Here is a 144179-nt window from a genome sequence, read left to right as displayed (position 1 = left end):
GTAGGTTAAAGATGTAAAAACAGGAAAAAAAAGACGCCAGCCCTATCACAAAGGTGGACTGGATCCCTTCGCAAATGATTTGGCCCTCAAGGCTGAGCATCCAGCGCTGGAAGCGGCTTCCCGTTTCTCCTGAAACAGAAATGTTTTAACTGTCAAATTTCTGTTTTAGTTTTCATTTTGAATAGTTTAGTTTGATACCATTGAATTCACTACATACAACACTAAAGCCAACTGTCCTATCTAAACCAGCTTACCAAGAAGTATCAGACGAGGAGTTGCAGGTATAAAGAGTGAACTCTCAAGGTCAGCTGCAGTGGCATATCCCTAGGACATAGAACAAATTAAACACAATATTAATGACATAAGACTACCACTGATTGAGATAGATATTTAGAATGAGAGATGGAGAGACAGGAAGAGATAGATAAAGAGAGAGGGGATATAGAGAGATAGAGATATAAATCCTGGGATATCATCTTGAACAGCAGTGTGATCAGGGATGGTATCCTGCATCTGTAATAAAAAAAAAAACAAGAAAACAAATGTAAACATTGATCTACAACTCAATGATAATCAAAACAGCAAAAAAATAAAATAATAGGGTGCACTATACCAAGGCAATTAAAAGAGAATAGCTGTTCACATAGCTAGATACTGCACTAGCCCTATCAGTAATAGCTGTTTTTGCTGGATTTACCTCATTGATAGGCTAAAACCTGCACATAAAATAGTCACACCAGCATGTCTGGTACGTTAGCCCAAACAGCTAACGTTATAGCGCTATAATCCATCAAAGACGAGCAGCTGACATGAATTCATTAAATACTTGGACCAACTAGACCAACTAAGTTAACGTTATCTAGCATAATAAACAGCTAGCTGCTATCAGTAAATAGATTTATGTTAGCCGTTTGATTTTCAGGATGAATCTGCTTTAACCAGACATGCACATGCCAAGAATGCCACACAAACTTGACCACGGGAATGCTAACTTACTTAGAGTTATAGGCGTAACGTAATGTTAGCCTATTGTTTATAGATTTAGATCGTATACATAAATGGACATTAAAATAAGCGCAATGTTTCTAAAAATTAATGGACAAACTATCGAAATCACCTAGGCTCATTAGCAGCTAGCTAGCTAAGTTACGTTACTTCATTTCATGTGGTGTAAGTCCGTGGCGTTTAGTAACTTATACATCAACATCACTGATAGATGTTAAAACTATGTATGACTTTCAAGAAACTCTCTCACCGGATTATTGTGATTTTGGTCGATGTAACCACCGCGATCCTCCTCCGACATGGATCTCCGTGTTCGTTGCCGGCCGGTTCAAATGCCTTCTACGCTCCTTCCCAGAATTAAAAAAATACTGTATGAACATGTTATTTAAAATAGTGGCGCCAATAGCTGGGTTTCGGTCACGTGATTATGATGACGCGCGAAATTCAGATGGATGGAGGGCAGGGAGTGAAGAGCACAATGGACGAGATGGAGGAAAGTCCGTACTGTAACGTTACTACTTTACACGCTATTACAAGAGAAAGATATAAACAAAAAATCAAACATATGTTGGACGTGATCCTTACCTTATGAAGAGGAGCGATTTTCCAACTGAATTGAAAGATTTTCCTGCCATCGAGGCGGTAGATATCAGCAACTACCTCGTCTTACAGACATACTTTGACTTTACAAAGTTCGTACACGTTACACGTTAACTTATACGTTACACAAACATAGCCACTTAAGTTGTATTAACTCACATTTGATGAAGTGATCACTGCACACACGGGCATTTTCCTATCCGGCTGCTCCCGACCGCAGACATAGGTTTGCAAGCCGTTTTTCCGGAGTTTTTCGGTCAATTTCTTGCATTTTCCCCCCTTATGAACAACAACTTTTGGTACACGATAAAAACTCCTCGTGGTTTGATCGATTTAAGTAACCATAAACGACGCAAAACATAGCCATTTTGTGTTTGTTATAGTGCTTTCTAAGTTAAATACAGCAAATCACTTCCTGCCCTCCATTTGCATTTCGCGCCATGGCAACGCAGTGGCGTGACGTCATATGAAAACAAGCTATAGACTGGTGGCGCGGGCGCCTGCCAGCGTGCTATACATACGGATATTTACACCGTGTTCAGAAAGAAGAGGGGAGACACACACACACACACACACATTGGGAGCGCAGTTTATTGGGTAAAATCCGGAGTGTAGGGTATTAACAGTTAATAAAAAGCTATTACACCCACGAATCACGATAACAAACACATTTGCCCATGCACAGAAAACACCGCAAACTTTCTTATTTCTGTCTGTGGAATAGGCTATGCAAGATTATTCTTGATAACATTTGCAGTAGAGAAATCAGGTGTTTAATTCTAATCTTCATTCAGTAAATGCATACAATTAGTTTGTTAGTCATGGATTGCACCGTCGACTATTGATTGAATCAGTCGTTGTTTAGCAACCTAAAAAACCGAAATGAAATTGCTAACTTCTCTGATATAATAACTTTTTTATATAATAAGCATAAAATTGCATATCGGCATTTATCTCCAAACATACCAGACCATACTCTATCTGACATCTTTGCTTGAATTTTCGATTTTGCGGTTAAATAACAAAAATGAGGTGTTATTTAACAATGAGGTGTTAAATAACAAAAATGAGGTGTTATTTAACATATATTCCCTAAAATTAACAGTAAGGCGCAGTTATTAAAAATAACAGGTTAATCATGTTGAAATTTGGGTGTAAATTAACAGAAACATTTTACAGTGTGGTCTGTGAAGGTCAGCTGATCATCAAATATTACTCCAAGATTTCTGACCGACCTTGATGGGGTGATTGAGGAAGAATCTAGCTGGATAGTGAGGTCATGCTGTAGAGACGGATTGGCAGGGAGGACGAGAAGCTCAGTCTTTGCCAGGTTGAGCTGCAGGTGATGTTCCTTCATCCATGCCGAGATGTCCGCCAGACAGCTTGAGATCCGTACAGCTACTGTGGGATCATCTGGTTGAAATGAGAGGTAGAGCTGGGTGTCATCAGCATAGCAATGGTAAGAGAAACCATGTGTCTGTATGATAGGTCCCAGTGATGTGGTGTAAATGGAGAAGAGGAGCGGTCCGAGAACTGAACCCTGGGGAACTCCTGTGGTCAGTTGATGTAATTTGGATACCTCGCCTCTCCATGTGACCTTGAAGGACCTACCTGTGAGATAGGACTCAAACCAGTTGAGGGAGGTTCCAGTGATGCCCAGTGATGAGAGGGCGGACAAGAGGATCTGATGATTCACAGTGTCGAAGGCAGCAGACAGGTCCAGTAGAATGAGAACTGATGATTTGGAAGCAGCTTTTGCGATCCGCAGGGCTTCCGTGACTGACAGCAATGCAGTCTCAGTTGAATGGCCTTTCTTAAAGCCAGATTGGTTGACATCCAGCTGGTTGTTCAGAGACAGGAAGGATGATACTTGGTTAAAAGCAACTCGTTCAAGTGTTTTCGCAATGAATGGTAGGAGAGAGACAGGTCTGTAGTTCTCTAGAAGTGATGTGTTTAATGTTGATTTTTTAAGCAGAGGAGTTACCCGAGCCTGCTTAAATGCTGTAGGGAAAATGCCAGTGTGGAGGGATGAGTTGATAATGTGTGTGAGAGCTGGTATAAGTGTGGGAGAGATGGCTTGTAGAAGGTGTGAGGGGATGGGGTCTAGAGGGCAGGTGGTAGGATGACTAGAGAGGAGAAGTTTAGATACTTCTTCCTCGGTTAGTGGAGTGAAGGAGGAGAGAAGGTTATTGGCTGTGGGAGAGGTTAGTCTGGGTTCCTGTGTGTGTGAATCTGAGAACTGACTGCTGATAGTTGTAGTTTTGTTAGTGAGGAAGTTAGCAAAATCATCAGCAGTTAAAGAGGAGGTGGGTGGTGGTGGAGGTGGACAGAGGAGAGAATTGAATGTCTTGAACAGTGAACGTGTGTTAGAGGCGCTGTTGATCTTGCTGTGGAAATATGAAGATTTTGCGGCGTGAACATCAACAGAGAAGGCAGAGAGCAGAGATTGATACCTACTGAGGTCAGATGTGTCTTTTGATTTGCGCCATTTCCTCTCCGCTGCCCTGAGCTTGGTCCGGTGTTCACGAAGAACCTCAGATAACCAGGGGTTAGAGGGAGTGGTGCGTGCTGGCCTAGAGGAGAGAGGGCAGATATTGTCTAAAGAAGAGGTTAGGATGGAGCATAAAGTATCCGTTGCAGTATTCACATCCAGAGATGAGAAATGTGAGGGTGAGGGAAGAGAAGATGACACAGCAGAGGAAAGATGGGATGGAGAAAGTGAGCGCAGGTTTCGTCTGAAAGTAAATGGTGGGGAGGTTGGTGGAGCATGGGTAGTGAGTTGTAGATTGAAAGTAATGAGGAAATGATCTGAAACTTGGAGAGGTTTCACCAAAATGTTGTCTGTGATACAGTTGCGTGTGTAAACCAGGTCCAGTTGGTTGCCTGACTTGTGAGTACCGGTGGTGATGAGCCGTTTGAGACCGAAAGAGGCTAGGAGAGAGATGAAGTCTGTTGCATACGGCTTCGCTAGGTAAATGTTGAAATCGCCAAAGACTACAAGTGGGATGCCATCCTGAGGGAAAGAGGACAGCAACACATCCAGCTCTTCTACAAAGCTTCCCAGTTGACCTGGGGGGCGATAAATAACTACAATATGGATCTTCATGGGAGTTGTAAGTGTAATAGCATGATATTCAAATGAGTTGTTATTACATAGAGAAGAGAGAGTTGAATATTTTCAATTGTTAGAAATGAGAAGACCAGTGCCCCCACCCCTCCCCGACTGGCGAGGGGTGTGAGAGAAAGAGAAGTTGTTAGAGAGAGCAGCAGGGGTTGCTGAGTCTTCTGGACGGATCCAGGTCTCAGTCAAGCCCAAGATATTAAGAGTAGAATGAGATGCAAAGGCTGGAATGAAGTCAGCTTTATTGAGTGCTGATTGACAATTCCATAGACCCATAGAAAGAGTGAGAGGTGAGTGTGAGGATGAGAGAAAAGGGCGTAGATAAGCAGTATTGCGCTGCCTTCTGTGCGTGGTGAGAGAGCGTTGTCGAGAGACAACAGGAATGTGTTGAAAGCACATAATGATAATGGGAAATAAGATAAAGGTAGGAAAGGAAAGGGTGAAGAAGATACTTTAAGTGCCTTGCAGGTGTCCTTGCTCGGTGGAGTCGCGCAGGTAGAGTCGCAGGTCTTTACCCGAGTCGGTCTTCACACAAGGAGGCTGAACACGAGAGCTGAATGCTTCCACTGACGCTTCCGCGACAGCGCGCACACTACATAGAAATAATGCTATCAATCGCCTGAGTGAGGACAGCTGTGGTAGTCCTTGCAATTAGCACAGCGAAAGCAAATATCCCGAGAATGGCCCAAATCGAAACTAGCTGTTATGAACAGCAATACTTAAGTGCTACAATAACAAACAGACTACAACCCTTAAGACGGCAGATATTCAAAATAGGAACGCGTCTAATTAAAATAAAGATATTTAGTGAAGATAAAAATTACAAAGAAGCAAAGAATCGAAAATAGCCCTACTTACTTGACAAATGGTAAACAGAGCAACAGGAGAACTGGATATTAAGAAAAAACAACTTACGCGCTCTTGACGTTCTCGCAGAGTGACTGCTTGTCCTGGCTTTCACCTGAATTTACTTCTAATTTATATCTGCTTTAACAGCCCTTGCAATTAGCACAGCGAAAGCAAATATCCCGAGAATGGCCCAAATCGAAACTAGCTGTTATGAACAGCAATACTTAAGTGCTACAATAACAATCAGACTACAACCCTTAAGACGGCAGATATTCAAAATAGGAACGCGTCTAATTAAAATAAAGATATTTAGTGAAGATAAGCAAAGAAATTACAAAGAATTACAAAGAAGCAAAGAATCGAAAATAGCCCTACTTACTTGACAAATGGTAAACAGAGGAACAGGAGAACTGGATATTAAGAAAAAACAACTTACGCGCTCTTGACGTTCTCGCAGAGTGACTGCTTGTCCTCAATCAGACAGAGGTGTTCATCATCTGCACTTGACCTACTTACTCACCGCGCGGCTCTCCCTCCTTTCTCTCCCGCTACAGACTTCGCAAAACCACGCCCCCCTCGCCACAACGCATTATGTCAACTGATTTCTTTTTAAATAAACATGACAGGCTGACTTGCTAATCAGAGGTCCAAACCCTCTTATCAGGTACGAATAATGCTCCAGAAAATGGTGCTCTGGGAAAACTTCTAACAGTCTGTGACGATGTTCTGATATCACTGTGTCCAGCAAGGGCGAAATTGTCAATCACACATTGGGGGGGACCATAGACAGTATAAGAAGTGGACAGAGCCATCTCATTGGAACTCAGTTGAGACAGTTGAAGCCCATGAAGCACTTCCGTTCCTAACGCACAGACTCAAACCGACTCAAACTAAGCTTGATGACGTGAGCAACCTGTCTGACAGACGTTAATCTTCTAGTAGCTGTGCGTGAAAATTGCCAACGTTAATCTTGCAGAGACGGAGAACTTGAGCAAAGAGTTCTTTGGCGTGAGTGAGCAGGAGTAAGTATTCTGAATAATTATTAATTTGTATAGTATTTATTTTAAAATGTGCTTCTCCCTTGACGGGACGTCCCCCCGATTGCCTGCGAGCTTCTCCTCCTGTCTGTACGGTAATTTCTGTACAGCGCGACAGAGAGTCGAGTGGTTATGACGCAATCGTTAGCCTATTTTTACAAAATCTGTTTCTACGGGGCCATAATGTAACATAGAAGGTAATGGAGCCCTTTATACATTGTCGTGTTTCTTTAGAAATAAATAATGGACAAATGGAGTCTTTAAACACCTCAGATGTAAAGTTATTCGCTGTCAAAGTGACGCCAAATGAATGGGAGTCAATGGAAATGCTAACGCAAGTGAAGTTCTGCTACAAAATGGCGGCACCCGGCCGGCTTCAACTTCCGGTCGATGGATTACCCCCTTGGGGGGGGACAGTTGTGGGACTTTTTGTGTTGGCGCATGCACACATTTTTTTAATCAAAATAAAATAAAAGTCAGAGTCCAAATCTTTGTAATTGTATAACACAACAAGGAATTGTATTACATCTGATCGTCAAACCAACGTATACTCACCCTATAATGATTACAGCATCGGCATCAATTACAAGCCTGAATTGACAACAAAGCGGACAGTGATCTCTCTCTTATATTCTTCTATAAACATATAGTGGCTATAAACATTTTGATTAAATTACTGTTACAGGATAACAATATTCTAATATCAAGTCTTGAGCAATGATAGTAAAACAGTTATGTACTAATGAGGGAAAATTCTGTTTATTTTGTACAAATTTAAACAAAAGTAACTTGTCAGTTTAAAAATAAACTCGCTGAAGTGCTCAAGCCACATATTATAATAAATACAGTTTGTAGGCCAATGTAGGCTCATACAGTAGGTCCTATTTTCAAAATGCTGTATTTAAAAAAAAATAGGAAGAATATTTTTGCATCACAATTAAATTCTTGACACATCTTTATAAATCAAACACAAAGTAATAAACTTCGAGAAGGTTTATGAAACCTATATTCAGTACACAGTAAAGCCACTAAATACAGGCTATTGAGTCACAAAGCTGATATTTAAATATTCATATGAAATGAATTTAAATATTCATGAAATGAATTTAAATATTCATATGAAATGAATCAGTGCATACTTTGTAACATGCCACCCTTAACACTTTTATTAAAATGATCCAAACACATTCTTGCGGATGTCACTCATGGCTATTAAGCTTTTGCAGATTTGTTTTCTATCAATTCTGTCCAACCTATCTCTGTGCACATGGCACACAGCTACATGGTTCAACCTCTTTTGCGTCATATTGGTTCTCAGCCAGGTTTTTAGCCTTCTCAAAGCACTGAAGCTTCGTTCAGCCTGTGATGTAGAAGCAGGAACTACAAGCAAAAGTCTCAGGAGTGTCTCTACTTGTTTAAAAAGACTCCTGACCTCAGGCACCATGGTCTTTAGCAGGTCCCCCACAGTTGCTGTTCTGATAGATGGACTTCAGCATCGACAACTGCACCTGCAAGACGAAATTAAAAATGAATCAATAAAAATAATTGTATAACTTTTTATACGAAATATAACTGTGACCATATACTTACTGTCTGTACTTTACAAATAATACATTCTTTGGACCCTATGCATTTGCAACCTTACCTTTAGAGCTACTTGGTCCAACTCTGGGTAGCTCTTGATGATATCATCAATCTCTCCGCTGATAAGGACCTTCTCCAAACTTCCGAGTGTATGAATACCCGGCTCATCAAAGCGCTGTGTAAGCTGCCGAGCAGCTGTGTCAAGCATGTTGAAATAGTGGCTTCTGTAGAATGACTAATGATGAGGCAATGTCTTGGGCTTGCACATACAATCCTTCGAAATGCTCTTCTGTTCTCCAAATGTCTTTTGACATGCTCCACAGCCAGCATCATACCAGAGATTGTCTGCCGTTTACTCTGAAGGGAGGTATTCAGGGTTTCTAAGGGCTGACATGACATCTGCAGCCAGGGCTGGACTGGGACAAAAAATCGGCCCGGGCATTTTGGCCCAGACCGGCCCACTACATATGATCATAAACACAATCGAACTTTGCACGCCCTTGAATATGTATACCAACTCCTATTAAAACCAGTAATGCCATATAATAACTGAATCAGGATTTTGGGAAATCTGTGGTGAGTGCACCTCTGTCCTTCTAGGGGGGTTCGGGGGCATGCTCGCCCATAAGAAAATGTTTTAATGTTAAATTCATCAATCTGGTGCACTTTGAGAGTTCAAAATAAAGAGCTCCAACCCATATTCAGTGTGCAAATTGAACAAAGAAAAACTCAAAACTCTTTTAGTTGTGATATAGTGTCTGTATACATTACACTACTATATAGTTATAATATTAATCCTATGGCAGTAATAGCCATATGTTGTGAAACAAATGCACTGAAAAATAAAAGCAACTTTCATAATTAGGTTCGTACTAATTTCTATACTTGAAAGAGATAAACACATGATCTTTTATTTTGACGGAAACGCCATCAAGCTTTTATTTTGGCGAAAAACATGGTTTACAAACTCGTCTCATTACAATTCTAATAAAATGCGTATTCATCAAATATGCAGATGTGGAAATAATGCGTAACTGGGTAGTGGGTTCCAACTTAGCCTAATGGTTGTGACAGTAGCCTAGTTCTGCTCACCACAGTTCTCTACACTCACTTATTTCTCTCCTTATCCTCCTTACTATCCTCATCAGCCACTTGAAGGGCCTTTGAAGTTTCTTTTTTTTTCACGCTATTTCACTGCACATTCCTTGCGTTTCTTCTCCATCGCTATGACTATTTTGACAGATACACACTGACACTGCTCGCTCACTCAAAGCTATTTAAAGATGTGATTGGACCAGCCCAGTGTCAATCAAGAAAATAACCAATGGGCCGCTGATCTACGCGTTTCATCATGCGCCGGTCTGTGAGGGAAAGAAAAAAAAAACCTACGCTGACTTTTTTGCCATTAACATCCGTCTGATTCTCTGCCTCTTGCTGAAACTCGCTCTGCTGGATGAGTCAAATAATACAGTCAGACAAACATATTTTGGTAAGAGCCCCCACGGGGAAATTAAAAATCTAAACATCTTTTCCCCTTCATAATTCTCATAAGAATGGCCATGATCCACATATTCTTTTTCTTCTAAACTTTGCTTTTTTTGTTTCAGCAATTAAACATTCTTCTTAGGGGCGGGCTTGTAGATTGAGTGGAACAGGTTAATCAGCAAAGTTTGATCATGTTGATCATTTAGGGGTCTTAGAAATGTATCTAGGGTTATTCAATCAGGCTTTAGGCTTTATAGGGTTCAAAGGGGTTTAGGGTGATTGTCCTATTAGAAGGCCAATAACATTTAACTGACACAAATTTCTGATGGTAAGTTCAACGTCAAGCTGCAAAATAACAATTTAATGGCTGTAACAATTAATAGTACAGGCCTTCATATATTTATAAGTTTGTTTATTCAGTACAATAAGATTACCAAAACATGTCAAATGAACATTATCTGGCTATCTTCATTACTGCTGTTGCCATGGTAACCGAAGTCTTAAATTGCGGCCGGTGCTGAGGCCGATCAGCTGTACAGTCTCTGGATGGTACTGTACATGATACTATTTACAGCCACTGCTGGAAGCTGAATGTGTGACACGCAGAGATGTGTTAACTGTCCTATCAGTCACATCAGCAGAATCAGCTCCAGGAAGCAAACTTTAGACTTACTGGAATGTAGATTTATAGATGATGACAGTGGAGACAACTTCAAAAAGCTTTATGCCATCAAAATAAAGTAGGCCAAACTACACTGGTGGCATCTTGCCCTGGACCAATTAAATCTGGACCACTGATTACAGATTTTAGCATCATGCTCTTCTGTATCTGACTCATGCTTTAGTATTTTCCTCTCATTTCTCTCGACAGACATGAGCGTAGATACACAAGCAGAAGATGGAGTGTGTTATATAAAAGTGGGTGGTTATTACGGGTGGGTGGATAGTTAATTATCCACATTTGCACTCATGTTTTTGCCTGACACAGTTATGTCCTGTCCTAAAAAATGTGATTTGCCAACACTGTAAATGATTTGTATTTTTCACAGTAATATTGTATTCTAAGCAATTCCCTACTGTATAAGCTGTTTATAGTAAGTTACTGTTGATTTTACGTTAAATGTTTTACAGTGAAGCATTCTAAGAGTTTCATATGGCCCAGCAGTGAACAAAACAATCATATTTAAAAGCAAACACATGTCACTTTCACTTTCAAACATAAGTTAACAACACAGAGGAATCGAACCACAATGCAACACAATGTTGATTTTTTTTTTTTGGTTACTATTGCCATTAGCAATTGTGATGGCCCCGATGCAGCCACACATCAGTGAACGGTGATGTCGCACACATATATGCAAACACTCATTCCCTCAATGGTTTCTGTTCATATATTTATTTAGCAATAAGATGCAGACATTGTTTATTTATCATTAAGATTTATTTGAGTTACAGTATACACATTTATTAATATTGCTTTCTTTGAGTTTAAGTTACCGCTGTGTTGCTGAGGAGTGGATGGTTGGAGGGTTCGGATGGTGATCGCGTTCAGATGATGATCACCAGTTTCGTTTGTGGTCCGTGCGAATTAAGGGCCGGCATACCGCTTCATCTGCTATTTTTAGTTCCACTTGCCGCTACCAACCAGCAGATTGACTGTGGGGGGGAGTCGAAGGGTTTGTGTTGGTATTGTCTTTTCCGATTGCTTGTACTTTTCCTTAGATTTATTATTGGTGTTAAGATATGCACTTAATTTGTAGGATAATTATGTAACCGGCCTCGGTATTGATTTTGTTATTGTATTGTGAAGTTTGTTGTTTTTGTCTTCCCTTATGTGTTAATATGGACTAGTCCGTTTGTATAAATGTGTCCCTGCTGTTTAACTTGTAGATCAGTTTAGTTTGTCTTCTCACGTACTCAGTTGTTTGAGTTTAGTTTGTTTTTGTTGATCTCTTTTATAGGCCTAAACATTTGATTTGATTATTTGGACTTTGTTTCCTGTTGAATCCTTTGTATATGATTTCTTTGATTTAGTAAAATATGTTTTTTGGGAAATATTTCTATGGCCCTCATTCCTTGACTGCTTGGTCCCTCACAAGTGGTGGCAGCGGTGGGATCAGCCAGTAGGGGGCACAGTTTCCCAAAATATATATATATATATATATATATAATTTTTTTTTTTTTTTTTTTTTTCTGAGATCAAGATACTCTATATGCCATGAACCGGGGAGGAAGGAAAACCGTCTCAAAGCCTGCTCTAGCAGAGCAGAGTGAGGAAGTGTTCCAGGAGTTGGTGGAAGATGGAGCAATGCAGGAAGTAAGAGGGGTGGAGGAAGAAGAGGAACTGGATGACCAATACTTACCCCAGCCAGTTGTAGGAGATGTTAGTTTGGATCACTTGTCACCCCAACGGCAACTTGAAGTGAGGGCCCTTTGCTTACCTGAGGTTTTCTCGGAATATCCTGGGTTCACAACTGTAATTGAACACGACATCGAGTTGAAGCCTGATGTGGTTGTGAGAAGAATGAGCTATAGGGTCCCAGAGCGTCTCCAAGAATCACTAAAGGAGGAGGTGGAGTTGATGCTGAGGCTGGGGATCATAGAGCCATCCAAGAGTGAGTGGTGCCATCCGGTGGTCCTTGTTCCAAAAAAAGATGGCACAATAAGATTTTGTATAGATTTCCGTTACCTCAATTCTGTGACAAAATTTGATGCCTACCCCACTCCACGGATAGGTGACCTTACAGATCGCCTGGGTAACTCCAAATTCCTGACTACCATCGACCTTTCAAAGGGTTACTGGCAGATTCCATTGACTCGCCGGTCCAGAGAGCTCACCGCGTTCAAGTCCCCATTGGGTTTATTTCATTTTAAGGTCCTTCCTTTCGGATTGCACGGGGCACCTGCCAGTTTCCAAAGACTCATGGACCAGGTATTACGGGGGTTAACCTTTACAGCTGCTTATTTGGATGACATTGTGATTTACAGCGACACGTGGGAGCAACATCTGCAACACATCCAGGAGGTTATGCAGCGTCTTCAGAGAGCTGGGTTGACCGTTAACCCACACAAATGTGCTGTGGCAAAGACTGAGACTCAATACCTGGGATTTGTCATTGGTGGTGGGGTGATCAGGCCACAGGTGGAAAAAGTCCGGGCCATTGAGATGTGTCCACGGCCACAGACTCGCAAGGAGTTGCGATCATTCCTGGGCATGGCTGGGTTCTATAACAAATTTATCACCAATTTCTCTGGCAGAGCTGCAGCTTTGACTGATATGGTCGGTTCAAAATGTCCAAATCAGGTCAGATGGACGCAAGAAGCGGAAGCAGCATTTCAGGACATCCGAACCGCCTTAAGCAGGAATTCTTCCTTGCATAATCCTGACTTTAACCAGCCTTTCATTCTCCAGACGGATGCTTCGGATAGAGGCCTGGGCGCGGTATTGTTGCAAGGGGCTCCTGATGCTCGGCGGCCCGTTGCGTTCCTCAGTCGCAAACTCTTCCCCAGGGAAGTCCGTTATTCCATCGTGGAGAAGGAATGTTTGGCTGTGAAATGGGCGTTGGACTCCCTGAAATATTACCTCATGGGAAGGGAATTTGTCCTGGAGACGGACCACAAGGCTCTGCAGTGGCTTCAACAAATGAAAGACACCAACAGTCGAATAACCCGTTGGTACCTGGCCATGCAGCCCTTTCGATTCTCTATTCAACATGTCCCTGGCAGAGAGAACTTGATGGCGGACTACCTTTCCCGCTGTGCCAGTGACATTGGTGAAGGGGAGGAGTATGTGATGGCCCCGATGCAGCCACACATCAGTGAACGGTGATGTCGCACACATATATGCAAACACTCATTCCCTCAATGGTTTCTGTTCATATATTTATTTAGCAATAAGATGCAGACATTGTTTATTTATCATTAAGATTTATTTGAGTTACAGTATACACATTTATTAATATTGCTTTCTTTGAGTTTAAGTTACCGCTGTGTTGCTGAGGAGTGGATGGTTGGAGGGTTCGGATGGTGATCGCGTTCAGATGATGATCACCAGTTTCGTTTGTGGTCCGTGCGAATTAAGGGCCGGCATACCGCTTCATCTGCTATTTTTAGTTCCACTTGCCGCTACCAACCAGCAGATTGACTGTGGGGGGGAGTCGAAGGGTTTGTGTTGGTATTGTCTTTTCCGATTGCTTGTACTTTTCCTTAGATTTATTATTGGTGTTAAGATATGCACTTAATTTGTAGGATAATTATGTAACCGGCCTCGGTATTGATTTTGTTATTGTATTGTGAAGTTTGTTGTTTTTGTCTTCCCTTATGTGTTAATATGGACTAGTCCGTTTGTATAAATGTGTCCCTGCTGTTTAACTTGTAGATCAGTTTAGTTTGTCTTCTCACGTACTCAGTTGTTTGAGTTTAGTTTGTTTTTGTTGATCTCTTTTATAGGCCTAAACATTTGATTTGATTATTTGGACTTTGTTTCCTGTTGAATCCTTTGTATATGATTTCTTTGATTTAGTAAAATATGTTTTTTGGGAAATATTTCTATGGCCCTCATTCCTTGACTGCTTGGTCCCTCACAGCAATGAAGAAAGATATGACCATAATGTGTCTGAACCTACTCAATATTAATGACTTTGTCCTGATTCCCCTGGCAGGGTTTATTTCGGCTGTCACTGCAGTTCTGGAGGGCCAGTGTCCTGCAGAGTTCAGCTCTAACCACAGCCAAACTCACCGGACAAGCTAAGCAAGGTGGACACTGGCAACCCAAAATGAAAATCAGCCACGCTCAAAATATGACAAAAACTCATACACGAAAACCTTCAAATTCAGGCCTTCAAAACTATTTTAAAATGTCAGACAATGAATCAGTGGTGGAGCAGAAGGAAAGAAGCTTCTAGCGCAAGTTGTATGAAGTCAAAATGGACAGTTCTTAGTTTTTAAAGAAAAAAAACTGTATTTATTATTATGACTTATAAACAATCCAAAAAGAGCAAGAATGCACGATAAAGACACTGATAAAGAACTGCCGGAGAAACAAACACTACATCCAACGTATCTTCAATACGAGACAGAGAACTCAGGGTATAAATACACAGAGGAAGCTAATTACCTGAAACAGAACAGCTGTGTACTTAATTAGAAGCCATGGAAACAAACTATGGCATGATCAGTAACCAAGGAAACTAACAATGAATGTGAAACAGGCAAACAGGAACAGGGATAACCAAACTAATGCCGAGTTCAGACTGCACGATTTTAGCCCCGATTTTGGCTCGCCGACAGGTTTTGAGAAATCGCCGACAAATGCCCGAAATCACAGGCAAATCGGTGCTCGTTCACGCGAGTGTCAATCACGCAGTGTGAATGAGCAAAGACGCGATCTGAGAGAATCGCCGACGAGTCGCCGACGCCCGTGAGATATTTGGCATGCTAAATATCTGGACCTGTCGGCGATTCACAATCCTGCTGTGTGAATGTGTTCTGACTGAAAACTACATCGGCGATGACCGACAGCCAACGAGAGAGCAAGATACAGGGAGGAGGAGGAGGAGGAGGAGGAGTTATAGACCAGAATATCAGTATTTTAATAGATAGGCCTATATTTACAATTATATCAAACAGAAACAAAGCACAAACATTTGCATGACCAGCAGCAACAGCAGGACATTTGCAAAATTATTTATTTACCCCCAACTCTCTTTGCAAAAGACAGTCCTTGCTCCCCTCGTCTTCCCAACCATTTCCTGCATAAACTGTTTTTTTTTTTTTTCATTTTCGCTACAAATCAGTGCACAGACAATTTGCAGGCTATCATTTTTAATTACAAATTAAGTGTCGCGCGAGAACTCCGGTCTCACGCACGCGTGATCTTCCCTTATTTCCTATCACTTCTCGCGTTTGTTTGGTTGTGAAGCGTATTGCGGACCAGGCAGAAGTTGTCGGCGATTCTTTCTTTTGTAAAGTCATGCAGTGTGAAACCTCCTGTCGCCGATCCATCATGCAGTGTGAACACAGCAGCAACTGAATGTTACCCCAGATAGTCATGCAGTGTGAAAACAACAGTGACCCGATTATTTTGAAAATCGTGCAGTCTAAACTCGGCATTAGAGCGCTTGACTCTCGCGCTGGAGACCTGGGTTCGTCTCATAGAGCGGGGCGAGTAGGACCTGAGTGGAGGATTTACACATGTGCATGACATCATCATCTTCAGAGATTCCATAATTCATTGTTTACACAAATTATTATTATTTTTTACTTGCACTCTGAAACCCGTTTTCAAAAGGCACCCAAAAGGGCGGGGCAACCTCTCTCTCACATGAGATCCACCAATAGCAAACCACAACTATCCAATCATCCAATCAATTCCCACGGACAAAATCAAGCCCAGCCCTACATTTGTTCTTGTTCCAGAAGCCATTTCACTCTGATGTACGGCACAATAGGGAAGAAAAGGTCAGCGCCACTTCTGTTTCATGCCAACCAAAAACTCAGGAGCACAGGAATACAGAAACAAAAACTACCGCAAAAGCACAGTTCACTATAAAAAGGCATAGCAAAACAAGTCTTTTAAAAGGGGCCTATTATCCAAAATTCACTTATGTAAGGTGTTTGTACACCGAAGTGTATCTGCAGTGTGTGAGAACAACCAGCCTATAATGGTTAAAATCCACTCACTAATTTTTTTATAATTTCTATAAATCAAAATTTGATTCTGAAAGATGGGTCAATGCCAACGCTTCATGCACAAACTTCAGATCCAGGCAAAGTATCACACATCATATGTTGTGAGTCCTTCCAAACTGCCTTTCTGAAAGAGCTTGTTGGCACTCGGTTGGCACTGTATGGTAAATACGAGTTTCCTAGTTACAAATTTCACATGAACTCCCTTTAAAGTCGCCAACTTGAATGCGACAAGCTCGTAATCACGACTTCAGAAGTGGGAATTATGGAATTTCTGATAGCACGTGAAGGCACCAGACGACCAGAGCCATGTCGTTATTTTTATTCCTGCGTAATTCATAAACGCACATTTATTATGCACAGTACAGTCAGACGACTGAATATATAAGGCTGAACATTTTCAGTGCGTGAGATTGTCCTGTTTTGTTGTTGCTGGTTAGCCTGGATGCCAGCCCGAACCCCGCCCACAACATTTTTTGGTCGGGAAGTTCGGTCTGGACTCGATCCATTGAGGAGTAATTATGATCGGTTCAGAATTAGTCGGGCCAATCAAATTGCCAGGGCGGGCTTTATACGATGATGGACAGATGATCTGCAGTTACGTAATCATCACGTTATCAAAGAGCGCTTGGGTTGAACTGGTTTCCCTCAGAGATGGCCGCCGCTGGAGAACTGAGATGTAGAGATTCCACTATCGCGTCTGTTGTAAAAGAAATCGACAGCGCATTCATTTTAAAACAAAGAACTGCAATCAAGGCATTTGTCGATCGGAAAGATGTGTTTGCCGTCCTTCCTACGGGATTCGGCAAAAGTTTAATTTATCAGCTGGCTCCGATGGTCACTAAGAAGAAGGGACGCAATGAAAGCCCTGTGGTCGTTGTGGTTTCTCCTTTGGTCGCACTCATGGAGGACCAAGTAAAAGAAGCAACACTCATTATTTTACTACTTCTTCCAGCGTACTATGCTACAACTATGCGTAGCTCAGCATACGTCACTTACTGCGTTGCTCTGATTGGTTGTAGGTCTATCCAATTGAGTGCAGAGGTTTTTTTTTCCTGGTTCGGTTAAGACACGCCTCATAATCAAAGCCCTATGGAGCAGTATCAGACTCACATCTGACTAGAATATGAGTATGACGAAGCTAGGCTAGTTGCTGGTATGTTGGAGCATGAGCTCTTGAAGCTCTGCCCTCTTCTTGAATGAGCTCCAGCTCATTTGCATTTAAAAGGACACATAAAAACGGCACATTTTTGCTCTCCCCAAAAAGTAGCAATTTTAACATGTTATGAAAAATAATCTGTGGGGTATTTTAAGCTAACATCTCTCATACACACTCTGGGGACATCAGATTCTTATTTTACATCTTGTAAAAAGGGTCATAATAGGTCCCCTTAGGTCAAATATTTGTGGCCACAACACTGCTGGCTCTCTAGCCAATGTATCAAAGGACTGGTTAGAAGTATTCAATGCCTACTCTCCGCTCGCCTCCCGACTCTTTCTCACACTGACACTGCAGACCTGGCTGAACCACGGCCCCTCGCCACACAGTCATAGTGTAACGTTGATTCAATGACATTGCATTGATTTTTTTGTTGAAATCTCACCATTGTTTCAACATTAATTGTGGCTGTAAAAGTGATTTTGAACCAACATCACTTTGTAATGTTAATAATTCACTGCAATTAGCGTTGAAGCATCAACATTGACTCAACATTGTTTCAATGATTACTTGCTATCTGGGTTCTTAACATCGTCACTTAAATGACTGCTATTTAAATTGTGAAAATTTAAATGATAAACACACATCAGACAACCAGCTATTTGTCACTCATCTTTATTGATGCTTTTTGAGAATTGTACACTCTCGCTTAGAGCAAATTCAACATTTATCTCTCCTCTCTTCCGACTGATTCCCGTTAGGTAACCCAGTGCTGGGACACACTCACATGTCTTTGGACTGTGGAGAAACACAGGGAGAACAAGCAAGCTCCACACAGAAAGCCCTCCTGGCTCAGCCGGGACTTGAACCGGCTCGGTCTCGCTGTGAAGCAACAGCGCTACACACCGTGTGTGTTCCCATAGCATCAACTTATGTTCCCTATTCAGAGAATCAAGGTTACATACAAGGTTACACATATCCGAGACATTTTGTCTCCTTTATTCAAGATAATTATCTACATCAGGAGTTTCAAAGTCACCCCCCAATCAGACACACACACACACACACACACACACTCCCCCATTTCAATCCCACAGCAAACTTAGCCTAATGTGAAGTGAAAACTTCTTAAGCAAGACAATGTGACAATGACAATAAAGTTATCCATCTATCTATCTATCTATCTATCTATCTATCTATCTATCTATCTATCTATCTATCAATTACCTAAACAATCAATAATTTAAAACAAATTAGCAAATTATGAGCAACAGGTCAAATAAACACAATAGAACAAAAAGACATGAAATAGTGCATTAAGGTTTTTTTTTTTCCTCAGGAAGGTCTAGCCTAGTTTTCAAGTAAGAAATACTGACATAAATTACATTGTGCATCTTGGTTTATCCTGGCCAACAGTCCAGCTGTTGCCCCACCGACTCTGAATGAAACCATCGATCTTGTCGTCGTCAGAAAAAATAAACTCTCAAGATTGAGACTTCAAAGTTCTGCAATTTTCCTGTAAATAGAAATATCATGTTGTAGCCTATATATGACCACACATACATTTTATTTAATACAATACTTTTATCATTTGGTTAGTTCATCATAGTAATAGGGTTTCCCAAACTGGGGTTTGTGAGTTTATGAAAAACGAATGACTAAATTATACAACTGCAAATTAAACAATTTTAAAATAAAAACAGCCAAACCCTAACTAAAATATGAAATATTTTATATTTTTACTTGTATGTTCTGTAACAAGTAACTGAGATCAGAGAACTGAGAATATGCAAATGTGTTCTTAAATTATTGAAATAACTTACAATCTCAGGGGGAACATGTAGCAACTCATAATGTAAATATTTTACATCAAAAAGCTTTAGCGGTCAAAAAAGTTTGTGAATTCCTGCTTTACAACAGTGGTTCATTACTGCCATCTACTGGGCAAGTTTTGTTTTTTGCTAATTGCTAATTGTTATTCCATCTAGTTGTAGGGACTTATTCTCAGATTATTCACAGAATCTGTTAACTGTTAGATGGTGCAAGGCAAGGCACTGAGGCGAGGAGGACAGTTTTCTGGGAACGCCTGCTGAACGTCTTGTATGGGATTTACAGTTAAACAACATAAAGAGACCAATATCCTCAATGAAGACCAGGGGCCCTATCTTGCACCCGGCGCAAATTACTTTGTACACTGACGCATGTATCATTCCTATTTTGCACCCGCGCAAAGCGGGCTTTTCCCTCCACAGACGCACGTCGGTAAACTAGGAAATGAACTTGCGCTCCCTGGGCGGGTCGGCGCAAAAAAGGAGGCGTGTTTCGGCGCAAACATTCCCTAGTGCTATTTTGCAGTTCCAGAAAACAATTCCGCCACTGACCAGAAAAAACCTAGTCTAAAGTCAGTGGCGCGTTGCGCGTTGTTCATAATGCTATTTTAAGCGCGCATGCTTGGCCATAATGTAGCGGGTGCACAACGCGCATACACTTTGATTCTCTCATCAACACAGATGCAGCCGTTTTTATTTTTGCAAATCATACATTATAATAAGGAAAAATATTAACACATGAGGGAAATCATTGTGGTGTCCATGAAGATGTAAAAAAATGTAGGCGTAAATCTAGCTTACACATTTACCCCAACTTTTCAGGCTAATTGTAGTAATGACGGATCAGACCTGCCCAATAGTGGCAAGACACATATGTATATAAGGACATCTGACAAATTAGTTTGTCCATCAAGAACCAGAAAAGAAAAAAATCTCCCATCCCCATACAACGTCACTTCTCTGTCTTTCACTGCCCTGACAAGAACGTCCGTCTCCTCGGCTGTGAACGCTCCTGGCTCGCCTGGTAAATCCGGCGTTATAATAGCAATCCGCCATGCAACATGCGCACCTGCTCTTAAAGGGTATGTTGGATGACGCTCTGATTGGTTAATTTCCCGTTACGCCCAAACCACACCTATGAATAATGAAGCTGTTTCAGACCAACCCCTTTTAAACTTGCGTTGGGCGCAAGAGTCATTTATCCCGCCGGTAAAATAGCAACAGTGTCCAAGACCCGCCCACAAAGTTACTTGCGCTTCGCGCTTGATACTTGTGTTTCAGATCGTTAAAATAGGGCCCCAGGAGTCAAAGTTGAGTTTGAAGTTCAATCAGTTGACAGAGTCTCCACACTTCCAAAGGCTGTAGAAAATATGTAAGAGGATCCACCCTCAAACTAACTTAGGATACAGAAACACTGATACTTATAGTTGTTGTGAGATTGTCTTTTGTCCATGTTAAGCTACCGTAGTTCGGGGTATGCTAACCACGAGAGTCGAACGCATAGCTTATGTTATTCTGTACTAGCCGAATAAAACCCTCTTTAATAAAGACCACTACCCGTGTGTTGCCTCATATCATGACATGGTGTCAGAATTAAGGATTTCACGCCGACATTAAGAGCAAGATGGCAAAGTTTGGACCTCCCGAGCCGTTCGATTTCTCGCAGCCAGCGGAGTGGCTTACATGGCGGCAGAGATTCTCCCGGTTCAGAGTCGCATCGAAACTTGACAAAGAGAGCAGCGAAGTGCAGGTGAACTCGCTCTTGTACTCGATGGGGAGAGATGCCGAACCTATTTACGGCTCGTTTGTGTTTCCTGCGGCAACCGAGGCCATGCCACATCCAGAGTATGAGTTAATCTAGTGATGCAGAAGTTTGATGAACACTTTGTCCCGAAAAGAAACGTCATCCACGATCGCGCCTGTTTTCATAAGCGGAGCCAAAGGGCCGGTGAGACAGTTGAAGCTTTCGTGCGGAGCCTGTACGAGCTCGCGCAGCACTGCTAGTTCGGTGCAGGGAAGGACGAGCAGATCCGGGACCGGATCGTCATCGGAATAATGGACAAAGAGGGTTCGCTAGAACTTCAGCTAGAGGCGGACCTGACTCTGGAGAGAGCCATCCAGCTTGCACGGCAAAGTGAACAAGTGAAACAACAAAGTGCAATGCGTGTGGAAACTACAGTGAATGAGGTGAGACAGAAACAGTACAATAGCACAAGGAGGAGCTATGATAAACCACGGCAGGGACAAGGACAGAAATACAGTGAGAACAAACTTAACTGTCAGAGATGCAACAGGATGCATGAAAAAAAGAAAGCTGTCCAGCCCGTAACAAAAGGTGCAGAAAGTGCAATAAAATCTGACATTTCGAGGCTGTGTGTAAATCCAAGATGCTGAAAGAATTCAGAGCAGAGGCTGTTATGGATTCAGACGAGGATTCATTTTTTATTGGAGAACTATTCCTGAGAGCAACCACAAAGTCAAAGCCAAATATCATTGAGGAGTCAAACCCGGACACTGACTGGGATGTAGAGTTACTAGTGAATGAAAGTCCGGTGGATTTTAAAAACGACACAGGTGCTGATACCACCGTTATGACCGAAGCGACTTTCAGCAAACTACGTCAAAAACCAAAACTGAACAAGTCCGGGCCAACAGTGTACAGCCCAGGCGGGAAAGTCCGATGCGTGGGTAAGTTCCTTGCCACCACTACATACAAAGGTCAGAAATACCAATACTGGATTACAGTCATAAAAGGACAGTATGTTAGTAACTTGTTGGGCTAGGCGGTGGCAAAGTGCATGGGGCTGGTTGCAGGAGTCAATGCTATCATTAGTGACTTAACAAGCGATGTGTTCGGGGAAATAGGTCTACTGAACTGTGAGCCTGTTAAGATCGAGCTGACTGAGGAAGCAGTCCCATACAGCGTCAACACGCCACGCAGAGTTCCGTTTCCGCTCCTTCCAAAGGTGGAGAAAGAGCTAAAGCGTATGCTGAGCCTCGAGATCATTGAGGAAGTTGCAGAGCCGACGGACTGGGGTGCTCCAAAACGCAACAAGGACGAGGTCAGAGTGTGTGTGGATTTGAAACACTTGGACAAGGGAGTGAAATGCGAACGTTACATTTTGCCCACACTGGACGATATAACACCAAAGCTGGCAGGAGCCAAGGTTTTCTCCACTCTGGATGCCTCTAGCGGGTTCTGGCAAATTCCATTGGACCCCAGCTGCCAGAGGTTGACAACCTTCATTACCCCAATGGGCCGGTTTTGCTTCAAACGTCTGCCATTTGGCATTACATCACCGCCTGAGATTTTCCAGCGGCTGATGACCGACCTGCTCAAAGGCCTAGAAGGGACGTTGTGATGGACGATATCCTGGTTTACGGATCTACAAAGGAGGAGCATGACCGCCATCTCGACGCGGTGTTGCAGACGGTTAAGGCGTCCGGTCTCAAGCTCAACAGAGCCAAGTGTCACTTTGGAAAGACTGAACTGCAGTTCCTTGGACACATTATTAGCGCGGATGGTGTGAAGCCTGATGAGAGCAAAGTGGAGGCTATCGCTCAGATGTCCAGCCCCTCCAATGTGGAGCAGCTGCGGCAGGTGCTCGGACTGGTTAACTATGTTGGAAAATTCCTGCCAGGCCTGTCTACAGTGTTGCATCCACTCACTAACCTGCTCAAGAAAGAGACTGCGTGGGTTTGGGGTGAGCCTCAGGAGCAAGCATTTAACCAAGCAAAAGCAATGCTCATGGCTGCACCAGCACTTTGTTATTACGACGCCAACAAACCAACAGTGGTCATTGCCGACGCCAGCAGTTATGGCCTTGGTGCTGCCCTGTTGCAAGACCACGATGGAGAGTTGCGGCCCGTTGCCTTTTGCTCGCGCACACTCACTGATGCGGAGAAGAGGCATTCGCAGATCGAAAAGGAGTGTCTGGCATCTGTTTGGGCTTGTGAACGTTTCGCCCGCTACATCCAAGGTATGGGCCAGGTGCCATTGATCAACTGGTGCCATTGATCAACTCTGGTGCCATTGATCAACTCACACGATCTGGATAAAACGCCACTACGATGTCAGAGACTGCTTATGCGCCTCATGCGATTCAACGTCACTGCTGAACATGTTCCCGGTAAGAAAGCTAGTGGTCGCAGATACACTCTCCAGACATCCACTGAAAGACAGTTACATGCCTGAAACAGAAACGCAAGTAAAGGCATATGTGAACACTATGGTGGCTAGCAAACCAATCAAGTCACCCAAGCTCGAGGAAATTCGCAGAGTCACGCAAAGCGATGCTGAACTTCAAAAAGTAATCACATTTATCAGAAAAGGGTGGGCTCGCAAAATGGCGGAGGGCTCACCACTGTGTGGATACTATGCAGCCAGGAATCACTTATCAGAGTCGGACAGTCTGGTCCTATACCACAACCGCATAGTAGTTCCAGCAGTACTCAGAGCTGAGGTCCTGGACCAACCGCACGGAGGTCACCAGGGCCTCACCAAGTGTCGGGAGCGAGCCAAGTTGACAGTTTGGTGGCCAAACATCGTTGCACAGATCACAAACAAAGTGAAATTATGTGACTTTTGCAGAGAGCACAAACCTACACAAAGACGCAAACCACTGGTAACCACTCCCCTGCCCAGTGGCCCATGGCAAAGGATTGCTGTTGACCTGTTCGAGTTTGAGGGAAAGACTTTTCTTGTCGCTGTCGATTACTTCTCTAGAGACATTGAGATTGCTTCCCTCACCACCATTACCAGCAAGCAGGTTATTAACAAGCTCAAGCACATTTTTGTGAGATGGGGCATCCCGCTAGAACTGGCCAGTGACAACGGGACACAGTTCACGTCAGCAGAGTTCCAGGATTTCAAACAGAGGTATGGTTTCACTCACATTACCTCCAGCCCACATTATCCACAGTCAAACGGAGCTGCAGAAAGGGCTGTTCAGACTGCCAAGTACATCCTCAAACAGCCGGATCCCTGCTTGGCCCTTATGGGTTATCGCTCTACACCAATCGCTACAACAGGTGAAAGTCCAGCACAGCTCATGACTGGTAGACAAATCTGTACTACGGTTTCGGTCCTAGAAAAGTCATTGCTGCCGCGTCCATTCAACCCGGATCAAGTCTACATGAAGGCCGCTACAGCGAAAAGTTCATATAGATTCTACTAGAACCGCAGTCATTCGGCACGTGCGCTCCCTGAACTTCACCCTGGTCAAACTGTTAGAGTGAAGCTCGATGGGGAGAAGGGATGGGCCACACCTGCCAGGGTCATAAGTAAGTCCAAGGAGCCGAGATCCTACCTCGTGGAGGTGGCCAATGGGAATGTGACCCGTCGGAACAGGCGTCACCTCCAGACAGTTCCTGAGACCGAACCTCCTGCGGAACAGCAATGTGCTCCATCTACAGCGTCTCAGCAGGACAGCGGTTCCCCACCGACAGATGTGACGGCGCCGCCGGAATCACCAGTGAGCCAGCTACCAGCAGGCCCTTCCTCAGGGCCTTCCATTCCACCATCTACTCCTGTGAAAAGAACCTCCAGGGGCCGTGAGATAAAAGTGCCTCTTAGGCTGACTGATGATGTTAAAAAAGGGCAGAAAAACCCCTTCCAGGACTGAGGGCAGTCTACCCCTGTGACGTCCTGCACCGTTCTGAGATTATTTGCAGAACGGAAACAAAAGGAATATGTTATTTGATAACAAAGTTAACATAGTTGTTGCATTTATTTTGTTATATTGTTTAAGGAAATTTAAGATTTAATTAATATTGCAAAATGCTGATGTTTGGGATCTTGTTAATGCTAACTTCCAAAAGGGGGAGATGTTGTGAGATTGTCTTTTGTCCATGTTAAGCTACCGTAGTTCGGGGTATGCTAACCACGAGAGTCGAACGTATAGCTTATGTTATTCTGTACTAGCCTAATAAAACCATCTTTAATATAGACCACGACCCGTGTATGGTATGGTATACTTTATTGTCCCAATGGGAAATTTGTTATGGGCTCACAAATACAACCACTGCAGCACCAGACATTTAAAACAAACACAATACATAACAAAAACAGAGAAATACACATTTAAAATCGAGTATTTGGCCTCCTCACATTACTGTGTGCACCAGAGAATGCCCGGCATCCTGTCACTGAACACTGGAAAAGTGTTTGGCATCACACCATTCAATGCATTGTAAATTGGCATCATAAAAAATAAATTGGCATCACGCCACTCTGCACACTACAAAGTAATTGGCACCACACTACTCTGTACACTAAAAAGTAATTGGCATCACGCCACTCTGTACACTAGAAAGTAGTTGGCTACTCTATACACTTAAAATGATTATTATCTCTACTTGATATTATTTAATAACTTAACCGCTGAAGGAATGAATGAATGAATTCTTAAACCGGTTTAGTCTACAGCTAGGCATTCTAAGTCTTCTCCCCGATGGCAGCATTTCAAACTCAGAGTACAGGGCATGTGTTGTATCATGCATAATCTTATTTGCCTTCCTCAATGTAGATTTTTCATATAGGGTCTGGAGATAAAGAGGTTCGGTTCTGCCCATGACCTTCATGGCTGTTTGAATAAGACGACCAAGCCTAGATTTCAAATGTACTGTTAAATTACCATACCAAAGATGTATTCCATAAGATATCACATTCTCCAATACAGCCTGATAAAACAGCATCATAATCCTACTACTGACCCCATAAAGTCTCAGCCTCCTCAAAAAAAAATACAGTCTTTGTTGTAGCCGAGTACACAAAGTATCTATATATGAACCTGCCACGTAAGAGAACAGTCAATGTAAACACCCAGATATTTATAGGAGGACACTTGTGTGATAGGAACATCATGGATATAAATAGAGCTATGATTTCCTGCGGTATTTTCATAATCAGTTCAAAGATCATCAATACAAAACATCAAATGCTTTAGGATAAGAGAAATAGATGTAAACCCAACATTTAAGAACTACATGAGCTAATCCTCACGGGCTATCTGAAATACAGAAAGAGTCACGATCCCTTGCTGCATTCTGTCACCGATGTTAAGGCCAAGGGTTATTTACCACACTCCGGAGGAGCAGACACCAGAGGCAGACAACCAAGGTAAGTTAAAAAGGTAAGTATTTATTAAATTTATAAAAGAATAAAAGCAGGAACAGGCAGTGGCTTTTCTCGTCGTCAGACTCGTTGAATCAGCTCGTGGGACAGATAGTGGCTTTTCTCGTCGTCAGACTCGTTGAATCGGCTCGTGGGACAGACAGTGGCTTTTCTCGTCGTCAGACTCGTTGAATCCGCTCGTGGGACAGACAGTGGCTTTTCTCGTCGTCAGACTCGTTGAATCGGCTCGTGGGACAGACAGTGGCTTTTCTCGTCGTCAGACTCGTTGAATCAGCTCGTGGGACAGACAGTGGCTTTTCTCGTCGTCAGACTCGTTGAATCCGCTCGTGGGACAGACAGTGGCTTTTCTCGTCGTCAGACTCGTTGAATCGGCTCGTGGGACAGACATTGGCTTTAAAGGTGTGTTGAGCTTTTCTCCCCTGCACCCTGCACACGATCTCAGGGACCTGGACACAGCTGAGGGGACAGATCAATTCGAAAGAATCTTCAAAGTTATGGGACAATTTCATCCGTCAGAAACTCAGAGAAGACAGTTGTTTGATCTCACCACACTCGTGCATAAATCACTCTTGTAAATCTCCACACGTGTTTAATTCACTCTTTTAGACACTGCAAACTCACTCTATCTTCACAGCGATTAATCAACTCGTTTCGCTTTTCTTTATAGGATGAACCACAGAACCTCATTGGACTTATCTTCTCATTGGACTCAGAAGATAAACATGGATTCAGCGATCTTCCCAGCCGCTACTGTTACTGTCAACAGGATAACACACTCTGCCCACAAACACAGGTTAGTCGTACACTGGTGATGGCAATCTTCACATGTGTTTTTCTCCAAGAGGTGAATCATAAAGGGGTGCACTTAACTTTTCCTCGGTGAATCACGTGAATCCTGCAGCGGGTTTCCACTCTCTTTTCTGCCAGTCACTCTCCTTCTTCCTCTGTATGATTTTCCCACTTACTTCGTTGCGTTGCTGTTCGTGGTTTCTAAAAGGACTCACTTAATGAGCATGCCTCGGGGGACCCAACATGGAACACCGATCAGGCATTAAACCTCAGCTTTCCGCACTTGCCGCCGCTCACGGTCACTGCCGCCATCCACTCGAGCACTCCTGTGGAGCTTTCCTATTGCCAGAGGATTTTCCCCGCTTACTGTGCTTCAAGCCCCTCTCTTTATACTGCTTTCTTCCCGAGCACATGCTTCAATGAAGCGCTACTCACTGGCTTCAGCTGGCGCTTGTTATGATCGGCGGCCATGACAGGTTACACCGGCATTTCTTCCCCCTGGAAACGAGTCAACCATTTTTTTGGTTCCCGGTTTGCTCACCCGGTGACAATTCCATTAAATAGCCAGAACTTCTTTACAATGGTAATTTGCATTCAGGTTACACCTTATTTTGGGGGTAGGGGAGAAAGGCCATTTGCATAGAGTCCACCTTCCTTTGTGTATCATCTCTAAACTTCTAAAAAACCTTATTAGCTTTTGTTTTACCAATTTGGAAATGAGACATCTGTACCACTCACCCTGCAGTTTAAATTATACTAAACAAAATACTCAATGATAATCATTCACATTAAACCATATTCTTATGTGAGTTTGTATGCGTCACTGAGAGAGAATGAAATGTAGATGAGGTGAGACTTTTGTCTCCGGGGAAGAGGGGGGAAGCCAAATGTTAATTTCCAGCTTCAACCAGTTTTCTTCAGTCTTACAGATTTCCCTCCTTGACCCCGTGGGTCATATTAGGATAAACACATACGGGGTCACAGTAAGACGTTTGTTGTAATCCTTGATATGTAATTCAAAAATTGTCTTTGCAATGTCCGTATCTGTAGAAACTCAGAGGGCTGTGTTCCCCTGCAGAACACCTGGTCTCACCAGGTGTATGTAGCTTGAGTCCAGCAGGTGAATGAATGTATTCAGGTTTTCTTCCTGTGATGTGAGCAAAGTTCATAGAGTCAATCTGGACCTTTTGACTTGTTCAGTTGACGTGTCATCCCTTCATGGAGAAACTTTTGCTTCTCTGGCACCTTCCCCATGATGATAATCTGTCCCTTCTTGACCAATCCTGTCACCTCCAGCGGTGCGGTTGTCTGGGCAGACCTCAGTGGATGAAGGGGTTCTCCTTGGCTTCACACTGCTTTGTGTGAGACACCTGAAAAGCATCTTAAATGTCCGCTTCACGATTGAGCACATATGAAGAGTCTTAAGGAAATGCATAAGAACGCATAATGCAACAAAACAAATTCACGTCATGTTCATGTCAGCAAGTGTGAGTGGTACATCTGGCCTCATATGTTTCTCAAGGTCAGATAAGATGGTCCCATTTTTAATTATCCAATTCTTTCACCGTTGTGATGATATTAAATGGTAGTAGAATTAAAAATATTCTTGGTCTTACTCAAAGGAAATGCAGCAAGAAGTCGGTGCAACTCAAATAATCAGATAAATGGTATGCATCAATACGTCTTGTAATAACAATAATAATATTCAAAAATAAAAAAAGTATGAAGAATCACTGTTTGTTCAGGAATCTTCCAATGTAAGCCACTTATGCAAATCTAAGAAGTGACTTGGAACATGCTTAAATGTATTCAAGAATGGAGATTGTTCATTCCTTGCAACAGGTGTGAGAGTGTGTGTTTGTGTGGGGGTGTGTGTGTGCGTCTGTGTGTGAGTGTGAGAGTTTGTGTGAGAGAAAGAGAGAGAGAGAGAGAGAGAGAGAGTGTGTGTGTGTGTGTGTGTGTGTGTGTGTTGTTGGCTAAGTCACAGTCAATGACAGGGTTGAATTGTAAATTCTGTAATTGATCGAAGTGCTCACACTTCAGATCTATTTGTTATTTATGATGTTTCTGTTATTAGTGGTTTGTTGAGAAATCATGGGCCCTATGATTTTCCAACCACCCTAACAACATTTAGAAAGTTTAAACATTTTTAAATTTAATAGCAGGTCTGCCTCTGCTTTAATTTTGTTTTTGCATCGCTGATTTGTGACTGTAGCCATTCATATGTATATTACAGTGTTTTCCCATGAGTTGGCAGAGTGTTGTGAATAGCGTATGCTATGTGTGCCTCGGTCATCATGGGATCAGCTTTACCATCCTATGTGTGTGAAGCTATCTGGATCTGTTAGTGTGAAGATGCACAATAGATCTTTAGTGAAGTGACACTTTTGGACTCTCTGTCATCTTTATCTTCTCATGATGTGTAGTGTTCAGTCTGAATAGACTTGATCTATTCCAGGTGATGATGCTGTGAGGGTGTAGTGATGGAGGAGTGTGTTCAGTGTTCATAGGAGATGGGTGGAATCTACTTTATAACAATTGTGTTGCAAATTTTAGTTCCAGTTCTAAACTGGGAGGCCATGCTAATGTAGTGATGTGCTATTGTGAGATGTAAATGGCCTATTAAATTGTCTTTTCACCCATCTCCCGAGTTTCAGGTTATGTTCTAACAATCGTGAGGAAGTATTTGCAGAAGTAAACCTGACAGAAACAAGTGCAGAGAGAACCACAGTTAATTCTGATGTTTTCAACAGTTTCAAATTTAGACATGTGGGATTCTTTTGCTTGCTCCATTATCATGTCCATTGCAATTTTAATTCCAGTTGTCACCTGAAACCAAGTTTCATTGACCAGGTCTGAATTATTGCTGTTGTTTCAGTGCAGTGTGCGACACCTTAAAGCTGCTCTTGCAGTCGAGCCTTCACAGTCTGCTGTGTCATGAGCATTAAGATCCCAGTTCTGCTGGGGACATTCTCTGGCTTTACCTCAAGTTGCTTTCATTACAGCCAGATCTGTGGGCATGAATTAGTTCACCTGTTTCGCTGTTGCCTGCTGCTTAGCATTTGCTGTTTTCTGGTGTTGTTCACACATTTGGTTAGTGCAGATCTCTAGTTACCTGCAAAAGGCTGTGGTCTGTCTGATGTTTAGTTCACACCCTCCTTCTAAATTTGCTTCCTTGATCAGTTGGCTATTACCTGTGCCACACTTCTGGGAGTGTTTCTTAAAGGCAAAAAATTAAAACACACCTCCGCCCTTTTGGCACTGGGTAGCAGGTCAACGAAATCGAACTGTAAGGATTAATGTCACACTTCACCAATTAATGCCTGCTTGGCGATTACAATATAATGTATATTATAATTTGAGTTATAATGCAATTACATTATATTTAAGAATATAAATTAAATTATATTATTTCTGGTCTCTGAAGAGTCTCTGCTCGTTCGCATGTCAATACATTTGAATATGAAAAGGCTTTCTGGCTCAGGGCTGATAAGGTGTACATTCGCTGTTTCTCTTTTCTGTTTGCTAGGTTTCGAATACCTTTTCTTCTCATTTAGTCTTTTTAAATGGCCATTTTAACGTTTGATTATTCTTTTGAACTCTTAATTTTAGTTTTATCCGTTTAGATCAGGGAATCTATATCGCTCAGCGTTCCTTCTCCCAAGGCCGCACGGCACACTCCCGTCAGTTCCAATAACCAATTCAGAGGTAATTTGACTAAATATCTGGGATCTGCCGTATTCACACGTGCAATCAGAGCTATCTTTACAAGTCCCCTTGAATGCCTCCTCTAGAAATTAAATCAATGTGTCACTTTAGTAGGGACGATTGACCACCAAGAAAGAGGACAGTTTATCAACTCAACTTCCCTTAAAATGGCTTCAGGCCAAGCCCGTGGTCTTTAAACCACGCACGTTTATCCAAAGCGATCACTGACCTAAAACAGTGGATATGGACACACCCAAACCTAGGTTGATTAAACAGCGTTTGCTGATTCTAGTCGGAAATAACTTGTCCCCTCATTCAAGTACACTTAAAATGGAATCGGATATTATTAGCCGTCGCTAATCTGACGCGAAAGATGTGGAAATATACGAATCCAATAATCTATGGAAAAAACAGTCTTTCAGAGTCATTCAGAATTAATTCAAACGTAACCATTTACAAATTTGGTATGCGAAACAGCTCCCATAGAGTGGAGAGGGAAAGTCTACGTTCTCTAAAGCTTTGAATATGAAAAGGTTTTTTGTTTCAGGATTAATGAGATGCGCGTTCACAGTTTCTGATTCTCATCTATGTTCCTTTGCGTGGTTTTACCGCAGCTATGGGAGTTTTCCATCAAGGATACAACAATTCAGACTATATGAAGGCAAAGTCATTTTAACGTTTGATAATTCTTTTCATTCTTTACTTTTTTTTTTTTTTTAGATTAGGAAACTATATCGCTCTGCAGTCCTTCTCTAAATCCGCACGACACACTCTCGCCAGGTCCGGTCATCAAATCAGAGGTAATTTGACTAAATATCTAGGATTTGCCGTATCCACACGTACACAATCAAAGACATATGTAAGTCCCCTTAAACGCCTCCTCGTTCAAGTACACGTAAAATGATTCCGGATGTTAGCCATCGCTAGACTGACGCAAAAGATGTGGAAATATACGAATCCAAGAATCTACTTGGGAAAATAATTGTAGAGCAATTCAGAATGAGTTCAAAAGTGACAATATTTCGTTTTCCGAATATGAAAAGTATTTCTGTCTCGGAACTTTCAAGAATCAATGAGATGTGCGTTCGTTGTTTCTGACTTTCAAATTCATTGTGAATCACATTATAACCACATTCAGCATAGACACACACTTGTTTAATTCAGTTCACACAGGATACATGGCCTAGAATACAACATCACCAGCCTTTACCTAAGTGTTCCAAATACACTCACAGTAAAGCAATCCTGTGTTTAAAGAATAAACTTACAATTAGCCTATGTGCACATATAGTAGCACAAACAACTATAAAGTGTGTTCTATGAGTGCATTACAATGTTTGAAGCACAACTCCAAATTTGAAAATACAAATTATTGCTTTTTAATCCCATCTGTGTTAAAGTGGAAGCTTTCAAATGCAATATAGAGTTTGTCAAGATTAGTTTAGGTTTAGTATAGAATATTATTCAATGTGGCTTTTGTGCCCACCGGTGGGCCGGTCACACAAAGGGTTAAGCATTTCTGAATGCAGCATGGCTTTGGCATTTAGCATTAGCTTCGTTTTTTAAGTAGCATGAGCAATACCGTACTAGCATTTAGCTTAGTCTCCTTTTGGAAGCAGCATGGACAATAACATTTAGCTTAGCCTTGAGATCCTATTTTAGCCTGTAAATCATATCATCCTGTTTTTCCAAATTTAGCTTTTTATAAACAATGCATCGATCTGCCTTTTTATTTATAAAATCACGTGTTCTCCGATTTCTCCGTTTACAAACTTAGATTTTTCTTTATGTTGTTTGCCGATTCTCTTCACGTGTTGCTAGTTCGTTTCAACAAAGCCAATACCACAATGGCGACAAACATGCGGCTGATTTGAAAACTTGTAGGCTGTTTTACAGCTCCTCATCAAGTAACGTTACACGAAAAACATTTGGAAGATGTTATTATTATTTTTTTTTATCCCTTTATTTTCAATTTTCATGAAGACAACCCACATGCACAATGCCACCAAACAATAACTATACAGTGGTAAAGCTAAATATACTTCTTGAGCAGTATCATTGTACATGTTACAATAGGCTGAATGCTTAACTGCTTTTTGAAAAAGTTTTTAAATAGAACAACCCTCCCCCCTCCCCCCATAATATTGCAATGTTTGTATAAGATATCTTCAAGGCTCTACAAACAAAAACTTTTTATAAATAGGCAAAGAATAAACATACACAGTTTTATCCAAGTGAATGGCAACAACAGGAATCAAAATAACATATAAAGCTTGATCAATCCATCTGTAAGAATTTTCTTACTGGTTCCCAAATCTTAATGAAAATGGATAATTTGTCTTTTAATGTAAATCTCAGTTCTTCCAAGTACAACATATTTCCCAATTCCCTAGCCCACATCTCAAAAGTGGGGACAGCATCTGCTTTCCACATTTGTAAAATAAGTTTTTTTGCTAACATCATACACAACGAGATGGCCTGCGTCTGATATTTATTACAAAAAGCGTTCTCTGCTCCTAGAAGTCCATCAGTGCAAGGCTCAGGCTCCAACTCAATAGAATTTGCTTCAGAAATAAATTTAAATATACATTTCCAAAATTGCTGAATTTTACTACACGACCATAACGAATGAAACAGTGTGCCTTCTGCCATTTTACACTTATTGCATAGTGGAGAAATTGTGGGATATATTTTATGAAGTTTTGACTTTGAATAATGAAGCCTATGTACTACCTTGAACTGAATCAAATTGTGTCTAGCATTCACAGAACATGTATGTATGTTTCTCAAGCATGCATCCCACACATTTTCATGAATGCTAAGACCAATTTCCTCCTCCCAGTCATGTTTTATTTTCTCTGTGTTGCTATCCAGATTTTCTAACAGTAATTTGTAAAAGTTAGACACACTACCATTCGAACCAGGATATACATTAACAATTCTCTCTAAGGTGGGATTCAAATTCAAAACTTCAAAGTTTGGAATGTGCTTTCTGACAAAGTCTCTGACTTGCAAATAACGGAAGAAATGTGCAGAAACAAGAGCATAGTTCTGTTTTAGCTGTTCAAAGGAGCTAAATGTACCTTCTCTATAAAGATCTTGAATTGTTACTATACCCATGTGTTTCCATTGAAAAAAGAGCTTATCATGTAACCCCGGAGGAAAAGCATGATTATTACAAATTGGAGTGTCCAGATATATATCTGGAATTTTCAAATATACCTTAATTTGTTTCCACACCTTAATTATATTAGAGATAACTATGTTTCCGTTAATACTTTTGACGTCAATTTTAATGGGACTATTGAGCAGAGCCGTTAATTAAGTCTTATTACAACAAGCTTCTTCAATTGCTAACCATTCTGGCTTGTCACCTAACTCCACCAATCCAGATTTCCTCCACCATGCTAAAGAACATAAATTAGCTGCCCAATAATAATATTTAAAATTAGGAAGCCCAAATCCTCCTTGATCTTTAAGTTTGTTTAGATGTTTCTTGTTAATCCTCGCAGTCTTGTTGGCCCATATGAAGCTTGTTATAATAGATTCTAGCTGTTTAAAATGATGAAGGGGGATAAAGAAAGGAATACATTGAAATACATACAAAAATCTTGGAAGTACAACCATTTTTATAGCGTTTATTCTGCCTACCATGGACATGGGGAGTGTCTTCCAAAAAATTATATTCTCTTTAAGCTGATCAATTTTCTTTTTCCAATTAAATTTTAATAACGTTTCAGGGTTTTTAGTGATCAACACACCCAAATATTTAAATGAGTTGTTTGCAATTTTAAATTTGGTACTAGCTAAAAAATTTTTATCTAGATCGTCAGAAACTGGCATTAATTCACTTTTTTCCCAATTTATCGTGAATCCAGAAAAACTGCTAAATTTTTCAATAAGCTCAAGTAATGGTGGAATAGACATTTCAGGGTTAGAAATGTACAATATAATATCGTCCGCATACAGCGAAAGATGTTGGGGTCTGCCCTTGATCATAATAGGCGCTATGTTAAGATGTTGCCTGATACTTGCTGCCAATGGTTCCATTGAAATGGCAAACAAAAAAGGAGATAGGGGGCATCCCTGTCGTGTGCCACGAGATAACTGAAATGGATTTGAAACATCTTGGTTAGTAATAACTGAAGCTACTGGATGCGCATAAATCATTTCAATCCATTTAACAAATTCTGAACCGAATCCAAATTTCTTTAGTGCAGCAATCATATATTTCCACTCTAACTGGTCAAAGGCTCGTTGAGCGTCTAGTGAAATTACACATGTCTTTACGTTTTCTTTGTTATAAATTATGTTAAACAGTCGTCTCAAATTAAAATATATATGCCTATTGGGCATAAAACCAGTTTGGTCCGGATGAATTATTGAACAAATGTATTTTTTCAGCCTATTCGCAAGAATTTTGCTTATAATCTTAGATTCAATGGGAATAAGAGAAATCGGTCGATAGGAAGACATCTGCTGTTTATCTCGTCCTGGTTTTGGAATTAATACTATACTCGCACGGTACATTGTTGGCGGAAATTTACATTGTGTTGTTGCATTTCTAATCAATCTTTGAATTATAGGTATAAGATTATTCCTGAATTTTTTAAAGAATTCAGCACTAAAGCCGTCAGGTCCAGCCGATTTATTATTAGGTAACTGTGATATTACTTCATTTATTTCTTCCAATGTGATTTCTTTGTCTAAAAATTGTTTTGCTTCAGTGGTAAGAATGGGAAGCTCCAAACCAGAAAAAAAATCTTCTATTACTTCTGAGCTTGTTTCAGATTTTGATTCATAGACTTCTCTATAGAAATCAGCAAAGCAATGATTAATTTCTTTAGGATCAACAATTATTTTCCCACTATCCGACTTTATTTTGTGTATCGCACGAGTTGCCTGAGAATGCTTTAATTGACGTGCAAGTAGTTTTTGGGGTTTATCACCTATTTCAAACTGCCTTTGCCTAATAGACATGAGTTGTCTTGAAATATTCTTAGAAAGAATTGAGTTATATTCGCTTCGCAGCGCAACTATTTTCTTGAGTGTAGTCTCACAACTAGTTGATCTGTATTCCATCTCTAAATTTGTTATTTGTTTGTCAATATTATTCAATTTGGCTCTATTCTCTCTATTCTTTGCAGTTTGGTATGCTATAATATCACCTCTGATAACTGCCTTCATTGCCTCCCACAGGACCGAGTCGGATACATCTCCTTTATCGTTGTTTTCTAAAAATAGTGTAAACTTGTTAGAAATATATTCACAAAATTTGACATCATTTAATAACCTATTATCAAATTTCCAGGCATAATCTCCTTTACTAAATTGTATTCTTAAATTAAGAGAAACAGGGGCATGGTCTGATAATAATCGATTATGATATTGAGTTGAAACTACGCATTGCAACAGTCTGGAGTCTATTAGGAAAAAGTCAATTCTTGAGTATGTCTTATGGACTGAGGAGTAGAATGAAAAGTCATGATCCGTGGGATGCAAAGCTCTCCAGCAATCGATTAGATTTAACTTTTGCATGTAATTGCTTAGTACAACAGATGATTTATTTGTTGTGGTTCGGCGGGGATAAGTGTCTAACCTAGCATTTAACACGCAATTGTAATCGCCTGCTATGATGACTTGTGAATGCATAAAGTCAGGTATGATTTTAAAGACATTTTCAAAAAATAAAGGGTCATCAAAGTTAGGACCATACACATTCACTAAAGTTATGGATAATGAGTTTATCTCCCCACACACAACTAAGTACCTACCGTTCATATCCTTAATTGTTTGCTTATGTATAAAGGGGACCGATTTCTTAATGATAATTGCTACTCCTCTACTTTTAGTAGAAAAATTTGACTGGTGGACCTGAGACATCCATGGAGCCTTAATGCTAAACTTCGCTGTACTTTTGATATGCGTTTCTTGAAGAAAAACTATCTCCGCATCCAATTTCTTAAGATGCGCATAAACCTTTCCTCTTTTAACTGGACTATTAATTCCACGCACGTTCCAACTTAATAAATTCAGTGTCCCACCACTGCAAGTTCTCACTCCGTTACTCAGTGTATGAAATAAAACGCGTTTTGCCTAAACACCTTAAATAAAAACTGTGTATAAAACCTTCCAACTTAAAACCTGTAACCTTCCCATGAAATTGAACTTTATGAACCTTGTGTATTAAAGCAGATACCCCCTCCCATCCCACCCCCCACCCACTGCATCCCATACGAACATTATGGATGCCCACCCCTGAGAAAATAACATTTGCATCGATCAACTCACCCTCGATGCCACCTGACATTCTTCCGTTAATATAACCCACCACTCATCTTAGCAAATACAACAAAAACAATACCTTGTAGTCTTTTCAATATATCAAATGGAATTATTTAAGCACAAGTCTCTTCTGACTCTGTTGTCCAACGTAGCAATTTCACCAGTTTACCACCGCGCCCCGTAGAAATATTTCGGCCGACTCAGGTGAATCGAAAGTTTTCGTTTCTTTATCCCTCACGGTCACGATGAACTTAGACGGGAAACGAAATCCGCATCTCACTTCATGCTGCCTGCATTTCTTTCGAATGTTGTCAAACTTCTGCCTCTGTTTCAAGATGTCCGCGGCGAGATCTGGAAAGATATGCATCGCTTTTCCATCGTATTGCAGAGGTTTCGATCTTGCCAGGCGCAGAATGCGTTCTTTCACTTGATAATGATGAAGTCGTACGATGAATGCCCGAGAGCGGCCTTCTCTTATGGGTTGTGGCGAGCGGTGTGCCCTGTCAATCTGAATTGGTCGGTCAAAGTTCTCCTCACCCAACACCTGAGCCAGAAGATTGGTCACAAACTCAGTAGGTTTGCCATTTTCAGCGCCTTCCTTTATGCCGATAATTCTAACGTTTTGTCGTCGGGATCTTGATTCTAAGTCACAGGACTTTTCCTTAAGCTTTTCACATTCGGATTCCAGGTGTGCACATAATTTCTCCAGTGATTCGATGCGGGCCTCGTGAACTTTTGCTGCCTCTTCAGTCGTTGCTACTCTGGTGGAAATACTAGCAAGTGATACTTTCACCTCGGATAACGTAGATGAAAGGACGTCGAACTTCATGTCAAAGGTGCTGCTCAGTTTCGCTATTGCTTCCATTATGTCTGTGTTCGTCGGCACTGTTGCTTCAACGCTAACGTTAGCTTGAAGATTAGCCTTAGCCGGCGACGACTCGTGAACTTTATCTGTACCTCCTGGCTCCTCCGTATTCGGTTTTTCAGTTTTCTTCTGCTTTGTCGGCATTGCTCAAGATGTTCAGAATTAATAACTTGTGATATTTAAGCGGCTACAAGGAATTTTCTCTGACAATACGACAGACTTGTGGAGAGCTATAAAAAACACGTTCACTCCATTCGGTGCCGGAAGCGCCCTCCGGAAGATGTTATTAATTCGATTTTAGGTTTCGTTTTTTGTTGCTTAGGCAAACAAGGATATCTTTAATCTATTAACAAGGGTTTTCATTCTTCATCTGCGCTGTCGCTTATCACGTCCTCACGTATTTCAGTTCCGGACTAAACAAAGGGCTTTCCGACCCGTAACAATGCAAACAACATTTTCTCAACACTTCTCAAAAGGGAAGAAAAAGTTGACTTACCACAGCGGCAGAAGAAAGAGAAGATGTTCAAACCTCATGTTGATTTTAAAATCCCCATATTTTGCTGGAAAAGACGTTGCTCGCGAAATCCTGTTGCGACATCACGTCCCGGGGTCACCAATTTGTAAGTCCGTCTAATTTGATTCAATGGCGGCATTCAAATTAGCGGTGAAGGTCTCACACAGTGTTCCGTCTCTTCCCATCATGGCAAAGGGATTTTTAATTAAATGCAATACATGTTATCTTAGGTATTAACTCGTTTCATCTGACTCCATAAATGAAAAAGTCTTTCAATGATATCTGTGCATCATTAAGTATACTTTAATGTTTGACTATTCCTTTTAACTCCAATGGAAATGAAGTCAAAGTCTGTTAGAATAATCAAATATAACAATTTATTATGTCAGGTAAAAGTATTATGCCAATTTCATAATCAGTTCAAAGATCATCAATACAAAACATCAAATGCTTTAGGATAAGAGAAATAGATGTAAACGCAACATTTAAGAACTACATGAGCTAATCCTCACGGGCTATCTGAGATACAGAAAGAGCCACGATCCCTTGCTGCATTCCATTAAATAGCCAGAACTTCTTTACAATGGTAATTTGCATTCAGGTTACACCTTATTTTGGGGGTAGGGGAGAAAGGCCATTTGCATAGAGTCCACCTTCCTTTGTGTATCATCTCTAAACTTCTAAAAAACCTTATTAGCTTTTGTTTTACCAATTTGGAAATGAGACATCTGTACCACTCACCCTCAAACCATATTCTTATGTGAGTTTTTATGCGTCACTGAGAGAGAATGAAATGTAGATGAGGTGAGACTTTTGTCTCCGGGGAAGAGGGGGGAAGCCAAATGTTAATTTCCAGCTTCAACCAGTTTTCTTCAGTCTTACATCATCTCCTCAGTTTTCTTCACGTTAGCATCACACCACTCTATACACTTATTAATCTCAGAGCAGTAAGACCAAATGTCTTGATCTTTATATAACAAGCTAAGAATCGCAGTATCATCACTAAATTTCACAATGTAGTTGTTACTATTAATCCTCACACAACTGTTTGTATACAGTGTGAAGAGAACTGGGGAACTCACACACCCTTGAGGGGCTCCTGTACTGATGTCATGAGAGTCAGAGATCGTCCCATTAACCCTAACCTGCTGGGTTCTGTTTGTTAAAAAAGAAAAATACCATTTAATAATAAACGGATTTACATCCATCAATTTAAGTTTCTCCAATAATAAATACGGTTGCAAGGTATTAAAAGCTGAACTAAAATCAATAAAAAGTAGACGCGCATAAGCCTTTGAGTCATCCAAATGTTTAGATACAAGATGGGTAATACTTCCCACTGCATCATCTGTGCTTCTACCCTGTCTGTACGCAAACTGCCATGGGTCTAGTTTTGACATAACTTCATTTTTTAATAAAAACACCATGTACTTCTCAAAACATTTCATTATTATTGATGTCAGTGCTACAGGTCTAAAATCATTATTCTCAGACGGATGTGGCTTTTTCAGAATTGGATCGATCACCGCTTTTTTCCAGAGCGCAGGAACTGTATGTGAATCCAATGAACGCTGAAAGAGTGTACACCACACTGGAGTAAGTTCTGCAGCACAGGTTTTCAAAAGCTGTGAAGAAATCCCATCAGGTCCCTTAGATTTCTTAGTACATAACTGCTGAAACAGTAATTGTACCTTAGAACTATCTATTATTATTCTACTGCTCGTATCGTCTGTCAGGGAACCTATAACAGATCTGCATTTATCAGAGAAGTCATGAGTTTGAAACCTCATTAAGTTCATTAGCTTTCTGTAAATCGTCATTAGTATTTATAAGTGGACTATTTATTTTCATATTAGTAACAGCCTTCATTGTGTCCCACATTTTTCTCGAATTTGAAGTGGAAAACTGATGCTCAATAAGATCTTTCTGTCGCCCCCTTGCTTCTTTTAACTTATGATTAAGCTCTTTTTGTATTATTTTCAACCCAGCAAGATCATGGTTTCTAAATGCAGCATTTTTCCTGTTAATACAACTCTTAATTTCTTTAGTTATATAAGGTTTGTTGTTTGGATACATAATAAAAAAAATTTTAGTGAGTACAAAGTTGATATACTCCGTTATTGTCTCAGTAGTCGTATCAATGTATCAATGTCCATGTCATTAAAAACATTCCAATCTGTGCAGAGGAAACAGCCTTTGAGACTCTCTATGGCGTCGTCTGACCAAACTGTTACTTCCTTCATGCGTGGTTTACTGCGTTTGAGCATAGTCCTGTATGTAGGAATTAGATGGATGGTGTTGTGGTCAGAGTTAGCCAGCGGAGGTTTCACTCTGGCTTCATAAGCCTTTTTAATAATGCCATAGTGTGTTGCCTCATATCATGACAATAGTCAAATGGATAATCAGTAGATGTCATTTCTACAGGTTCTGATAGCCCACATAGCAACATTGTGACGGGCCAGATCCGGCCCACATCTGGCACATGTGGAAAGATGATCTGGTCCACACACAGCGTGGAATGACGGCCCTTGGGTGGCTCACTCCTGTTTGCCAGATCTGGGCCACAAGCAGGCCATAGCAACGCCACATGTCAGCCAAGAGCAAAGAAATAATCCAGAACTGGACCGTATCTGAGCCACAAAATCAGAGTATATTAAATATGGAGTCATCTCAGCCTTAATAAGCCTGTTAACAAGCAGAATCACTGAAGGAAAGAAGAGAAAAGAAAAAGAGACGAGCAGAAACACAAGAACTACAACTGACTTCAGCCACAGCCTTAGATGAAATCAGCTGAAGAGAAAAGAAGACATTAAATCTCTCAAGATCTCAGCAGAGGAGGATTAAACAACTCCACAAACAGCATTACCAGCTTCACTTATTACTGACCAGACTGACTTTATTTCTGTCAGACATTTTTTTTTTTTTTTTTTTTTTGACATGGACATTGCAATTAAACATAGTACAAGTCTGTAACTGATGCTATGCAAAAAGAGTTTATAGCTATTGCTAATTTTCAACTCCAGTCCATGGTTGGGCCTTTAAACTACAACATTTACTATTTCATCTTAAAAACAACTCTATAAACACATCAAATGAATCACTTACATACACAAACCAGTTATCTACAAATGGGTACATTCCTGTTTCGATTTCATCCAAGACTTAACTCGAGAAGTAAACTGTTTAAACTCAGTCATTGTTTTAAATTCAGTGGGTAATGAATTCCACAATTTTGCACTCTTAAATGAAAAAGCAGACTGACCAAATGTAGTCTTACGGTACGGAACTATACAATTGTTATTGATAGAGGCTGGGTGCGATTTGTGAAAAAAACAGAGGGGGGGGGGGATGTTTTGAAAAAAGTTTTATTCATAAAAATAAATCATGAGAACATGAACTTCATCACTGCATTTGCAGGAATTGTAAAATCTTTTTTCTTATTAACTCATAAAGTAGCCTAACACAATATTTGTAATAGCTTATATGAACTGTGATCACGCACAACGAAAAAACACGCAAGAATTAAATCCCCTCCCAGTACCATGGATAGTGCCACTCGGCTTGACATGTCAAAACACTTATTTATGAATGGCAAAATTAAATGGCACAACGTAGAGTCAACTTAAACATAAATAGGCTATAGTGTAGGCCTCATCATACTAGGAAAACAGTCTTTTTCTGCTTTCCTGTGGGAAAATCCGCAGCTTTCCAGTGGGTGGTCCATTTCGGATTTTATTGTTCTATCGCACTGACAGTTCACATTACAGCGCTTTACTTAGTTTAGGCTAGGCTACTTCTATCAGTCTGCTGAACCATGGATTGATTGCAAAGTTAAACCATCACAGTAGAAACAGTTGTACTGCTGTTAAAGTAACAACGTTAACGTTACATCGCGATGCTGAGCTACAGTGAAATGATAGAAAAGAAAGACAGATGTATTATCTGTGTCAATTCGCGTCTACAGCGCCGCGCTAAACGCCTCCGACACACAGCTCCACTGCCCAGTCTCGCAAGTGTTGATAGGCTATTACTCGTGAGGAGTAACCAATCAGATAGCGCCGTGGGCGGGACATTGAGCAAGTCTGCAGAGTGGTGATTACAGAGAGGCTGCGGCCGCTATACCAGAGCCAGCCGAAGTAGCGCATTTTAAAATAAAATTGACTTTAATCAAACCACGGATCCGTGATAGGTTTTGTGATCCGTCTCGCCACTAGTGTAGTAGCACTGATCACTTTGAGGGGGGGGATAAATTTATCCCCACCGGGGATAAAAATAATTAAGCAGAGGCAGGGATACTTTGACCAGAAAGGGGGAAATCGACTCGGTTACTAACGTAACCTCGGTTCCCTGAGAGGAGGGAACGAGTATTGCGTAAGTAGCTTACGCTATGGGAAAACTCCTTTTCTCGAGAAATATTGAAGTCTTTATGTAAAACGCATTGCAGCTGCACAGCATACAGCAATGAGCAAGGCAGCTCGGTCATTGGCTGTGCTGCGGCAACTGCACGAACCAATGACGGGGCGACTCTGAACCCGCTTCCAATGAGCGTGCTTTGCGCCCGCGCACGTCAGAGCCCGCCAAGATGGGCGTGGCCAAGGGCTATATTTTGGGCGCCCCGTCGTCTGAGTTCTTTAGGTTCAATCGACTGAAGCGAACTGACCAAGCACAAGCACGGCAGCTTACGCAATACTTGTTCCCTCCTCTCAGGGAACCGAGGTTACGTTAGTAACCGAGTCGTTCCCTTTCGAGAGGTTCCTCCTATTGCGTAAGTAGCTTACGCTATGGGAACACCATGTAAAACGCCGTGCGTGCTGACTTCGCTCTATTAAGCCAGAGGCAGATGCCTGAGCCTTTAAGCAAAGTAATTATCCAACGAGCCGGCCGAAGGCGGGCTTTATAAGGGACAATGTAGAACGGCCCAATGGGCGTCCAGAGGAAACACACAAGCACATTTTTATGTACTGATATGCATGAAAAACCCTGTAAGTCAGTCAGAGACGGACCCTATAAGGGAGGAGATAATGCTCAGCATATACATACTCCAGCCTATGCATAGTTAGACTGACAGTATGTTGGAGTGCAATGAGGGGACCTGTAGGTTATAAAACCTGATAAATGTTGACGGTGAGGCCCAGCCTGCTGCCGCACAAATATCTTGAATGGGTATCCCACTCGACCACGCCCACGAGGAGGCCATGCCTCTCGTAGAGTGAGCTCTGATGCCCAAGGGGCACTGAAGGCCCTTGGCTTCATAAGCCAGCGCTATAGCATCAACTATCCAGCGCGATATTCTCTGCTTTGAAACAGCGAGACCTTTGGTGCGGCCGCCAAAGCATACGTATAATTGCTCTGTCTGTCTGAACAGGGCAGAACGTTCCAAATATACTCTGAGCGCCCTGACCGGGCAGAGTAAATTAGCGTCGCTTTCGTCTGCTGGAGACGATAGCGCGGCCAGAGATATCACCTGTGCTCTGAAGGGTGTAGAGAGCACCTTAGGAATATACCCGTGTTTTGGCCTAAGGACAACTCTGCTGTCGTTAGGTCCAAATTCCAGGCAGGCAGCGCTTGATGACAGCGCGTGCAGGTCTCCCACTCTCTTGACTGAGGCGAGAGCCAGTAATAGAGCAGTTTTGAGCGAGAGCTGTTTAAGGTGCACAGTTCGGAGGGGTTCGAACGGGGCACTCTTGAGTGCATCCAGGACCGTGGCCAGGTCCCAGATCGGCACTGAGGGGGGGCGTGGGGGGTTTATCCTCCTGGCGCCTCTCAGGAAACGAACAACTAGGTAGTTTTTTCCTAGTGTGCGTCCTTCTACAGGATCGTGTGATGCCGCTATGGCAGCCACATATACTTTGAGCGTGGAGGGGGTGCGGCCTGCCTCCAACAGCTCTTGTAAGAAAACGAGCACGCTCGGTACCTCGCATGTCTCAGGGTTCAAGTTCCTGGATTTACACCAGTCACTGAACACCTTCCATTTCTGGGCATATAAGCGCCTCGTAGAGGGCGCTCGTGCCTCAGTGATGGTTCTCAACACTCCATGGAGGGCCCACAGATCGGGGCGGGGATGGAGGATCATCCCGTTGGCCTGCCTGAGGAGGTCTAGCCTCAGCGGAATCGGCCATGGGGCGGATTGCATCATCTGCATCAGTTCTGGAAACCACGTCTGGTTCTTCCAGAGTGGAGCTACCAGGAGCACTGCACATTTCTCCTCCCTGATCCGACTGATGACCTGAGGTAGCATCGCGATCGGAGGGAAGGCATACAATGGGCGGCTCGGCCAGATTTGGGCGAGTGCGTCTGTGCTCTTTGAAAAGAAGAGAGGGCAGTGCGCATTTTCCTTGGAGGCAAAGAGGTCGACCTCTGCTCTGCCAAAGGTTTGCCATAACCACTGAATTGTCAGGGGGTGGAGAGACCATTCTCCTGGGAGAACTTTGTCTCTGGACAGCATGTCCGCTCCCTGGTTCAGGACACCTGGCACATGCGCTGCCCTTAGCGAGCGCAGGTTGTGCTGGGACCATAGGATGAGTTCCCTGGCCATCGAGTGCAGGGAGCTCGACCTGAGTCCACCCTGGCGATTTATATATGAGACTACCGTCATGTTGTCCATTCGGACCAGGACGTGCTCGTCCTTCAGGTACGGAAGCAGGGCTCTGAGAGCCAAAGCGACCGCTTTCAATTCCAGACAGTTTATATGTAGGCGCTTCTCCGGGTTTGACCACAAGCCGGAGACAGGCCTGCCCTCGTAAAGGGCCCTCCAACCTATTTTGGAGGCATCTGTCGTGATCATTTTTCTCCTTGTGTTCACGCCCAAACTCACACCGGACTGATACCAGTCGACAGCTTTCCAGGGCGTCAGGGCTTTTATGCAGCTGTGATTCGCTCTGATTAAAAAGTGGCCTGAGCGCCATGCGTGAGTGGGGACACGGCTTTTGAGACAGCGTTGGAGAGGACGCATGTGCAACAATCCTAGCTGGAGTACAGCTGATGCCGAGGCCATGAGACCGAGCATCCTTTGAAATCGCTTGACGGGGGCGTGCGCGCCCGCTCTGAACGATGTTGCAAGGCGCCGGATAGTGAGCGTGCGCTCTGATGAGAGGCGCGCTGTCATCTGCACTGAGTCTAGCGCTATTCCCAGAAAATAAATATTTTGGCTGGGGGATAGCATGCTCTTTGCAAAATTGATTCTTAGACCCAGGCATTCTAGATGGCTGATAATCCAAGACCTGTGTGTCATTAACTGACTCTCTGATTGTGCTAGGACTAGCCAATCGTCGAGATAATTCAGTATTCGCACTCCCCGCTGTCTCAGGGGGGAAAGTGCTGCATCCATACATTTCGTGAATGTACGGGGTGCCAGTGACAGGCCAAATGGTAGCACTGTGTACTGGTATGACTGTCCCTCGAAAGCGAATCTCAGAAAAGGGCTGTGATGAGGCGCTATCGGAATGTGAAAGTAAGCGTCTTTCGGATCCACTGATAGAAACCAATCCCCTGGGCGAACTTGCGCGAGAATATGTTTGGTTGTTAACATTCTGAACGAGCGAATCATTAAAGCTTTGTTCAGATGTCTGAGATCTAGAATGGGGCGGAGACCACCATCCTTCTTCGGGACGAGAAAACAGCGGCTGTAAAAACCTGCCTCGCTCATAGAGGGAGGAACTGTTTCTATAGCGCCCTTCTCTATCAGTTTGAGCACCTCGGTGCGTAGAACATATGAAACATCTTTTCACACTTTCGTCTCGACCACTGCTGTGAAGCGGGGTGGTCTGCGAGCGAATTGAAGCGAGTAACCGTGTTTTATTATGTTCAAAACCCATTTCGGCATGTCGAGGATATTTTCCCAAGCTTTCGCTCGCACAGATATGGGCTGAATGCTGGCTGGGGGCGTGTCGCAGTGACGTATGGCTCCCGCCGGCGAATCGCCCTGTGCTAATACTGGGCTTACAGCTCTCAGAGGCGCGGGCGCGCGCTAAGCAGCTTTGTTGAATGCCGAGTGCAGGGGTGCGTGTGAGATTACAGGCACGCTCGCCACATCCCTAATGCTCACAGCGTGAGTTGGAGAAATGTTTAAAACTGTATGGACTGTGCTTATGGGTGGGGGTGCATAGACTGTGGTAGGCACGCGCGCCACTTTCATAAAACTTCCCGCTCGTGGCGGGAGGTTTTTGGCCATATAAACAGTGTTTGTGAGTTGGGGTGCGTGCATGACAGCGGGCACACGCGCTACCCTGATAGAATTTCCCGCTTTTACTGGGGAAGTGTTTATAACTGTGGGAACAGTGCTTATGTGTAGTGGTGCATACATGACAGTGGGCACACAATCTACATTTATGGGGCGTCCAGCCTGAGCTGGGGAAGCATTTGGCACTGCTTTGACAGTTTTGATATGTGGGAATGCGCACTTTAGTGTGGACACGTGACCCTTTAATGACACAGGCAGAAAATGGCTCTTTATGTAATTTCTGTGTGTCGCCGTAAAAACGGCGTTTGTTTGCAGGTGAGCGAGCTGTGCGGCTGGCCCATTGGCTGCTGTACAGACATTTCCAGCCGCCTGTAAGGGGACTGGGTAATGTTTTAAACGTTTTGGAGAGAGTGGTCCGGTTTTTGCGAGACACGTGCTCTCTCTCTTTCTCCCTGTAGCTAGGAAGACTTACGAGGCTTACGGGTTCAGCACAATCTTGGGCCGAGGTCCCCATCGCTCGGGCGGTTGCTTCCTGTTGGCGGAGCGCGAGCGGCGTCGGAAGTCAGTTTCAGGTCTGGGCTGAGAGACGGGCGGTGCCGTCTTGACTCGCTGCTGCTGAGGCGGCTTTTGGCGGCTCTGCGATGAGCTGGAGCGCTTGGGCAGGAAGTGACGCATAGCCTGCGAATCCTTCCGGGCTTCGGTGAAGCGCTCAGCGAACTCTTTTACCGCTGGTCCGAACAGGCCGCTTTGGGAGATAGGCGCGTCAAGGAACGACGCCTTATCTGCATCCTTCATCTCTGTTAGCGTCAAGGACAGTCAGGTTAGCCATGGCACGGCCGATGGATTGGGCGGTGGCTTTTGTGGCTCACAGTGCTATGTCGGTGGCGCTGTGCAGATCCTTGAATGCCTCAGGATTAGGTCCAGACTCGTCCATGGTGGGGAGAAGTTTGGCTTGAAAAACTTGGAGGACAGCCATTGAGTGAAGCGCTGACGCAGCTTGGCCGGCGGCGGCGTATGCGCGACCGGCGAGAGCTGAGGTAGATCGGCAAGGCTTCGAGGGATGAGAAGCTTTGGCTTTCCATCCAGCGGTGGAGGGTGGGCACAGGTGGTTGGCCACAGCCTCCTCGAGGGGCGGAGTTCCCTCGTAGCCTCTTTCTTTTGCGCCGTCCACAGAGGAGAGCGACGAAGAGAAAGAAGGCTTCAGGCGAGCGGAGTGAGGGGCTTTCCACGACTTCGTGAGTTCGTCGTGAACTTCCGGGAAGAAAGGGGAGGGCCTTTGCTGAGGGGCCTGCCGGCGCCCCTACAGGAACCACTCGTGCAGTCGGCTGCGGGCGGGTTCTTCCGGGGAAGACCAATCGAGCCCGAGGTCTTCCACGGCCTTAGACAGGATGCGGACGATCTCCGAGTCCATGCTGGAGCCCACACTCGTGCCCGCTAACGTCGATGGCGTGGGGTGGAAGGACGAGCCCGGCCAGTCGTCGGATGCAGCATCAAAGGAAAGGCTGTCATCCCTTTCGTCGTCATCCCCTGACGCGCCAAACGAGACGAGACCCATCGCTCTGCTGGAGGGGTGCTGGTCCGCCTGTGTGAACTGGACTGGCGGCGGGGAGTCCTCGGGTGGCTCTGGCGGCCTCTGTGAGCGGCGCTTCTTCTTGCGCGGCTCGACCAGAGGGGATGGTAGCACGGTGGTGGTGGGCTCTTTCGCGGCGAAAGCGGCGAAGCGAGCGCGCAGCTCGGTGAGGCCCAGGGCGTCACACTCGGGGCATCCGCCTCGAGAAAGGGCAGCCTCTGCGTGGTCCGGACCCAGGCAGCGTGTGCAAATAATGTGACGATCCCCGTCCTGAAGAAGGCCTCGACACGAGGCGCAGGAAGGCATTTGAAACAACGCCTTGAATTTGCTCTTTTAGAAAAGTGTCGCGGGGGCGAACACTGTAAAGCTTTAAAAGGATATAAAGGTGATGCGCGCCGGATGGCTTAGCAGAAGGCGATCGAAGGCGGCTGAAGGCGCCGGCGTCCTCGTAGCAGTCCTGCTGTAGGCTTGTCGACGGCGGCGGCGAAAAGACTCCAAAAATCCGGAGGATCCAGCGAAGAGAATGGTCTTTGCTGAGCTGCCTCGCTCATTGCTGAGCTGCCTCGCTCATTGCTGAGCTGCCTCGCTCATTGCTGTATGCTGTGCAGCTGCAATGTGTTTTACATAAAGACTTCAATATTTCTCGAGAAAAGGAGTTTTCCCATAGCGTAAGCTACTTAAGCAATAGGAGGAACCTCTCGAAAGGGAACCCACGCATCCCCCCCGGCAAATCGCACCCTGAGCCTCTGGTGACTCTGTTGATGCTTTTTCTCTGCACAAATTAACTGAGTGGCTCAGGTGTATGGAGCCAGATCAGACTCATTAATAATTCACGCAAAAAATACGATTCACACATGCGTAGACAATTTCACATGCGTGAAACCTAATTCACGTACACACAAAAAAAATTCACGTGCGTGAAAAAAAAACATATTCACAAAAAGCAATTCACATGCGCAAAATAAAATTATATATTCATAAAATACATTTCACAAATACAAAACACAATTCGTAGATATACAACTGTGCACAAAAACCTTTGAATCTTTCAAATGTACGAGTGTGTCCTTGAATTTGAATGTGCAAATCGTCATTCACGTACGAATCGCCTTGGATGTGTGTGTGTGTATTTTTGAGACTTTCCTGGCAGCGCTTACTCGTAAAACAGAGCAGTCGTACTCTTCAGCCAATCAGATTTAAGCTCATCAATCGACCAATCAGTATCACGTGAGGGCGGGCCTATCTGTATGTTACGTCATCAGCTTTCGACCAGTTCATGGCTGAGCAGAGGTAAGTGCAGTTACTCGTTCATTTCTGTGTTAACTGAAGTTAGAGATCAGTTGAAGCAATAGTTTATGAACTATTAACTGATGTAAGCAAGTGTTGTTGTAATCAGATGTCCCATATCGTGTCAAAAATGAAGAAGGATGATGCTTGTTTTGTTGTATTTTAGACAGCTCTCAGCTACAATCATCACGCTATGATTGCAAAACAATCATCTGTGGTCAATACCCACCCTAGCTCTCTCAGCACTGGCCTCATCCAGATTGTTCTTATAATGGTGAATAGACCTATTTAATGAGCACCCAGTGTTTATTTGCTATTTGTGTATGTTGTTAAATTATTATTAACACTTGTTTCCCTGCATTTTTCAGGATTACTCCCCTTTGGTGTGACATCTGGATAGTCACAAACATCTTAACTCATGTTGTTTCTTTATTCTCTTTTATACTTTTGTTTTTATGTCTTAATTGGTAACACTTTACTATAACGTTTCATTAGTTAACATGAACTAATAATGAACTGCACGTAAACAGCCTTTAATTATTTTTTGTTAATGTTAATTTCAGCATTTACTAATACTTAATTCAAATCTTGTTAACATTAGTTAATGCACTGTAAAGTAACAATAAACAGCTATATTTTTAACTAACGTTAACAAAGATTATCAAACACCGCAACAAATCTATTGCTCATGGTTAGTTAATATACATTAAGTAATGTTATTGTACCATATTGTAGTGTTACCAATATTCAACATGCATTTCCTTATGTTTTGTGCTGTATTGTCATCTTAAGGTTTTTAAATAAGGTTTTTTATTGTCATCTTAAGGTCTCACAGGACAATATTGTGAAGCATTAATTTTACTTTGCTTAGTAAAATAGGCAAATCTGATTTTGTGCTGATAAGACAAAGGTACTTATCATAGAGAGGCAATTAAGATTATGCGACTAAGATTACTCAGTAAACTCTATTCAAATACCATCACTTAATTTCCCACGTCCTCTGTCTGCACCTCTCGTACTATAGGTTTTTACTATTTTAAATATCAGGACAAAATCTGATATGTCCTAACAGAGAGGTCTACTGATGACTGGATTGAACACAATTCATTTGTTCACTTTTCACTTGATGTATTTCACGTATATTTATATACTTTAAAAGCAAAGCAGACTCTGACTGGATCTCACAACTCTGGAAGAGATGTATATTTCTCTGTACTGAATGTTCATGATCTTCATATGTAACAGGAACATTAATCATGATGAAGTCATTTTATATATATTTTATTCCCAAAGAATTTCGGAAACGTTAAAATTAATAAAACGTGTACATCAAATTGAACTATGTCTTTGAATCTTTTCATTCTGACAAGAACATTTAATAATGCATGCATAGCAGGGCTGTATTCCTAGAGCGTGTACATATAGTCCGCAGGAGACAAATGAATACAGTAACAATGCATCACTTTCAACCTCTTGTTGAAACAACTGTCAAAATGGTTGGCTTGCAACAGGACTGTTTTCAAAGATTTACAGTAGGAATGGTAAGATCACAGTTCTGGTTGTCTGCAACTTCATACATCGTCTGTCTCGGAAATCTGAAACAATAAAACTACATAATATATGATGCTTAAAACAAAACATGTCTCCTATATATGCACGTCATTACATACATTATCATCAGTTGAATGTGTGGTGGACAGGACATGAAAATCCATCAATACTAAAAATAAATGTTTATGTTCACATGTGGACTAAACAGCAGTTAATAAACTATTGCATCAACTGATCTCAAGCTTCTTTAACTTCAGTTAACACAGAAATGAACGATTAACTGCACTTACCTCTGCTCAGCCATGAACTGGTCGAAAGCTGATGACGTAACATGCAGGTAGGCCCGCCCTCATGTGATACTGATTGGTCGATTGATGAGCTTAAATCTGATTGGCTAAAGAGTACGACTGCTCTGTTTTACGAGTAAAACGCTGCCAGGAAAGTCTCAAAAATACACACACACACATCCAAGGCGATTCGTACGTGAATGACGATTTGCACATTCAAATTCAAGGACACACTCGTACATTTTAAAGATTCAAAGGTTTTTGTAAACAGTTGTATATCTACGAATTGTGTTTTGCATTTGTGAAATGTATTTTATGAATATCTAATTTTATTTTGCGCATGTGAATTGCTTTTTGTGAATATATTTTTTTTTCACGCACGTGAATTTTTTTTGTGTGTACGTGAATTAGGTTTCACGCATGTGAAATTGTCTACGCATGTGTGAATCGTATTTTTTGCGTGAATTATTAATGAGTCTGATCTGGCTCCATATTCTTTAGCTGTTATCATTATACAGGGGTGTCAAACACAGACATGCTCACAAGCACTCATGCTCCTCTTATCACCAGTAGGCTGTTTGGGGTCAATAAAAGAGCACGTGGTATTTACTAATTCCAAAAATGCATTATCAATAAAAACCACAGGTAATATAATATTGAGGAATAATAATCAACAACAATAACAAGAAAAAAATAGGCCTATCTATGGAGTGCACATTGCTTTCTGTTTATTTGCGAGTCGAGTTTTCCTTTGCAAAGCAGATCGAGTTTGCAAAATGCTGGATTTGTTTGTTTAATTATGGCACAATATTAACTCCATAAAAGAAAGTCACTGTGCACAACACTCAGCATCCAGTAGTGATGCGCGGGCCGACTCGGAACCCGCGGACCCCGCGGGTCGGGTTGGGGCGGGTAAAGAAATTGTCACTTTATTTGCGGTGCGGGTTGGGGCGGGTCATTATTATTATTTGGGAATATCTATTTTCGTATTGTATTAGGTTATTTGATAAGGTTACAATACGAATGCCGTAGCAACTTAACTTGCGTGAGGTCCATAAACCTTTGGCGTCACGTGACACGTCACGAAAGCGGCGCGCCAAGCAGCTCCGCAGCTCCCGCCGCCAGCCACGACAACAACAACGGAGAAATAAAAGTGAAGATGGAAGACGAGGTGCGGGAGAAATTGAGGTCGGGAATAAACCTGATTAAATTGAAAAGAAAAATAAGGATAGGCTGCTAAATCTAATGTTTGGGAGCTATTCTCAGAAATAGACAGCAGGAGACAACAGTAGCTAGATCGGCTACCTGAAGTGCAACTCGTGTGAAAAATATACAAACAGTAGCGCCACAAAACGGCCACTTCCAGCTGCTTTGTAAATGTTGAAAATGTTTATTAGTATCTTATTAATATGACTGATTTATGATTCATATTCATAATCGTCTCTTGTTGTTGCCAGTTTACAGGGCGATGTTTCCAAGCACTTTCAGGCTGAAATAAAGGCTGTTTTCATTTACATTACAATGCCTAGTAGTATGTCTATTTAACGGTCGCGGGTGCGGGGCGGGGCGGGTTCTAAAAATAGATACAGTGTTGCGGTGCGGGCTGGGGCGGGCCAAATAATTTCATAAAAGCGGGACCTGCGGGTTGGAAAAAAAGCCGACCCGCGCATCACTAGCATCCAGGGCTTCTATGACGAGCAGCGCGCGCGGGCGTGAGTGATGACGAGCGCAGTCAGTGAGCGAGCAGCGCGCGCGCGCGCGGACATCATCATCTGCACATCCAATGGAGCCGTGCGGACTCTCATCAAACCCCAGGGCTTTCATCACATGCATCATCACTCATATGACCTGTAGGGATGGACGACGATCTGGTGTGTGAATATGACTCCACCTGGGACACGGAGAGCGACGGGGACGAGCTGGAAAACACCGGCCGCAGCAAGAAAACACGGCCCGCATTCGTATGTGTCGCTCTCTCTCTCTCTCTGTCGCTCTCTCTCTCTCTCTCTCTCTCTCTCTCTCTCTCTCTCTCTCTCTCTCTCTCTCTCTCTCTCTCTCTCTCTCTCTCTCTCTCTCTCTCTCTCTCTCTCTCTCTCTCTCGCTCTCCCTCTCCCTCACACACTCATCATCTGTGAACCACTGCACTGTGCCACTGTTTTATTCTATATTGCCCATTGCGCCAATCGGTTTTATTGGCGGTGTGTCTCATCTGGTGTATATCTGTGTGTTGACGCACCGTCAGGCGCGCCGAAACCTCTACGCGCACCTTTTACTCTGAAACGAGCACTAGCGGAAGTGTCTAAATAAACCATTTTGACAGGTTATTTATTTTGCAGTAGGTTTAATTTGATTGTTTGCGTGTGTTTTGCAGAATAGCATGTTAGCTAGTTATTTAACGTAGGCTCTGCTGACCGGAAGTACGTCACTCGCCGCCGATCTGCACGTCATCTGCTGGGCCGCAGATGAAAACGGTCGCGTGAAACACCTTCAGTCCTTCAAAAGCACACTATTATCATAACAATGAGCAATAAAGCTAAATATACTAGGTTTTGTACATCGAATACGGTCTAGGCTAAAATCAGTTATTGGTTCATTCATGGTATTTTAATCTTGTGCTCCTGCTTTTTAATTTTGTTTATATATTACAAATTACCAATTGCAGTCTTGTGCTTCAGCACATTCACAATCTACAGCTCAACTTAAGAGCTTTGAGAATAAATAGCTCTATTGTGTTATAAAAGCATATTTTGTATTTACATAAAACTAAATAGAGCTGAGGGCTGTTCCATAACACAGGATTAGAATACAAGCCAGGCTTATTTTGGTTAGTCAGACTTATTGTCGGTGGATTCTGTTTCATAAAGCAAACTTAAAATAGTTCAAACTCGGTTACTTATGCACGAATGTCATTATTTATTGAAATAAATACATTTAATTTAATTTGTAACATTATTTTTAGGGGTCCAACCCATATTGTTGGGTGTCTGCGATCTGTAAGTAAAACTGGTGCACGTCTGGGACCGTCCCAGCATCACCTGCCAAACACAGAGACCATACGTCATGACACTCGTGCATGTGGACCGCATGACTTCTTCCCATAAAACTCAGAAATCTGCAACCGTTTGATCATGGAAAGAGACATTTTATGTGTATCTTCTATAGGCAATAAGAAATAGCTTCCAGCATCCAAATTCTATTCCTGCTGCTATTAGCTTAATTTAATCATTCAGCAGATATTTTTGGGTGACCCATCATTTTTAACTGGCCTATATCTAGTAAGCTGGAAGACAACGGGACACTGAGTGAACCGGACACATGCGTGAGCTTCTCTCCTCTCGAGGGACAGCATGAGGACAGTTTCTGATCCGCACATGTCCGTCTGAAGTCAGCCGGTCTCCCTTATGACACGTCATGTGTTTGTGTATTTTTGAAGTTGCTTTTGCAAATCAGTATTCGTAAAGATTCAGGACTGTTGACCTTCACATGCGTTATATTTGGAAACAGACACATGGCAATTGTATAATATATTTTATTCCATTTACTACTTTCAGTGTTTATTTTTTTTAATATGTCTTAATGCATTTGTAAGATTTACATTTGCATTGGCAGTGCGGGATGTGAACAGATGAGCTTCTGTTGAAGTTAAAGTTCTCCACAGATTGGCTACAGGGATAGGCATAATAACCACATTTTGATTAGTATCATATTTTGATATCTGATGTTGGTAAATGCAAGAGACTTGGATCAGGATCATGGGTAGTTTGGGAGTTGGGATGCAGCCGATTAACGGGAGCTGAGACTAATGTTTGGCCTGTGGTGTTTGCAGTGGTCCAACTCTTCCTCCAGAAACCTCAGGGCCGCCAAGGACATGCAGAACTACAGACACGGATATCCAGTAAGACTCAACCAAACACACTTTACATTCATGAGACTGACCCGATGATGTGAGGATCTTTCTTCTTCTCTCTGTAGAATATCAATGAAGAGGAATGCCCAGAAGAACGGATGACCAATTTAAAGTTCTACCTAAATGAGATTAAGTCTTCGCCTGATGGTACGTCTTTGAGCTGCTAAAGCAATCCCAGAGCGAAGCTGTATCGCTCTTCATCTGAGCTCTTGTGTTGTGCTTTAGATGTGTCCATCGAGGCGTTTCACACTGAGTGGAAGACGGATTACAAAAGACTGGAGAGAGTTCATTCCTACATTCAGTGGTAAGAAGCTCCTGATCTTGTTTAGCAGGGTTTGACGGGATTTGTACGGTGGCCCAGAAGTGCAAAACCAAGCACAAATCTAAAAACAAAACATCAAATTATAAAGGCAATGGAAAGGTTAAAAACAAAATAGCAAGCCAGAAAACACAACGACAAGTCAGACAAAATGGAAAAGGTATATGTGGCGAATGGAATACTGACCGCTGATTGGACGAGACATCTGTCAATCAAGACTTGCAGAAGCTACAGCAGACTGTGGCAGAGAATCTCGATTCGCATGTCTCCTGCTTTCTAACTTGTTATTTGGTTTTAGTCTTTTTATTGCGTTTATAAATTACTTGTTTTGTTTTGGGAATTGCGGTTTGCTTTGCACTTCTGGGCCACCATAGATCTGTGACGTCTCTGGTGAAGTGTGCAGATGAAGTGCTCTGTAATAGTGAGTCTGTGTTGCTCTATAATAGTGAGTCTGTGTTGCTCTATACAGGTCCTTCTAAAAAAATTAGCATATTGTGATAAAGTTTATTATTTTCCATAATGTAATGATAAAAATTTAACTTTCATATATTTTAGATTCATTGCACACCAACTGAAATATTTCAGGTCTTTTATTGTTTTAATACTGATGATTTCGGCATACAGCTCATGAAAACCCAAAATTCCTGTCTCAAAAAATTAGCATATCTTGAAAAGGGTCTCTAAACGAGCTATTAACCTAATCATCTGAATCAACTAATTAACTAAACACCTGCAAAAGATTCCTGAGGCTTTTAAAAACTCCCAGCCGGTTTCATTACTCAAAACCGCAATCATGGGTAAGACTGCCGACCTGACTGCTGTCCAGAAGGCCATCATTGACTCCCTCAAGCAAGAGGGTAAGACAGAAAGAAATTTCTGAGCAAATAGGCTGTTCCCAGAGTGCTGTATCAAGGCACCTCAGTGGGAAGTCTGTGGGAAGGAAAAAGTGTGGCAAAAAACGCTGCACAACGAGAAGAGGTGACTGGACCCTGAGGAAGATTGTGGAGAAGGACCGATTCCAGACCTTGGGGGACCTGTGGAAGCAGTGGACTGAGTCTGGAGTAGAAACATCCAGAGCCACCGTGCACAGGCGTGTGCAGGACATGGGCTACAGGTGCCGCATTCCCCAGGTCAAGCCACTTTTGAACCAGAAACAGCAGCAGAAGCACCTGACCTGGGCTACAGAGAAGCAGCACTGGACTGTAGCTCAGTTTTGCATGTCATTCGGAAATCAAGGTGCCAGAGTCTGGAGGAAGACTGGGGAGAAGGAAATGCCAAAATACCAGAAGTCCAGTGTCAAGTACCCACAGTCAGTGATGGTCTGGGGTGCCATGTCAGCTGCTGGTGTTGGTCCACTGTGTTTTATCAAGGGCAGGGTCAATGCAGCTAGCTATCAGGAGATTTTGGAGCACTTCATGCTTCCATCTGCTGAAAAGCTTTATGGAGATGAAGATTTCATTTTTCAGCACGACCTGGCACCTGCTCACAGTGCCAAAACCACTGGTAAATGGTTTACTGACCATGGTATTACTGTGCTCGATTGGCCTGCCAGCTCTCCTGACCTGAACCCCATAGAGAATCTGTGGGATATTGTAAAGAGAAAGTTGAGAGACGCAAGACCCAACACTCTGGATGAGCTTAAGGCCGCTATCGAAGCATCCTGGGCCTCCATAACACCTCAGCAGTGCCACAGGCTGATTGCCTCCATGCCACGCCGCATTGAAGCAGTCATTTCTGCAAAAGGATTCCCGACCAAGTATTGACTATTGAGTGCATAACTGAACATAATTATTTGAAGGTTGACTTTTTTTTGTATTAAAAAAGATGAAATACGCTAATTTTTTGAGACAGGAATTTTGGGTTTTCATGAGCTGTATGCCAAAATCATCAGTATTAAAACAATAAAAGACCTGAAATATTTCAGTTGGTGTGCAATGAATCTAAAATATATGAAAGTTTAATTTTTATCATTACATTATGGAAAATAATGAACTTTATCACAGTCTGCTAATTTTTTTAGAAGGACCTGTAATAGTGAGTCTGTGTTGCTCGTAGGCTGTTTCCTCTGCGGGAGCCCGGCGTGAACTACATGGCGGCAGAGCTCACCAAGAAAGAGATACAAGTGAGTGTTAAAGTGAACCGCTGATGCACACGGTAGCAGAGGCTCCAGTGTGTGTGTGTGTGTGTGTGTGTGTACTGGACTGTGTCAAGGTGTGTCTCGTGTCCCGGTGTCCACAGGCGTTCAGGGAGAGTGAGGAAGCTAAGAGTCGTCTCCTGGATTCCTACGAGCTCATGCTTGGCTTCTACGGGCTGCAGCTGCTCAGCAGAGACACCGGCGAGGTGAAGCGCGCCGAGAACTGGAGGGAGCGCTTCGCCAATCTAGAGAGGTGAGGATCCTGTCCCGAGACGGCCTGGGCTCATGCATCCCCTCTCCTGCTCTTAAACCAGTGACAACATGTTTGTTCCTGTAGTGTACAGATCTGCATTAGATCTCTGTTTCTGTTCAGTTATCAGTCGTGAAGATATTCCCTCAGGTGTAGATTAGTGGTCAAAATGTTTTTTTACATTTTCAATATCCAAGACAAAGCTGACCAATGACCATTCAATACTTGCTGACATATGTATATCAATTGAATCCAACTTGTATTTGAAAATAGAAAAAAAAAGATTCGCTGACAAGATGGATTTAAATCACCTCGTATAAACTGACTTTGCTCTCCATGCATGACCTTAGACCTTTCCCCGCTGCGGGACTGAGAGCGAGGCTGTGAGGGATGGACATCTCCTCAGTGGGTCGTACTGCTATTTAATGTGTTTTTGGATTGTTCTGCTGACAAAACACTGCGAAAATATCTTAACAAGAAACTTAAACAGACAAAATACTCCAAACCACATGATCTGTGGAAAATGATAAATGATCTGGGAGTGTTCTACAGCTTTCTTCAGCGGGTGCCGTAAACACGGTAAGTCTGTCCCCCACAGCCTCGCTCATACGGCCGTGGCGCTGCTCTGAATAAGGTCTATCACAGCTAGCAGTCTCTCATGACTTCATGACAGATTGATCAATGCACATTTCATTAGATCAGCAGCTTCTTCTGGACAAGTGCTAAACAAGCCATGATAAACCAGTTGTACAAATCAACTCAAATCTCATCGAGTTGTAAAGCACTGAGTGTTATGAGATTCAGCATATCTGTCATGTAACTACACGAGCCTGTGTATTCGATGTGATGAGAAATGGCAACAAGATGGTGCTGTAAGCTAATTTAGATTTTTGCAAAAACATTTTTTTCTCTAAATCACATATGTTTATCCATTTACAAAAAAAACACCTTTTTAAACTCATCCAAGGCCGTTTGTTTGATTCAAACTAAATTTGGTATGTACAAGCAAACTATTGGGTCATTCTGCTGAGGAACAGCGTTAGAAATGAGTCTGAACCACTGATTCCTAATTTCATCTGTTTCTGGAAGGCCAATCGAAGGCCTTTTGCATCCAAACACACAGCATCTCTGCAACACCACTACAGTTCCCTGAAGCCTCTGCTTCTCCTGTGCCGTGGGCGTTTGCAGAAGTGATACTGGACCTGGACCGAGGCGTTTTAGGCAGGTCTGGATCAGAATAAATCCCTGTGTGGGAGAAGAGTCAGTAACACACATCTTATACTGGCACAAACCGATGCGTTACACACTAGAGGAAAACATTGAAGAGCTTCATATGACACCTTTAACAGACTCACTGACCGCTCGCTCCAGCGCAAACCCTCTTTTGGCGTTACACTACTGTCAGGATTCACTAAAGACACGCACTGTAAAATGAGCTGCGCTGCAACACACACACGTCACTGCGCTGCTACACACACACACGTCACTGGGCTGCTACACACACACGTCACTGGGCTGCCACACACACACACGTCACTGGGCTGCTACACACACACGTCACTGGGCTGCTACACACACACGTCACTGGGCTGCTACACACACACGTCACTGGGCTGCTACACACACACACGTCACTGGGCTGCTACACACACACGTCACTGAGCTGCTACACACACACGTCACTGAGCTGCTACACACACACGTCACTGCGCTGCTACACACACACGTCACTGCGCTGCTACACACACACGTCACTGCGCTGCTACACACACACGTCCCTGGGCTGCAACACACACGTCCCTGGGCTGCAACACACACACGTCCCTGGGCTGCAACACACACACGTCCCTGGGCTGCAACACACACACGTCCCTGGGCTGCAACACACACACGTCACTGGGCTGCAACACACACACGTCCCTGGGCTGCAACACACACACGTCCCTGGGCTGCAACACACACACGTCACTGGGCTGCTACACACACACGTCCCTGGGCTGCAACACACACACGTCACTGGGCTGCTACACACACACGTCACTGGGCTGCAACACACACACGTCCCTGGGCTGCAACACACACACGTCACTGGGCTGCTACACACACACGTCACTGGGCTGCAACACACACACGTCCCTGGGCTGCTACACACACACGTCACTGGGCTGCAACACACACACGTCACTGGGCTGCTACACACACACACGTCACTGGGCTGCAACACACACACGTCCCTGGGCTGCTACACACACACGTCCCTGGGCTGCTACACACGTCACTACACACACACGTCACTGGGCTGCAACACACGTCACTACACACACACGTCACTGGGCTGCAACACACACACGTCCCTGGGCTGCTACACACGTCACTACACACACACGTCACTGGGCTGCAACACACACACGTCCCTGGGCTGCTACACACACACGTCCCTGGGCTGCTACACACGTCACTACACACACACGTCACTGGGCTGCAACACACACACGTCCCTGGGCTGCTACACACACACGTCACTGGGCTGCAACACACACACGTCCCTGGGCTGCTACACACACACGTCACTGGGCTGCAACACACACACGTCCCTGGGCTGCTACACACACACGTCACTGGGCTGCAACACACACACGTCACTGGGCTGCAACACACACACGTCCCTGGGCTGCGTCCACTCGGGGGAATACCCACCGCCATTTTGAAGTGCGTTAAACTTTAAGGGAAGTGTATTTGGACAGACCCTGGATTTTGACAGAGGGAGCGAGTCTACTACATGTCCACTTCAGGCAGTCCATCGACCACAATGCAACACGATTGTGACGTCACGCTTGATCACCACACAACTCTAGTGTAGGATATGCTCTAGTTCTCTTGAGCTTGAACTGCATCTATAGTTGTAGTCCCCTTAACCCTCACACAGTCCACTCGGGGTCTCTGGGCCAGACCACACATTTACAGAGCAATTGGGAAAAAATATATACACATTTTTTTAATACAAATGATATATCGTTTTTTATTTTATTATATTTTTTCTTCTCAGCTATACATTTATGCTGTGTTTTGGGGGATATGTGGTACTGTTTTGCTATTTACCACAAAATGACTCCAAAAACACACAGCGTTCAAGGATAATGAAGAAGGCGAGGGTAAGGGCACGGAGCGTGGGTTAAACCCAGCCCGTAGTGTCCAGATTATCCTGGAGGACTTGATTATGTGTGTTTAGGGTTGAAGCTAGACTCTGCAGGACTGGCCCTCAGGAGCCGGGCTCGGCACCACTGCTGTAATCTTATGCTGCTTCTTTTTAATTATTATTAACTCTGGTTTACAATTCCAGCACACTACATACAACTGTTGAAATGCTGAGTATAGTGACACAGGTCTTCAGGAAACTGACCCTCTTAGCCCTGTAAGTCTTCCATGTTTTCTTAAAGATATAAAGCGAAGGTGAGTCAGTTGAGCTGTTCCTAATAAGCCCACTTGACAAAAAGGTCATATATTTTTAGACGGAACATTAAATTGTATTTTGGCTGATGTGGCTATCAACAGCTTTTAGTAATATTTGTTTCATTGCTCATGTTTGTAAGCATCACTCAGGCAATGCCTAATGAAATCCATCTTTTCAATCCATCCTTAAAATACCAAGATACAAACAAAGTCATATCAGGTTGCAACAGATTTATTAATCACTTATTTTAAACTTTTTTTTTAATTAATACTAAACCAGTTTTGTCTTCAGTTTTTGTCTTTTCAGAAAGAAAAGTGACTGTCAGACAAAAGCAATTAAGTCGGCTCCAAATAAGTAATGAAATGACAGTAACAAACATGCATTTGCTACAAAATAATTAATAATAGTTATATTTCAAAATTACAAGTGGGCTTATACACAGCAAAAACTCCAGTGTTAAATGAACTCTCCTGGGAGTTTATTTGGCTCCAGACTCAAGAGTGTTAAAGTGTTAAAATATGAGTGTTAAATTAACACTCAAAAGTGTTAAAGTTAATGAGCTAATTAAGTGATTAATTGAATGATGATTGACCATCATTGAAGACACCAGATGTTAACAAGCAGAATCACTAAAGGAGAAAATCTCATTTTCGATGTCACCATTATGGTGATCATTGTTTGCTTTAGTTGGCCTCTTGACCCTTAAACTATTAACATTAGATTTAGTTTGGCTGTTGTAACTGAGTTACAACTGCCAGATGAACTAAGAGAAAAGGTGATCAGGTGGTGTTGGTTATGGTTTGACATAATCATCGTTTGACCAGAATCACAAAACTCATTTAGAGTGTTAGGTTTACCTTGTTGATTACAGCAACACTATAATTCTATAGCAAACGTTTTTCAGCACTTTCAATATAATCCAAAATATTTCTTAAAATTTGTTCTGATCAAAAGAGTTTGAAAAATTATTTTATTTAGACACACTGACATCAATAATCAGCCTGTGAATCTCAACAATGGTGACAATAATAAAGCATGTTGAAGTGCATTATGGGCTCCACCAATCAAAACTCATTCATGGCTCCCATCACGCATTGCAGTATGATTAAGTTATGATCTGAATTGTCTTAGTAATTTCCTTTTCCTAATGTAATTTCCTTTTCCTAATTGAATTTTCTGTTTGTCACCATTGTTGAGATTCATACACTGATTCTTGATGTCTGTGAGTGCCAAAAAGAAAGCTTTTTTTATCAGAACAACTTTTAAGAAAGCATTTGAATTGTATCAAAAATTCTGGATCTTACGCTGTAGAATCACTGTGATGCTGTAATCAACAATATACATTTAAGTCAGAGATTAGGCTCTAAATTAGTTCAGTGATTCAGGTCAACTCATGATTTTGTTACAACATAACCAACACCATCAGATCATATTTTCTCTTCCTTCATCTGACAGTTATAATGCTGTTACAACAGCCAAACAAAATCTAAAGTAAAAAATGTTAGGGTTAACTGCCCAACTGAAGCAAACACTGATCTCCATAATGGTGACTCAAAATTGTGATTTTTCACCTTCAGTGATTCTACTTGTTAACATCAGGTGTCTTCAATGTTGAGCAAACATCACTCAATTAATCACTTAATTATCTCATTAACTTTAACACTGCTTCAGTGTTAATTTAACACTCTTGAGTGTGGAGTCATATAAACTCTCAGGAGAGTTAATTTAACACTGGAGTTTTTGCTGTGTAGGGTGTATAACGATGTATTAAAACCATCCAAGTACCTGACTGATTTTTCTCTCTCTTGATTGTGATTGTGTCTTTATCTCACACACAACTGAAAAATACTGTAATATCTGCTTTCAGAAACATGCACAATAATCTGCGGATAACCAGGATCCTGAAGAGCCTGGGGGAGCTGGGCTTCGAGCATTTCCAGGCCCCTCTGGTGCGCTGTTTCCTCGAAGAGACCCTGGTCAGGAAGACCCTCAGCGGCGTGAAGCGCAGTGTGCTCGACTACTTCCTGTTCGCCGTGCGGGACAAGCGCGAGCGCAGGAAGCTGGTCCGCTTCGCCTTTCAGCACTTTGAGCCCAAAGACAAGTTTGTGTGGTGCCCCAGGAAAATCCAGAAACGCTTCAAGAAGAAGTCTGAGAAGCGGCAGAACTCTTTAGCTGGCAGCGGAGAGAGCGCCGCCACTGACGAAGGTCACTCACGGTGCAAACACAGGGATGGAGAAGACTCCAGCGAGCCCAAACACAGGGATGGAGAAGACGCCAGCGAGCCCAAACACAGGGATGGAGAAGACGCCAGCGAGCCCAAACACAGCAAGCCCGTCGGAGACGTCACAGATGCAAAGAAGCAAGGCGACAGGGAGGGCTCACCAGAAGACCATGAGCCCGGTCTAGATGCCCCTTCTGTAGAGTCACCGCTCAACAGTGACACCGGTGCGAACAACGGAGAGACTGTTAGTCTGGAGCCAAGCAGTGCTGGAGGAGGAACGCTTCCTGAAGCCCCTCACACAGCGGAGAGAGTAGAAGACGTCTCAAACACGCCGTGGGAATGTGTCGCTGGATCCACTGCAGGGTCGAGCGACTGCGAAGAGATGGACAGTCCAGCTGACTCGCAGAAGGAGCTCGAGGAAGCCGGCTCAGGGACGAGTACGGACAGGCCCGTGCCCGACAGCCCTCCACACCGCTCCCCGACACCGCCTGAGAAGGGTCCCGACCGGAGAGAGCAGAGCGGCCCGGCTGAAGACCGCCAGAAGAATGCAGTGAACGGCAACCAGTCAAATGGATCAGAGAAGGAAGAGCCCATGGATATTGTGGACGTGAGTTCATAGCTCGCCCATGAATTCCTGAATATAATGATAACGCACTGAAAATGGACACTTTATAAACTTATTGTAAGATGAGATGATGATTTGACCGGTTGTTTTCTAAAGGAGGGGTTCGTTCAGAAGGCTTGTGTTTCTGTATCGGTTCAGCTAACAGGAGTGCTAGTGTAACCGGCCGTGGCAGGGCCAGATGTACACCTGTCTTCTTATAGCTGGCTTATTCTTGCTTGAACGTTGATTTGTCCATGCTTTCAGAATCAGTTTTTTCGCAAGGTTTGTTTTTTAACTGAAACTGTGAAAGAAGAATGTCATTTTTACATTCAACTAATAAACCACTATTGATAAATATTTCCATATCGAATACATTTGGTTCGGATACAGCAGATATGCTGTATTTCTGCTGATGTTTCGTTGATTACTCTGGGCTGTTTCTCGAAAGCACCGTGAGCTACGTTGATTGTAGAGATTTGTTCTACGATCAGTTTAGGCTTACGATGCTTGTGGGAAACGCAGCCCTGAGCTCTAATGAAGGGGTTCTAATGAAGTTTTATTAAGCTAATGGGAATGCCCAAGATCAAAAATGTTTGTTTTACATCTGCAGTGATATAAAATAGAATCATTAATAACTAAATAATCTCTATGATCAGAATTTGTATAAATCAGTTCCTTAGAGATTCTGTGTATGTTCAGCACATGCATTAACTCCCAACTTATAATTAAAGCTTTTTACCTTTTTCCACGTGACCTTAAATGAACCCTTCATGAAATATTCTAGAATTTAAAAATAATAATGTTACTGTTCATATATTGTTCTTTTGTTGCTTTAAAACAAATTTATCCTGTTTTCTGCACATATGATTATATGCTTTTTAAAGTAATAATTAAAGTGTACTTTCATTTGGCTTATACTTTCCTTTCTGCATTTCATTAATAATCCCTCTGGGGACCAGAAACGCGCGGGCGCGTTTTGCTCGTTTTTTTTCACATAGCAGAAAAATAGACTTAAAGTACTACCATCATTTCTGTTCATATAGAGTTAAGAAATATGAGAAAATAATCTGTTAAATGTCTACTTTTTTATGTGCGCACATACAATCGAAATAAAATATTGTGCTTTTGTAAAATAAAGAAAATAAACAGGGTGTGCGTTCTGCCTGCAGTCACCGTGAACTTTTTTTCTGGAGCACGTCTCTAATCTTCAACACAACTCAGCTTATACTATTCACCCAGCCATAAGCAATATATCTTTTAAATCGTTTGAGTTTGTACTTTTAAATGATCCGATTCAAAACTAAAATTAATATTCTCCGTTTATGTTATCTATATAAAAAGAGAGACGTGTCAGCCCGTCTCATTATCGTTCTCTCAGCTGATTATCCCTGGTAATGTGACACGCCCACGGAGAGCACGCGCTATTCAAACGCAAATATGTGAAGCAACACATTGAGACGCGTGAACGCCCATAAACTCTGAAAACACACATTATTTTTTAGTCAGATTAATCTACTGTCGTCTTGCGCGGCTATATGAGGAACAATCCTGGGACATTTACCACTGGGTTTATTTTCACTGCGAGGATGAACAGATTCAGCTGAGAAGTAAGTGTTTTTTGCAAGTGCTTTGTTCTAATCGCGATATAGAATAACGTAGTGTCTGTAAACGGAAAAATAGCGTACTGTTAAATGTGAATCATGTGTGTGTGTGTGTGTGTGTGCGTGTGTGTGTGTGTGTGTGTGTGTGTGTGTGTGTGTGAATGAATGAATGAATGAACGCACAGATACGCACTGTTACAGACTAAATAACATTTCGTTGACTCGTTTTGGATAAAGTTTTTACTCTAAAATAGACATCAAATAAGCTTTTTTTAGGAGTTTCTGCTCATATGTTAAATATATAGTATGTTTTGTCAATAAACTAATCAACTAAGATGTTTTAGTGTTTGTTCAAGCTATCAAAATAATGAATCCTCAACTTTGAAATATGTATGATCAAACTAAGACATTTATGGAGAAAGACAATTTTCTTTTCAAGATGTTTCCAACTCTAACTTTGAACTGAAATAAAACCATGTCTATACGGTGAAGGGTGTGTGATAGAAGTGTCCAGACTTATGCACCCTGTATTTTCCTTATATAAATCCAAACAATCTAAAAGCCATTCTTTTTTAAATCTCCTCATTCTTTGTGCAAAGCTCCTGTAATGATATGGCCTGATAGCACCTAATAGGGCCATTATGGGGAGGGTCTTTGTCTTTCTCAGGTGTGAAATTCCACACATATTAATGAGAGACCACGCCTCCTCGCATAAAGCTTTCTCAAACAAAACACGTCATTAAAAATGTAAAAGACTTTATTGACTTATCTGAATGAGTAGTCAGGATGATTCTCACATAGTTTTGGAGCAAATATTCTAGGCTATGTGATACAATTTTCAAAAGTCTTGTGAAGAAATAATCAATATGTGTTTTGTGGTCTTATTTCAGCAACTTTCATTTTTATTTTTTTCAATAACCACGCATAAACATTATTCTATTAAAAATACAAACATGTACATACATGTTGCTCACTCATCATGGTAGTCCCGTCTGTGCTATATAGAGTGAATTTAAACCTTTGCCATTAACATGTTTATAAATAACTGAAAAAAGCACAAATGTCAGTGCATGTCAAAACATCCCAAGGGCCCCAAAAACACTCTGGTCCCCAGAGGGTTAATAATAAGGGAAAGGTGTATGTTGTGTAAATTTTCTGTTCTTTAAAACTGAGCACTAATCCTTTTCCAATTTAATAAGGTTTCAAATCTGTCAAATCTCCTGCGGTCAAGCGAATCATGAGGAAAGGACACACAACCGTGGGTAGAAGTGTTGTGTAGCTCATGCAGAAAATGTGAACATAATGCTCGTGATTTTGAAGGATCACTGCCGCTTGGCTATTTCCCAGCGCACACCGTCTCTCGCTGAAATAATGAGGATTTGTTTCTTTGCCTATCAGCCATGTAAGTATAAGGTAGACTACATAATATGATGTATGCCGTTTCTATGTACAGTATGTAGATACAATATGGTTTTATGACTGAAATGAATGAAAATTTGTAATGAAAACTCATTTTATAAAATATAATCTTTGTTTATGGAACATGCATGATGTTAATACAGTTCTTTGTACTAGTACTTTAAAATTATGGTAATAAATAGTGTGGTATATGAATATATTTAGTGCCATGGTATAATATAGGACTGGACTGAGCCTTACCTACAAAATCCAGCTTTTCACTGCAGAAGTGGCACAGAAGCTGCATCTAAAGTGGGATTTACATTTATTTTCACAGGTGCCATGAATGCATTTACACTTCAATTATAATTGCATTAATGTTTTAAATATAACAATTTTATTATGGAGACGTAATGGTTGAAAAAAAAAAGGAAGGATGATGCTTTTTCGAAGCAAGTGACTCCCTGAGACTCCTTTGAGTTTAAAATGCATACTCTCTTGAGTTGGTACTTATTTTGAATAAGTACTTTGTAAGTACTAAAAAATATGTTCTACAGTCATGTGAAAAAGAAAGTACACCCTCTAAAAATGTAATGGTTTTACGTATCACTAAATAATAAAAACATCTGGTCTTTAGCAGGTCTTAAATTTAGGTAAAGACAAGATGAACAATAACACTTGGCATATTAGGCCATGATTATTTAACAAATATAGAGCCAAAATGGAGAAGCCTGGTGTGAAAAACTAAGTACACCCCATGATTTAATTGCTTGTAGTGCCAGCTTTAGAAGCAATGTCTTTAAGTAATCGTTCTCTGTATGACTTTAGCAGTTTCTCACATCAGTGTGGAGGAATTTTGGCCTGCTCTTCTTTACATCGTTAATTCAGGCGTTATTCCAGAGAGCAGGTTATGTGACATATCACATAGTGTTCGTTTAAGGGTAAGTAAGCGGATAACCTCAGCTTTCGGTTCCAAAAACGGAGGTATGTAAATAGCCACTGGACATAGTTTATTTTTCTTGTTGTTTATTTTATTTCTTGGTGTTGTGATGTGTATTGTGTGCAGTTCTCTCTTTCTCTCTCCCTCTCACTCTGTGCAGTGTTTAATTGGGCTCAGCTGCGGGAGATTACGTTAAGGAGCAGGAGCGCTTAAATGCTGGGAAAGACGTCAGTGTTGGTCACTGCCATTCTGTCCTCCGTCTTCTACCCTAGACATCTAGGGCCCTATCATACAGCCGGTGCAATGCAGCACCAGGCGTGACGCAAGTGTGTTTTGCTAGTTTCAGCCCGACTCAGTTTTCATTTCCACGTCCTTGTTTAAATAGTTGTTTAAATAGCAAATGCATTTGCGCCCGTCTGTGCCCATGGGCTGCTGGTCTGAGAACCAGGTGTGTGTGTTCAGGAGCATTGCTGGAGCGTTGCTATTCTGAGGAACTGAAATAGACTGAACTGTTAACCAACCGAACCCTGCTCTAAAGTAGGTTTGAGGTCTGGACTTTGACTGGGCCAGTGCTTTCTTTTCTGTCATTCTGGTGTAGATTTGCTGGTGTGCTTGGGATCATTGTCCTGTTGAATGGCCCAGTTTTGGCAAGCTTTAGCTGTCGGACAGACGGCCTCACATTTGACTCTAGAATACATTGGTATGCAGAAGAGTTCATGGTCGATTCAATGACTGAAGGTGCCCAGGTCCTGTGGCTGCAAAACAAGCCCAAATCATCACCCCTCCATTATATTCCAGATAGAATAAATGGTAGCATTTGGCGTGCTGTCTGAGAGGAGGGCTCCGAGCTATTTGAGGTATTTGGCCCGAACCCAGAGTTCTCGGCTGTGGTAGGAACAAGCTGAGAGTGAGGAGTCGGGGTGGTGGAGGGATGCTGGAAACTGTCGACAAATGTAGGTGAGTAGACTGTGTATATTAGGGGTGTAAACGGTTCACAAAATTCACGGTTCGGTTCGATACGATACAGTGGTGTCACGGTTCGGTACATTTTCGATACAGCAAAAGAAATGCCAGAGAAATTTCCTATTTATTAAAAGAAAAAATATTTTTAAATAAGTTTGAGTTTTCCTACATCTTGAAACTTTCAGGTTTATAAATGGGGGTAATCTTTGAAGGATGAACAAATCGAGGGCTTGGAGCCAGAGGGGCGTAAGTGGCTTTTGACCAACTTTACAGGAGAGACAAAACAAAATTTTGACCACACTTCAATCACCTGTATCATTAACCTTAAACCACAAACATTGCAACCACAGGCATACTTACATGAATGAGTATTTAAGTAAAAAATGTATGGCATATTAACACAATGAACATGTTCTAAAACATTTTAAAATAAAAAAATATGTCAAAAACGTCAGATACGCCTTTTTGGCACCAAACATTTCCAAGTCTTCTATGGACATATTGGGCGTATCTGCTAAACAATGCAGAAAATAATTGATCAAAAGGGGAATTGATTGAATAATTAACACTTGAATCACACTTGAACAAGTAATTATTTTTCATTTAACTCATTCATTATTATTTTTTTATATATTTTTTTTCACCTTTCCATTCTGGGCATCTGCTGAACACTACAGACTGTAATTAAAGTCACTGAACTTGCTAAACACACTTCTGATTGGCAATTCATGAGTTGTTCAATTGATTTCATTACAATTCTTTTTTTTTCAATACTCTATTCAATTGACAGTTCTCTCGTGTTCTTTTTGCTTTTTAGTTCTTTTCCCTCACCTTCCTTCCTGGAACATGAATGCCATGTGAATTAATGTAGCCTTGGCCAGAATTTCTTAACCTTTTACGTTGGTTTCTTTTCCAATTTTCAACATCTCTCTGTCTTTTTCTTCCTTTTTGTGGTGTGTTGGCATCCTCTTCCTCCCTCCTAAACAGGCTCAATGTCTACTGTCTCAGTCCCTCGATCTTCTTCTGTCTCCATGTGTCCCTCATCAATTGCATGATCTGTGTCCCTGCCTGTCTCTCTTTCCCCATCTTCTGCTGTCTACATGTGTCCCTCATCTCTCTCCCTCATCTCATGCTGTGTCCCTAAATTATATAATTAAAATGTATTAATATCCTACATGAATGCCCTGATACTAATAATTCGGGGTAAGGATTAGATAAGGTAATGTTCTAACTGATTTTCTATGCAAGTCAGAACTCACTTCCTCCATCTGTCTCCATGTGTCCCTCAAGTTGATCTCTCTTCCTCACCTCATGTGGCTGTGTCCTTTAATGATTAACACATTAATATTTATTAATATAATATCCTACATGAGTGCCCTGAATCTATTAGTTCAAGGCTAGGGTAAAGTAGATTATGAGAAAGTTCAAAAGAATATTCTCTGTCAGAACACAGGCACAGTTAGCCAGATCAGACCAAACCAATGGGATTAACGTTAGCCATGCTAGGCTAGGCTAACAAGGTAAGGCTGTCAAGGCATGATTATGTCTTACTGTCATCACTCTTGTGAGAAAATGCATTCAAACAACTCTGACTCATCTTCAACTTCTTCAATATACACTCACCTAAAGGATTATTAGGAACACCATCCTAATACTGTATTTGACCCCCTTTCGCCTTCAGAACTGCCTTAATTCTACGTGGCATTGATTCAACATGGTGCTGAAAGCATTCTTTAGAAATGTTGGCCCATATTGATAGGATAGCATCTTGCAGTTGATGGAGATTTGTGGGATGCACATCCAGGGCACGAAGCTCCCGTTCCACCACATCCCAAAGATGCTCTATTGGAGATCTGGTGACTGTGGGGGCCATTTTAGTACAGTGAACTCATTGTCATGTTCAAGAAACTAATTTGAAATGATTCGAGCTTTGTGACATGGTGCATTATCCTGCTGGAAGTAGCCATCAGAGGATGGGTACATGGTGGCCATAAAGGGATGGACATGGTCAGAAACAATGCTCAGGTAGGCCGTGACATTTAAACGATGCCCAATTGGCACTAAGGGGCCTAAAGTGTGCCAAGAAATTATCCCCCACACCATTACACCACCACCACCAGCCTGCACAGTGGTAACAAGGCATGATGGATCCATGTTCTCATTCTGTTTACGCCAAATTCTGACTCTACAATCTGAATGTCTCAACAGAAATCGAGACTCATCAGACCAGGCAACATTTTTCCAGTCTTCAACTGTCCAATTTTGGTGAGCTCTTGCAAATTGTAGCCTCTTTTTCCTATTTGTAGTGGAGATGAGTGGTACCCGGTGGGGTCTTCTGCTAGCCCATCCGCCTCAAGGTTGTGCGTGTTGTGGCTTCACAAATGCTTTGCTGCATACCTCGGTTGTAACAAGTGGTTATTTCAGTCAAAGTTGCTCTTCTATCAGCTTGAATCAGTCGGCCCATTCTCCTCTGACCTCTAGCATCAACAAGGCATTTTCGCCCACAGGACTGCCGCATACTGGATGCTTTTTCCCTTTTCACACCATTCTTTGTAAACCCTAGAAATGGTTGTGCGTGAAAATCCCAGTTACTGAGCAGATTGTGAAATACTCAGACCGGCCCGTCTGGCACCAACAACCATGCCACGCTCAAAATTGCTTAAATCACCTTTCTTTCCCATTCTGACATTCAGTTTGGAGTTCAGGAGATTGTCTTGACCAGGACCACACCCCTAAATGCATTGAAGCAACTGCCATGTAATTGGTTGATTAGATAATTGCATTAATGAGAAATTGAACAGGTGTTCCTAATAATCCTTTAGGTGAGTGTAGGATTCATCAGTTTGTTTCATAATATTCATCAAAATCGTTTCTGCCTCAGACAGTTCCATGTCTGCAGTTGTGTCAGCCATTTTGAATGCAGTTTTAGGGCACCAACTACACTTACGCCCTTCTGGCTCTGAACAAAAATATGGGTCCTACATGTATTTTTCAGAGCCAGAAGGGCGTAAGTGGACTTACGCCCTTCTGGCTCCAAACATTACTCACACTTTTGTGTTAGGTCTGTATTGTTTTGTTGCTTTATTCAATACAGTTTGATCTCAGATAGGTCTTTTTGGCACAACTAGATAGAGCTCATCAAGACCTTTAATTTGATATATAGAACTCATTTTCGCCCAAAATGCCACTTACGCCCCTCTGGTTCCAAGCCCTCGAAATAATGTTTTGGTCATCACATTAAAAATAACATTTAAATATAGGCCTATATTTATATATAATATTTAGATAATATTTGAGTTTTGAAGTGCTGGAAAAAGATGTGTGAAGTACTTGAAAGCATTTCACTATTCCAGCCAAACTTCCATGGTTACAGTTAGTGTTACTACAGTAAATCCATGGTGAATGTTGCTGATCTGTGGACTTAAAGCCTATAACTAGATCATTCACGGCACAATATTTCTCCTGGTGTCCACGTCAGCGCTGTTTGATCTAATAGAGATCTACGGTTAATAACGGAGAAATGTGAATGCTTCTCACTAGATCTCGCAGCGATGTTATTACTTCAGTGGCGAATTCAAATGTTTTCTTCACTGGATCTCTTAGCGCTGTGTAGTAACAGTGTCGCTTGATCAAGATCGACTCACGCTGCACAGATGTTGCTGGTCCGAACTGATAAACGATCCGTGAAGCACAATATAATGAGTAGCGCAGTTTCGTTCCGCTTTCATTACGTTTGACATTTGGTGTTGCGCAACGTTGTGGTGGTTGCGCCGTCGCGCCAGCGCGGATTTTGTCGGCAGGAAAAATGGTTCAAGGAATCGTTCGATGCCGAAACGGAAGCCTCGTACCGAAACGGTTCAATACGAATACATGTACCGTTACACCCCTAGTGTATCTATATAGGCTTCCTCTCATGCTGATAGGATAGACGTGGTAATTACTGATGAGGAGTTGATTGGATAGATCATAAAACGTAAAACATAATTTCACAAGTTCACACTTACAAATAAGTCCGATAGAATAAATGGAATGCATATTTGGCGTGCTGTCTGAGAGGAGGGTATTTGCCCCGAACTCAGAGTACTCCCCCAAAAATTTGCAATCTAACGTGTGACAGCAGCCGGAAAATTATTTTGATAGCCCCCGTAAAACTTGCAGAACCTGAAGCTGAAAGTGTGCCAATCGTAGGAAGGGGATCGGTTAGTCACTGGATCGGGAGGACTTCTTGTGTCATCGGATGAGAGTTTGATGGTCGTGGCATCAGGAGGGTGAGCCTCACCCCTAAAATCCACTGGATCCGTCTACGGCACGGAACGTCAGCGCCACATTTTTTGATGCGTCCCTAGCTCGGCGCCAAAGTCCACTGGAAGCTTCTCAGACGCGTTGGTGACTTCTTAATTTTTCCTCTATGCCGTTCTGTGTCTGACTTCCTGCCCGGTACGATGTGCTCTGTCCTGCTTGATGCGGCAAGCGGCGAAAATAGACCTGCTACCTATTCTCTGCGGAGCGGAGCGGAGAGACGCTTCTGAGACGCGCTGCGTCCGCAGCTGGTGGACTTAAGAGCATTGACTATAATGGCCGCGATTAGCTCCGGCATCCGCGACGCTGTCGTTCCACGCCGTAGACGGATCCAGTGGATTTTAGGGGTCACTGGTAGTCGGCTGTGGGAGGTTGCACATACATAGGTGAGCTCTTGCGGGAGCAAGAGAGGTAACGCTGCTGCGGCAGTGATGTCAGGGTTATACGGAGAAGGGAAGCTCTTGCGGGAGTGGCTTGCGTTTCCCAACTATCCAAAGGATAAGTTGGACGGAGAGCTGAGCTGGAAAGAGATAACACGGCTGCGGCAGTGGAGTAAGTTTGGAAGGAGTAGTGGTGGCTCGTCAGGGGAGGCATGGGAGGCACAGCCTACTCAAAATGATGTCTCAGAATGTATTTCTTGTTTGTAATTTCACCTCTGTAAATGTAAACACCACGCGCTTCTTCCCAGAATGTGCCGAATTTGCAAAAAGCGAATCTGAGGGGATAGAGAAAGGGAGGGGGAGGCAAATCCATAGCCGGAGACTTGTGCCTCCGTTGGAAAAAAATTAGCCAATCACCATTGAGTACTTCACTTCCATCGATTAGGAGTGTTGAGAAAAGTAACATGGCTGAGGAGGCTTGCTTATATATCAGCCAATCATCGACAAGACGTAGATTACGTGATATTAGTTTGAACTGCTACCGCTGATGTAACTATGGAGAGTAGAGATATTAAATATTTGATCGCAAACAAATTTACTAAACTACTATTCAAACAGCTACAAATTCAAAGAAGACCCCATGCCTAAGTTGGATATAGCCTACAGCAATCAGCTTCACTAACCATCCGAATGTGCTCTTTTAACACGGACATTTAAAAGGACAAGAAGGATGGCTTTTTTAGGGTGATAGGGTAGGACTAGGTGAGGTAACATATTTATATTGTCTTGATTTCTGTGTTGTTTTCTATTAATATTCAGGTATATAAGTGACCAAAAAAGCCATTTTAAAGTAGTTAAAAAATCTGACCATTAAATTGTTGTGTATTTTAAAACCCACCAGCCACCACTGGGATGGAGTAACTGAGTTCTCTATGAAGAGGAGAAGGGCAGTGGAGAAATTTAGCCAGAGAAATTGAGCTCCTGCGGGAGCAGAGGAGATAATACTGCAGCCGTGCCAGCATTTTGGATGGAGAAACGGCACTTCTACCAGAAAGACTCGGGAGAATAAATACTGTAACAATAAATACATTTATTGATAGCCCAGCAAGCAATAAAGTTCTTTGGCGTAGGCCCCGTCCATAGCTCGCAATCCGAGGGTCCGGACTCTGCATTTCCTGCCTGAAGACGAAGGCAGGGGCGCAGCCGACCCCCTGGGAGGTATGGGCAGGGACCATCCTGGTGGTGGTAGGGAGGATGGAGGGGAATGAAAGCGTCAGCATCTGCGAACTCAAGCATGTGTAAGTACTGGTCTTTTATACCGCAGTATTAGACACGATTGGATAGATGAGAAGGTAATAAGTGACGTAGCAATTGAGTGTTCCTGGCAGAACTTACGCTAAAGCTTCCATTTCTGTGGGAACTGAGGTAGTACTGCTGTTTCGGCAGTCATAGTGAAGTAGGTTCCTGCATGTGCAGGTGGATGTTGCTGTGAGAATAGAAATATTTCTATTTAGTGGTTTGATGGAGTTAAAGTGGATAAGGTGCGCCTGTGGGTTTGGGTGTATGGGAACAAGCTGGTGTTAAAGAATTTAGCTTAGGAGAGTTTGTTGAACTTCTTTGATGTGGGAGCGATTTGATCGAATCCTGAAACTCTCCGATGACCAGCGTCGGAGATAAGTGCTTGGATCTGCTGCTGGGAAAGGCCCTTTTGGGCAGCTGGCTCTTTGAGGATTGTTCTCAGCTGAGATCTCTTCAAGTACTTCAAGCACCATATACAAGCACAAGATAGCAGGCAATCTATCCATGACATTGCAACATGCTACATGTCTGCAAGCCCAGTGTGTATCACTAAGTTGCTGGAGCTTCCTTGATACACCATCATACATGTTCGGCTGCACTTCAAGCCATTTCTGATGGATGAAAGATCCAGACAAAAAGACATCAATTCTTTCCAACAAAGAAAAGAAATGGCCAGCATCAGGCACACTTTTGATGGCATCTACTATGACCAGGCTGAGACGGTGTGCACTGCAGTGACCACATAAAATGCATGCTTGGTCACTGCTTGTATTCTTGCCTGGACACCTGAATGGGCCCCACTCATTACAGCCTCATCATACCCCTGACCTACCAGATTTTTCTTGTACTCCAAACCATACTTTTCCAAACAGCCAATTATTTTCTCAGTTAACCCAGCAGCATCCAGCTTTTCTGCCTCTTGACATTTTAGAAAGCTCTCATAAATCAAACCATTGTAATATTATCTCAGGACAATTGACATTTGCTCTTTTTTCGGAATATCTTTAGTTTCATCAACGATAACAGAAAATTGACCACTCTTTAACTTCCTGCATGATTTCCTCTTTTACCATTCCTGCCAAACAAGTTAGTATTTCATTCTGGATGGTTTTACTTGTATACTTAGCATTTTTAGGTTGCTGTTCAAATCTTATTTTAACAATGAGATCATGGTTGCCCAACAAATCTAGCATGGCTGAGAAAAACACCTTGCCTGTCTGAGTCTGGAGACTTGCAGTGACCCCGCTGAGCTAGATTTTCAGAAGCAGTTAGGAGAGGAATTTCAGCCAGAGTTTTGATGTATTTTGGATTTTCTGTTACCTTTTTCTGGTAATGTTCATCCATGACACCCAACAGTGAGGTATTTTTTCTCGCATCTTTTTGTTCTCTGCCCATGCCACCATCGCTCAGATTTCTCAGGTTTTGGCATGAGAAGAAAACCCACTATCTTTAAATGTAGCCGCCTTCCAATTACTGTACCCCTCAAAGGAGGTAAAAACACTCTTTGGAGCATCAGGGAGAGAAAAATATCTACAAGCAAAACAGTAGCAGGCATCTCTTGTCTGTGAGTATTCAAGCCATGGATGATTTTTGTACCAGTCAGCACAGAACCTCAGCTGGACTCCGCCTTGAAAGGTCTTTGGGAACTGTAGCTTTGGCTGGGTCGGGCCATCCAACCAAAATTTTGATATATCTAAAATACAAAATACAAATGTTTTAAAGTCAAATAAAAATCACTTATATTAAAATGCTACAATATGAAGCAAACATTGAACACCTAAAAGTTTATTTACAGCTATCTGAAATCTCTATTATTTTTAACATAATTACTTTTAACATAGATCTCACCAGTATCTAATAACATAAGCACTGAATGTAACCATAAGCAAGGTAAACATATATTGAGGTATGGTCCTTTACATGATAAATTATAGGTTATATAAATAAAATAGGTGTTTGCCTATTTTATGATAATGTAAAAATATTTGAAAGGCACCATGAACACAACATACCATGGGCACCTGACACACAGGGTGCTGATGTTTCAAGCTCTCTCTCTCTCTACTCTTTCAATGTCTGAGCTCTCTTCCTCTCTTAGCCCTCTCCCTTCCACTTCTTCTGTTTCTTCACTTCTTTTGAGCTCTTTGTCATCCATTTCTATATTTCTTTTGTCCATCACTCCATCTTCTCCTCTGCCTGCCACAACTTCATTTGTACCACAACTTCATCTTATCTGCACCTTCCACTCCCACAGTATCTTTTCGATTTGTATAGTATTTTTTTTTTTTTACCTAATTAATTTATCTGTAAAAATATGACAGTTATTCAGTTCCTGGATTTGATGATGTGATCTTCGATCGACTTCAGCATACGCGATGAGTCGTTGTCATGTGACGTCACTTGTCAAAAGTTCTGACAATCCTGAAAATGATGGCCTACTGAACAACGTACTTTTGGAAATAGTTTAGCATCAAACTGTCATTAATACACGCGAGGATAAAACTATAATAATATATAATATACTTACATGTATATTTATGTTTCCATTCGTTAAAAGAACCGGATAGTCATCTCTTGTGATCACACTGGTTGCGTTGCGGATCACTAAAACGAAGCAGTTCATTGAACCGTCTATGGCTCCCTGTCTACGGCTCCCAAATTTCTCATGTTTAAAACGTTTTTTTTCTGGCTTTAACATCCCTTAAGAGAATAGGAGATCTTCAGGCCCTGATGGTTGCCCCTTTGTGTTTAGAGTTTGCACCAGGTATTGTGAAAGCTTTTCTACACCCTAGACTGGGTTATGTTTCTAAGGTCCCCACTAATGTGTCACAATCAATAGTGTTGCAGGCCTTCAGTCCTTCCCCCTTTCAGATATCAGACCAAGAAAGACTGAATCTGCTATGTCCAGTCAGAGAATTGGATGCTTATGTCCACAGAGCTGCCCTGTGGCGTAAAATTGATCAGAATCAAGAAGAGGTGTTCCCATAGCATCGCTTCTATGACGCAGCATCTCGCTCCCTTCTCTGGGAACCACGGTTACAGATGTAACCTGAGACGTCTTTTATGTAGCTTTCTTTCTAATAGGTGCAACGACATTGCAAGAAGTAAAAAATGTTAGTGCTTTCAAAGTACAAAATAATATATAAATGGGCTAATTACTTATCTGACTTTAAACTAGATCATTAACATCTGAGGTTATGACTGGAACCTATGCTCCCTGAGAACAGAGAACGAGACACTGCGTCGATGACACTATGGGGAACGCCTCCGTGTGAACCGGTGTCTGAAAGCTTATCCAATCACGACAATCGTATTGACCGGGGACACGGCAGCTCATCCACTGCGTCAGGGGAGAGACCCTGACCCTGGTCCAAATCCTTTAGCAGGTCAGCCTGGTACTCTTGTAACACAGACATAATGTGCAAAGCAGCACCAGCCTGACCCGCTGCCGTGGATACCCTGTCATTCAAGCGAGATGTCATCTTGAGTGTCTTAGGAGGCAGGGCCGAAGCTTTCAGTGCCTCTGCCTCTCTTGGGGGCATCAATACATACCCGTGTTCACGCATCCCCTCAACATCAGCATAGTTTGCTCGCTGATGGTGATGGATGCGTGCTGAATACAGGTTCCTTCATGCCTTCTTGATATCATTGTGTTGATCAGGATGGAATGGAAGGCTCACGGGAGCTGGGGAAAGGATGGTCAGAAAGTACCTCCCCTCACGCGCTCCCACGTCAACTGAAGCCTCGCTGAAGCGTGCTCCATAACACCCAACAGCTCTACATACGCGAGGCAGGGAGGCTGTGGGGGTTCAGGTTGTACATCTTCTTCACCCTAATCAACCATCTCCTGCTCTCTTGGGCTGGGTGCCAGCAGAGCACTTGCTGCTGGATCAGAGGATGTAAGTGGCAACACATCCTCTTCCAGCAGCGCACGCCCACGAGCTTCTGACGTGCATGAGAGAGAAACACCTCTCTCAAACTCATCAGCGAGCTCCATCTGGGATCCCCACGATCTAAGTCTCCGCTCTGCCTCAGCGTGAGTGGGACCCGAACCGCTGGGTGCAGATGCCTGTTCTTCTTCCCTCGAAAAGAGGGCCAAACGAAAACAGAGTTTTCTTAGGGGAAAACTCTCACAGTTTGCAGAACCATGTCTCTCAAGAGCTGATCGTGCGTGCTCTTCGCCCAAACAGTAAACGCAGAAGTTGTGTGTGTCATCAGGTGTCAAAAACCTGGGACACGGATCCACACACTTCTTGAAACGTTTGTCAGCCATAATTCACCTTGAACGTTTTCCAGGTGATCGCAATTCAAACAAGACGAAAAGAGGATGACGTTCTCTAGGTGCCCCTTTTATACCTCCGGGTCGCACTAGTAGTGACGTCATAGGTTGACGATGGTCAATTCGATTGCCGTGATTGGCTAAGCTTTCAGACACCGGTTCACGCGGAGGCGTTCCCCATAGTGTCATCGAAGCAGTGCGAGTTCCCTTTCGAAAGGGAACTAATCCGTCACACTCTGGGAGTCAGCATAGTATTTGTGGCTGAAAATAAGTATACTTAGTTTTTTGGTAATTTAGATAAAAAAAATTTTGTTTTATTTATTTAACTTAATCTAATCTAGTTAAGTGGATTAAGGCTAAAAGTTTGCACAATTTAATTAAGTAAAATTAACAAATGTACTTTTTTACTGATTTTTATTGAATCCTCTGTTGTCCATGTTACTTAGGCTATCGCGCCGGCGCGCCGAGCTCACTTTTTTCCTTATCAGTGCAAAAAAAAGACTCAAATTACTCTGTTGATTTTGATCTTACATATAAGTGTTGTAGCCTACATTATTAGATCCTGTTAAGTGTCTATTTTTTTTGTGGATACTCTTTACACTTTTTGTCAAATAAAGAAAAATAAACATGATGCAAATTTTGCGTTCTCTCTGTCAGTGAAGTTCATTCTGAAACGCGTCCGAAAATGAACTGTAACTAAGTAAATACTTGTCACACAGGCACGAAAGATTTTTCGATATGAAGTTGAAATTCTCTTCTTTTAAATGAAGTAATTTATATAAAAAACAAATATTCTCAGTTTAGGTAATCTGTATGAAAAGAGAGAGATGTCAGTCTTTTTCCTTTCAGCTAATTATAGCGTATGACGTGTTAATGTGACACGCCCACTGAGAGCGCGCGCTATTCAAACGCTAATGTTGAGGCAAGCCATGAAAACGCCCACATCAGCTGGATAAAACATCCAAAAGGTTACCTCAGAAGTGCTGGTAGTTTCATTTCGAGGAGCTGGTGGTAGATTCTTTCCCTATTTAGCACCAAAACTTTGGAACAGTCTTCCTAACATTGTCCTGGAAGCAGACACACTCTGTCAGTTTAAATCTAGACTTAAAACATCTCTTTCACCTGACATTTACATAGAACATTATACATTTCTATTATTCAAATCAGTTAAATGATTATTAGGCTGCATAGATTAGGTCAGCCAGAACCGGGAACACTTGCTATAACACATGATGTACTCGATGTACTGATATCCAGATCAGTTGGTGAACCTGCGCCTGGACACGACCACAACGCATCCCTGCAGTGCCAGCCTCATCAGCCCTGTGGAGGCCTCATGGACACCTCTACAAACTCGTCTCCATACCGGCGTGACTCCGACCTCCAACCAGAGGGAACTGGATAATATTGTGAATGTTCTGATCCAATCTGACTTCTGACCTGTAATGTTGCCTGAATCATAATCACACACACTGTTCGCTCGTTGGCCAGAGGAGAACTGGCCCCCGACTGAGCCTGGGTTCTCCCAAGGTTTTTTTTCTTCTTTCTGTCACCTGATGGAGTTTTGGTTCCTTGCCACTGTCGCCTTGGCTTTTGGCTTGCTTAGTTGGGGACATTTAATATTCAACAATATTATTGATCTGCCTTACTTCAGGTGGACGATGACGCAATTTTCTTCTAGAAACAAACTTGCATTATTTTCATGTTATCACTGTGAAGCTGCTTTGATACAATCTGTATTGTAAAAAGGGCTATATAAATAAAGGTGACTTGACTTGACTAGAAAGCACAAGCTCCCCTCTTTAAAACAATGGCAATCAAAAACACACATGGGTGCAAACTGGACTTTTAGTTTTAATCCTAACATAACATTATCAAGTAAAACTATACAAAGAACTAATTGAAAATGATTTGCACATACTCAAATGATTTTTGTCCACTTTACTTTAGTTTCTCTAGTTCATACAACTAAATTGAATTGATAGTGTCACATGTTAGATTGGATTACATCAACTGAATTTTCCCTATGCCAGCAAAAGTCCTTTTTTTCTTATCCCCCAGAACTTTTGCATATCCATATTTTATACCAATGTGTTTTTGAATGTCTGGACAGCAAATTATTTCTGTTGGACAGTATTTTTTTCGAATCTGATTCAAACCACCTTTGTAGGCACAACGATACCGTCACAACCATTGGCGGAAATGCCGTAAGTATTCATACGGTATTCAAACGGTATGTCCAAAGAATTTGGCTTGACTTCAGCATACAACATCACAATATATACCAGTCTCCTGTCGAGTTTTTCTTGCACGACAGAGTTCTGCACCACAACTCGACAGGGCACTTAGGCTACGTTCAGACTGTCAGTCCAAATCCGATTTTTGTGCATATTCGATTGAAATCCGATTAGATTTAGCATGTGTGAACGCAAAAAATCACACAAAATAAGATTTTTTTTCCAAATCCTTTTCAAGCTTTATCCATATGTGGTTTGAAATCCTTTTCAAATTGCATTTCTGGAAATCCGTTTCAGTCTGAACGCTCTGATCGGATTTTGCATGGTTTATGTGACTTTCTCACACTACGTAAAACGTAAACGTCAGACGTTATATGAAACATGCTGAAAGTCGCTGCCGAAATAATGCTGTGTTGTTGCAAAGTGTCGGACGAGCAGAAAATGACAATATAACGGAGACATTGTAAACCGGCGGAGACGACGGCACGGAATACAGCCGCTCACACCAGCCTCCGGTTCTGCCCTCAGGAGACGCAGTACACCAGCGCGGCGGCGGCTACATGTTGTCATGTTGTAAAATTTTAATTAGACAACATCTCTATTGCAAACCCCTCCATGTTGCGGTTGTTGTTGTATGGCGTATTCCTACCAACAATGTCATTGCCATTGAAACCAATGCAGATATTCCAGAAAATGAAAGAGCTGCATGCACACACAAATCGGATCTGAACAGATCACAGTGTGGACGTCAATCATTCTAGATCAGATTCGAATTGGACACACAAATTATCTGATTTGGACTGACAGTGTGAAATATAGCCTTATTTGGAGAGCGAGATGATGCACCTCGATTTTTCTGCATCCGTTTTGAAAGCCTTGTCATATGTGGGTCGATACTTACAGCGTTACCAAAGCAATAGGTTGGTTATGTCTGGATACGCAAATCTTGATCAGTTGCAATTAATAGTGCGGACAGTCTGCCAGTAAAAATCTAATTTGAGGGGGGAAAAATCCAATTTGCCTGCAGTCTGAACATAGCCTTTGTGAATTGACCCCACTGATGTAATTGCAACAAAATAACATTTTAGCTCAAAAGTTGTTATATTGTGAATATATATTTAATGTACATTTACATTAAATATATATTTTTTAATACACATTTTATATGTTAAGAAATAGTTGGTGTTTGGTGGGTGTGGAAAAGAGGGAATTCTACTACTATTCTAACTCATTTCTGTGTGTAAAGGTCAAGCAGGTGATTGTTGATCTGGCATTATTATACAATATTATTATTGATGAAGATGTTGCTGATGCTGCTAATGATTACGGGGGATGGGTTGCATGACTGAGCTGTACAGTGAACAGTGTAACTCTGAGCTCATGTCATGTCCACCCCCTCCGCGGACTCCCCCTTTATCTGCGATCATACTGAGACCCAGCACAGGCTGAGACAGCACCGAGGAGGACAGGAGCCATGGCCGTGTTCTCTGCGCTTCACTTACTCTTTCTGTTACAGCTGGTGACATCGGCACTCGCCCAGGTAAGAGATGCGGGACGATCGACTATTAACCGGCCGCTTCGGCTCATTGCTTGGGATCTGCATATCCATATTAAACGGGTCGATTGGTTGCTGACTATAATAATATCCAGGCTGAGAACTTTAGCGCATTGTGGAAACAATATCAGTTAACCTCAGTGGGTAGCTAACGAGTTTGTAACATGTATGGAAGTAATCACCCTTTCGTTTATAAACGCTTTTCAATGCTTTGTGGACTGACTGTAATGTGTGGACTGTAAAAGTGCAGAGATGACCTGACTCTTCAATATGCTGTGTGGGTGTAACTAAAAGTTAACATCTTACTTGAATAAATCTCATCATTAAGATGTTACAACGTGAGGGAAAAAATCAGGTTACCGTACGAAACATTTTTGTTCACAGTGTAACGTGATCGTCAACAATGGCATCTTTGTGAGAACTGTGCAGTGTTTGCCCACTTCACTCACCTCACTTCATTTGTGCTCATTATGTTGGTCTTTTTCTGCCTGAATATTTAAAACTGCTATATGAATCACTTTTTGACCAGTTGGTATACACTGATAAACAGATTTATTTTGAGTTTTTAATTTGAGTCGTGTTGAGACAGGAGGGCAGTCCCCATACACTGTATGAGCTGAGAACAAAACACCTGTGGAATTCCTTTCTTTTCTTTGTACATTTGCTCATCTGATTATTGTCCTTCTTGATGGTGTGTCTGCATCTGTTGCAGAGGCCGGGTCCTCGAGGCACACTGGGGACGCCGGGGCCACCGGGACCCCCAGGGAAAGATGGCATCGATGTGAGTTTAGACACATTATATCTAGATTACATTCTCTTTATCAGTTTTTATTTGCTTCACATTTTAGGTGAAAAATAAGAAAACATCTAAATATTCGTTTTTGACAGATTTAACAGATTTTCATTATGTGAATTCAATTACTCTCATCATTAATCTTCACGATTGGCAAGGTCGGGGAAAAACAATTTCATTTTCTAAACACCACTGTATTGCAATGTAATGGTTTAACTGTTTAGACAAGCCGTGAATCCTTACAGACGTTTACTTGTTAAAGGAAAGACTCTCAGGAATTTACGCATGCAAACGATGAAAGCTGTGAATGTTTCCTTAGTAAACGAAAATCTGCTTAGCGCAGGCTGTGGCAGTGCAGTGACAGAGAGCCCATTCATTCAGCCTCAAACCAAACACACTCGTCTCGAGTTTCCCCGACCCCCTCCAGCTCGCTCTCCTTCTCCACACGCTCCTCGTGTTATTCAGAACAGCAGAACAGCTTTCCTGACTGTAGATGTGTGCTAATGTAGTCATGATTGAGAAACTCTGTGATCTCTGCAGGGAAAACCTGGCCCTCCTGGACTCCCCGGAAAGCCTGTGAGTATCTCCTGATCTTCTCGTAGCGTATGAATGCTTGCACTGGTTTACTCTGCTGGTGCAGTGCTAAAGATGCCGGAATGGCCGCTACCTCACATCTCTGATGGTTCAGTGCTTCTCCATGCAGATTTTGTATCAGTAATGAGGTAGACTGTCATGTCATGTCTTAAGCCCGTCCAGTGAGGACAGCAGCCGGAGCACAGTGCATTATTCCCATGAAGCTTTTTTGGTGAAGATGCAATAAATGACATGTAAACATAAAATCGAGACAGATTATATTGTGTAAGATGGTGTTTTACCTTAGTTTGTGTTTGGATGGCAGGGGCCGAAAGGAAAAGCGGGTGGCCCTGGGGCCGCGGGGAGCCCGGGACTGCCTGGCCTTCCTGGTGTGGATGTAAGTCATGAACCAACGCAGCATTTCCAGCGGCACACACAAACTCTGGGGGATTCTTTAAACTCATTTATGTAAAGGAAATCATTTAAGCACTATAAATGTTGGCGTCTGATCATGGAAACGTCATGTCCTGTAGGGTTTGACCGGTTCGGACGGTCCAGCTGGCAAAGACGGACCCCCAGGAGCAGCAGTAAGTAACTCTCAGTTTTTATGAGTTGAGTAAAATGAGTCTCTCCACACCTAAACATAACCCGTTCACACACTTTTCAGTTTGGAGGTGTTATGATGACTAAAGCCCTTCTACTGTAGTATTTGTCTCTGAATCTCTTTCTATTTAAGGGAACTGTTATGCCCCTTTCACAGGGGGTAATATAGGTCCACAGATAATTTATTATAGCATGTCCAACTTCCTCTATTTGGGTGTGAGCAAAAACACGCCGTTATTGTGTGTACCTTTAAATGCAAATGAGCTGCTGCTCCCGCCCCTTTCCAGAAGAGGGCGGGGCTTTTACAGCTCATGCTTCGGATACTTCACTACAACAAAACTGGAGAATCTTACGTAGCTAAAATGTTAGAAACTATGTTTTATTACAAAAAGTTTGTGAGGAGCACGTTATTCCTGTCCTAGCCGGCCTTACATGTTCAAACCAGAGATGAACACTGACGGAGAGACTCAGGAAGAATGTTTCTGAACGCTTAGATCAGGGGTCTCAAACTCAACTTAACTGGGGGCCGCTGGAGGTAGAGTCTGGGTCAGGCTGGGCCGCATCAAGTATTCCACACAAAAAAAAAAATAGTATTCAAGTATTCCAAAAAAGGAGCACAACTGATCCAATCTTCTCAATCTTTATTATTAACGTTTATTCTGATCTGTTCCTCTGAATTTGAACATTCCTTTCTGTACATGATTGGTTCTTCATGAGCTGTCCTTCTGACAGTTGAAGTTCATTTTACAAACATTCTTTTCCTTTTCCTTATAACACATTTTTGTGATTGTTATATTTGCTTATGTCCTTTTTTATTTCCAATATGAAATTGAATGTTTTTTTGGAAGGCACATTTCCTTTTATTATACTTAGAAAAACAATTATTGCTTTTGAAATACAAATATTTGCAGTCATGTCTGCCCGTCTTAATGAATTCTTTCTACACATGTATAGTGTCTCAAGGCAAATTACTGACTTTGCACAAATCAAAGCAAACCTTTTTATCAACCTGTTGGACACATATTACAAGCTCAAAATGACTATTCTCACATTGTTTTAGAGCAAGGGTCTCCAACACGTCGCTCGTGAGCTACCAGTAGCTCTGGCCTGATTGGTGGTAGCTCGCCAAGGGGCCGTTCACATATCGCGCTCACATATTTTGCGCGCTCAAGTTCGTTATTTCAAATGTAGGCGCGCGGCAAGTGCGCTCATAATAGAAGCGACGCGCTCATTTTTTCCAGGCGCGTTATGTTTGTACTTCGCGGTTGTCTATGACAACTATTGACAACAAACCCACCGTAAGCTGTCACGAGACTATCTATGGTAGACCATAAGGGATAAAAAAAAAAAACGCACATGCAACGACGGGCCGCACTAACATTAAACTTTAATGTCAAATAGGGGGCCACAAAATATCACCACGCGGGCCGCGAGTTTGAGACCACTGGCTTAGATGATGGTATTATGTAGTTGTTGTGGAGTTTATTCAACCTATCGGCTAGCATGTTCCGCCCTGATCCTCTATGAACTGTTGTAACGCTGCTCATGTGGGAACTGTGGTAGGGTGTTGGTATCGATCCATCATCAGAATCAACTGTTGTGCAAATCCAGCGTTGAACTGACCCTCATTTGCGAATGCAGTCCGGTGTAAAATAATTCGCACAAACACATAAGACATTCATTTCTTTGACACATTTCCTTCATAAATGAAATGTATCCACTGTGTCCTCAGTCTATGGAGTCTATGGAGGCTTATGTTCATTGGTACATCCAAAAACAGAACATTTGTAATGTTTATGTGGCCCAGATATAATATCAATAGGAGTTATAGCGAGGATATAAACATGGCGGACTAAGTTTCGGCACACTCAGGGCGAGATCTATGCTAATAGGACAGATCGTCACCAGTCAATGTGATGCCACTTGTGGGCGGGACCTGTACAATGTGATGCCACTTGTGGGCGGGGCCTGTACAATGTGATGCCACTTGTGGGCGGGGCCTGTACAATGTGATGCCACTCGTGGGCGGGGCCTGTACAATGTGATGCCACTTGTGGGCAGGGCCTGTACAATGTGATGCCACTTGTGGGTGGGACCTGTACAATGTGATGCCACTTGTGGGCGGGACCTGTACAATGTGATGCCACTTGTGGGCGGGACCTGTACAATGTGATGCCACTTGTGGGCAGGGCCTGTACAATGTGATGCCACTTGTGGGCAGGGCCTGTACAATGTGATGCCACTTGTGGGCGGGGCCTGTACAATGTGATGCCACTCGTGGGCGGGGCCTGTACAATGTGATGCCACTTGTGGGCAGGGCCTGTACAATGTGATGCCACTCGTGGGCGGGGCCTGTACAATGTGATGCCACTTGTGGGTGGGACCTGTACAATGTGATGCCACTTGTGGGCAGGGCCTGTACAATGTGATGCCACTCGTGGGCGGGGCCTGTACAATGTGATGCCACTCGTGGGCGGGGCCTGTACAATGTGATCCCACTCGTGGGCGGGGCCTGTACAATGTGATGCCACTCGTGGGCGGGGCCTGTACAATGTGATCCCACTCGTGGGCGGGGGCTGTACAATGTGATCCCACTCGTGGGCGGGGCCTGTACAATGTGACGTCACAGTAGGGAGAAAACTGGAACGGTCACGGTGAGTCAAGTCATCTTTATTTATATAGCGCTTTTAACAATATAGATGTTTCAAAACAGTTTATAGACACTGTTATAGATATTGTTATAGATATAGATATTGTTGATAGACACTGCTTTTGATTTGTGGGGATTATAAAAAGAGGAGTGGGTGGATTTTACTATTGTAGGCTGCTTACACACACTGTGGACACACATCAGTGTTCAAACACCATGCAAAAGTGAATGCTGCATAATAGTTCCCCTTTAAAAACTCCTTTGTAGGTGTGATTTTCAAGCAACATTTTGTGTCCATAAATCATGTGTTCATATTGTGTGCTCGGCACAGTGTGCAGCCATAGCAGAGCCGTGGGCCGCTTTAATGAGGATCAGGTGACTTCAGATGAATTCCTCTTAATCCAGCCTGGAATGTCAAGTCTTCTTCCCACCACAGGTTTTCTTTTAATTAGTTTCTTGGAATCAGCTGAAATCATCATCACTCTGTGTGGCTGATAGCAGCGAGCTGTGGATCGGGAAGTTCATGTGATATTTTATAACAAAGAAAATGTGTTGCACAATGACACTGAGCTATTCAGTACTGAAGGATGGGATTTACATTTCACATTACAGTGATGAAAAACTGTGATCCTAATGATGAGGCTATTCGGCGAGAGGCATACTGTTCATCAACCCAATGTTGTGTAAAAAACTTCATCTCATCAAATAGTGAGTTAAAAAAGTAAGAAAGTATTTGTAACAAATGCAATATTACATAGAGAAATGTTTTGTTTACGGCTTAAAGTGGACCTATTATGCAAAATTCACTTTAATACGGTGTTTGAAGACAGATGTGTGTCCACAGTGTGTGTAAACAAGCAGCCTATAATGGTAAAAATCCACCCAAATCTTTTTTTATAATCCCCATAAATCATTATCAATCTCTCAGAACAAGCTGTTTCACATGTCCCCCTCCCCCGAGTAACCCCAGAGTGCAGTCAGGGCGATGGGGGCGGGCGACACATGTGGGCGGGGCAACACGTGTCGCTCCGCCCACATCTGATTTTATTGGTTTATAATACAGGAATCTTATTGGCGTAGACGCTTGAGGCATGAGCATGCGCATTCCTTTATGAATGAGTCTATGGTATGAGTTTATGAATGATCTAGGACGCTGTTTGGCCATAAGTCAGGGCCACTTTTAGTGGCTGCATGACTGCATGAAATACTGGCATATCAAAGAAGAGATCATTTCTATATAGGCTGATTTAGACAATATTTTTCCGCATGTCATGCAGGGCTCCGTAATTTTACATCATTCGTTTATGCTTCTTCGTTTTTCCATTAGGAGCAGTGAATAAACACAAACTCAGGATTTTACACAATGATGATAATTCACTGTATTTCAGTAAAACATCGGATAAATCTGAAAATGTGTTTTATTTTATTTTAAAGCAAAACCACAGTGACAAATAAGACAATAATAGGCTACCAAATAGCATACAACCCCTGGCCATTGGGTTTTGTGCGTACAGTGGGAATAAAAACCCTGCAGTGCTGAAATGTGAAAATAAATAAAAAAATATTTTTTTACTAAAACATGTTATTATGTCGATCTATAGCAAATATTGTTATTTATGTGCTCAAGAGCGTATTTAAGCAATAGCCTACATGTTCATATCACTTCTCTGCTGGCTATTTTATTTATTTTATTATATTATAATTATAATTGCACAGATTTACAGCAGTGGGTGTTTTTATGGTTATGCAGCTAGCCTATATGTGTTAATATTTAAAAACATTTTTATCCCGTAGCCTACATATACGCATATTAAAACATGAACACGGAATAAATAATGGATTTTTAATATACCTGATGTCACAGTCACAGATAGTCATACATGTTAACCAGTTGACACTTATTAGAAAACATGAATCTTTAAAAACTATAATATGGCTTTACAGAACCAATATATAGGCCCTCATATTTTATTAACAGATAAACAACAAGGAAACATGAGTTTGCCATTAAACATTGTATTTGCACTTTGTACCAAATAATGCAAGCATTGGACAACAAATCTCGTTAAATCAGCTGCTTACATTCTTACAGTGAATTATCATCATTTGCGCTGATCCACCGATCCTGATAGAAATATGAAGAAAACAAGTGAATGACGTGCTAATGTAAAACATCTCCCTGAAGTACAGTGCCGTCACCAAGCGTTCGTTTTTAAACAATAACTTCATCTTTTCTGTGTCTTAAGTACAATAAAACATTAGCCAATAGATCTTAACTAACATTACCATGGTAAACCGATAATAAGATACGATTAAAGTTCTGAATCGTCTACACCAATAAGATTATAAACCAATTAAATTGGGGGTGGGCGGAGCGACACGTGTTGCCCCGCCCAAATGTGACTCCGGCTCAAACATGAAGCCTGCACTCGCTACTGGGTATTATTCACATTTTGCCTGAGAGAAATTCTCAAATGTTATGTTGTTCCAGTATCTGAAGCTCGTGTAGAGGATCGGCTGTCGTCTGAACGGGGCGGGAGCAGCCGCTCATTTGCATTTAAAGGGACACACACACAAAATGGAGCGTTTTCCCTCACACCCAAAAAGGGGCAACTTTGACAAGCTATAATAAATGATCTGGGTGGTATTTTGAGCTGAAACTTCACAGACACATTCTGAGGACATCAGAGACTTAGGCCTTGTCCACACGGACACGGGTATTTTTATAACCGGAGTTTTTCCTACAGCGTTTAAAAAAAAAATCCCGTTCACACATGCTCGGTCTCCGTCTACATGAAAACGTAAAAACACGCTATCAAGCGCAGTCAAGAGCATGCCACGCCAGCAGGCGGCGATATAAACCTTAACCGTAAAGCCACGTTGGCCAATCAGAAGCGCAAATCTGACGTCAAACACATAGACAGTATAAGAAGTGGACAGAGCCATCTCATTGGAACTCAGTTGAGACAGTTGAAGCCCATTTTTAGCGATTTTTGAGCACTTCCGTTCCTGACGCACAGACTCAAACCGACTCAAACTAAGCTTGATGGCGTGAGCAACCTGTCTGACAGACGTTAATCTTCTAGTAGCTGTGCGTGAAAATTGCCAACGTTAATCTTGCAGAGACGGAGAACTTGAGCAAAGAGTTCTTTGGCGTGAGTGAGCAGGAGTAAGTATTCCGTTGCTTTTATGGACTCATTATCTATGGGCTTCTCCCTTGACGGGGCGTCCCCCCGATCGCCTGCGAGCTTCTCCTCCTGTCTGTACGGTCATTTCTGTACAGCGCGACAGAGAGTCGAGTGGTTATGACGCAATCGTTAGCCTATTTTTACTAAAACTGTTTCTACGGGGCCATAATGTAACATAGAAGGTAATGGAGCCCTTTATACATTGTCGTGTTTCTTTAGAAATAAATAATGGACAAATGGAGTCTTTGAACGCCTCAGATGTGAAGTTATTCGCTGTCAAAGTGACGCCAAAATGAATGGGAGTCAATGGAAATGCTAACGCAAGTGAAGTTCTGCTACAACATGGCGGCACCCGGCCGGCTTCAACTTCCGGTCGATGGATTACCCCCTTGGTCAAACACAGCGGATAACGGCGCACACTCTGACGTCGCAAGGCAAAAACCCCGGTTTCACTGTCTACACGACAACACTGTAACCGGCGTTTCTGAAAATCCTCACCCTGGCAGGGGTTTTCAAAAATGTTCGGTTTCAGTGACCTGATACTGCGTTTCCGTGTGGAGGAACGGCCGAACCGCGTAAAAAAAGTCACGGTTATAAAAATACCCGTGTCCGTGTGGACAGGGCCTTATATTACATCCTTTGAAAATGGGCATAATAGGTCACCTTTAATTGACATAAAGACCCGCACCTGCATTAAATCTTCTACATCAGGTAGACAAAACATATGTATTTCCTCATGTAACACAAGCAATCAAACCAAAATTAAGTATTCAGAGTTGATGCATTTAAGAGAAATAGACACACAGCCCAACACGGTAATAATTACTGTAATAAAACAATACAAAACTTCTACCTACATCATGAGAACAATCATACAGGCTGTTTTGAACAAATGTTGCTAAACCACCCCACAGGTTATACAGACCGTAGAGGTCTACAGAAGAACCAATATGAGCCTTTACTGTCATATCATTTCGGGATAGGCTATTTTAGTGGATTCACTTCATTTTAATGTGGTATTCAAATTGTGAATAGATTATATACATTGTAGCCAATCCCACTGCGACTGTAAAGTCTGAAGTGATTGACTGGCTACAATGCTCAACGCTGTGATCAGAAACCTTTGACCGTCACACTACTGCGTGAACACAAATACGCACGGGACCGTTGAGCGCAGCTGCCTGACGGTGGGGTTCGCATTGGGTCGGAATAGTCTGGGCTGTTGGACCCACGGTCCGCCTGGCCTACTGATTCCCCACCCGCACCGCAAATGACAACCTAAATATTATTCCACCCGTTACATCCGATATTAGCAGTTTACCCATCGGGCGGTTGAGTTTGGGGAGCTTCCATCATTGGGAAACGCAAACTGTTTCTGTCTCCTGTTTCGCAGTTGCCAACTGAGACTTAATATTGTGTTGTTGTTTTTGTAGGGAGACCCAGGACCTCCAGGACCAGGTGGACCCCCTGTATGTGCCCAGCATGAGTAAATCCACTGTAAACACAGTCATATGACACTGCAGTCACAGGATTCAAAGAAGTTCTTCAGTCACACCTGAAAAGTGTAGCTTCTTTATTATATGAAAGTCTCATAAACAATTCATGCCGACACCATCATTTTCTCATGCATTCAAACCACCATCATTACTTACACTCTCAAAACATTGGTGAACTTACCTGCACTCTCAAAACATCATCAATATGCAGTATATAGTGTCCTGATGACACGCATGGCCAGGGTTTGTGATGAGATGTGCTCTCTTGTCGTCCTCAGGGCAGAGGCAGGCCAGGAGCTCTGGTGAGTACAGCCGGTCAGAGACGAGGATAAGAGGAGGCATTAGCCCAGTGATGGCTCAGTTCAACCCGGGGCCTAAGATTCAATCTTTTTGCACTGGCTCCGAGTTGTTTTATGTACATTTATTATCCAGCATGCATGGATACACAACAAATGTAAATGTGTGGAGCGTCTGCTCTTCTCTGATCTCAGGGTCTTGCTGGAGAGAACGGGCTTCCAGGTGGAGCGGGCCCTCAGGGGCCGCCGGTGAGTGCGCAAACACATGTTGTCGTTCATTTGTAATGGATCTACTAGAACGCTGTCTACACTGCACACATAAAGCACTCGTTCAGGCACAGTGATCAGTGACGCTGGTCTGTGATTGGTTGTAGGGGCCGGAGGGTCTTCCAGGACTTCCTGGTCTTGCAGGCGTAGATGGACCTCCTGTAAGTACATCTCAAACTAAAAGTGCAGAAACACATTTCTTTTATTTGAATAATCCCGTTTTATGTATCATCCTCCTCCTTTTAGGGACTTCCAGGAACTCTTCCTGAAGGCAATGGAGATCTGCTGGTGAGTTAAAGCCACTGTAACGTCCTCAACACTGTGTGTCCAGCTTACACACATCCATCTCCACATGTACGGTCTTACAGTGTTGAGAGGTTATTGTGAGTGTCATCCCGTTTTCAACACACATCTTTATTTTTAGACTACTGCGTCTGTAGGAAGAGCTTCTTACGAGGAAGGGTACATCTTCAGTGGTCTTGTTTTTCTCTGCATGCAGATTGATTACATCATTGTCTTGTTTGTAGTGTCCGGCCATCTGTCCTCCGGGTCCTCCTGGACCGCCTGGGATGCCTGGATTCAAGGTACTTATGATGATGACACATCTGTCTCTCATTACAGTAGATATCACAGATTGCTGAGCTGCTTCTGCTTTCGTTTAGGGTCATACAGGTCATAAAGGAAGCAAGGGAGAGCTGGGGAAAGACGGAGAGAAGGTGAGATTTTACCACCCTGGAAACACTATTCTAAAGCTGTCCAGAAACTGTGTTAAAACTCTTTGAGATTGAAACAGAAGCCGAAAACAGCTTGTTGTGATGTGTTTCTCTCCATCAGGGTGATCAGGGGCCGCCTGGTCCTCCGGGAACCCCAGGGACAGTGGGATTACAGGTGGGAGAAACTCACACGCCGTCTTACTGTCCCTCAGCTACACTTACCAAGGCCTTAGCAATGTCTTGAACATTTGGGGGAGATTTAAAGGGAATGAACTATATTTAAATAAATATGCACACATTCACCGTTAAGGGCCGTGACACACCAATAGACTACTGATACCTGCTGATACGGACAGATCTTCCCTGACACGCAGACACAGACACACGTGCTCGTCGACCGTGGTCTGCAGTCTCTGTGTGTGTTCATGCAGTCGGCGCACAGTCGGCTTCCATCGCCGCCAGTTTTTGTGACGTCGGCTTGGTGTGTCATGGCCTTTAAGTCAAGTCAAGACAAGTCATCTTCATTTATATAGCGCTTTTAACAATGGAGATTGTTTCAAAGCAGCTTTACAGAGATAAACATACAATTTACGGTAACAGAGATTGTTTTGGCTTTATAGCGGTTCTTGAATACTGTTATTTCCGGCTAAAGTTGGTTTTGATTGATTCACTTCCAGCAAAATTATCATTTGTTATTACATTAGGGGCCACTAAGACGACGGCGTTCTCTCTAAACAGACTTTAAACGCGAACCTGTGACCTGATGGCGTTCACATGCGCATTAAAAATTGATTCTATAGTTATATTCGTTTGAATATGTGTGGGCAGGTTTGTAATTTCCCTACAAACCATGCCTAAACAAACTACTTTAATCGTATGCCTAATATTTCCAAGACGGCTCTGTTGATGTTTCTTGTCTCTCACATTCAGTCTCGAATTACATTACATGAATTATGTAAATAATGGGCCATTATTCATAGGCAATAGTTTACATCATTAGTCGTTTAAGAATGATTTTTTAAATATTGAATGCTTAGCTATTTACATCTCTCCTGATACTCTTTCACTGTTAAACTGAAGCATTGCTCTGGAATGCGCACTCGTCCTCTGTGAACAGTAGGCTCCGCCCGCTTCAGTTTGATCTCGCTGTTAGACCGCTGAGCAGCCTAAAAATGTCACTTTATAAAATATATATATTATCCTAACAACAATGAGAGTAAATGGAGTGCTCCAGATCAGTGTTTTCCAACCTTTTTTTGCCACGGCACAGTTCTGATGAGGGAAGAATCCCATGGCTCTCCACTAAGCACTAAATCAAAAAAATTGCACAAACATGCATTGCTGCAAATGGCATATTAAAACTGGATATTACATTAAAAGTAGTAATCACATTTAATGTGAAACGAGCTGAAGTCAGGTAGGATCACAATAAGGCCACATAGGTAGCTATATGATTTTGTTGGTGATGATGATTAAACAACAAATGTAGCTACATATCGTTGCTGTTGGGCGGAAACCTCATATTTTGTTAATAATTAAACACAGTGTCATCTGATTTGGTATTGTGGTTGTATATATGGTCAGACAGGTGCATGTGTCTTTATAATACTAAGATTTGATGAAAATCAAGCTCAAATGGAGGTTTTAGACCAGCGGATGACAGAGATGTGTGTTTTGTCCATCACTGGAACAGTCTGTGAACTGCATTACGTGTTCATCAACTTACAGGTTGTACAGTTTATATGGGCGCTCAGTTTTTCTTGCCGTTGAATGCATTTGGACAAAATCTCAGGATATAAAAGATGAAGTGCTATGCTTAGTATATTTAAAACAGTATATTGGCTACAACTAGACTCTTCTTCGATCTTCTCTCTTCAAAAAACAAACAAAAAAAAAACACTCATTTAAAGACATAGTGTTTCTTGAGTAAAGAAAATGCTGTACTTGTTCAAACATCAGTTCTTTATCTACTGTATTTTACAACTGCTTTAACAGTGTCTGTGATGTGAAATGTGGTGCATTACTTTATTCAAACATAACCCCTACTGTGTGTTGTGGGAAATGGTGTAATTTTAGGAGCTTGTTTTCTTCTTCCATTCCTTCTCTTGTTTGCATTAAGGGCTCTCGAGGGCTGAGGGGTCTGCAGGGGCCCGGGGGAGCAGTGGGACACAGAGTAAGACCTCAACAACATCACACGACACGTGTCCTCATATTCATTACAATACATGCAGTCACACATATGCAGAGGGATCTCCAAACTTCTCTTGCATCTGCTTCTGTTTGTAGGGATTGCCTGGTTTCAGAGGAAAGCCTGGAATTGCTGGCGTCATTGGGAAAACCGTGAGTGTTTCAGCCCTGCTTACTCAAAGTCTGCACATTATTCTCATGCATGTGTATGTTAGTGGCACAGTGAATCTCACCAGTAAAAGTGTGTGTGTGTCTTCTGGATAGGGTGATGCTGGTGAAAAGGGACCTCAAGGTTTCAGAGGGCCCAAAGGAGAGATAGTAAGAACACTGTGTCATCGTGTTACTCATTACATGTAGTCACTTCTAGTTCATGTTCTGTAATATTGTCAACGTCATCCTCTCAATAGGGGAAGATCGGCCCCAAGGGAGTCCCTGGAGGTGCAGGACCTAAAGGCGAGCCTGTAAGGACATGTCTTATTTGCTGTTATGATGAGCGTTAGATTTCCCCGTAATAATGCTCTCTGTGGATCTTAGGGCATCCCTGGCAGAGATGGGAAGGATGGGACTCAAGGACTAGACGGTGAAAAGGTAAATGTTTTCTGCTCAGACTCATCTAGGCTTTCTTTCGCTGTGTGAAACGCAGTGATGCTCATGGTGTGTTTGTGTGTGTCCATAGGGGGATGCTGGTAGACCTGGAGTATCTGGCGAAAAAGGACCTAATGGTCTGCCTGTACGTATTATCATCCATTACACTGTTGAAAAGCTAAGCACACAGATTGAATATTAATATGACAAAAGAAATATGAATAAGAGATGGTGTAGTTGATGTGATTCTTTTGTCATTCATGATTTGATAAGACCTATTGAGTAGCTACCTCAGATGTTAGTAGCATTGTTCACTGTTTTTGTATCATTGTACAACTCACAACATGTGTGTGTGTATAATCCAGGGTTTGCCAGGAAAAGCAGGTGCAAAAGGTGCCAAAGGAGGAGTGGTGAGCATATCAGTCTATTCCCAACTTATCTGATAGCAAGGCTATTAATAGCTGTATGAAAGTAAAATGTAATCAGTTTATGATTGTTTAGAGTAAATGTTGTATATCTACATACCTGACCCTCAGAGATCTGTGTGAACTGAACCTGGTCTCTTAGATAAGAGAGATGCGCAGTGCTGCTCTTGAACAGTTGATTTTAAACCACTGCTTTAAATCATATTTTTACATGCAAATTGTAGAGTCCTTCTCATCATAGTTCCAGCACAGAAACAATATATTTTTTTATAGACAGAAATATGTAAAGATTCTTGTTTTATCAGCCAAAGAGGAACATTTCGTTTTTGAGAGACAACATAAGGCATCCTCAGCCATTTATGATGTTGTTTCTAAACATCTATTCAATGTAAAATAATGATAAACCTTATTTAAAAAACACACAATAATGACTTATTCATGAAAATGTTTTTAATTAATGAATAGAATAAATTAAATAATAAAAGGTTGCTATTTCTCATCACTATTGACACACTGCTGATTTTTTTCATCATTTCAAAATGTTGAAATAGGAGATAGAAAGCTCAGTTTTTCCTTATGAACCTGCACTAGATGGATGTGTTCGGCTCAATTCACTCAATTGCACTTGCATCTTTTGCAGTGTATTGTGGGTGAAGCTTGTTTTTTATTCTTTTATTCCACTGCCCTGCATCTCGCTTTTAAACGCAAAAACATGTTTTGTGTGAACGGCCCCTTATATTGTAGGAGGTCTCAGGTTGCGTATCTCCCGAGAAGGTGAACGGGACACGGCGTCCGCTGTTACACGTCATCAGCTCTTCTGAGAAAAGCTCATACCCTGTGTTTAGTAAAGGAATATCCCTATCAAATTATCCATCCAAAGGGGTGCCTACATCCCTATTTCAAAACCCAGCAATAGTTGGGGAGGGCGGCAAACGAAAAAGAGGGACGCTTGCGGACTCCCCAGCATAACACCCTAAGGGTTTCCAGCCAAGCAACCCATCCACTGGGGAGCGAACAATCCTACTCTCGACCCTAACATACAGGAGAATATCGCTCTGAAAACATACTTTCAGGATATCAGAGCAAGAGAGATGCCAAAGACAGATCACCTCCACCCACAGCACTGAGCAGTGCCACTCTCATCCTCAGACACACACACATCTTAAAGTGTGTTTGCAGGAAACGCGCCGGCATGCATGAGTAATCGAGCACTGCTCAGCGACAGAAAGAGCATTTCAGATTCCTGTTTTTCTTTTAACTTAAACCTTCTCCATTCCTGTGCCAATTCTGTGATGTTTGCTCTCAACTCCTCCCTTAGGAGGGCCATGCATGATAATATAGGGTCTGTGTATTGAGGTCCTCTTCGTTCTCTCAGTCTGACCCTGGATGAAGCTCCACACGAGATTCACTGAACCACAGCATCACTCTGGACCAGAGGAGTCTTGTGAATCAGGTGTAAGCTTTAAGAAACATCTCCTAGAGAAGCAGGAGAACCTCGTCTGAATCCTCTCTCCAAGCCCATAAAGCAGGAGAAGCAGGAAAACCTCGTCTGAATCCTCTCTCCAAGCCTATAAAGCTGGAGAAGCAGGAAAGCCTCGTCTGAATCCTCTCTCCAAGCCTATAAAGCAGGAGAAGCAGGAAAACCTCGTCTGAATCCTCTCTCCAAGCCCATAAAGCAGGAAAAACAGGAAAACCTCGTCTGAATCCTCTCTCCAAGCCCATAAAGCTGGAGAAGCAGGAAAACCTCGTCTGAATCCTCTCTTTAAGCCTATAAAGCTGGAGAAGCAGGAAAGCCTTGTCTGAATCCTCTCTCCAAGCCCATAAAGCAAGAGAAGCAGGAAAACCTTGTCTGAATCCTCTCTCCAAGCCCATAAAGCAGGAGAAGCAGGAAAACCTCGTCTGAATCCTCTCTCCAAGCCCATAAAGCAGGAGAAGCAGAAAAACCTCGTCTGAATCCTCTCTCCAAGCCTATAAAGCAGGAGAAGCAGGAAAACCTCGTCTGAATCCTCTCTCCAAGCCTATAAAGCAGGAGAAGCAGGAAAACCTCGTCTCAATCCTCTCTCCAAGCCCGTAAAGCTTGAGAAGCAGGAAAACCTCGTCTGAATCCTCTCTCCAAGCCTATAAAGCAGGAGAAGCAGTAAAACCTCGTCTGAATCCTCTCTCCAAGCCTATAAAGCTGGAGAAGTAGGAAAACCTCGTCTGAATCCTCTCTCCAAGCCTATAAAGCTGGAGAAGCAGTAAAACCTCGTCTGAATCCTCTCTCCAAGCCTATAAAGCTGGAGAAGTAGGAAAACCTCGTCTGAATCCTCTCTCCAAGCCTATAAAGCTGGAGAAGCAGGAAAACCTCGTCTGAATCCTCTCTCCAAGCCTATAAAGCAGGAGAAGCAGGAAAACCTCGTCTAATCCTCTCTCCAACCCTAAAAAGCAGGAGAAGCAGGAAAACCTCGTCTGAATCCTCTCTCCAAGCCCATAAAGCAGGAGAAGCAGGAAAACCTCGTCTGAATCCTCTCTCCAAGCCTATAAAGCAGGAGAAGCAGGAAAACCTCGTCTAATCCTCTCTCCAACCCTAAAAAGCAGGAGAAGCAGGAAAACCTCGTCTGAATCCTCTCTCCAAGCCCATAAAGCAGGAGAAGCAGGAAAACCTCGTCTGAATCCTCTCTCCAAGCCTATAAAGCAGGAGAAGCAGGAAAACCTCGTCTGAATCCTCTCTCCAAGCCCATAAAGCAGGAGAAGCAGGAAAACCTCGTCTGAATCCTCTCTCCAAGCCTATAAAGCTGGAGAAGCAGGAAAACCTCGTCTGAATCCTCTCTCCAAGCCTATAAAGGAGGAGAAGCAGGAAAACCTCGTCTAATCCTCTCTCCAACCCTAAAAAGCAGGAGAAGCAGGAAAACCTCGTCTGAATCCTCTCTCCAAGCCCATAAAGCAGGAGAAGCAGGAAAACCTCGTCTGAATCCTCTCTCCAAGCCTATAAAGCAGGAGAAGCAGGAAAACCTCGTCTGAATCCTCTCCCCAAGCCTATAAAGCAGGAGAAGCAGGAAAACCTCGTCTGAATCCTCTCCCCAAGCCTATAAAGCAGGAGAAGCAGGAAAACCTCGTCTGAATCCTCTCTCCAAGCCCGTAAAGCTTGAGAAGCAGGAAAACCTCGTCTGAATCCTCTCTCCAAGCCTATAAAGCTGGAGAAGCAGGAAAACCTCGTCTGAATCCTCTCTCCAAGCCCATAAAGCAAGAGAAGCAGGAAAACCTCGTCTGAATCCTCTCTCCAAGCCCATAAAGCAGGAGAAGCAGGAAAACCTCGTCTGAATCCTCTCTCCAAGCCTATAAAGCAGGAGAAGCAGGAAAACCTCGTCTGAATCCTCTCTCCAAGCCTATAAAGCTGGAGAAGCAGGAAAACCTCGTCTGAATCCTCTCTCCAAGCCTATAAAGCTGGAGAAGCAGGAAAACCTCGTCTGAATCCTCTCTCCAAGCCTATAAAGCTGGAAGAGCAGGAAAACCTCGTCTGAATCCTCTCTCCAAACCTATAAAGCTGGAGAAGCAGAAAAACCTCGTCTGAATCCTCTCTCCAAGCCCATAAAGCAAGACAAGCAGGAAAACCTCGTCTGAATCCTCTCTCCAAGCCTATAAAGCAGGAGAAGCAGGAAAACCTCGTCTGAATCCTCTCTCCAAGCCTATAAAGCAGGAGAAGCAGGAAAACCTCGTCTGAATCCTCTCTCCAAGCCCATAAAGCAGGAGAAGCAGGAAAACCTCGTCTGAATCCTCTCTCCAAGCCTATAAAGCAGGAGAAGCAGGAAAACCTCGTCTGAATCCTCTCTCCAAGCCTATAAAGCAGGAGAAGCAGGAAAACCTCGTCTGAATCCTCTCTCCAAGCCCATAAAGCAAGAGAAGCAGGAAAACCTCGTCTGAATCCTCTCTCCAAGCCCATAAAGCAAGAAAAGCAGGAAAACCTCGTCTGAATCCTCTCTCCAAGCCTATAAAGCAGGAGAAGCAGGAAAGCCTCGTCTGAATCCTCTCTCCAAGCCCATAAAGCAAGAGATGCAGGAAAACCTCGTCTGAATCCTCTCTCCAAGCCTTTAAAGCAGGAGAAGCAGGAAAACCTCGTCTGAATCCTCTCTCCAATCCCATAAAGCAAGAGAAGCAGGAAAACCTCGTCTGAATCCTCTCTCCAAGCCCATAAAGCAAGAAAAGCAGGAAAACCTCGTCTGAATCCTCTCTCCAAGCCTATAAAGCAGGAGAAGCAGGAAAGCCTCGTCTGAATCCTCTCTCCAAGCCTATAAAGCAGGAGAAGCAGGAAAGCCTTGTCTGAATCCTCTCTCCAAGCCCATAAAGCAGGAGAAGCAGGAAAACCTCGTCTGAATCCTCTCTCCAAGCCCATAAAGCAGGAGAAGCAGGAAAACCTCGTCTGAATCCTCTCTCCAAGCCCATAAAGCAAGAGAAGCAGGAAAACCTCGTCTGAATCCTCTCTCCAAGCCCATAAAGCAAGAAAAGCAGGAAAACCTCGTCTGAATCCTCTCTCCAAGCCTATAAAGCAGGAGAAGCAGGAAAGCCTCGTCTGAATCCTCTCTCCAAGCCTATAAAGCAGGAGAAGCAGGAAAGCCTTGTCTGAATCCTCTCTCCAAGCCTTTAAAGCAGGAGAAGCAGGAAAACCTCGTCTGAATCCTCTCTCCAAGCCCATAAAGCAGGAGAAGCAGGAAAACCTTGTCTGAATCCTCTCTCCAAGCCCATAAAGCAAGAGAAGCAGGAAAACCTCGTCTGAATCCTCTCTCCAAGCCCATAAAGCAAGAAAAGCAGGAAAACCTCGTCTGAATCCTCTCTCCAAGCCTATAAAGCAGGAGAAGCAGGAAAGCCTCGTCTGAATCCTCTCTCCAAGCCTATAAAGCAGGAGAAGCAGGAAAACCTCGTCTGAATCCTCTCTCCAAGCCCATAAAGCAGGAGAAGCAGGAAAACCTCGTCTGAATCCTCTCTCCAAGCCTATAAAGCTGGAGAAGACGATTGAACTGAATTGTGCAGCTCTGATAAATAAGCTCCAGAAGAGCTGGGCTTCTTCCCAGTGCCCTATTGCACATCCTCCTTTCCTTTCCTTGTTTTGCTCCTTGACAGAAATGAGGGGGGAATTGATGCAACAAGTATCTGGAATTGGAAAATCCCTGATCACTCAAGCATCACTTAGCCTGAAATAGTTATGCGCTTATTTAGTTGAAGTTTGGTTAATTAAAAAATGTATAATGCATATAATAAAGTATGAGGATGTGAGATGTATTATGTAAGCGCAAAGGTTGAGTGTTTCTCAGCTCAAGCCTTGCAACATCACGCTGCTTCAGACTCGTGGGACTCTGCTCCTGGTATCACGTCTGTTTTGCTCTTTGGTCTAGTGTTTCTGTCTAAATGAATCAGACTGGAAGACCAGCTGAGGTAGATTTGAACTTCAAATGGAATATAATTGAATACTCCTTCTCCCTTCAGGGCAGTGCAGGAGAGATGGGAGAAGCAGGACCCTCTGGAGAGCCAGGTATACCTGTATGTATCTGACTCTTGCCCTGATATGAATCGTTTCTGTGGTAATGCATGCTGATATTCAGCTACTGTTGCTGTACTTCTGGATTCTGTATCTATAATTCGGTCATTTAGTAACAAGGTATAAGGCTATTGATAGTGTGCAGTGCTCAGTTGATGGTCACTGAAGATGAGTGCTCCCGCAGGGCGAGATCGGCATCCCTGGAGAGAGAGGAGAAGCTGGACCCCGAGGAGTGGCTGTGAGTAACCCCACCTGACACCCGTCGGCCCCAGGCTTCACTAGGGCTGGGGTCCATGACACTCGCCGGCCCCAGGCTTCACTAGGGCTGGGTCTAACATCCATTACAGTTATAGAATCGAATACTTGAGGTCAGGAATCGGATACTTGTTATAAAATTTTAATCGATTATCGATTCCTTTTCAATATGAGTTTAAACCATTCAAGCGCTGTTTTCTGTGCACATGCAGCTATACTGGATCTGTGCAATAATATCAGCCTAATATTCCTGCAGCGTCTCTATAATAACACTAATCAAACAACACAAGAGAAAATACACTTGCTCTTGACTAAAGAGCTTTTAGTAACTATAATTGTAATGTATATTTTATTTATAAAATGCAGTTATTTTACATTTGATTACAGTTTATTTCCTGAAAATCTTAAAACACTGTTTACTTCAATCGTATCTTTTGTTGAGTTGTGTCTATTTGTTGCGATTGCTAATTTTTTATTAATTTTATTCTTTTTTAGCTACCGATTGTTGACTTGTATTTAATAATGCTTGAAATATATATGAGTTAGTCTAGTTGTATTTCTATGGTACTTTTAAACCACAGGCAAGCGTTCCTTGTGTAAGTGTTCTTGAGCCTGATGATGTTTGTTCATGATATTCAGCTGCAATTACATGTTTTCCAATAAGACTAAATGTGAATGATATCTAAGTATTTTATTGTTTGTTTTTTACCTTATTGGAATCGAAATTAGGAATCGATAAGAATCAAAATCGAAATCAGAATCATTAAAATTCAAGCGATACCCAACCCTAGGTTTGATGTGATGCAGAGCTTTATAGAGGAGAACTGTGTCCGCTTTACCCATCACACATACAGCCGAATAGTCTGGAATTGCAGGGTCTAAGCACAGTATTACACGACTGCTCATGTAGAGGTGCATGTTCTCCACAGTGCTGTGACTGAGAGGTGCATGTTCTCCACAGTGCTGTGTTGCAGAGGCTTATGGCTGCTCACTGTGAAGCTCAAGGCATGTGATAATGCTTTATCTGTCGGTTCACTAGGGTGGCGTTGGACTAGCTGGAAACACTGGACCCCAAGGTGTTAAAGGATTCCAGGTAAGTCGCATATGCTAATATTTCATGGGATAATGTCAGGTGCAACACCAGGGAAACTCTGATAACTGGAGTCATATTACTGTTCTTCACACATATTACTGTTTTTCACACATATTACTGTTCTTCACACATATTACTGTTTTTCACACATATTACTGTTCTTCACACATATTACTGTTCTTCACACATATTACTGTTTTTCACACATATTACTGTTCTTCACACATATTACTGTTCTTCACACATATTACTGTTCTTCACACATATTACTGTTTTTCACACATATTACTGTTCTTCACACATATTACTGTTTTTCACACATATTACTGTTCTTCACACATATTACTGTTTTTCACACATATTACTGTTCTTCACACATATTACTGTTTTTCACACGTATTACTGTTCTTCACACATATTACTGTTTTTCACACATATTACTGTTCTTCACACATATTACTGTTTTTCACACATATTACTTCACACATATTACTGTTCTTCACACATATTACTGTTTTTCACACATATTACTGTTCTTCACACATATTACTGTTTTTCACACATATTACTGTTCTTCACACATATTACTGTTCTTCACACATATTACTGTTCTTCACACATATTACTGTTCTTCACACATATTACTGTTCTTCACACATATTACTGTTTTTCACACATATTACTGTTCTTCACACATATTACTGTTTTCACACATATTACAGTTTTTCACACATATTACTGTTCTTCACATATTACTGTTTTTCACACATATTACTGTTTTTACACATATTACAGTTTTTCACACTTACTACTTTTATTACTTTATTTTTCTGGAAAATAAGTTGCTCATGTGTCACACCAAGTCAAAATTGCATTGTTGAAAGAAATACAACACAGATAAGTTGTATTTTATTATTACATTCAGAAATCATGTAAAATACGGTATATAAAATGAAACGTTTGCAAATGTTTTAAACACTATAAACATGTATTTTATTTCCCTCCCTCCACAACAAATCCTTCAAACTTAACAGTATACAGAACATGATGAAAAATATAAGTATAAAATAAACATAAATTATAGCGTTATTCATTATAAACACCAAGCCCAGACAAATTAAAGGAAAAAAAATTACCAGTGTGTAGAAAATGCATTATAGAAATAAACCTTGACTAACAAGCTGAAACTGGTTAGATCAAACTGAAACCCACGGGATAAACAGGTTGAGGAGAGAACCCCTGATATGATTGTAAAGCGCTTTGGGTGTACAGTAGTACATATGAAAGCGCTATATAAATGCCTCATTCATTTATTCAAACACTTCTGCACATGTCTAATTCACCAACACTGACGGATATTCACCATCAGTTACAGAATTACACAATTCTAAATCTCTGTTAGTTTGACCAGGAAATATACATGATCTTTAGCATTCTTCTGTTTTACCACATCAGAGGATGTGAATACAAGGATTACAAGAGAAACATTAGAGCGCAACACACACCTCTCGCTCGGCACACACACACGCTTCCGTATGCTGAACTATAGTTTATTACCTGAACAAGACTTCACTTGCTTATCAGTGTCCACATAAAAGTGCTTTCTTGACATGACATACAATCATACATCCAAAAATGTGCACAAAATTATAATCACAATGATTGTTGTCGTTTGAGAAGTTTATTTTTACATTTCATCAGAATTATTATAAGAGCACTCCTAGGTATGGTTTATTTCACCACATCTATTGTCCTGATATATTATAGGCTATTCATCATATCATTCAACACTCTCTGACTGCATTATGAAAACTAGTTAAACAAGAAACATCCCTCAAAAATGAAAACAATGAAATTCCTAATAGTATTTCTAATAATATCAAATGACATTCATGGTTTTTTATTAAAACAACAGCAAGATTGTATGATCACAGAGTGCATTTATTCAGCAACCACATTTGCAAAAAATACAGATACTTGTATCTGATACTTGATCCTTGCACAAAACTCAATACTTGTATGTTTTACAGTTTATCTCTGATAAGGTTTGATGGCAGATTTAGAAGGGCACTTTGATTTAAGCAGAACATCTCAGTGGAGATCGCGGAGCTTCGACTGCACGAACACTACCGCAGTCTGTAATATTTTGGTAGAGTTTTTATTTTTTAAACTACAATTTAGTCTCCTCTTTTTTCGTCAACGATATTGCATGTTCATTTAGTCGTTTAATGATGTTGGTGTCATCTGGTCATCGTCACGCCTAGGCATGAAAAAAAGCATTTTTCATCAACGAAATGAACACTCGTGCACAGGACGGGACGGGACAATGAAATGAGACATCTACAGACAGTGGACTGTAAATGTAGTGTAGGACGTGGATGGAGGCTTCTCACATCTGAACCAAGGGGATAATCCATCATCCGGAAACTGAAGCCTCCCTGGGGGCCGCCATTGTAGCAGACCAGCACCTGCTGTTAGCATTCCATTGACTCCCATTCATTTTGGCATCACTTTGACAGCGAATAACTTTACATCTGAGGTGTTTAAAGACTCCATGGGCCCTATTTTAACGATCTGAAACGCAAGTGTCAAAGCGCAAGTAACTTTGTGGGCGGATCCCGGCGCTTTTGCTATTTGCCCGGCGGGATAAATGCCTCTTGCGCCCGACGCAAATCTAAAAGGGGTTGGCCTGAAGTAGCTTCATTATTCATAGGTGTGGTTTGGGCGTAACGTGGAATAAACCAATCAGAGCGTCATCTCACATTCCCTTTAAGAGCAGGCGCGCTTGTTCTAAAGCGGATTCCTATTATAACGGCGGATTTGCCAGGCGCGCGCCAGGAGCGGTTCACAGCCGAGGAGAGCAACGTTCTCGTCAGGGCCGTAAAACACAGAGAAGTGACATTGGGGATGGAGAAACCCACCCAAATTAACTTCTGTTAAACAGGCGTATGATAATTTGGGTTAATGTGTAAGCTACATGTATGCTTTTATAATAAATTGTCTATCTATCTATCTATCTATCTATCTATCTATCTATCTATCTATCTATCTATCTATCGTAATAATGATAGATAGATATGTAAGATGTGTAAGCTACATGTATGCTTTTATAATAAATTGTCTATCTATCTATCTATCTATCTATCTATCTATCTATCTATCTATCTATCTATCTATCTATCTATCTATCTATCTATCTATCTATCTATCTATCTATCTATCTATCTATCGTAATAATGTATGATTTGCAAAAATGAAAACTGCTGCTTAGATGAGAGAATCAAAGTGTATGCGCGTTGTGCCACCGCTACATTATGGCCAAGCATGCGCCCTTAAAATAGCATTATGAACAACGCGCAACGCGCCACTGACTCTAGACTAGTTTTTTTCTGGTCAGTGGCGCAATTGTCTTATAGAACAGCAAAATAGCATGAGGGAAAGTTTGCGCCGGAACACGCCTCCTCTTTGCGCTGAACCGCCCCGGGGAGCGCAAGTGTATTTCTTAGTTAACCGACGTGTGTCTGTGGAGGGAAAAGTCCGCTTTGCGCGGGTGCAAAATAGGAATGATACATGCGTCAGTGTACAAAGTCATTTGCACCGAGTGCAAGATAGAGCCCCATTTGTCCATTATTTATTTCTAAAGAAACACGACAATGTATAAAAGGCTCCATTACCTTATATCTTACGTTATGGCCGAGTCTGTATGCGAGTCGTACGAGTTATACAGACTCAATGGATTGGTTTAACAATGGATTGTTTTAAAGCAGCTTTACAGAGATAAACATATAATTTAAGGTAACAGAGATTGTTTTGGCTTTATAGCGGTTCTTGAATAATGTTATTTCCAGCTAAAGTTAATTTTGAGGTGGAGAATGACATCAGCTCAGGTGGAGGATGACATCAGCTCAGGTGGAGGATGACATCAGCTCAGGTGGAGGATGACATCATCAGCTCAGGTGGAGGATGACATCAGCTCAGGTGGAGGATGACATCATCAGCTCAGGTGGAGGAGGACATCAGCTCAGGTGGAGGATGACATCATCAGCTCAGGTGGAGGATGACATCATCAGCTCAGGTGGAGGATGACATCATCAGCTCAGGTGGAGGAGGACATCAGCTCAGGTGGAGGATGACATCATCAGCTCAGGTGGAGGAGGACATCAGCTCAGGTGGAGGAGGACATCAGCTCAGGTGGAGAATGACATCATCAGCTCAGGTGGAGGAGGACATCAGCTCAGGTGGAGGATGACATCAGCTCAGGTGGAGAATGACATCATCAGCTCAGGTGGAGGAGGACATCAGCTCAGATGGAGGATGACATCATCAGCTCAGGTGGAGGATGACATCATCAGCTCAGGTGGAGGATGACATCATCAGCTCAGGTGGAGGATGACATCATCAGCTCAGGTGGAGGAGGACATCAGCTCAGGTGGAGGATGACATCATCAGCTCAGGTGGAGGAGGACATCAGCTCAGGTGGAGGAGGACATCAGGTCAGGTGGAGAATGACATCATCAGCTCAGGTGGAGGAGGACATCAGCTCAGGTGGAGAATGACATCATCAGCTCAGGTGGAGGAGGACATCAGCTCAGGTGGAGGAGGACATCAGCTCAGGTGGAGAATGACATCATCAGCTCAGGTGGAGGAGGACATCAGCTCAGGTGGAGGATGACATCAGCTCAGGTGGAGAATGACATCATCAGCTCAGGTGGAGGAGGACATCAGCTCAGGTGGAGGATGACATCATCAGCTCAGGTGGAGGATGACATCATCAGCTCAGGTGGAGGATGACATCATCAGCTCAGGTGGAGGAGGACATCATCAGCTCAGGTGGAGGAGGACATCAGCTCAGGTGGAGGAGGACATCAGGTCAGGTGGAGAATGACATCATCAGCTCAGGTGGAGGAGGACATCAGCTCAGGTGGAGAATGACATCATCAGCTCAGGTGGAGGAGGACATCAGCTCAGGTGGAGGAGGACATCAGCTGAGGTGGAGAATGACATCATCAGCTCAGGTGGAGGAGGACATCAGCTCAGGTGGAGGATGACATCAGCTCAGGTGGAGAATGACATCATCAGCTCAGGTGGAGGAGGACATCAGCTCAGGTGGAGGAGGACATCAGCTCAGGTGGAGAATGACATCATCAGCTCAGGTGGAGGAGGACATCAGGTCAGGTGGAGAATGACATCATCAGCTCAGGTGGAGGAGGACATCAGCTCAGGTGGAGGATGACATCATCAGCTCAGGTGGAGGAGGACATCAGCTCAGGTGGAGGAGGACATCAGCTCAGGTGGAGGATGACATCATCAGCTCAGGTGGAGGAGGACATCAGCTCAGGTGGAGAATGACATCATCAGCTCAGGTGGAGAATGACATCATCAGCTCAGGTGGAGGAGGACATCAGGTCAGGTGGAGAATGACATCATCAGCTCAGGTGGAGGAGGACATCAGCTCAGGTGGAGAATGACATCATCAGCTCAGGTGGAGGAGGACATCAGGTCAGGTGGAGAATGACATCATCAGCTCAGGTGGAGGAGGACATCAGCTCAGGTGGAGAATGACATCATCAGCTCAGGTGGAGGAGGACATCAGCTCAGGTGGAGGAGGACATCAGCTCAGGTGGAGGAGGACATCAGCTCAGGTGGAGGAGGACATCAGCTCAGGTGGAGGAGGACATCAGCTCAGGTGGAGGAGGACATCAGCTCAGGTGGAGGAGGACATCAGCTCAGGTGGAGGAGGACATCAGCTCAGGTGGAGGAGGACATCAGCTCAGGTGGACCCAGCCCTAATCACATGACTCCTCTCAGTGCTCAAAATGCCTCTCCTCTCTTCTTCTCCGCCTTAGGAGAACAATGTTTAGCAGAAAGCAAAAGCTTCTGTAAATCGCTCCGTTTTTATTTCCTTTTCAGCCTAAGCTTTTCTGGGTCAGTACTTCTACCTTGGTTTGTTTAGCAGAATCTGTATGTTGTAAATGCAGATGTCGAATATGGAAATGCGTCCTTAAAGCAACAACAACATCAACAAATATAGCCACCATTACAGGACCGAGCAAACCAATGTCAAACATCTGCCTGAATATATAAATAGCACTCATAAGTCTAATTAACATGCAACGTGAAAATAAAATCGCTTACATTTGGACCATTAGCACCAAATACGTTTTACAGCAGAACAGCTGTAGGAGGTTTATTTTGGTTTATTATCAAGGATATTTTCAATGAAATGCAAAATGGCCAATGACAAGTATGGGATCATTGAACTGGCACTGCAACCCAAGGTGTCACAATAGAGCAAAAGATAAGAGTCTGTCAAATGCCCGAACTCTTCATGGCATGGCACTTCAAATTCACTATAACCAACATACATGACCCATACATGACCCATAAATGACCCAGAAATGTCCCATGCATGACACATACATGACCCATAAATGTCCAATGCATGACCCATACATGACCCAGAAATTACCCATACATGACCCATAAATGTCCCATGCATGACCCATACATGTCCCATAAATGACCCATAAATGACCCATGCATGACCCATACATGACCCATAAATGTCCCGTGCATGACCCATGCATGACCCATTCATGACCCATAAATGTCCCATACATGACCCATAAATGTCCCATAAATGACCCATACATGACCCATAAATGACCCATACATGACCCATAAATGTCCCATAAATGACCCATACATGACCCAGAAATGTCCCATGCATGACCCATACATGACCCATAAATGTCCCATGCATGACCCATACATGACCCATAAATGTCCCATGCATGACCCAGAAATGTCCCATGCATGACCCATAAATGACCCAGAAATGTCCCATAAATGACCCAGAAATGTCCCATGCATGACACATACATGACCCATAAATGACCCATACATGACCCATAAATGTCCCATAAATGACCCATACATGACCCATAAATGTCCCATGCATGACCCATAAATGACCCAGAAATGTCCCATAAATGACCCATACATGACCCAGAAATGTCCCATGCATGACCCATAAATGACCCATACATGACCCATACATGACCCAGAAATGTCCCATGCATGACCCATACATGACCCATAAATGTCCCATGCATGACCCATACATGACCCAGAAATGTCCCATGCATGACCCATACATGACCCAGAAATGTCCCATGCATGACCCATACATGACCCAGAAATGTCCCATGCATGACCCATACATAACCCATGCATGACCCATACATGACCCAGAAATGACCCATACATGACCCAGAAATGTCCCATGCATGACCCATACATGACCCATGCATGACCCATACATGACCCATACATGACTAGGGCTGCACGATTTGGGCCAAAATGATAATCACGATTATTTTGATCAATATTGAGATCACGATTAATTATCACGATTATTTGTTGATTTTAACCAAAACAAATGTTATTGTCACATAGGCTAATTATAACTGCTTTCACATTATGCTACATTCCTGCTAATGTACAACTATGTGCATCAAAATAAAACAGGTCCTCTTATTCACCAAAATTCAGTGCATCTCTTTAAAGAATAAATAAAAACAAATAAAACAATAAAGAAAATGTAGCAAAACTTCAACAGGGCACTATTTTAGATTGTGTAAATATAAAATAAAAATATAAACTTGCATTGTACCTGCATAATGGATGTGAATAAAACGCACAAAATATACAATCAATAAAAAACAAATATTCCATAACAGAATGTAACCAAATGAGAACATTTCAAGGCAGAACTGCACTATGGAAGTTCGATTAATGGATGAAATTCAGAGTCATTGTTATTTGACGCTTAAGAAATGTAAAATGTTGTGGTACAGTGTCAGTGATTAGTCTTACTGCATAAATTGAATCTTATTTAATCCTCCAAAGTGTATGTGCTTGAATTATTTCTACTTATTAAACAATAGTTCAAAACAAGAGTTTGTAGTACTGATTATTGGAGTCCATTAATCGAACTTTCATGCCTCTTATATAGTAATTATATATTAATATGTAGTATGTATGTACCAATTTACTAATGCTCACACTCGGTCTCTCACGCGCACCGTCACTCGGTCTCTCTCGCCCGCTGTCGCTCGTACGCAGACACACTCGGTATCTCTCGCGCACTTTCGAGCGCGCTCTTGGACACTCGGTCTCTCGTGCACTGTCGCTCGCGCGCAGACGGTCTCTCTCGCGCACTCGGGCTCATGGAGGCACGTGATCAGACAGTGGTTTACGGAGCGCTAGATTGGCTTTACAAAAAAAAAAAAAAAACCTTTGATACGGAGTGTTCTGTGAATGTAATGACGCATTTTAAATATCGCTCGGTCACGCGAATTTGATCATGGGAAGCCAAAATCGCGATCGTGATTAAAATTCGATTAATCGTGCAGCCCTATACATGACCCATGCATGACCCATACATGACCCAGAAATGTCCCATGCATGACCCATACATGACCCAGAAATGTCCCATGCATGACCCATACATGACCCAGAAATGTCCCATGCATGACCCATACATGACCCATGCATGACCCATACATGACCCATACATGACCCATACATGACCCAGAAATGTCCCATGCATGACCCAGAAATGTCCCATGCATGACCCATACATGACCCATGCATGACCCATAAATGACCCATACATGACCCAGAAATGTCCCATGCATGACCCATACATGACCCATGCATGACCCATGCATGACCCATACATGACCCATGCATGACCCAGAAATGTCCCATGCATGACCCATAAATGTCCCATAAATGACCCAGAAATGTCCCATGCATGACCCATACATGACCCATGCATGACCCATACATGACCCAGAAATGACCCATAAATGTCCCATACATGACCCATACATGACCCAAGGAATAAAAAGGAACCAGTCCTATGATTTTAGTTCATCCAAAATGAATTGGCAAGCATGGTGTTGTCGAAAGCTGTTTGAACGGCATAACTAAGAGAATTGTTTTTTAAAAGCGCTGCTTCCATCATGTATGGCACATGCTGATTATTTTCCTTTTTTTATAAATGATGCAAAGGTGTGACACGTGCCTTAGATTCTCAGTGTTCTGAGGGATTATGATAGGGTTTGGTGATGGTAAAGGTGAATGATTATTTAGCACATATCTTGAGCGTTGCTCACCTCACCCATGAGAACAGCACGGACCGACACACACCCCACACACACCCGACACACACCCATGAGAACAACACTGACCCACACACACCCCACACACACCCAAGGTCAAATCTCTGTCTCCTCATCCACTTTAGGAATTTTAATGACAGTTATTACAATTCATAGATGTTATTAAAATGCCGCTCTTGGTCTCCCCCTGCAGGGCGTTAAAGGAGCGCTGGGCGACCCAGGGCTGCCGGGGCCCACTGGCATCAGAGGCGGGTTTGGCGAGAGGGTGAGTTCAATGAATCTGTGTAACCTGAACACATCTAGGCTGTTAAACTATAGGAAAATGTCTCTGCCAAGCCAACATCAAATGCATTTTCTAGTTGTTTCTAGTTTTCTTGTTCTCTACAGCAGCGGCTGTGGAACGGTTGAGCGTGGCCCTAAGGGCCCTAAGGCTTCAGCCTCCCTCTGTTCCCTCTCCCTGTCACACCTTTCCCCGTTAGGGACAATATTTGCCCCCTTAAACCGATTTTGCCAGTGCATTTTTTGCCTTTATAAAATAAATAATGCTTTAATCTTTTCAATAGAGAAATATGCAATGATGTTAAAAAACGAAGTGATGCTTTTAAATATTAATTTAACTGCCAGTAGGTTGCAGTATTGGTCACTGGCCCTATCACACACCCGGAGCAATGCAGCGCCCGGCGCGACGCAAGTGTGTTTCGCTAGTTTCAGCCCGACGCAGTTTTCATTTTCACATCCTCACGTTGTTTAAATAGCAAATGCATTTGCGCCCATCTGTGTCCCATGGGCTGCTGGTCTGAGTGTGTGTTCGGGAGCATTGCTGGAGCGCTGCTGTTCTGAGGAACTGAAATGATGCCGGGATTGATGCCGGGTTGGGGACCTAGTAACATTGCCGTGTTCAGACCCGGAACGCGCGCTGTGTGAACAAAAGCCAGAACCAATGCCGTATAAGGGCCCGTTCACATATCGCGTCTTTTGCGCGCTCAAGTTCATTATTTCAAATGGAGGCGCGCGGTTTGCGCGCTCATAATGGAAGCGACGCGGTCGCGGTGCGACGCGCTCGTTTTTTCCAGGCGCGTCCGCGCCGCATCGAGATAAAAACATCTCAACTTTTCAGAATGCCGCAAGCGCACCATAAGCGCACAGTAGGTCACGTGACAAGAACCAACCGGAGCGCAACCGCCCTAGCGTTTTGAAAAAAAAGAATGCGGCGCGCCCAGCGTTTTCTACGCGTTTTTAGGCGCGATATGTGAACGCAGCCTAAGGGGTGTGTCGTAGTGAGGATTCACGAGCCTTTGCAATGACGTAGTTATCGTGCGGCTCAGTTACTCTAGAAGAAAGTTTGTGTTCGTCATCGATACAAGAAAGAACGAAAAAATGTCTGCAAACTGGACTGAAGCAGAGAGCCGTCACATCCAACATCACGCGTCTCTCCGGAACATACACGGGTTGTGTGTGAACGCGCTCTCTGATTCCGGCAAACCACTGGCAGTGTGAATGAAGCAGAATCAAACGAACCCGGGTCACTTTATCCGTGTATTTTCCGGAATCTCTGTGTGAAAGGGGCTCTAGACTCGCGATCGGTTCACAAACACTGCTGTGTTTCAGTTCTGCTGTGGCTTTCGTTGGAGCTATTATCTCATATCTCGTTGCACAATAGAGCAAAAATAGTGACAATACTGTGTTAAAAATGATCAGCACTCAATATTACCCTTTCATTTGTTGAACTGTTGTATAAAATCAATGTCACATTTGCAATCGTATGGATATTCAGGAAACATTGCATTCTTGCTCGTATAAGATCACCTGTGAAAGATCAGGTCATGTGATTGATGTCAGGTATTTGCAGCATTTCACCTGCTAGAAACACATGCTCAGTTCTAATGTTATTTTAAGGTGGAGTAGAATTAACTGAACGGCATTGTGTAGCCTTTGTCCCTCACGTAGTCCAGTTTGGGAAGCACTGCTCTAAACACACACACACACACACAGATTGTTTAGTCGTGCTGTAATCACAGACACTGGTGATGTGACCACAAAGCGTCCTGCTGTCCAGAGCTCTGCACACAGAGAAACGCCTGTTTCCTCAACACACACCTGCACACACACACGTTCACTCGAGTCTCTCTCTCTCTCTCTCTCTCAGGGTCCCGGTGGAGCTGGAGGGCCTAAAGGAGATATGGTAAGAGTGCAGACTGTATGAAGGAAAGCCCTATATGAGGAGAAGCTGTGAACCGATGCACGTGTTTCTCTGCTGGTGTGTTTTAGGGAGTTGCTGGGAGTGATGGTTTGCCAGGGGAGAACGGAGAGCCGGTACGTAACTCTTTCACATGAATGTCTCAATAATCTTCTGTTGATTTCCACTCAAACACATCATCTCTCCTCTTATTCCAGGGTCCATACGGCCCCGTCGGCCAGAAAGGAGAGGTGAGCGCTCGTTTATCAATAGGAAAATCTTTACATATTTGCCTGTTTATTTTTTACTTTAAATCCAGAATATAATGATTTCCAATCTTTTTTATTTCATTTTCATTTATATATTTAGCTGTATTTTCATTGACAACACATTTATTAACATGTTTCCCTGTCACCACATTCCTCAGCTATGGTAAAGGCTGCTGTGAAGAAAAGAAAAGAGAGAGACAGACAATGCATTGTGGTTAAATGCGGTAGATTGTCCAGGTATTCAGTTAGGGGTGTAACTATACATCGTTATATCGAGATATCGCAATATCTAATGCGACGATATGTATCGACATGTAAACGACATGTTCGCGATATAACAGAGTTAGTTGTATACCAAACTCAGTCTAGACAGCATCTAGGACCCAATGCAAACGTATTATGCTGCTACCAGAGGACAATCATCCCCGTGTCCCCCGTGTTACAGGCTGGCAAGCGAGGTGAACTGGGAGCCAAAGGAGTTGTGGGACCCCAGGGAGAGACTGGAGCCAGAGGGGCTCCTGGGAAACCGGGACCAATGGGATTCCAGGGAGAACAGGGCTTCCCAGGCGTCTCCGGCAAGACTGGTGTTCCTGTACGTAACTGCCTCACTGCATGTGCTGGGACTGGGCTACAGACCTGGTGTGTCGGCCTTTCGATGCTGGCCGTGGATTCCGGGAACTATGATTAATTATTTTGCACGCACTCCGCTCCAAACGCAGTCTTCATTTCATCAGCTTTATTTTCCTAACATTTCTAAATCAAGTTCATAATTTCAATAAACGAAAAATCCAAACAAAGTTAGCGAAGTGGTCAAAAAACTGTGAGTAACCACATTCCCCAAATCCAAACATTTGTTCTTTCCATAGTCACTTCCTACTCCGCCCACACGCGGTGACATATATCCCTAACCCGCACAGGTGCATGATAATTAACTAAATAAGTACACATATATAAATACGCACATACTAAATAAAAAAAATAAAATAATAATAATAATAAACAAATACATAAATTATAATAAATAAACTCCAATACAATACTTATAGAAAAACGGCTACAACACCTGGAATGTGTGTTGTGATGACTGTTGTGGTTGTGTTGCAGGGCAAACTGACCAGTGAGCAGCACATCAGGGAACTGTGTGGCTCCATGATCGATGGTACAACCCTTACACTTCCCAGACTGCATCTATGAAAGGCTTCACGATGCAGCCGGTCTTAAATCTGCTCCTGTTCCCTCAGACCAGATCGCTCAGCTCGCTGCGAACCTGAGGAGGCCCCTGGCCCCTGGAGCCGTGGGACGGCCTGGACCCGCCGGGCCCGCGGGACAGCAGGGAGAGGCGGGGTCCATCGGGCACCCCGGACCCCTCGGCCCGCCGGGCTATAGGGGACTGCCAGGAGACCTGGGGGATCCCGGCCCTCGAGGTGAGAGCCTGAGCGCGGTCACGGCCCGAGAACACGTCAGCCGCCGCCCTCCTGAGTCTCCTTTACTCCTTTATGTTTACAAAAAATACAGATAAACATAGCTAGGCTATTGTAGTTACCCTCAATCCACAACAAATCTTTTACATTTAAAGGTATCAGAACAGAACAAGAATGAAAAACATGTTATATAAAGGTCAAGCCAGGAGATGAGGCTCGGCTGAGCAGAAGCAGGATTGGCTCAGACTGCTCTCATTGGGCACACATGTGTTTCCATACACATTTATTTTAAACTAACCCACATTCAAGAGTTAATAAAAAAGACAGCATGAAGCTAGAATAAAATGTTTGTTTTTTGTTATAAAGCAGATACTCTGTTCTTTCTTTTGATATATTGCATGTTCAGATACTCCAACATGACATCATGACTTTTGCGTAAACACACACGCCACGCTCAAGTCAAGTGATCTATACGCATTTTGAGCTATCCGCGTGAACTGTCATCTTTTGCGTGTATGTCTACGCCGTTAATTGTCCGAGCGAAACGAAGCAAAATGTAGATCTACATCTGGGGAGCGATATCTTTTTTCCTAGGATGGTAGGGGAAGACTCATAAATGGTATTAACCCCAGTGACGGGTAGGTTTAGGGACGGGGTTGGGGTAGGTCATATATTTATATATACAGTAATGTAACGTTAAGTCGAGGCGTTGATAAACACGCTGAAAAGCGATTATGCGTGTTGATAGCACGCCAAAAATGGAAATACGAATTGGCGTGTCATACATACGCCATTTCATGAGATCAGTCTGGATACTCATACAGCACACTATTCTGGGTGCCGTGACACTGCTGTGAAATGATCAAAATGCCGGCGGTGACTGGCAACTGTTTTTAAAAGCACTGGCCGGACAGTTAACATTAATATTATTAAATGCTTTAGAATTACTTCTCAGTGTTAGTTGATGTTAACTAATGCTAATAATTTGCATCTTATTGTAAAGTGTTCGCAGTATTGCCTCAGGACAGGTCTCCTCCTACAGAACCTATTTCAAGCAGAGTATACTTATACAGTAATACATTGTTTTTTTATGTCTGAACCCAGGAACAGTGTGATATCTGAACATGAGTTCATATACTATAACTATTTATATGCATTCCCGAATGAATTTCTGTGCATCTGCCTTGTGCAGGGGATGTTGGAGAGCCGGGCGATAAGGGGCCCGTGGGGAAAGCCATCGAAGGGCCCGTCGGAGACCAGGGGGAACCGGGTGAGTACACGAGTGTGACTGCAGCCGCAAACCTGCTCTTCTCTCAGTGGAGCAGGGCTTAAACACACTCACATACACACATACACACACACACACAGAGTCAGATAATCAGACTTCTCAGTGGACCAGGGCTTAAACACACACACACACAGAGTCAGATAATCAGACTTGTGTCGCTCGGCTGTGTAAATGTAGCACAACCCGGGATCATTCCCATTGATGTATTACCGAGTGGCTCGTGATTCATTGTATGACTGATTTCTCATAGAATTATCTCTGTTTAGCTTTGTGTTGAACATTAATGTCTTTAACCCTTTAGTCGCCAGAGGTTTTTTCCTAAAACGTTTGATTTTGACATCTTAATTTCAAAAGGCTATATCTTAAAAGTGATAAAAGAGAGACTTTCTGTAAATTAGAGAAATATTAAGGATGACCCAAAGTTTATGTAGGGATTACATTTTTACATTTAATTTTCATGAAAAGTCACATGTTTAAATGATAAAATGCAGCACTTCTTTCCCCCCAAAATGTCCATCACCTTCTGTATGCTATATTGCACAATACTGAATGCTCAGGTATATAGTAAGTAGTAAACAAACTGTGTAAATCATTACTAATAAATGGTAGAAACAAACCGAATGCATGTAGCGGTTGGCCTTTTGCTGTAGAGATTTTCCATTTACTAAATACAGTAGGCACTCTGATTCCATGTATGGGGCACATATATTTTATTCAGATGACATACAAACACAAGTAGACAAGACCTATTTAGTTCAAACGCTCACTCGCACAGATCATGAGTGACATGATATGAGCAGCGTGGCCAGATCTGCCTCGTGTGTGCACAGCTCGGACTACTGTCATTGTCATTGTGACTCCTCACCCTGCCTCCACGTTGCCTCCTAACTGTCCTATGAATACTTCGACCTCGTCTAACATACCCACTGGCATTAGACAAAGTCTCCACCACAATACTGTCGCCGCGATTGCAGAGAGGCTCTGATAACATGGCTTACTCGCACACTAGCTCCGCTTTTGATCGCACTGATTCAATGCGCTCTAACTCGAACATTTTGTATAGAAACATGACGTTTTTTTGATTCGGGGATGAAGTATGACATGTCTGCCATCCAGTGGAGGGGAGGTCGAACGAAATTTGACACCCAATTTGACAAAATCGGCCGTTTTATTCAGTGCTGCATCTTGTCGAGTAAACTCGACCGTGGCGCCTAGAGGGTTAAGTTCAGCTAATATAGACCACTTTAGTCATTCTACTAACTCTAGGTAGCTTTGCAACTACACGTGAACTAAGTCTCATTAGAGTATTAGTAGATTGTCTTATTATGAGGCTCATGGTCTGGTATCTCTGACCGCTGCTCCTCTGTGTTCATCAGGTCTGCCAGGAGTGCGAGGCATCGTGAAAGACGGCCGAGACGGAGCGGACGGAGACCCCGGAGAGCCAGGAGAAGCCGGGAGAGCCGGCCGACCGGGACACCAGGGCTCGCCTGGGATCTGCGACACTACAGCGTGCCAGGGAGCTGCGCCTCACGGGAAGACCTCCAACCCCAAGAGCCATTAGCACCCGGAGGAGGAAGAGGAAGAGGACTGAAGCAGAGCCAGCGTTTCACAGCTGAGCTCCAGAGAGGACAAGAGTCCATCAGTGTAACTCAAGATCATCCACAGGCTTGAAGAACCAACATGTGTAGATACAACAGAAGAACAAATACATCACACCGTCTCAATAGCTGATGTACAAAAAAAAACAAGTCCAATCCTTGTAGCGCCGCGGTTAAAGAGTCTCTGTCCAGCACCCATGAGAAGAGTGATGCTGAAGGGGGTGGGGGTTTATCTGACCCGAGGCAGCAGTGACAGCTGGAGGCTTGATCCAGGCTTCAGGAGTGAACACGGATATATTGGATGTATTACTGCAAACTGATTTTCTTTGGCATTTTATTCTTGCATTTAGTTCTTAAACGTTTTACAAGTCCTAAATCTGATGAACGAGACGCTTCAGACACACTGTAAAATACGCCCTCGGCCGTCTGTGGGCTTCATCAGCCATGTCCACTAGATACTGGTGCTGTAACTATTAAATATGATTTTAAATACTATTTATTATTTCTGAGTTACTGATGTGTGTGTACAGCGGGTTTCTACAGCATGATATTGTAAGAAAAACTGAATAAAGCCACTTTTCAGTAAATCATTTCATAGAGCTCATGTCTCTGAACCGTTCAATAATACACAGACAATAAGTGCATTAAATATATAACAATATTTTAATTAAAAGACTAAAAAATGCATTAAAATAACAATGGCCATGCCTTTCAAACAAACAAGGCATAGAAATACAAAGCATTAATAAACACACACCAGATGTTCGCAGGTCAGTGTCTCACACCTCCTGCACAGGCACTGAATGTCCTCAGTTTGCAGACCCAAAACATGACAGGGCTAGATTCAGCAGTGTGTCCTCGCTCTCCTCTCGGCCTATCAGAACAGACGCTCACGGGCTGGACACGAACTGGCATCATACAGTAAAGCCACCAGAAACACGTGAATCCGATGGCAATGACCTGCGCTCCACACTGAGAGCTGAGACAGAGGTCAGGTGTGTGTGAACAGGCAGAGGTCAGGTGTGTGTGAACGGGTTCTCCAGGTGGTGTGTCGCTGACACACTGGGCTTCAACCGCAGGCCCGTCTTGCCACAGAAGGTTCTCTGGAAATCCTGAAACACAGCGCATTTCTGCATTTCAATACAGCAGAACAGAAATAAAACAGATCAAATGTATAGAATAGGTGTAAACACCACAGTTGTAAGAATGGTGACTGTTGTAAAAAACAAACACTACTGTTAATCATGATTACAGAAACACCCGTGTCAAGTCAAGATCTGCTCCAGGAGTGCAGCTGTACTGAACCAGCTGAGGTCCCACCATACCGCTCAGTGCTGCGCTCATTCATAACTCACATCTACAACCTCATACATACACAGGTGTAAATGAACCCAGAGCAGAATCTTCTCTGAATACTTCATTAATGAGAAGGACTGGCTATAGTTGCTGCGTCCGAAGACACCTTTAGGTGTTCTTACACAGTTTAATGCTGTTAATGCAATTACAATTACATAAATCATGTTTTGAGATGAATGTTTTAAATATAAAATTCTGAATATAGAAATGCCTACTTTAAAACATTAAATTAAAACTGCCAGTAGGTGGCAGCAAATCATTTATTCAAAGTGAACTCATTCAGGAATGAAGCATGTGACCGTTTATATGAACGACTCATTCAGCTGAGCGCTATTACTAACTAATGTGTTAATCACAGTTACTGGAGTGTTAATAGTGCGTTACTCATGTGTTCCTGCGTAGTTGTTGATTAATGAAGGAAAAGTGTTATAAAGTGTTGCCTACATTTCTACTACATGCGTCACACATGCCTTTCCCATGATGACCCACTGGCACGCTCAGGCAAACACAGAGCGGTGGTGTGTGTGTGAGGCATGTGAGGTGTGTGTGTGTGAGGGCACCTGTTTGAGGCAGTCTCCGTGGATTTCTTGTATGTATTTGAGGAAGGCTGTGGTCCACTGCAGTGTGGTGTGTGTGTGTGTGTGTGTGTGTGTGAGGTGTGTGTGTGAGGGCACCTGTTTGAGGCAGTCTCCGTGGATCTCCTGTATGTATTTGAGGAAGGCTGTGGTCCACTGCAGAGTAGGGCTGTCACTTTACGTTCGAAAATCGATTGCACAATCGATCGGACCAACCAACACAAGTTTCGAAAACGAAAATAGGGCAATACACTGTATTTAATCTATCATGAGGATCACGAGTTGCGTATTTGCGCTAAATCCGCGCAGATTTGGCTTACACGAACTTCCCCAGCAAAGTGAGTGAACATAGAAACACGCCAGACTGGCTCGTGATTTGACAGCGTTTCCCGCCAAAGTTCATATTTACCCGCATTTGGCGGGTCGAGGGAGTTAATCTCAATCCCTGAATGTGGCGCTCCTGTTTGTCATTGTGCACGAAACTTCACACCAACAAATCATCAGAAATATTGCTGACTTGTGCGTCTCAAGCGCCCTCTTTACGCTCGTCCTAATGCCTGTTAGGTGTCCGTGGATTTGCCTATATTTGGTGTTGAAAATGGAAACGTCTTTAGACATGGAAAATCGATTTTACAATCGATTCAATGAACACTTGTGTCTCAAAAATCGAACAAGATTTTTTCACAAAAGTGACGGCTCTACTGCAGTGTGGTGGCGTGTGTGTGAGGTGCGTGTGTGAGGGCACCTGTTTGAGGCAGTCTCCGTGGATCTCCTGTATGTATTTGAGGAAGGCTGTAGTCCACTGCAGAGTGGTGGCCTTATCAGTGTCAGCGTAACAGAAGGGCACCAGCAGGTTCAGCTCGTCACAGCACAGACGGATCCTCCTCCTGAGGACACACACACACATGCTACATCTCTGACCCTAACACTGAATGCATGGGTTCACGTATCAGTGCTGCACACCACCTGCGATCGCGCTCCTTTCTATTGTGCACTTCTTTGCGCTGCGTTCGGTCCGTGAGCGGTCTGGTGCGGTCTCGTCGAGCACAGGACACACTGGCACATGTCCTCCAGTTCTCTGAGCCCTGCATGACATCAGAGGGCCTGAGCGCCCGAGCCCGAACACGCTTGATGACACGACCTTTATTCACCTCATCTTAGGGGAACAGACAGAACACACACACACACACACACATAAACACATCTCTAGGCTTTCACAACAGTCTAAACTCATTATTTACTCACTGTTATGACTTTCCTCCTTTCATGGAACATAAAATGAGTTTTAGTTGATTATGTAGATTGCTCTTTTAAAGCCTGTTCTTAAACTGTGATATTAAAGTCCAAGTGAAGTGGCTTAATGAGCTCAGCTTTCCTCGATGTGTGGAATCAAAGTCTTGAGAAATTATGTTTTTAATTTGGTTCATCCAATTGCTCTTAAACAGTAACTAAATAGTAACTTAAATAGTGAGTCATAAGATTTTCATAAATTAATGCAAAGCTGATGACGTTTACTGATCCAATAAATGATGGCATTTACCTTTACTGATCCAACAGGAAGCCTTCGAACTTTAACAGAACTAAAGATGAAAAGCCAAGTATTTTGGTTCAGTCTTGTACAACCGTTGCTAGTACTAGAGTGTTATAACAGGGCTTCGCCTCCACATGAGCCAGACAGGCATGGTGTTGTGCAGCGAGGGAATGCAAACATGAGTTCCCAATGTTTGTGAAAAGAGCTATACAAATAAAATTGCTGTCCCCTACCTAACAAACATAACCCGTGTTAAAACTGACCGTGAGGAGAGAGAAATAGTGAAACCCACAGGACACAGTGGACATATAGTCAACACACTTCTGGTGAAACAGCTGGGTTATGTGATGTAAGAATGTAAAAATGACAACCTATGCAGCGACATTTTAAAGATATAGAAATAAAACCCTAAATGACCTGCATAAGTGTGCACACCCTGTTATAATCGGTTTTCAGATGAACCAATCGTGAAGCTCGTGTGAAATAGCTCTCGCCTGTCTTCAGCTGAAGCAACTCTGATGAACTGCACATGAATCTCAGCTGTTCTGATAGACTTGGCTTCATGCCACTACAAGAGCCATGGGCCACAGAGCTCACGAAGCTGCAACCGGATCTCACTCTAGAGGCATCGCTCAGATGAGGGCTACACAACATCAGGCGTTGGCACACAGTGATGAAGAAGAGTTGATCAAGAGCAGGGAAGTGATGAGGAAGAGTTGATCAAGAGCAGGGAAGTGATGAGGAAGAGTTGATCAAGAGTAGGGCAGTGATGAGGAAGAGTTGATCAAGAGCAGGGCAGTGATGAGGAAGAGTTGATCAAGAGCAGGGAAGTGATGAGGAAGAGTTGATCAAGAGTAGGGCAGTGATGAGGAAGAGTTGATCAAGAGCAGGGCATTGATGTGGAAGAGTTGATCAAGAGCAGGGCAGGGCAGTGATGAGGAAGAGTTGATCAAGAGCAGGGCAGTGATGAAGAAGAGTTGATCAAGAGCAGGGCAGTGATGAAGAAGAGTTGATCAAGAGCAGGGCAGTGATGAGGAAGAGTTGATCAAGTGCAGGGCAGTGATGAGGAAGAGTTGATCAAGAGCAGGGCAGTGATGAAGAAGAGTTGATCAAGAGCAGGGAAGTGATGTGGAAGAGTTGATCAAGAGCAGGGCAGTGATGAAGAAGAGTTGATCAAGAGCAGGGCAGTGATGAGGAAGAGTTGATCAAGAGCAGGGCAGTGATGTGGAAGAGTTGATCAAGAGCAGGGCAGTGATGTGGAAGAGTTGATCAAGAGCAGGGCAGTGATGTGGAAGAGTTGATCAAGAGCAGGGCAGTGATGTGGAAGAGTTGATCAAGAGTAGGGCAGTGATGAGGAAGAGTTGATCAAGAGCAGGGCAGTGATGAGGAAGAGTTGATCAAGAGCAGGGCAGTGATGAGGAAGAGTTGATCAAGAGCAGGGCAGTGATGAGGAAGAGTTGATCAAGAGCAGGGCAGTGATGAGGAAGAGTTGATCAAGAGCAGGGCAGTGATGAGGAAGAGTTGATCAAGAGCAGGGCAGTGATGTGGAAGAGTTGATCAAGAGCAGGGCAGTGATGAGGAAGAGTTGATCAAGAGCAGGGCAGTGATGAGGAAGAGTTGATCAAGAGCAGGGCAGTGATGAAGAAGAGTTGATCAAGAGCAGGGCAGTGATGTGGAAGAGTTGATCAAGAGCAGGGCAGTGATGAGGAAGAGTTGATCAAGAGCAGGGCAGTGATGAGGAAGAGTTGATCAAGAGCAGGGCAGTGATGAGGAAGAGTTGATCAAGAGCAGGGCAGTGATGAAGAAGAGTTGATCAAGAGCAGGGCAGTGATGAACAAGGGTTGATCAAAAGCAGGGCAGTGATGAAGAAGAGTTGATCAAGAGCAGAGCAGTGATGAAGAAGAGTTGATCAAGAGCAGGGCAGTGATGAGGAAGAGTTGATCAAGAGCAGAGCAGTGATGAAGAAGAGTTGATCAAGAGCAGGGCAGTGATGAGGAAGAGTTGATCAAGAGCAGGGCAGTGATGAAGAAGAGTTGATCAAGAGCAGGGCAGTGATGAGGAAGAGTTGATCAAGAGCAGGGCAGTGATGAGGAAGAGTTGATCAAGAGTAGGGCAGTGATGAGGAAGAGTTGATCAAGAGCAGGGCAGTGATGAGGAAGAGTTGATCAAGAGCAGGGCAGTGATGAGGAAGAGTTGATCAAGAGCAGGGCAGTGATGAAGAAGAGTTGATCAAGAGCAGGGCAGTGATGAACAAGGGTTGATCAAAAGCAGGGCAGTGATGAAGAAGAGTTGATCAAGAGCAGAGCAGTGATGAAGAAGAGTTGATCAAGAGCAGGGCAGTGATGAAGAAGAGTTGATCAAAAGCAGGGCAGTGATGAAGAAGAGTTGATCAAGAGCAGGGCAGTGATGAGGAAGAGTTGATCAAGAGCAGGGCATTGATGTGGAAGAGTTGATCAAGAGCAGGGCAGTGATGAAGAAGAGTTGATCAAGAGCAGGGCAGGGCAGTGATGAGGAAGAGTTGATCAAGAGCAGGGCAGTGATGTGGAAGAGTTGATCAAGAGCAGGGCAGTGATGAGGAAGAGTTGATCAAGAGCAGGGCAGTGATGAAGAAGAGTTGATCAAGAGCAGGGCAGTGATGAAGAAGAGTTGATCAAGAGCAGGGCAGTGATGAGGAAGAGTTGATCAAGAGCAGGGCAGTGATGAAGAAGAGTTGATCAAGAGTAGGGCAGTGATGAGGAAGAGTTGATCAAGAGCAGGGCAGTGATGAAGAAGAGTTGATCAAGAGCAGGGCAGTGATGAGGAAGAGTTGATCAAGAGCAGGGCAGTGATGTGGAAGAGTTGATCAAGAGCAGGGCAGTGATGAGGAAGAGTTGTTCAAGAGCAGGGCAGGGCAGTGATGAGGAAGAGTTGATCAAGAGCAGGGCAGTGATGAGGAAGAGTTGATCAAGAGCAGGGCAGTGATGAGGAAGAGTTGTTCAAGAGCAGGGCAGGGCAGTGATGAGGAAGAGTTGATAAAGAGCAGGGCAGTGATGAAGAAGAGTTGATCAAGAGTAGGGCAGTGATGAGGAAGAGTTGATCAAGAGCAGGGCAGTGATGAGGAAGAGTTGATCAAGAGCAGGGCAGTGATGAGGAAGAGTTGATCAAGAGCAGGGCAGTGATGAGGAAGAGTTGATCAAGAGCAGGGCAGTGATGAGGAAGAGTTGTTCAAGAGCAGGGCAGGGCAGTGATGAGGAAGAGTTGATAAAGAGCAGGGCAGTGATGAAGAAGAGTTGATCAAGAGTAGGGCAGTGATGTGGAAGAGTTGATCAAGAGCAGGGCAGTGATGAGGAAGAGTTGATCAAGAGCAGGGCAGTGATGTGGAAGAGTTGATCAAGAGCAGGGCAGTGATGAGGAAGAGTTGTTCAAGAGCAGGGCAGGGCAGTGATGAGGAAGAGTTGATCAAAAGCAGGGCAGTGATGAGGAAGAGTTGTTCAAGAGCAGGGCAGGGCAGTGATGAGGAAGAGTTGTTCAAGAGCAGGGCAGGGCAGTGATGAGGAAGAGTTGATAAAGAGCAGGGCAGTGATGAAGAAGAGTTGATCAAGAGCAGGGCAGTGATGTGGAAGAGTTGATCAAGAGCAGGGCAGTGATGAGGAAGAGTTGATAAAGAGCAGGGCAGTGATGAAGAAGAGTTGATCAAGAGTAGGGCAGTGATGTGGAAGAGTTGATCAAGAGCAGGGCAGTGATGTGGAAAAGTTGATCAAGAGCAGGGCAGTGATGAGGAAGAGTTGATCAAGAGCAGGGCAGTGATGAAGAAGAGTTGATCAAGAGCAGGGCAGTGATGAAGAAGAGTTGATCAAGAGCAGGGCAGTGATGAGGAAGAGTTGATCAAGAGCAGGGCAGTGATGAAGAAGAGTTGATCAAGAGCAGGGCAGTGATGAAGAAGAGTTGATCAAGAGCAGGGCAGTGATGAGGAAGAGTTGATCAAGAGCAGGGCAGTGATGAGGAGACGAAGAGAAGCCCAGGTCCGGGATGTGCCGTAACTATGTAGTGATGGAGTAACTATGACTCTCTTAATGAACACCACTAACCACTCGGTGAGTTGCACAGTTTTGAAAACGAACGTTAAGGGTTGTTTTAGGGACATGTTTGTGCATGCCGGTAGACAGCCACTCTGAAGCGGTCAAAGGCGATTCTTAAAGAGTCAAAAAGTCGAGACAGGACCCATCGTCAAAATTTCTGTGTCCACCACTCTAGTTCATCCAAACCAAACTAAAAAATAGACTCAAAGTGCTAAATACCGGAATTACCCTTTAAGTCGTGTTTGTTCTCATGCCCTGTCGCATGGTTTTTCAGTTAAATACTAAGTCAGGTAAACAGTGTTAGTGAATACCCATTAGGAGAAGCAGTCAAGCAACAGAAGGGGACAGCATCCTGTAGGTGTATTTGGTTTTCTCACTTGATTTTAGCGCAGTTGTATCAGACGGGTGTATAATTGGTGAGTATATCGTGGCAGCCCTCGTGTGAAGCCCTCATCGTGTTTAAGCCAAACAGTGTAAAACCAGCGACTCTACCAGTGCGACTCCACAGAGCAAGGCACTTGACTGTTCTTTTCCCTTCCTTTTTCCTACAGTGTTTTGGTGACCTCTCTTCACTATGTGCTTTCCTAAATCCCTACTATTACTAACACTGGTAACTCACGTCACAAGTTAGAGGCAGCGCAATCCCAACAACCTGCATACGTTCCCCGTGTCTTCTAGTACATTACTCTATTTTCCTATTGGTCTCTGGAATTCCCAGCCTGCTGTAAACAAAGCAGAATTCATTACATCCATTTCTAGTCACTCAGGAGACGTTTCACGTTTCCACACACCAGTCGCCTGACTGGGAGGGGTGGAGGTACTGGTCTGCTCATCTCCAATTAATGGAAATTAAATCCTTTACCATCTATGTGTGACAATAACTACTTAGAATTACATGCAATTACCATCACCAGCCATAAATCCATTTAATAGTTGTTTATCGTCAGCTTGGCAGTTTCCTGGAGGAGTGGGATGTGTTACTCTCACCCTTCCCTGAGGATGGCACTCCTCTCGTAGTTCTTGGAGACTTCAACATCCACCCAGAAAAACCTCAAGCTGCTGATTTCCACGATCCGCTTGCCTCGTTTGACCTCAAGCGAGTGTCTACTGAGGCTACTCATAAATCAGGCAATCAATTGGTAACCATCCACCCTCTCTGCCCTTCTCCGAGAGCATCGCTCTAAACTCAATGGAGAAGAAGTGGCACAAATCGAAAGATGTAACTAACACTGGTTTGTATTAATCACTCCTTCCTTCCTTCGCTGTAATGTCTCTACTGCTAAAAATGACTTACTATCACCACAAAAAAATTAACAATTCTTCTGACTATCGCACGCTTTTCAAAACCTTCTCTTCTCTTCTCAACCCTCCTCCTCCAGAAGTCCCCAAACTCCTCCTTTCCAATCGCCCTACCACCTGTCCGCTTGATCCTATCCCATCTACTTCATGCCAGCTCTTCCTCAGTTGTGCCCGCACTCACGCACATCATAAACACCTCTCTTCACACTGGTACCTTCCCCACAGCGTTCAAGCAGGCTCGGGTAACCCCACTGCTGAAGAAACCCACTCTGAATCCAGCACATCTGGAAAACTACAGATCGGTATCTCTTCTTCCAGTCACTGCTAAAACACTTAAACCAGTCGTGTTCAGTCAAGTTCATGTGTTTTGGAGGAGGTTTGGCTTTGGACGGCGAGGGAGGGTGGGATCGTATGCTCTCAATGCTAGCAGGCTAAAGTTAGCATTTTTCCAGATCACCAATTGCTCTTTTAATATCACAGGCCTAAAGTCTAACCTGATATTTGAATGTTTAGTTCTCTCGGCCATCGTCATTAATAAGCAGAGGCTTTCGTGTTGTGCTCCGCGTGAAAGATCTCTCTTTTCTGGATAGCGAATAGAAAAAATGCATTAAATGGATTAATATTAATCAGCGGCTTATTGAAGCTGTGCAATCGTGACAGCCCTAGCACTGATGGTAGCCTACAGATCAACCACTGGCTCTGGCGTTCTGCAAGTGAACGGCGCCTTGTGATGACATCAACCCAAAGAGGCACAAATCGACTCAACCCAAGCGCACAACGGCTGAAGACGCATCTTTTTCGTACCACAAGAGCTTGATTTATCAAGTCAGTTTCTTACGACGACGCATTGCTGGCACATTACATATTATTTTTCCCACTCAATTATGTCGTAATAACGAGATGTTATGTCGTTAAAACAACAAATTTTCTAGACCTTATAAGGACATGCATAGTCATGTAGCTACAAAATATGCCTTTATCCACATAAAATGTATATAGCCTATCACGCCTTTATCATCTACGTTCAAAAAGCTGAAGCAATAGCAGCCCCCAATGGACATTCATGTTAAAAGATCAAATTCTGTACACACCTTAATAATAAAGCATGTGTAGCCTACAGGATAGCAGATGAGCCTACAATACGAACATTGCGTTTGACTAGACCCACACATTAAGCGTTTTCCTCCCATAGAAACCCGTTATTAGAAAGAAAACTGCAACGTGGCTTTCTATGGGAGGATGGCATTGAAGTGCACAAATCCTTTAAATTGTATTCAATGCAAAACAAAAATGAAAAATATAAGTAGCCTATAAAATAAACATAAATTATTGTGGCATTAATTAGCCTACAAACAATATTTATTTTAAAGCCTAAACGAATTTATGTAAAGCAAAACACCAGCGTTGGGGTTTATCTGTATAGGCTAGGTGTTGTGTTTCAGCCACCCTTTCAAACTGCGCAGCGCTTGGCTTAGGCTAGAATAAAACATCATTCGACTACTTTTATTTGTGTAAACTCACAATAACAAGAATAATCTGTTATAAAGACGAATGCAGACTGTTTTATACAGCCTCGTCTGAAAGGCAAAGGGGGAGGTGTTGCTGTAATTTATAGTAATATTTTCAAAACCACTAAGAAATCTAGTTTCAAATATACTTCTTTTGAAGTGTTGGTGCTTAATGTAACACTATCTAGTGTAAACGATAAATCACGTTTGAGATTTGTGCTGGTTACTGTATACAGGCCACCAGGGCACCATAAAGATTTTATCGAAGAATTTGCGGACTTTCTATCAGAGTTAGTACTGGTGGCAGATAAAGTACTAATTGTTGGTGATTTTAATATACATGTAGATAATGAAAAAGACATAGCATCGACATAGCATCGTTTTAACGACATAGCATCTCATTATTACGCCATAATTGAGTGGGAAAATAATACGTATGTGGCAGCAATGCGTCACCATAGTTTCTATCTATTTATTTGTAAAATTAAATAGTAGAATATGGCATTAATATATGAATTAATTAATATATAAAACATCAATAGAAAATCTGATTCATCTCTTTCTGGGCTACTGTGTAACATTTGGAGTAAATCTGAAAAACTACATGAACAGAAATGGCCTAGCACGTCCCAGGTCAGTCTCAAGCGCTGTACACACAGCAGTCATAGCTGTGAACCTTCACTCGCCTCACGATTACATCGGATTACGCTCCAGAATGTAACGATTCGATTATAAAATGATCCTCAATGTATCACAATGCATCTTTCCCTCCCATTCTTTTATTATTAATAAACATTACTATATTAAAAATCACAAAATAGCTCTTTTTGTTAGGCCTATTTTATCTTTGTTATTAAAAATAAGAAGAAAGATGCAAATAACAGTCGAAGAAATTTAAGAAACAAATTAAATTAACACTGCTTTTAACATCAAGGACATCCCGCACTTGCTCATGCATGTTCTATTCATACAAACCGAAACCGCAACATCAGACGCAAGTGCATTGCTTTCTAATTAATATATAATACGAGTTCTTTATTTAGCCTACAAAAAAACAGAATATCAATATGTGAGTCAAAGATGAAACGTCACCATTTTGGTGTCGGCATCAAATTACATTTACAAAAGTCATTTTATATACATAAAAACCAGGTTAATGCAAGTTAAGTGTCTACTTTAATATTTAAAATAACTTTTGTGGAAATAAAAAAGCCAAAAAGTAAATGCTGCTAGGGTGGCACTCTTAAAGCCCATTCACACTAAGAACTAGGGATGCAACAACACAGTTAGCCCACGGTTCAATACATACCTCGGTTTTTTAACCACGGTTTTCGGTTCGGTTCGGTTCTGATGGCTTGACACATAAGAGTGTTTTTTTGTTATTCTATGCTTAGGCAATAGGAACAGTAAGAGGTTAAGGAGAAAAAAATAAAAACGATTTATTGCAATACTCCTTTATTTTACTTAAAAGCTAAGAAAAGTCCCCTAGTTCCTAGTGTTATGTAAAATTAACACTGACATTTCACAGCTGCTGGTAGCCCATGTACAAACTGGGGAACACATAAATTCCTAAATTTTGAAAATAAACATACATGTGAAGTTGGTAAACATAAATTGACCATTTCAAATAAACATAGCCTACTTGCCCCTCAGTAAAGTGTTTCCGTTTGAGTAGGCTACACGAGTAAAACAATGCTTGCACACAGTCATTTTTTTGTTTACCGTTTTTTCTTCCACGGCATAATACTCAACGGCAAAACCGAAATGTCCCCACACCACGGATTTGAAAGACGCCGGCGCTTCCTCGTACTGTAGCCTCACTTCACCATGTTAAAGTGTGGAATGATGGTTAAGCCGCGCGCGCCCCCTAACTTTAGAGCATAGTGATTGAATATTTACTCGGGGGGAGGAGTTTCCTCATGTCAGCTCGTAGACATACAGGCACACACAAACAGTCAATAATAACAGTCAAAAATAAAACGCACATAAATTATTTAAACGGAAAACCGGAAAAAATGCAATTCACAAGCGCGTATTGAACCGTGGATGTCGTACCGAACGGTTCAATATTATATTGAGAAATGTGGCATCCCTACTAAGAACAATAGCTATAATGGTAACGTCTCGGTTACGCATCCCTCGGTCAGGCAATGAGAGGTGTCCGAGGTTTACCTGTGCAGCCTGAGGCGTCTCCAGATCAGCTGGACCGCCTGTGGATGGGGTCGCCCTCTCCCGGACGCACAAGCTGACTGCACAATTCAGCAGGCCTGGGGTGTGAACGGCACCATGCCACCTCAGATGACCTCATACGGGAGCGAGATCCAGATCCCTCAACTGCAGGCCCGTGTCCGTGGCAGAGGCATCCGCGGACACACCAGCGCGCCCAGACACACGGTGGGTGCTGGTCTGCCACGCCCGTCTTGGCCCGTGCTGAAGTCTCTGTAAAGCTGCTTTGAAACTATCTGTATTGTATCAGTAAAAGCTATAAAGGTGACGCCACTTGACTTGACTTAATGTGAATGGAAAACGCTGCTCAGGAGAGTTTCAGGATACATACAATGATGTACACTTGTTAATGTGGTTATTCTTCTTGGCATTTTTTAATGATTAATTTAACGATTTAATGGTATAGGTGTGTGTGTGTGTGTGTGTGTGTGTGTGTGTGTGTGTGTGTGTGTGTGTGTGTGTGTGTGTGTGTGTGTGTGTGTGTGTGAATGAGTGCCTGTGTATGGCCGCCTCACTGATGTTGTAATTATTAAATTAAAAATGAGACCCCTATTTGACTCTTTTTGTAGAGTTGTTACTTTTTAGTGCATGTTTAGTGCTTGCATAGGTCATATGGAGTACTTATACAGTGTGGAAATAAGTATTGTGTGTTCCAATGACGGAGGAAAGTCATATAGCTTTAGAACAACATACAGGTATTTATAATAACAATCATTTGCTGATAAGTTACTAATTTGAATAATCAATCATTACTAAGATTTGAACTTTAAGGAGTCTTACTCTTCAGTGTGGCGGCAGTCTGCTGGTCAGCAGTGTCCGTGTAAATGAGAAACGGCGGTCTGAAACTCTCAGGCACCTCTGCAGGGATGAGCAGCTCAGACTGTTGAACACCCTCCAGTGAAGGACATAGGAAATCACTCATTAACAACAATAACCAACAGCAGAGCTCGGTAACAAACACACACTGAAGTGCGTTTGAATGAGATGAGGATAAGCACCTACAGTTTTTAGCAGATGTCCTTCGTATGGATACGTGCCTTGTGTTTTCCCCGTCTTGTCTGCTTTACTCCAGGTCTCTAGTTGTGCATGCGAGGATATTCCTGAAGTGTTCGTAGAGTGGCAATGCACTGATAAAAATCTGGAACACAAATTATGAAATCATGTCAAAATTGATGTAAAGCAGGGATTCTCAAACTACTTATATCAGTCAAACCCCTTGGACCTAAAACAGGGCTTCTAATTTTTAGCTAAAAGCTAATATGTAAAATAAATAGGGCAGGACAATTAATTGAAACACAATTGAAATCGAGATATGGCTTAGGGGCTGTTTACACCTGGCCACTTCATGCGTTTTCTCAGATGGATAGCTCTCCGATTTATCAAAACCATTCCATCTACACCTGGTCACATAAATGTGTTTTCGCAAAACGGATATAAATCCGATCTTCAAACCCCGCGCTATATGCAGATTTAATGGAGTGCACGTCACCGAAAGCAACAGATATTGCTGCGTTTTATTGATCATCAGCTAATTTCAAAATCAAAGACCGCAATAAGAGAGAGCGGCAACAGCCCTGGTAAGATCATTTCGTTTCTTTACTTTTAATGAAGATGATTGAGTGTTAAGCGTCGGTGACTTTCACTGTGATTTGCGATAGTTTGCGCGTTGGTTTGATGAATAGATGCTCAGCTGCGGTGATGCGTGTCGCAGTAGCGTCGTCATATCTGGCTAAATATTTGGGTACAATTATAGATGAGAAACTTAATTTTGAAAGTAATGTGGAGTATATTCATAAAAAAGCACGACAACGCCTGGGTCTCCTTAGGAAACTGAGAAGCTTCAATGTTAGTCAGCAGACCCTAACTATGTTGTATCGATCAATGATTGAGAGTATTCTCACATATAACATTATTTCATGGTACAGCAATCTAACACTGAAACAAAAGAACAAACTCTCACAAATAACCAATCAAGCAAATAAGATTACTGGACAAAAACAACAGCCACTACAGAGCTTGTTCGATCATTTTATGGGAAAAATGGCAATTGCAATTTTTAAAGATAACACTCACCCTCTTCACTCTGCTTTTGAATTGCTCCCATCTGGACGTAGACTAAAAATTCCCTTGGCTAGAAAAAATCTCTACAAAAGATCGTTTCTTCCTATGGCAGTGATTATCTTAAATCGTACAGTGTTTTAATTGAAACAATAGAGCGACTGCTAATAATTTTTAAAATTTTTCCTTTTTACAGTGTTTAACTATATTATTTTTTGTATTTGTGTTGTTGATATGTGATGTGTCTTATGTTACAGTGTCAAAGAAAAATTTCCGCTCTGTGAAAACAGACTGGACAATAAAGTTCAATCCTATAACACGCTTAACACATGTTTATTTTGTAGCATTTTTGGGAGGAGTAAAATTTACATATGTGGTTTCAACAACCAGATGCATTTACACTTGTCCAGTGTCGTCTGGAAAGCGTCCCAGACGTCCTCCTGAAGTGGTGTGAGCGATCGGATTCAAATCCGTCTCGAATGCGTTTCGGAGGTCCTTTACACCTGGTCTCTTCACGATCGGATAGCTATCCCATCACAGAAACACATGAAGTGGCCAGGTGTACACAGCCCCAAGGTGTCATGTCAGTCTTATGCACACCCCTTCAAGTAAAGTGTTACCAAACGGGAATAAAAAAAAAAACCTAGTGATTCACTAAACCGAGAGAATGATTCCGACTTTATAACATTTATAAAACTTATCTCAATTAAAAACATAAACAAGTGAGCGCAGCGCTCACAAAAGACTCGCAGTTAACAACACACTGCCTAAATGTGGGGTTTTTATATTTTGAACACATGATCCAGCCACCTTATCTTAACCTATATGACACAGTTAAGCCACCTCTCACGGCGGTGCTGTTTCCTGAATACCAGCACGATTGAAACTGAGACATCGATTTCATTCAACAGTTCAATAAGCAGTTACAATTAAATCACTTACATTTCAGATGCAATATTGAGTGTTTTTGTTCTGTTTCAGCAGCGAAAATACTCCCAAACAAAGACCACAGCAGAACCACAGCGCATCTCACAGCAACAGCCGTGTTTCATTACTGAGTGATTCAGCGTTTTCAACGAATCGGTCGAGTCAAAGATTCAATAACCCATTCATAAACATCTGTGTCATTACTGAATGAATGAATCAGCTGTTTGAACGAATCGTTTGAATGAATGAATCAATGACTCGCTCAATCAGACGGTCGCCTGCCGCCCCCTACTGGCAGTTTAGGGTCATTCTTTCCAACGTTTCTGATTTGTATATTCATATATATTAATGTGATCAGCGCTACCTAGGCCCTATGGTGTCTTATTATTCCAATTTAATTTATTGATCAAATTGAGGAAATTAAACTGAAAGATGAAGCATACATTTAATAAGACTAGCGGGGAAATGCCCTTAAAGCTGCAGATATGACAATATGCAGATTTAAATATATCAAAGCTGATTGAACACTGATGAGAATATTGCTTCAGAATAAATGAAAGGACGAGTGAAGGACAGATTTAGCACATGAAAGGCTTAATGTCGAGCACGTTTACATGACGTGAAAGCACAAACTGACGAGCTTTTGGCATCCGTCGCTGCATTAACGGCACATTCTCACAGACACGAGAGATGATCTGCCTCAACATAAGCTGACGGTGGCCTATAGCAACGGCCTTCATTTATAATATATTAATATGTCTCTGGTGGTCCACACATTGAGAAGAATATCAAACGAGTGGTTTGTAGGCCGGTGTTTGGAGCCGAGAGAGAGGCGCGTGTCAGACAGCGCTCGAACACAGGATCGATTCCTCTTTCACGTTTCCTTGCCAGACACATAAACACAAAATTGTCAAATACCCGTCTAAGTGGCCGTTTTGACAAGTATCACAGTTTATGTCATATGAGAACAGTTGAGAAAGAAACGGATGCTTGTCAGTTTTTTTCGGGCCGTGCAGTCGGTCTTAAAGTGACAGCACACACTTAATATTATACTGTTTTCTGTGCCATTGATATTAATAAAACAACAAAATACAGCTTTATCAAAGATGAAACTATATTTAATTTATACAGTGAACAAATAGTGTTATTTTACATTTAGGCCTAATTATTAATTTCTGTACCTGAATACTAGCCTACTGTTAGACTTTGTAAACTTTGTTATTTAGTATTCATCTCTGCTTGTAATGTGTGTATTTGTTCTTATTTTATTAATGACTAATTTAAAATTAATGAATTTTAAATAATGTGTGAACTTTATCAGTTAGACTAGTAGTTTTTAATGTAGTAGCTATCGAAAAACTTATAATAGTAATAGTGTAAAACTAGTAATAAATGAAAAGCAAAGTTATTATAAAACTTATCTCAATTAAAAACTTATCCTAAACTACCGTATGAGATAGTTAAAAACAAAACGGCTAAATCACAAAGTACCAGCGGCCAGACGAAACAAACGTCTATAAAAGAAACGCAACCCAACACCATACCCACAAGTGTTGATAGGCTAGTGTTTCTTGCTAAGAATCTTTAATAGGTCTAGCCTGGCATAATGCCTTTGAATGTTGTCAATGTTTAATTGGCATTTTTTATCTATTTAAATATTACATTCTTTTTGTTTACTGCATTTGTTTAAATTTTACTGAAGTAAAGAGTATTATGTCTTATTTTGTTTCTATCTTGTTTGGTAACCTAATGGGTTAGGGTTAGTAGATCTTTAAAATAATAAAGCTTTTCAGAATCGTGCTTCTCATTTTAGCCAGAATCGTGCAGCCCTATGTAGTAGTGATGTAGTGTAGTGATGTAGTGTAGTGATGTAGTGTAGTGATGTAGTGTAATGATGTAGTGTAGTGATGTAGTGTAATGATGTAGTGTAGTGATGTAGTAGTGATGTAGTGTAGTGATGTAGTGTAGTGTAGTGATGTAGTGTAGTGTAGTGATGTAGTGTAGTGATGTAGTGTAGTGTAGTGATGTAGTGTAGTGTAGTGATGTAGTAGTGATGTAGTGTAGTGATGTAGTGTAGTGTAGTGATGTAGTAGTGATGTAGTGTAGTGTAGTGATGTAGTGTAGTGATGTAGTGTAGTGTAGTGATGTAGTGTAGTGATGTAGTGTAGTGATGTAGTGTAGTGTAGTGATGTAGTATAGTGATGTAGTGTAGTGTAGTGATGTAGTGTAGTGATGTAGTAGTGATGTAGTGTAGTGTAGTGTAGTGATGTAGTGTAGTGTAGTGTAGTGATGTAGTGTAGTGTAGTGATGTAGTAGTGATGTAGTGTAGTGTAGTGTAGTGATGTAGTGTAGTGATGTAGTGTAGTGATGTAGTGTAGTGTAGTGATGTAGTGTAGTGATGTAGTGTAGTGATGTAGTGTAGTGATGTAGTGTAGTGATGTAGTGTAGTGATGTAGTGTAGTGTAGTGTAGTGATGTAGTGTAGTGATGTAGTGTAGTGATGTAGTGTAGTGTAGTGATGTAGTAGTGATGTAGTGTAGTGATGTAGTGTAGTGATGTAGTGTAGTGTAGTGATGTAGTGTAGTGATGTAGTGTAGTGATGTAGTGTAGTGATGTAGTGTAGTGTAGTGATGTAGTGTAGTGATGTAGTGTAGTGATGTAGTGTAGTGTAGTGATGTAGTAGTGATGTAGTGTAGTGATGTAGTGTAGTGATGTAGTGTAGTGTAGTGATGTAGTAGTGATGTAGTGTAGTGATGTAGTGTAGTGATGTAGTGTAGTGTAGTGATGTAGTAGGGATGTAGTGTAGTGTAGTGATGTAGTGTAGTGGTGTAGTGTAGTGATGTAGTGTAGTGATGTAGTGTAGTGTAGTGATGTAGTGTAGTGTAGTGATGTAGTGTAGTGTAGTGATGTAGTAGTGATGTAGTGTAGTGATGTAGTGTAGTGATGTAGTGTAGTGTAGTGATGTAGTGTAGTGATGTAGTGTAGTGATGTAGTGTAGTGTAGTGATGTAGTGTAGTGATGTAGTGTAGTGATGTAGTGTAGTGTAGTGATGTAGTAGTGATGTAGTGTAGTGATGTAGTGTAGTGATGTAGTAGTGATGTAGTGTAGTGATGTAGTGTAGTGATGTAGTGTAGTGATGTAGTGTAGTGTAGTGATGTAGTGTAGTGATGTAGTGTAGTGATGTAGTGTAGTGATGTAGTGTAGTGATGTAGTGTAGTGATGTAGTGTAGTGATGTAGTGTAGTGATGTAGTGTAGTGTAGTGATGTAGTGTAATGATGTAGTGTAGTGTAGTGTAGTGATGTAGTGTAGTGATGTAGTGTAGTGATGTAGTGTAGTGTAGTGTAGTGATGTAGTGTAGTGATGTAGTGTAGTGATGTAGTGTAGTGTAGTGATGTAGTGTAGTGTAGTGTAGTGATGTAGTGTAGTGATGTAGTGTAGTGTAGTGTAGTGTAGTGATGTAGTGTAGTGATGTAGTGTAGTGATGTAGTGTAGTGATGTAGTGTAGTGATGTAGTAGTGATGTAGTGTAGTGTAGTGATGTAGTGTAGTGATGTAGTGTAGTGATGTAGTAGTGTAGTGTAGTGTAGTGATGTAGTGTAGTGATGTAGTGTAGTGATGTAGTGTAGTGTAGTGATGTAGTGTAGTGATGTAGTGTAGTGTAGTGATGTAGTGTAGTGATGTAGTGTAGTGATGTAGTGTAGTGTAGTGATGTAGTGTAGTGATGTAGTGTAGTGATGTAGTGTAGTGTAGTGATGTAGTAGTAATGTAGTGTAGTGATGTAGTGTAGTGATGTAGTGTAGTGTAGTGATGTAGTAGTGATGTAGTGTAGTGATGTAGTGTAGTGATGTAGTGTAGTGTAGTGATGTAGTAGTGATGTAGTGTAGTGTAGTGATGTAGTGTAGTGATGTAGTGTAGTGTAGTGATGTAGTGTAGTGATGTAGTGTAGTGATGTAGTGTAGTGTAGTGATGTAGTGTAGTGATGTAGTGTAGTGATGTAGTGTAGTGTAGTGATGTAGTAGTAATGTAGTGTAGTGATGTAGTGTAGTGATGTAGTGTAGTGTAGTGATGTAGTAGTGATGTAGTGTAGTGATGTAGTGTAGTGATGTAGTGTAGTGTAGTGATGTAGTAGGGATGTAGTGTAGTGTAGTGATGTAGTGTAGTGATGTAGTGTAGTGATGTAGTGTAGTGTAGTGATGTAGTGTAGTGATGTAGTGTAGTGATGTAGTGTAGTGTAGTGATGTAGTGTAGTGTAGTGATGTAGTAGTGATGTAGTGTAGTGATGTAGTGTAGTGATGTAGTGTAGTGTAGTGATGTAGTGTAGTGATGTAGTGTAGTGATGTAGTGTAGTGTAGTGATGTAGTGTAGTGATGTAGTGTAGTGTAGTGATGTAGTAGTGATGTAGTGTAGTGATGTAGTGTAGTGATGTAGTAGTGATGTAGTGTAGTGTAGTGATGTAGTGTAGTGATGTAGTGTAGTGATGTAGTGTAGTGTAGTGATGTAGTGTAGTGTAGTGATGTAGTGTAGTGATGTAGTGTAGTGATGTAGTGTAGTGATGTAGTGTAGTGTAGTGATGTAGTGTAATGATGTAGTGTAGTGTAGTGTAGTGATGTAGTGTAGTGATGTAGTGTAGTGATGTAGTGTAGTGTAGTGTAGTGATGTAGTGTAGTGATGTAGTGTAGTGATGTAGTGTAGTGTAGTGATGTAGTGTAGTGTAGTGTAGTGATGTAGTGTAGTGATGTAGTGTAGTGTAGTGATGTAGTGTAGTGATGTAGTGTAGTGTAGTGATGTAGTGTAGTGATGTAGTGTAGTGATGTAGTGTAGTGATGTAGTAGTGATGTAGTGTAGTGATGTAGTAGTGTAGTGTAGTGTAGTGATGTAGTAGTGATGTAGTGTAGTGATGTAGTGTAGTGATGTAGTGTAGTGATGTAGTGTAGTGATGTAGTAGTGATGTAGTGTAGTGATGTAGTGTAGTGATGTAGTGTAGTGATGTAGTAGTGATGTAGTGTAGTGTAGTGATGTAGTGTAGTGATGTAGTAGTGTAGTGTAGTGTAGTGTAGTGATGTAGTGTAGTGATGTAGTGTAGTGATGTAGTGTAGTGTAGTGATGTAGTGTAGTGATGTAGTGTAGTGTAGTGATGTAGTGTAGTGATGTAGTGTAGTGTAGTGATGTAGTGTAGTGTAGTGATGTAGTGTAGTGATGTAGTGTAGTGTAGTGATGTAGTAGTGATGTAGTGTAGTGATGTAGTGTAGTGATGTAGTGTAGTGTAGTGATGTAGTGTAGTGATGTAGTAGTGATGTAGTGTAGTGTAGTGATGTAGTAGTGATGTAGTGTAGTGTAGTGATGTAGTGTAGTGTAGTGATGTAGTAGTGATGTAGTGTAGTGTAGTGATGTAGTAGTGATGTAGTGTAGTGATGTAGTGTAGTGATGTAGTGTAGTGTAGTGATGTAGTAGTGATGTAGTGTAGTGATGTAGTGTAGTGATGTAGTGTAGTGTAGTGATGTAGTAGTGATGTAGTGTAGTGTAGTGATGTAGTGTAGTGATGTAGTGTAGTGATGTAGTGTAGTGATGTAGTGTAGTGTAGTGATGTAGTGTAGTGTAGTGATGTAGTAGTGATGTAGTGTAGTGATGTAGTGTAGTGATGTAGTGTAGTGTAGTGATGTAGTGTAGTGATGTAGTGTAGTGATGTAGTGTAGTGTAGTGATGTAGTAGTGATGTAGTGTAGTGATGTAGTGTAGTGATGTAGTAGTGATGTAGTGTAGTGTAGTGATGTAGTGTAGTGATGTAGTGTAGTGATGTAGTAGTGATGTAGTGTAGTGTAGTGATGTAGTGTAGTGATGTAGTGTAGTGATGTAGTGTAGTGATGTAGTGTAGTGTAGTGATGTAGTGTAGTGATGTAGTGTAGTGATGTAGTGTAGTGTAGTGATGTAGTGTAGTGATGTAGTGTAGTGTAGTGATGTAGTGTAGTGATGTAGTGTAGTGATGTAGTGTAGTGATGTAGTGTAGTGATGTAGTGTAGTGTAGTGATGTAGTGTAGTGATGTAGTGTAGTGTAGTGATGTAGTGTAGTGATGTAGTGTAGTGATGTAGTGTAGTGTAGTGATGTAGTGTAGTGATGTAGTGTAGTGTAGTGATGTAGTGTAGTGATGTAGTGTAGTGATGTAGTGTAGTGTAGTGGTGTAGTGTAGTGATGTAGTGTAGTGTAGTGATGTAGTGTAGTGATGTAGTGTAGTGATGTAGTGTAGTGTAGTGATGTAGTAGTGATGTAGTGTAGTGTAGTGATGTAGTGTAGTGATGTAGTGTAGTGATGTAGTGTAGTGATGTAGTGTAGTGTAGTGATGTAGTGTAGTGATGTAGTGTAGTGATGTAGTGTAGTGTAGTGATGTAGTGTAGTGATGTAGTGTAGTGTAGTGATGTAGTGTAGTGATGTAGTGTAGTGATGTAGTGTAGTGATGTAGTGTAGTGATGTAGTGTAGTGTAGTGATGTAGTGTAGTGATGTAGTGTAGTGTAGTGATGTAGTGTAGTGATGTAGTGTAGTGATGTAGTGTAGTGTAGTGATGTAGTGTAGTGATGTAGTGTAGTGATGTAGTGTAGTGATGTAGTGTAGTGTAGTGATGTAGTGTAGTGATGTAGTGTAGTGTAGTGATGTAGTGTAGTGATGTAGTGTAGTGATGTAGTGTAGTGTAGTGATGTAGTAGTGATGTAGTGTAGTGATGTAGTGTAGTGATGTAGTGTAGTGATGTAGTGTAGTGATGTAGTGTAGTGTAGTGATGTAGTAGTGATGTAGTGTAGTGATGTAGTGATGTAGTGTAGTGATGTAGTGTAGTGATGTAGTAGTGATGTAGTGTAGTGTAGTGATGTAGTGTAGTGATGTAGTGATGTAGTAGTGATGTAGTGTAGTGATGTAGTGTAGTGATGTAGTAGTGATGTAGTAGTGATGTAGTGTAGTGATGTAGTGTAGTGATGTAGTAGTGATGTAGTGTAGTGTAGTGATGTAGTGTAGTGATGTAGTAGTGATGTAGTGTAGTGATGTAGTGTAGTGATGTAGTGTAGTGTAGTGATGTAGTGTAGTGATGTAGTAGTGATGTAGTGTAGTGATGTAGTGTAGTGATGTAGTGTAGTGTAGTGATGTAGTAGTGATGTAGTGTAGTGATGTAGTGTAGTGATGTAGTAGTGATGTAGTGTAGTGATGTAGTGTAGTGATGTAGTGATGTAGTAGTGATGTAGTGTAGTGTAGTGATGTAGTGTAGTGATGTAGTGTAGTGATGTAGTGTAGTGATGTAGTGTAGTGTAGTGATGTAGTGTAGTGATGTAGTGTAGTGTAGTGATGTAGTGTAGTGATGTAGTGTAGTGTAGTGATGTAGTAGTGATGTAGTGTAGTGATGTAGTGTAGTGATGTAGTGTAGTGTAGTGATGTAGTAGTGATGTAGTGTAGTGATGTAGTGTAGTGATGTAGTGTAGTGTAGTGATGTAGTGTAGTGTAGTGATGTAGTGTAGTGATGTAGTAGTGATGTAGTGTAGTGATGTAGTGTAGTGATGTAGTGTAGTGTAGTGATGTAGTGTAGTGATGTAGTAGTGATGTAGTGTAGTGATGTAGTGTAGTGTAGTGATGTAGTGTAGTGAAGTGATGTAGTGTAGTGATGTAGTAGTGATGTAGTGTAGTGATGTAGTGTAGTGATGTAGTGTAGTGATGTAGTAGTGATGTAGTGTAGTGTAGTGATGTAGTGTAGTGATGTAGTAGTGATGTAGTAGTGATGTAGTAGTGATGTAGTGTAGTGTAGTGATGTAGTGTAGTGATGTAGTAGTGATGTAGTGTAGTGTAGTGATGTAGTGTAGTGATGTAGTAGTGATGTAGTAGTGATGTAGTGTAGTGTAGTGATGTAGTGTAGTGATGTAGTAGTGATGTAGTGTAGTGATGTAGTGTAGTGATGTAGTAGTGATGTAGTAGTGATGTAGTGTAGTGATGTAGTGTAGTGATGTAGTAGAGTGATGTAGTGTAGTGTAGTGATGTAGTGTAGTGATGTAGTGTAGTGATGTAGTAGTGATGTAGTGTAGTGATGTAGTGTAGTGATGTAGTGTAGTGATGTAGTAGTGATGTAGTGTAGTGATGTAGTGTAGTGATGTAGTGTAGTGATGTAGTAGTGATGTAGTGTAGTGATGTAGTGTAGTGATGTAGTGTAGTGATGTAGTGTAGTGTAGTGATGTAGTGTAGTGATGTAGTGTAGTGATGTAGTAGTGATGTAGTGTAGTGATGTAGTGTAGTGATGTAGTGTAGTGATGTAGTGTAGTGATGTAGTGTAGTGATGTAGTGTAGTGATGTAGTGTAGTGATGTAGTAGTGATGTAGTGTAGTGATGTAGTGTAGTGATGTAGTAGTGATGTAGTGTAGTGATGTAGTGTAGTGATGTAGTGTAGTGATGTAGTAGTGATGTAGTGTAGTGATGTAGTGTAGTGATGTAGTGTAGTGATGTAGTGTAGTGATGTAGTAGTGATGTAGTGTAGTGATGTGATGTAGTGTAGTGATGTAGTGTAGTGATGTAGTGTAGTGATGTAGTGTAGTGATGTAGTAGTGATGTAGTGTAGTGTAGTGATGTAGTGTAGTGATGTAGTGTAGTGATGTAGTGTAGTGATGTAGTGTAGTGTAGTGATGTAGTAGTGATGTAGTGTAGTGATGTAGTGTAGTGATGTAGTGTAGTGATGTAGTAGT

At 42.4% G+C, this 144179-nt stretch overlaps 3 protein-coding genes and 1 long non-coding RNA gene across 4 annotated transcripts in view; 2 read left to right on the top strand and 2 right to left on the bottom strand.

Moving 5' to 3' along the window:
- LOC130094830 (uncharacterized) overlaps positions 1–1328 on the bottom strand; it is a 1755-nt gene extending 427 nt beyond the window's left edge. Inside the window, exons 1-3 of the long non-coding RNA XR_008808008.1 lie at positions 1256–1328; positions 255–513; positions 1–129 (exon numbers count right to left, since the gene is read on the bottom strand). The exon at positions 1–129 is cut by the window's left edge and continues 43 nt beyond it. This is a non-coding gene — a long non-coding RNA (uncharacterized LOC130094830). The remainder of the gene's footprint in view (positions 130–254; positions 514–1255) is intronic.
- A 51914-nt stretch (positions 1329–53242) lies between these two features.
- Positions 53243–64427, top strand: ogfr (opioid growth factor receptor). Its single transcript, XM_056261606.1, has 7 exons — positions 53243–53487; positions 55353–55421; positions 55499–55580; positions 55659–55737; positions 57808–57874; positions 57991–58139; positions 63455–64427. Exons 1-7 carry the CDS (start codon positions 53383–53385, stop codon positions 64425–64427), a joined length of 1524 nt encoding a protein of 507 aa, XP_056117581.1. The 5' UTR covers positions 53243–53382.
- An 18845-nt stretch (positions 64428–83272) lies between these two features.
- col9a3 (collagen, type IX, alpha 3) lies at positions 83273–120161 on the top strand. Its single transcript, XM_056261291.1, has 32 exons — positions 83273–83348; positions 84076–84144; positions 84697–84732; positions 85055–85126; positions 85263–85316; positions 92604–92639; positions 92945–92968; positions 93158–93211; positions 93337–93390; positions 93476–93517; positions 93757–93813; positions 93892–93945; positions 94064–94117; positions 96062–96115; positions 96229–96282; positions 96394–96447; positions 96537–96590; positions 96664–96717; positions 96806–96859; positions 97080–97124; positions 102597–102650; positions 102833–102886; positions 103943–103996; positions 113381–113452; positions 115334–115369; positions 115456–115500; positions 115582–115614; positions 116078–116224; positions 116737–116791; positions 116874–117056; positions 118246–118323; positions 119718–120161. The coding sequence occupies exons 1-32, from the start codon at positions 83283–83285 to the stop codon at positions 119900–119902; spliced, it is 2037 nt and encodes a 678-aa protein (XP_056117266.1). The 5' UTR covers positions 83273–83282; the 3' UTR covers positions 119903–120161.
- A 428-nt stretch (positions 120162–120589) lies between these two features.
- On the bottom strand, positions 120590–128580 carry LOC130094974 (uncharacterized). Its single transcript, XM_056261593.1, has 6 exons — positions 128447–128580; positions 123896–124044; positions 122837–123026; positions 122573–122757; positions 121970–122026; positions 120590–121051 (listed from the first exon to the last, which is right to left on the bottom strand). The coding sequence occupies exons 1-6, from the start codon at positions 128578–128580 to the stop codon at positions 120711–120713; spliced, it is 1056 nt and encodes a 351-aa protein (XP_056117568.1). The 3' UTR covers positions 120590–120710.
- Positions 128581–144179: the final 15599 nt, after the last annotated feature.

The sequence above is a fragment of the Rhinichthys klamathensis genome, unplaced genomic scaffold (genome assembly GCF_029890125.1).
Source record: "Rhinichthys klamathensis goyatoka isolate OS25496 unplaced genomic scaffold, OSU_Roscu_1.1 h1tg000010l_1, whole genome shotgun sequence".
NCBI lineage: Eukaryota > Metazoa > Chordata > Actinopteri > Cypriniformes > Leuciscidae > Rhinichthys > Rhinichthys klamathensis.
The sequence above is the reverse complement of the archived record's forward strand: the minus strand, read 5'-3'. Positions and strand labels throughout refer to the sequence as shown.

What these genes read in the sequence shown, in the direction of transcription:
- ogfr (XM_056261606.1), top strand. Translation starts at nt 53,383, where the DNA reads ATGGACGACGATCTGGTGTGTGAATATGACTCCACCTGGGACACGGAG. An exon ending in AGAAAACACGGCCCGCATTC is followed by an intron (nt 53,488 to 55,352) that starts GTATGTGTCGCT and finishes TGGTGTTTGCAG; the next exon opens with TGGTCCAACTCTTCCTCCAG. An exon ending in CGCTTCGCCAATCTAGAGAG is followed by an intron (nt 58,140 to 63,454) that starts GTGAGGATCCTG and finishes ATCTGCTTTCAG; the next exon opens with AAACATGCACAATAATCTGC.
- col9a3 (XM_056261291.1), top strand. Translation starts at nt 83,283, where the DNA reads ATGGCCGTGTTCTCTGCGCTTCACTTACTCTTTCTGTTACAGCTGGTG. An exon ending in GAGGCAGGCCAGGAGCTCTG is followed by an intron (nt 92,969 to 93,157) that starts GTGAGTACAGCC and finishes CTCTGATCTCAG; the next exon opens with GGTCTTGCTGGAGAGAACGG. An exon ending in TGGGGAAAGACGGAGAGAAG is followed by an intron (nt 93,946 to 94,063) that starts GTGAGATTTTAC and finishes TCTCTCCATCAG; the next exon opens with GGTGATCAGGGGCCGCCTGG.
- LOC130094974 (XM_056261593.1), bottom strand. Translation starts at nt 128,580, where the DNA reads ATGAGTAGCCTCAGTAGACACTCGCTTGAGGTCAAACGAGGCAAGCGG. An exon ending in AGTGCCATCCTCAGGGAAGG is followed by an intron (nt 124,045 to 128,446) that starts GTGAGAGTAACA and finishes GATGTTGTGTAG; the next exon opens with CCCTCATCTGAGCGATGCCT. An exon ending in AGAAAGGAGCGCGATCGCAG is followed by an intron (nt 122,758 to 122,836) that starts GTGGTGTGCAGC and finishes GTGTGTCCTCAG; the next exon opens with GAGGAGGATCCGTCTGTGCT.